The 141,191-nt window shown below is 49.3% G+C and overlaps 6 protein-coding genes across 12 annotated transcripts in view; 5 read left to right on the top strand and 1 right to left on the bottom strand.

Annotated features, from left to right (window-relative positions):
• The window catches only part of SHANK3 (SH3 and multiple ankyrin repeat domains 3), a 419,062-nt gene extending 394,028 nt beyond the window's left edge, over positions 1-25,034 (bottom strand). For all 4 annotated transcript variants that reach the window (XM_088676559.1, XM_060279323.2, XM_088676556.1 and 1 more), the window contains exon 1: positions 24,997-25,034. The gene's annotated coding sequence lies outside the window, so the exon portion shown is untranslated. The remainder of the gene's footprint in view (positions 1-24,996) is intronic.
• Positions 25,035-50,261: 25,227 nt separating this feature from the next.
• Positions 50,262-68,283, top strand: ARSA (arylsulfatase A). 4 transcript variants are annotated; one of them, XM_035128477.3, is made up of 10 exons: positions 50,262-50,734; positions 51,252-51,324; positions 54,835-55,094; positions 56,038-56,278; positions 58,695-58,913; positions 60,719-60,888; positions 61,886-62,010; positions 63,195-63,322; positions 64,445-64,547; positions 64,655-68,283. In XM_035128477.3, exons 1-10 carry the CDS (start codon positions 50,391-50,393, stop codon positions 64,987-64,989), a joined length of 1,998 nt encoding a protein of 665 aa, XP_034984368.2. In that variant the 5' UTR covers positions 50,262-50,390; the 3' UTR covers positions 64,990-68,283. The 4 variants fall into 4 exon arrangements, with proteins under 4 accessions (XP_034984368.2, XP_034984370.1, XP_034984367.1 ...); XM_035128476.3 differs by having other exon boundaries at positions 50,664-50,734; positions 51,252-51,387; XM_035128479.3 differs by lacking the exon at positions 51,252-51,324 and having other exon boundaries at positions 50,637-50,734.
• A 671-nt stretch (positions 68,284-68,954) lies between these two features.
• Positions 68,955-93,898, top strand: LOC148684702 (uncharacterized). The gene is made up of 6 exons (XM_088652554.1): positions 68,955-69,348; positions 76,834-77,035; positions 78,879-79,147; positions 80,291-80,436; positions 91,469-92,055; positions 92,236-93,898. Exons 1-6 carry the CDS (start codon positions 69,237-69,239, stop codon positions 93,896-93,898), a joined length of 2,979 nt encoding a protein of 992 aa, XP_088508680.1. The 5' UTR covers positions 68,955-69,236.
• A 5,390-nt stretch (positions 93,899-99,288) lies between these two features.
• Positions 99,289-108,959, top strand: LOC148684701 (acrosin-like). Its single transcript, XM_088652553.1, has 6 exons — positions 99,289-99,353; positions 102,763-102,966; positions 104,379-104,644; positions 107,590-107,729; positions 107,851-108,119; positions 108,953-108,959. The coding sequence occupies exons 1-6, from the start codon at positions 99,289-99,291 to the stop codon at positions 108,957-108,959; spliced, it is 951 nt and encodes a 316-aa protein (XP_088508679.1).
• A 4,634-nt stretch (positions 108,960-113,593) lies between these two features.
• Positions 113,594-124,899, top strand: LOC148684700 (acrosin-like). Its single transcript, XM_088652009.1, has 5 exons — positions 113,594-113,718; positions 117,894-118,097; positions 120,944-121,209; positions 122,319-122,467; positions 124,044-124,899. The coding sequence occupies exons 1-5, from the start codon at positions 113,594-113,596 to the stop codon at positions 124,758-124,760; spliced, it is 1,461 nt and encodes a 486-aa protein (XP_088508135.1). The 3' UTR covers positions 124,761-124,899.
• Positions 124,900-129,019: 4,120 nt separating this feature from the next.
• Positions 129,020-139,945, top strand: LOC148684699 (acrosin-like). Its single transcript, XM_088652008.1, has 5 exons — positions 129,020-129,096; positions 130,917-131,120; positions 133,639-133,913; positions 137,845-137,984; positions 139,311-139,945. The coding sequence occupies exons 1-5, from the start codon at positions 129,020-129,022 to the stop codon at positions 139,827-139,829; spliced, it is 1,215 nt and encodes a 404-aa protein (XP_088508134.1). The 3' UTR covers positions 139,830-139,945.
• The last annotated feature ends 1,246 nt before the right edge of the window (positions 139,946-141,191 follow it).

Below are 141,191 nucleotides of genomic sequence, written 5' to 3'. Positions count from 1 at the left end.
CATGACTTGGAATTTCTGCAAGCAGTGCTTGGGCTGCAAAGCGAGCCTTGGCGGCGGCAACAACAGCACAGGAGGGAAGATTAGACAAGAGGATGCCATGTAGGAGGGCAGGAGGGTGGCAGCCAAGGGGAAGGGGGCAAGAGGTGATGGGGGAATCCCCTGCTGAAATGGGGCAGTTCCCAAAGCAACACAAGGAGGCCTTTTCTCTTCTGCTCTTTGGCGATCACTCGTAGGCGAGTAAAATTGTCTTCCATGAATATGTTCTTAATAGTGAGTCTGTAAGTGACTGTGGAGGCCAATTCTGGATCCACATACCCATCCACAGTAGGGGCATAGGTTTCCAGGCAGGAGTTGATCACGGTGTGGATTTGCCAAGCATGCCTTCCTCTTAGTACGTTTCTCCCTCATGTCCTGAGTTCGAGTGTCTTCAAAGCCCATGACACCTTTGGGAAAGGCTGTTCTCCAATTGGAGCGCTCACAGGCCAGTGTTTCTCAGTTGTCAGTGTTTATACTACGTTTTTAAAGATTTGCTTTGAGAGAGTCTTTAAACCTCTTTTGTTGACCACCAGCATTACGCTTTCCATTTTTAAGTTCAGAACAGAGTAGTTTCTTTGGAAGACGATCATCAGGCAGCCACACAACACGCCCAGTCCAACGAAGTTGATGTTGAAGATCGGAAGAGAGCTGGCAAATCATCAAGTCAGTAGCAATCACCTCCATGCTTATAGAAGCCCAGATTCAGAAGGTGGCATGAAGGTGCTCCACCACATTTACTGGACACATTTGAAACCTGCCCTGGAGACTACGCGCAGCTCTTCTCATAGAATCGTAGAATTGTTGAGTTGGAAGGTCCCCCAAGGGTCATCTAGTCCAGCCCTCTGCCATGCAGAAATCTCAGTGAAAGCATCCATGGCAGATGGCCACCCCACCTCTGCTTAAAAACCTCCAAGGAAGGAGAGTGTTCAGTTTCTGTTAATTGGTTCTCATGGGAAACTTACAGATTCTTGATTCACACAATTAAGTGTCAATTTACTCTTGGCAGAAAGCCAAGGTCTGCCTGACCTGGAAACTACTCTCTGATTGGTTAACGGCCAGCACTGAACTCTGTTATCTAGGAATGCTAGCACAGTTGTTTCTTGCTGGGTGTTAGGAGTAGGAGTGCTGTGTATGGTTGGAGAGAGAGAGAGAGTAAGGATTTATTTTGCTTTGCTTTGTATGCAGAAACTCTGCTGCTTTTATTTTCTTTTAATAAATCCTGTAAATAGTTATTCTACGTCTAGCCGACTAGTCATTTCCACCTCAACTAGCTTCTGCGCTGTGCAGGAAAACTCTGCTACGTTTGGGCTAAAGCCACTAGAGCTATGCCTGACACTTCAAAATTCTAAGGGAGAGTTCACAACCTCTTGAGGGAGACCGTTCCACTGTCAAAAAGCTATTACGGTACTATTCTTGTCATTTACAACCACGTGTTCGGGTCCTCCTTTCCAGAGCAACAGCAAACAAGCTTGCTCCATCTCGCTCCTTCTCCTCACCCCTGTCGGCCACTTTTAACTGGAAAGAAAACCCAAGACATTTCGAAAGAAACCAGCCCTGGGGGACCCAGCAACCTTCCCACAATGCGAAGCTCAGTTTGCATATGCCCTAGGAAGAAGCACGCCTAATAATGACCGAGAGATGCACATTTCGGGGAAACGTTCGCAGCTGCCGCTCCCCTAAACTGTGTCTAGGGCAAAGGCAAGGGAGAGGGGACTCGTTTCCATTGTCACGGCAACCAGCCCCCCCCCCCCGCACATGATAATGTATCTTTGCATGTGGATGTCTGCACTACACTATTTTCATCAGATGCACATTGGGACGCGAGGGAGTCTGGGCCCAGTTGCCTCAGCAACACTACGTCTCAGTGCAAAGCGAGGGAAAGTAGTAATTAAAGCTCCCCCCCCCCTCAGCCAGTGGGTTAACAGGAAATGAGTAATTAAAGGAAAGTTAAGCATCAGTCTGCTATGCTGAACAGGAAGTAATGAGAGGAAGGAGCCAAAATGAAGGAGCTTCTAATTAAAGGCATAGTAGCCCCCCCCCCCCCCAAGAGCTAAAATATCACTCAGCTAGTCCACTGGAAAGGCCAGCACTGTGAACGTATTTTCAGTGGGTGTGGAGTATGGCGTCGCCACTACACGGGTATGAAAGAAGACGGGAGAATAAAAGGGAAAGCACTGGAGTGTAACAAACCACTTAGACTACAATAAATTGTGTAGTCTTTAAGGTGCCGCAAGATCGTTAACTTCCTTCCTGTGACCCAAAGCAGGCATGGCCAAGCTTGGCCCTCCAGCTGTTTTGGGACTACAATTCCCATCATCCCTGACCACTGGTCCTGTTAGCTAGGGATGATGGGAGTTGTAGTCCCAAAACAGCCGGAGGGCCAAGTTTGGCCATGCCTGCCAGTGTAACTGTGGTTTAAAACGGCTGCAATAATCCTCCCAAATGATCCTTTTGAATTTTATTTATCTCTAATTAATTAACAAGATTTTTCCACCAAGGCAGGTACAAAAGGGCCACTTTTGATTCCAGGTTCTCTTCCCCCCCCCCCAAGACTCAGGAGATCTCTGCACATGAGCACATTCCCCACACCTAAGTCCCTTCCTGGATCACGAATGGGAAGAACAAGCAAAGCAAAGACGGGCGTGTGCCAAGAAATCATGGCACCAACTAAAGTGTGCATGAGCCCTAAGTCAGCTTCCTACACTCCTGGAGGAAAGGGAGAAAGTGTGTTGGCCTTCATCCATGCTCTGTGCCCTGGCCATCCTCAAGCCCCCATTTTGACCTGGGCTAGTTCACTCAGTCAGAAGAGAAGACTCCCTGGAAAAGACCCTGATGTTGGGAAAGATTGAGGGCACAAGGAGAAGGGGACGACAGAGGACGAGATGGTTGGACAGTGTTGTCGAAGCTACGAACATGAGTCTGACCAAACTGCGGGAGGCAGTGCAAGACAGGAGTGCCTGGCGTGCTATGGTCCATGGGGTCACGAAGAGTCGGACACGACTAAACGACTAAACAACAACAACAAAGTTCACTCAGTAGGGTATGAGACTCTTAATCTCAGGGTTGTGGGTTTGAGCCCCACGCTGAGCAGAAGACTCCTGCAGTTCAGAGACAATATGACCCTCGTGGTCCCTCCCAACTCTGCCATTCTAGGAAACGAGTCCTCAAGCTACCATGGCTTCCCATGTCATTTCTGGCCAAAAAGAGCCAGGATCCCAGGAGGAGAATCATCATGATGAGCCTGGTGGGCAAAGTAGAGAGGAAGCAACATCCGCTGCCCCATTCTTGGGGTGCCAAGCCTCTTGTTCCAGAGGTCTTCTGTTTCTGAACTGCCTGGGTGACTCAATGGACACCCTCCGGGAAATGTTTTGGGGGCCTTCCACTGAGGTTGCCTCCGGCAGGTCTCCTCAGAAAACTCATCAGACACACGGTCCAACTTCCCAACACGGCGCAGAAGGCGGGGAACAGGCACTCCATTGAGCAGCACCAGAGCAGGGTCCTGAGGGAGGCAGGAGCTTCCTACAGCACGGTTGCCATAGCAACAGGTAGGGCTCTTAGCCCAGGCTCATAGCTGCCAAGTCTCCTGCTGAGAAATGCGGGATCAGCAGCGGCGCGGCACCGGAAGTCGCTTCTACGCATGTCCGGACATGCGTAGAAGCGACTTCCGGTGCCGCGTTACCCATGTATGGGCACTGGAAATCGGGCAGCGCCGGCACCGGAAGTCCGGACATGCATAGAAGCGACTTCCGGTGCCGCTCTACCCATGTCTGGGCACCGGAAATCGGGCGGCGCCAGGACCCAAAATGGAGCCTCCATGGCAGGTAGGAAATCCGGGGGATTTACGGGATTTCCCCCAATCCAGGCTGCCAGCGGGAAACGGTTTAAAATATGGGGGTTTCCCACGAAAAACGGGAGACTTGGCAGCTATGCCCAGGCTGCCTGCCATCCCCAGCATCTAGGGCGGGGCAGGGGACCTCTCATACTGCACCATAGCTGCCAAGTCTCCCGCTGAAAAATGCGGGATCAGCAGCGGCGCGGCACCGGAAGTCGCTTCTACGCATTTAAAATACGGGGGTTTCCCGCGAAAAACGGGAGACTTGGCAGCTATGTACTGCACCCCCTACCCTCTATTCATGAAGGTGCAGCGATGAAGGTGGGAAGAGGCTGCAGCAGAGACAGACAGAAGGACGTGAAGCAGGTCTGTTGTGTTGGTTTTGCGGAGGGACCAGCTTCGCTTCCTCCCCTCCCTCCTCTGTCGCCAAGCAGCTTCCTGAACTCTTCCTACCCTAGATGCTCATTGTAAGAACTGGTACCCGAGTTTGCTTTTTTCCTCTCCCCTACTCGTGCCTTTCTCCTTTTGTGCCGTGTCTTTTCGGCAGAAGGCACAAACCTGTCCTTTTTAAAAACTGACCTTGAATCTGGAAAATCAGGGCTCTCAAGTCCGATTCTGGAAGAGAGGCCCCTGGGGGAGGCATCTATGCCAAAATGCTTCTCGGCCCAATATTTCCTCCACCCATCCGGTTGAATGGAATTATTCCACCCCCTCACTCCAGGGAAAAGCAGGCAAAATAGGACTCCCGCCTCAAGGGCAGCACTAGACCCTGAGCCCCCACTCTCTGACTTTCTCATGCGCACAGCCGACAACGCATCAGGTCCTCCGGACCACATAATGGCTTTGGAGACAAATGGGCAAATTACTCTCTCTGTCCCCTTGGCTTAGATGAAACCCGAAGATCCAGCGTCCGAGGCATTAATCCACCCAGGGGGCCGTGTGGGTAATAAATTAAATGCTTATTGCATATGCATCTTGTCGTTCCCCGGCTCCTCCTAACTGGGAGGGAGATTTACGAGTTTATTATTGGAACCGATAGATTAAATCTCTTCGGAGGAGCATAAATTATGCAGATGAGCTGGCGTTGCGATAGGAAGGAAAACATCCAGCATGTGATGACAGTTCTGGGTGCATTTTAAACCTTCCCAGAGGCACACTAGGCTCTAGCTAGGTGCACATTTATTGAAAGTGAGCATAGTACAAGGGATGGGGTGGCTTCCCCCAAACTGGCGCCCATCAGGGGCTCTGTAATTCCCATCAGCTCCAGCCAGACTCGTAGGCCGAGCTTGTAGGGCACCAGGTTGGGGTAAGTGGCTGTGCTCTCGCTAACCCAGCCGCAGAAAATAAGACCCAAACCTTGGGGCTGCTACTGGTCAAAGCAGACAACGTTGAACAAGATAGGGCAGCATTCGCACTCGGCACAACTAGCAGCATCATATGGCCAGATAAGAGGACGATTTCGCTGAATTTTGTGGATTATCCAATATGCCCTCGGAACCAGCGTGGTGCAGTGGACCTGGTGCTGTCGGCCACGGACCTGGGAGAGCAGGGTTCGAATCCCCACTTGGCCATGAAGCTCACTGGGTGACGCTGGAGTCAGTCACTGCCTCTCAGCCTAACCTACCTCGCACGGTTATTCGGAGGACAAAATGGGGGGGAGGAGAACTCTGTACACCACCTTGAGCTCCTTGGAGGCAAGGTGGAATACAAATGCAATACTCGAATAAGCAAATAAACTGATTCTCACACCACCCTGCAAACCACCCACTGAGAGGGTGTTCTGCTCCCCCATTCAACAATCCTAAGAAAAGGTCAGTTTGCATTGGCTTTGTCCTCCTGGCATGGCAGAATCATGGAAACATAGAATCATAGAATCATAGAGTTGGAAGAGACCACAAGGGCCATCCAGTCCAACCCCCTGCCAAGCAGGAAACACCATCAAAGCATTCTTGGCATATGCCTGTCAAGCCTCTGCTTAAAGACCTCCAAAGAAGGAGACTCCACCACACTCCTTGGTAGCAAATTCCACTGCCGAACAGCTCTTACTGTCAGGAAGTTCTTCCTAATGTTTAGGTGGAATCTTCTTTCTTGTAGTTTGAATCCATTGCTCCGTGTCCGCTTCTCTGGAGCAGCAGAAAACGATCTTTCTCCCTCCTCCATATGACATCCTTTCATATATTTGAACATGGCTATCATATCACCCCTTAACCTTCTCTTCTCCAGACTAAGCATACCCAGCTCCCTAAGCCGTTCCTCAAAAATATGATCAGGAGAAGAGGCTCCTGAGTGCTCGGAACTCGTTGGAGGTGCAACCCAAATGAGTTTCTGTTGCTAGTATCCAGAACCCTTGGGTTCTGCTGCTGGTGCTCGTGACGTCCACCTCTCTGGAGCACCTGCCACAGCCGTTGCTGCTCTTGCCTGCCCCCTGCGAGCTCCGTGCGTTCTGCCGGCTGCAGCACCTGCCGCTGTGGGTTTTCACACAGCCAGAGGCATCTTCGCTTTCATCTTCCCTTCCTTCATTGCCATGATTAAAATTTAAGTAGCACACAGCTTCGTTGCTCTGCGGCATTCTTTGGACTCAATACACAAGGACAGCGGAAGAGCCCTACATTTGGATCAGGCCACACCTGAGCGCAGCAGCACTCGGACCATGTGCAGTGCCCAGAAGCTGGCAATCTTGGCGCATGCAGCCTCCGACAGCAGAGGCAGAATAGCCAGCACAGCCAGCAGCTGCTGATAGCTTTATTCCACTCCGTTAATTTGTCTAATCCTCTTTTAAAGCTGTCCAAAAGTTGGTGGCCGTCAGCATTTCTTGTGGGAGCCAATCCCCTACATTAGCTGTGCATAGCAGATCACTTCAGAACAAGTAATAATAATTAACAGTTTTATTATTTATACCCCAAAGATCTGGTTCGCTCTCATCTCAACCCAACACAGATCTTCCCTTACATTTTTGTTGGTCTTCATTGTTTTAGCAATGCGCCCCCCAAAATTCCCTTTGGGCACCCTTTATTGTAACTCTGCACTTATCCACACTTCCGCTTGACCTGTGCCTAGAAAAGAAGGGTCTGGGGGGGGGGGTTCTGCTTGACCCGTGCTTTCTAAGAACGGATCTGAGCAGTTTTCCCCTGGCCCAGCAACTTCCCCAGGGGAAACCCGCTCTTTAGCTCTGGATGGGAACAAATGGCAAAATTCGGAAAACCTGAACTGCTGTTTGCTCCAATTGAGCGCTAAAGAGCAGTTTTCCCAAAGGGAAAGCAGCAGAACGAGAGCAAGTGAGGATAAGCCCTTTATCTCAGTGATTCTACCATAGGCCCCGGATAAGTTGGGCCGACGTGTAGAAGGCACAATCCTGCTCACCCACCTTTCTTCCACCCCAGCCTTTCCCATGCTTATGCCCTCCAGATACTGCCTGAGGTTGATGGAAGCACGACTGTGCCCGCTGGAGGTGATAACAGCTGAAGTCCAAAACATCTGAAGGGCACCAGGTTGGGGGAGGCTGCTCTAGCCCATCTCCCAGGCTGTCAGGAAGCAACCCTTACCAGAGAAACAGATCTCCTTCCCTGCAGGGTCTTCAGAAGCAAGATGGACCTGGTTTGCCTCTTGCTATGTCTCCAGCACAATAACAACAGCCTATTTACAGCAGCCACCACCTCTTCATGTAGCGGCTGGTATTCTGGGTGCTTTACATGAAACAAGACAGTAAAATAAGAGCCAAGCAAACACAGATTTAGAGAGACGATGAAGCAGAGAGGGGGAGAGGGGGAGAGAGAGAGAGAGAGAGAGAGAGAGAGAGAGAGAGAGAGAGAGAGAGAGAGAGAGAGAGAGAGAGAGGCACTAAAGGCAGAAGCTGGCAGTTGAAACCTCTAAAAGGATCTCAGGGAACGAGAGATTTCTCTGCTGTCACAGAGAAGGAGGGTCTCAAGGCATGATCGTAAAGACAGGAAAGGGTTGTGACTGCATCAATGGGCATTAAACTGCATCAATGGGCATTAAAATGGCGGGTGCAATTCTACATATGCAAGGACTCATTTATTTATTTGTTTGTTTGTTTGTTTGTTTGTTTGTTTTATTTGTTTTATTTGTTTATTGAATTTATATACTGCCCTGTAGCCAGAGGTCTTGTCCCACTGCTTTCCCCCAGGGAAATTGCTCTTTAGCTCTCAATTGGAGCAAACAGCAAAATGAGTTTCCTGCGGGTTGCCATTGATTTATTTATTGCATATTTATTTATTGAATTTGTATGCCGCTCTTCATCCAAAGGTTTGGAGCATAAATGTTGGCTCCGATTTAGAGCCAACGAACGGCTTTTCCCCAGGCTACTCAAGTGCTTTTTCAAGGCAAAGAGGCAGAGGTTTTGCAGGATGAAGTCAGCTCCTACACAGAAAGGCCTGATCATGGAACAAATCTGGAAACTCAGTGGCGAGATGGTGTCTGAACAAGAAGAACCACCAGGGCAAAACCACAAACACTGGTTTCTTGTATAGCCACAATCTCCACCATTCGAGGCCTTTCAAGCCAGCATGTTTTGATCTCCCCGAAAGCCATCTTTCAATATGCCGGGCGTCTTGGCTTTTTCTTTTCAGGGGACCTTAACATTCCTCATTGAGCTTGTGAATGGTTCAACAGTGATGCATGTCCAAATCGCGGCTTCCTACCACATCCTAAATGAGTATCCTTTGCCAAGATTCGCTGAGATTCTTTGAGTTGCGGTCTAGATATGCTTGTAATTAAATTTTTCAGCATCTGCCAATAACTCTGGGAAACCCCGACTGATTTAAAAAATAAAAATCAGGATGGACGGGGCGTCCCTAAGAAAATGTTTTGCGGGAGTTACTATCAGAAACAGCCATGGTTTCCTGTGGAAGCCCCGGGATGCTCTAGAACAGGCATGTCCAACAGGTAGATCATGATCTACCGGTAGATCCCTGGACGTCTGCGGTAGATCACTGGTAGATCACTTGCTCCCCCCAAAGAAGCTGAACTGTGGCTGCCCTAAAAAAAGCTCAACATCTTTTCCCTGCACCCCTAAAATGACCTGAACCACAAAAAACAGGGCTTTCCTTCCTAAAAAAAAAAGCTCAACGTCACTTTCTTCCCTAAAGAAGCTCTTTTACAAATTTTATGTGAACCCCCCAAAACAGGGCTTTCCTTCTTTAAAAAAAGCTCCACAACTTTGACCTGAACCCCCAAAAAGGGGTAGATCACTGCCACTTTTTAAACTCTGTGAGTAGATCATAGTCTCTTGGAAGTTGGCCACCCCTGCTCTAGAAGAAAGGAAGGAATATTCAATATTTTGTTCTTTGGTCCCTGGAGGAGGAGCCTTCGTGAGGATGACTGAGACTATGCTTGTAAGGCTATGCCTAGAGTTTCCAAGAAGGGTTGATTTCTGAAAAAGAATCTTGCCAGGGCTGGAAGGTGCCTGGAATTCCAATCTGAAAAACCCTGCCGGCTAATCCCAGTGACCTGTGGGTGGGCCCTGGCTACCCTGCAGGGAAGGAACGGCCATTGGCACATGGTCAGAAGCGCTGCCATCGTTCATCATTATCCCTCCATGTACCTGGGCATGGAAACAAGTTGCAGGTCCAAGCTTACAGTGCCCCTGGTGGGCTCTGGGTCCAAGAAAACCCCAGTTCTACCCTGGCATCTGATGCCAGGCTGTTTAATCATAGAATCATAGAGTTGGAAGAGACCCCAAGGGCCATCCAGTCCAACCCCCTGCCAAGCAGGAAGCACCACCAAAGCATTCTTGACATATGCCTGTCAAGCCTCTGCTTAAAGACCTCCAAAGAAGGAGACTCCACCACACTCCTTGGTAGCAAATTCCACTGCCAAACAGCTCTTACTGTCAGGAAGTTCTTCCTAATGCTAATGGGCACTTCCATTATGGGTGATATCCAGACCTTGAAGTCCTGCTTCCCTGTCTTTCACCAGCCTCCGGCCTCCACAGAGACACAAAAGCCCCTCTTTCCTTAAGCTCCACTTCCTCTCCCGCCTCCTCCTCCTCCTCCTCCCTTTAATGTATGACGAGGGAGTAAATTCAAACTGAAATGCATCACGTCGAGAGCAAATGCTCACGTAAGAGAAAGCAATTGTTACACAGAGGGAAAGAGAAAGCGGCAAGAGGGAGAGAGAGAGAGAGAGAGCTCCACTCTGCCCTTGGCTCCCTCACAATGCACCAACATAATTCTGTCCCGGTTTACAGATTCTGCAAGACTCTCGGCCTGAACTACCTGTCAATTCAGGTTTAGCCAAGTTTCTTAATTAGTTGCTTTTTTCAGCAAGCGAAGCAGGAGCTGTCTAATTTACACAAGCGACAAACATAACAGAATAATAAAGAAGAGCTTATGCCTATTTCTCAGCCCCAAACCGTTAATAATGCCAAACTCCTCCATAACAAAGCTCCCACTTTTAGCAGAGAATTAGATTATCTGAGCCAATGCAACCCCTGTAATGTAAACATTGTGGTTTCGCTGGGCGCTTCTGCCTGTAACCGAGATGGGTGCATGCGTCGCTCGCGGTGGGTGGGACGGAGGACACGACGAGAAGCCAGTTTTTCACCAGGTTTCAGAAGAGGAAGGAAAAAAGCCCTCTCACCGCTCCCCAGAAGATGCAATGGGAAGATCCTCTTTGATTGCTGGCTGTCTTTCCCGGAAACCATTAAATGCTTTTGGGGAAGGTGAGAGGCTGGGGCCCCCCCAGTCTTCAAGATGCATTTTGCCACCCCAGGATCCCTCCCATTGCTGGCCCGAAGGATGCTGACCTATAATGCTCAGACCAGGCCATGTCAGTGCACAAGATTGCCCATGAACCCAGTGCCGCCTTGGACCAGTCCTGGGTCGAGGAGGCTGCTTGGCAGGGGGGAGTAGGTGGGATTTTGACAACAAGCCTCCTAACCCCTTGGGCCGAGGCTCAGCCTGGCTGGATACAACCTCTGGCCTCCTTTAAACAATGCAGCCTGAGCCCAGCGCTGGCTTGGCGGCAGCTTTTCCTGACATTCTTCAAGGCCCCCTGAGCATCTAAAAAAAAGGTGGAGGATTCCAGGCAGGAAGCTGCAGCCCCACTTCAATGGAACGAGAACAGCAGTTCTTCCAGAGGAGAGGAGCCACCCATGGCTGGCGCCTCAAGGGCAGGGTCTTGCCAGCTCAGACACACTGCTCTCTCTCTCTCTCTCTCTCTCTCTCTCTCTCTCTCTCTCTCTCTCTCTCTCTCTCTCTCTCTCTCTCTCTCTCTCTCTCTCTCTCTCTCTCTCTCTCTCTGGGTTTCCCCAACATCCCATCCCTGGCTGAGACACGCGAAGCTCAGAATGCACACCAGCCCATTCCCCCTCTTTCCGCCTCCCTCTTCAATTCCCCCTATATTGAACAGTCTGATTGCCAGCCTCCCGGGGCAGGAGGGCCTCGCCTTCTGCAAAGTGCCACACTCATTGTGGACTCTGCGAATAAACTCAGTAGCACAAGCACAAAACGAGGCATCTTTGCCCTGCAAAAGGAGGACTCTGGAACAGGAAGCTCATGATGCTCTTCAGACCCAGAATAAGGAAGGGATAAAGGACGCGTTTTCTCCCTCCCTCCAGCCTTTCCCTGCTCCAGGGCCACCGGGCTGCCAACCCCACACCTGAGCAGGTCCCCTAGGCCTTTTGTAAGTCCATGCAAGTTCCTGAAAGTGGACTTGGTAGCAAGCAAGCAGTGAGTGTTCGGTCCTTTCGAAATTGGTGTCATATGTTCTTGGTAGGGCACCCCCAGAGACAAGCCTAACCCATGCATGCCATCTTCAAGGGCAGTCCCACAGAGAGTGCATTACAGTAGCCCAGTATTAATATCATAATTAATAATAATAATAATAATAATAATAATTTATTAATACACCAGCCACTCTAGACGGCTCCCAACAGAATATTAAAAACACAATAAAACATCAAACATTAAAAACGACCCTAAACAGGGCTGCCTTCAGATGTCTTCTAAAGGTCAGGTAGTTGTTTATTTTCTTAACATCTGGTGGGAGGCTGTTCCACAGGGAGGTTGCCACTATCAAGAAGGCCCTCTGCCTGGTTCCCTGTAACTTCACTTCACGCAGGGAGGGAACTGCCAGGGAGGAGCAAAACCATGGAAAAGCTGCGCCCACAACTTCCCAAGCTGCAAATCTGCTCCAGAAGGATGCTAGAGCACCAATGGCAGTAAAATCCTCAGCGTGGTCAAGGGGGACCAGCTGGGTTACAATTCCTTTTGTCTCTCCCCCAATACAGATCATCTGCCGGGCAGCCAAAGTGGATTCTGTCCCAAAACCAGGCCTGATCCTAGACTGGGATGCGTCCAAACTTTTTTCAAAGAGGGCCAGATTTGATGAAGTGAAGGGCCGACCCAAGTTGTTAACCTTGGGCCACAGGGGTCAGATGAAACTGACTGGCCAGCTGGATTAGGCCCCCAAAATAGACTTTGGACTTGCCTGCTGGTCTAGACAAACTGCTTCGTCCAGTTCTACTGCCACTCAAACACCTTTCCTAAAAACAGCAACTGATAGTCAAGTAAACGCTGCAAATATTGCAATATTTCTGCTCCCTTTATTCAGCTCTGCCTTTAGAACAGCCACGCGGCAAACTGCTGGGCTTTTTATGGAAAGCCGCCCCCAGGATGGGAACGAGCAGAGAAAGAGAAGACTGAAAGTGGGGGGGGGGACAGGATTGAACAGAGAGTCACCTCTGCCAGGCAGCTTGCAAAAGAAACTCTCCCCCAAGTGGGGGGGGGCTGCTCCTGTGGACACTGAGCGGAAGACGCTGGGCTTGAGCAAGGGTTACAATTACAGGTGGGGCGGGAGGCAGGAAGAGGATATGGGTGGAAAGTCACACACTCAACACCCCACAGGGCTGCCAGCCTCTTACCAATCTCGCATCTGCCCCAACCGCTTTGCATGGCCACCGCAGACCCGTCGGTGGCGAACCCAGAGACGCACATGGGGGGCGGGGGCGGAATGAGCAACAGCGACGTTTTCAATCTTTAATGGCCTCCCCGCGAACCTTCCTTCTCCGATAACAGTGTCTCCCCTGGCGACCAGACACAGGCTAAGATTACGGGCCAAGTCCAGGGGTTGCTTTCGGAAGTGATGGGCAGTTGCCCGTTTCCGTCTCTCCTGCATGGGTTGCAGCTACGCAGCTGGGAATCTTCAGAATGCGGTTCGTGACATAGCAGAGACACTCTGGGAAGGGGACCGTGTGACCCTCGTGTGAGCGACCTCAGGCCACTTCGCTTCATGCAACTGTGGTCGGACGTGGGCCTTTGGTTAAGTTCATCCACCTACCAGCTGTTTTCTCTCTGACCACAACCCATGTACAGAGTGAGACCTCTTGAGCTGCCTGCAAGAGGAATGGGGTTTGTGGGTGTGGGGGCAGAATCCAGAATGCATTTGCCTCCTGGCAGTGACCACATAGGAACAAGTGTCAGCAGCGCGTGGGCCAGTTCACCAGGAAAGGTTCACCAGGAAAGGGTCTTTTTTTAAGCAGAGCCCGGTGAACAGCACAGTCTCAACAGAGGGGCCTCTGCCCTACGGTGGCTGAGCAGAACCCCCCAGAAATCTCTCCAGCAGACCAAGATGGAAAATCACTGTGCCTCTCCATTTGCCTGCAATTGCACGAGGATTGACGTCGCCACTGGTCCATCCCTTGCAAAGCTATTGTACTACCAACCTTACTGTATGCTTGTGAAATGTGGACCACTAATAAACGTCATCTCCATCTCCTCAAAAGATTCCATCAATGGTGTCTCCGAAAAAAATGTACACATCACTTGGGAAGACAGGCGAACTAATACCAGTGTACTGGAAGAAGCAAAGATCACCAGTGTTGAAGCAATGATTCTTCAACATCCACTTCGTTGGACTGGCCGTGTTGTACAGATGCCTGATTATCATCTTCCAAAGCAACTACTGTACTCTATTCCGAACTTAAAAATGGAAAGCATAATGTTGGTGGTCAACAAAAGAGGTTTAAAGACTGTCTCAAGGCAAATCTTTAAAAATGTAGTCGAACACCAACAACAGGGGAACACTGGCCTGCGAGCGCTCCAGTTGGAGAACAGCCTTTACCAAAGGTGTCATGGACTTTGAAGAAACTCGAACTCAGGATGCAAGGGAGAAAGGTGCTAAGAGGAAGGCATGCTTGTCAAACCCTCACCGGGATCAACTCCTGCCCGGAAACCAATGCCCTCACTGTGGAAGGACGTGTGGATCCAGAATTGGCCTCCACAGTCATTTATGGACTTATGTTAAAACCGTGTTTATGGAAGACAATCTTACTCGGCTACAAGGGATCGCCAAAGAAGAACTGAGACGCAGATCCGGTCTTCCCCACTGGGCACAGAGAGGCATTGATACTGCAACTCACACAGGCAGACAGCCTCCCACAAGCCCTTGCCACCCACATGCCAATTCTCTCACTAGGGCACGGAGCTGACCCCCTGCGCCCATATGCAGCCACAACATTTGGGTCATCCCTCACTCTCACCTTGACACACTTTCTCCAGTGCACTTCTGGCTGGCACAGCAACGCAAAAGTACTTCCTACTTTTTGCACACTCCTGCTAACCCTGTGCATGCTCCTCTGGGCACCCTGTGCCAGGCACCCTCTCCTTGGCACACACTTCCCCCTGCCTGCCTGCCTGCCTGCCTGCCCAGCTGCAACTGCCATCCTAGTGCAGAACACTCCTGGTCAGAAGTTCACATGCTGACTGGGGGTCTTCTAACTATTCCATGCCCACCTTGGCCAAAGTGCCGCCTTCCTCCCCATCGCATGCCACTCACTTTCTTCCGGCGAGTGAGTGGGCCCCATTCCGCCCTCTGCTTCTCCAGTGCCCACACATGTCGCTTCTGCCTCTTTGCCCAGAGTTTGCCAGGTGCCCGTGCAGTGTGCCAAGGGGCCGTTTGGACTAGCCCTCCTGCCCGGACCCTACGGGACCCTTACCTTTGGAGGAGAGACCACTGGTAGTTCTGGGGTGGGCTGTCAGGACCTGAGCAAGCATAGCAGCGCTTGCTGCTCCCTCGCTTGCTGGAGAGTAGGGAAGGAGGGAGGGAACAGGGGGGCGGATGGAGTTGGGGGGGGGAGAGAAAGAGAGAGAGAGAGAGAGGGAGGGGGAGAGAGTGTCTGGAGAGGAAAGAAATCAGAAAGATAAATTTTCTGCTGCGAACTCAGCCCCCTCGGCAGCCTGGGGAACAGAGTGTTAGTTTAAAGTGTTGTCATGGCAACGGGGGTATGTGTGATTGGGGGGGGGGGTGGAGAAGCAGGAAAAGTTCAGAGCTAGCTGCTGGCTGCCTCTCCAGGCTGCAGCCAAGCTGGGCCAAGCAAGAAGGCAGGCAGGCAGGCAATAGGCAAAGATGGAGGGATGGATCCCTGGGTGAAGAAGGGCCAAGCCTTTGGGGAGGGGGCATTGCCCCTTTCCCACCCCCCCCACTGAAATATTTGTCCGGGTCCCTCCCCACTCTTGCAGGAGATTGGTGCTGGTCTCAGACTCACCAGGAAGTTACAGAGTCTGGCCTGGAAGGAACTGATGGTTGCTATGGAATCGGAAGGGATGGGCACTTTGTGCATGCTCCAGAGAAGAATCTGCTGGATCAGGCCCATGGCCCACCTAGTCCAATATATTGTTCTGACAAGCGGCTGCTCAGAGGGATACCAAGCAAGCCTCTTTTAAAGCCATCCAAGTGGCTGGCCGTCTCTGCCTCCTGTGGGAGGGAGTTCCACAGGTTAACTATCCATAACATCTGAAGGTTGCCAGGTTGGGTGAGACAGATCTCCAGCCCCGGGACAATGTTGGGCTTGCCCGAGTGTCAGTAACGGCTGCAGGAAAGGAGTCAGAGCACCAGAGTCTGACTTATGCCAGGTGCCCTGCAAATGTTTTAGTCTCTAGCTGGACTCAAGGGAGCTGTAGTCCAAAACACCCAGTGGGCACCAGGTTGGGGGTAGCTGACCCAACACAACATGGTCTGTGCTGACTGGCCGTGGCTTCCCAGGGGTTTCAAGAAGAAGGGTTTCACGGGATCATAGAACTGGAAAGTTGGAAGGTACCCCCAGCGGTCATCTAGTCCAACCCCCTGCAGTGCAGGGTTTCCTGCTACTTGATCCTTTTCACCGGAGAGGATTTAGGCCGTGACCTTCTGCAGAGAAGGAGACACCCGCACTGAGGCATCGTAGATGATGGCCTGTCACCTTACGAGGCAAGTCCAGCAGGGACCTTTTGCAGCGTGACTGGCAACGAGGCACTCATGCTTCTGCATGAAACATCGCTGTCCAAAGACCAGCCTGCCGGTCATTTGTTGGGATTCCTGCATTGCAGGGGGGTTGGACAAGATGACCCATGGGTCCCCCCAGCTCTGCAATTCTATAATTCTATGAAAGCCTTCAAATACAGTTTCAGGGTGGTCTCAGCATACCTGCCAAGTTGCTGTCAGAGAAATAAGGGACCGGGTCGGAAATAGCAGACCGGAAGTAGCGCTGCCGCCATTTTGGAACTGGGCGGAGCATGCTCAGAAGTGACTTTTGATGCTGCTTTGCCCAGTTCCAAAATGGCCGCCGCGCCAGAAGTCGCACTGCAGCCATTTTGGAACTGGGCAGAGCAGCATCAAAAGTCGCTTCTGAGAATGCTCCTCCCAGTTCCAAAATGGCCGCCGTGCCAGAATCAACCAGGAAAAACCCAAAAAATCCATTTTTTCAGCTGGGAACAGCTGGAAAAACGGGGATTTCCCGGGGGAAACGGGAGACTTGGCAGCTATGGGTCTCAGCCTTCGCACACACGCCACTGTGAAAGCTAGGAGGTGGCAAAAGGAAGCAAAAGAGGAAAGAAGGGCATTTTGGGGTGCCAGAAAGTCTGTGGGGTTTTCCATGGGAGAGTCGCACACGCAAAGGCCCATTTATCCAAAGGCTGCCTGGTTAAGCTGAGCACCGGGACTTGCCAGGCACTCCCGGCCTATTTCAAGCACTCCATGACATCGAAACTTCCCGAGAAAAGAAAAGGGAGAGCGGAGATCCTCCGGAAGCTGAATCAGAGTCAGGGACGCCATTCCCCCACCCAAAGCCTTCCTGCCTGTGAGCAACAGCGGATTACAAAGATGGCTCCAGGTCTGGGGAAGGTGGGGGCTTGGGCAAGATCCTGTCTAGTCAGCCCCAGTGCTGGATTTACATTTAAGCTAAACAAGCTAAAGCTCAGGACCCCACTCTCTTGGGGGCCCCCAAAAAAATTAAAGGAAAAAACAAACCCGGATGTACATTTCAAAAATATAAGATAAAAAAACAAATAAAATAAAACCTACATAAAGCAACAGTGTTTTGTGATGTGTAGAGTCCTATTTGCTATGTGCAAATGGCTTTATATCCTTACTAGCTGACCCGGCCACGTGTTGCTGTGGTTCTTTCCTGTGATCCCCCACCCTTTGAGGGATTTTTGCCCCCCAACAACGCTCTAGGAGTGGCCTGGATAGTTGTGTCAAAATTTCAGGACGATCGGTCAAGCGGTTACGAAGAAAAGTGTAGAACGCAGTTTCACGATTTTTACATTTATATATATATAGATTAAAAGCTTCCCTAAACAGGGCTGCCTTCAGATGTCTTCTAAAAGTCTGGTAGTTGTTTTTCTCTTTGACATCTGGTGGGAGGGCGTTCCACAGGGCGGGTGCCACTACTGAGAAGGCCCTCTGCCTGGTTCCCTGTAACTTGTCAGGCAAGTTTCTCTCGGAGATAATGGCAGTAGCTAAGAAAGGGAGGCTGGGGGAAGAGCCCTGGTGTGGTCACAGGTCGCTGAGATGGTTTTGGGGCTCGTCCAGACTTGCCCTACATCATTTCAGGACTTGGAAGCTGTACATGGATTTAACAGGCCTGAATGAATCAAAGAACTGCAGAGCTGGAAGGAAACCCCGATGTTGTCCAACCCCCTGCAATGCAGGAATGACTTAAACCAAGATGATCACCTCTGAATGTAGCCTTTCCCCACCCCATTGCCTCCAGATGTTTTGGACTACAACTCCCATCAGTCCCAGGGATCTTGATCATTACAGCCCGCAAATCCCCAGAGCTCTCACAACATCAACCTGCTGCCTGTGTTCAAGGGGGCATCGCTTTCCGAAACAGCACAGAAGTCTCCAGGGTGCTGCTCTTTCCCAAGCTAACAGAGCTTGCAAATTAAATGAGCAAAACGATCCATTTGGATGGCCGTACCTTAAGAGCATTATGCTTAACCATCCCATTTACTGGGGATATATCACTAGTTTCCTGGCCTCTGGCCCTGCTAAACTACTCACCCTGTTTTTGCCTTTGGAGAACGCCTTGTTAAACTTCCATTACTCGATGGTTACTCGAGCTGCGCCTCCTCGGGGTACAGCTGCGCCCTCCCCGTGGGGTCTGCCTCAGGGGGAGGGGGTCTTCAGCAGACCCCCCTTGTCCAGGCTCCTGCTGCATGTTGGAAGTCCAGAGCATCTCCAACAGAGGCTTGAAGACCTTCAACAACAGAGAGAGCCCACCCCTTCATCCCTCCAGCTCATTGATGCCTTGGATTAAATACTCTTAGGTTCCCCACGGACTGCCATTTGCAATAAAAAGTGGGGGGTTCTTTTGCAGGGAAAGCACTAAGGCAAAAATTTAAGGCACTCAGACAGGGTGTGTCTGTGCCTGTGCCTAGGAACGTGGCACAATAGGAAGTCCGGACGAGCCCTAAGACATTGCTAAACCGAGATCTACCTCCCTCTAACTCAGACCCATTAAATTTAGCACTACCCTCTTGATTTGCAGAGAAGAAATATTTCCCCCATTCTATGCGAGAGAGCCCTTCAGGCATTCGAAGAGTGCTTTAAAAGTGGATTAGACAAATTCATGGAGGGTGAGGCTATCAATGGCTGCTAACCTTGATGGATTCGTTCTGCCTCCACAATCAGAGGCAGCCGTGCTTCTGAATGCCAGCTGCTGGACGCTACTCTTGGGCTTGGGTTCTGACCGTGGGCTTCTCATTGGGGCAGATGCTTGACCGCTGCACAAACAGGATGCTGGACAGTGAGACCTGTTTAACAGGGGAACGGTGGACTCTCCTTCACTGGAGGTTTTTAAGCAGAAGTGGGGTAGCCATCGGTTAGGGATGCTGTAGGGCTCCCCCACATTTCTGCTCATCCCATGCCTAGAAAGGGATTTTCCATTTTCCCCAACACTTTCCCTGGGAAAACCCGCCCATTAGCACTGAATCAGAGTAAGTAAGTGTCAATCCATGGGAAACCTGATAACACTTGCTCTTCCTGACAGTAAGAGCTGTTCAGCAGTGGAATTTGCTACCAAGGAGTGTGGTGGAGTCTCCTTCTTTGGAGGTCTTTAAGCAGAGGCTTGACAGGCATATGTCAAGAATGCTTTGATGGTGTTTCCTGCTTGGCAGGGGGTTGGACTGGATGGCCCTTGTGGTCTCTTCCAACTCTATGATTCTATGCTCCGATTCAGCGGTAAAGATTGGGTTTTCGTGGGGGGGGGGGAAGTGGAAGAAGAAGCAGGTGTCCAGGTGAGCCCTTCGCTGCAATTCCCGCACTGCAGAGGGTTGGGCTAGAGGACCCTCGGGATCCTTTTTTGATTCTAGGACTAGATGGGCCGCTGGTCTAGCCCAGAGGTGGAAAGAAGTTAAAGTACTGACCATAGAAGAGTGGCAGACCAAGCTGATGGAATATGCTGAAATGGCAAGACTGATGGGAAAGATCAGAAACCGGGAAGACCAATTATTTATGGAAGACTGGAATAACTTTTTAACACATCCGAGAGACCACTGTAAAGAGTTGAAATCATTGGCAGGAATACTGTACAATGATACTTGTAAAGTAACATGAATTTTGGATGCTTTGGAAATATAATGGATAGATTACAGTAAAAGATGCAGGAATAAAACTTAGAAATGGAGCCCAGGGAGGGAGGGAGGTTTGAAGGTTCAAGAGAACCTTTTTTCTGTTTTGGGGAAATTGTTATGTTTGTTCTGTATAATCTTTGTGTAAAACTAATTAAATAATAATAATAGATGGGTCACTGGTGTGATCCAGCTGCAAGGCTCTTCTGATCATTTCATGATGAGAGTCAGCATGGTGTAGTGGTTAAGAGCGGTGGACTCGTAATCTGGTGAACCGGGTTCGATTCCCTGCTCCTCCACATGCAGCTGCTGGGTGACCTTCGGCTAGTCACACTTCTCTGAAGTCTCTCAGCCTCACTCACCTCACAGAGTGTTTGTTGTGGGGGAGGAAGGGAAAGGAGATTGTTAGCCGCTTCGAGACTCCTTAAGGCAGGCTTCCTCAACCTCGGCCCTCCAGACATAGCTGCCAAGTTTTGACTTTTCTCGCGAGGAAGCCTATTCAGCATAAGGGAAAATCCCTGTAAAAAAGGGATAACTTGGCAGCTATGCCTCCAGATGTTTTTGGCTTACAACTCCCATGATCCCTAGCTAGCAGGACCAGTGGTCAGGGATGATGGGAATTCTAGTCTCAAAACATCTGGAGGGCCGAGGTTGAACAAGCCTGCCTTAAGGGGAGTTGTCACAGTGACCGGATAGGGCTACTTCAGAGTAACGACTCTCCACCGCTCTGCATTTTATCTTTTTATTTGTGCTGCGTATTTACAGTGCTAAAGTTGGAGCTATTTACAGAGACACATCTTCTCAGCTTGAATCAGTACCTCCGAATGGCGTTTGGCGCGTCTTGCGCCAGCATAACAACTTGGGGAACCCATCCTCTTCCCCCGACGCTTTCTGCGAAGTTCCGGAGTTGGGGGGATGGGTCTGCCCCCCTTTCTTCCTCCTTCCTGTCCCACCTGGGACGATGGCTCTTCTACCCTGCCAGAGCCTTGGACCCCACTTCCTGTTTCCCCACTTGAGCTGGAGCTTTCCCTGCTTTCAGTCGTGCTCTGGGCTGGGCTGGAACTCAGGAGTGAAAGGCGGGATATCGTCCAAACTCCCCCCTCCTCCTCCTCTTCTTCTTCTGTTCCTCCGGTCCCTCTCCAGTCTTCTCTTCCCCAGGCTAAGCATAACCAGTTCTTTCAACCTTCCCTCACAGGAATTGCTTCCCTTCTTCACCTTGGCCAAGTGTATTGCCTTCCTCTGAACCAAGGAAGACAACATAGACAGTGCCCTGCTAGACCAGACCAAAGAAGGCCCATCCAACCATGCAGATGCTTCCAAGGGCCCATCAGGCTTCGGAAGTACAAAGGAAACAGCTCTTCCACTGTTGATCTGATTGTGTGTGTCCCCCCGCCCCCGCCCCCAGTGACTGGCAATGTCAGGTAGACTGCCTCTGAACTGGAGGTTCCCTTTAGCAACCATAGCTAACGGCCATTCATAGACCAATTCGTCGAATCAACAATAAGAAGAATATAGGGTGACACACACATCGCAACCCCGGCAACTGGTTCGGACCAAATATCCATCGGGTTCAGCATGCAAGACTGACCATCCAGCTGCCTCTGAGGGAGCCTACGAGCAGAGCAGACTGGCCTCAGAGTCATGCAGTTTGCACAGCTAAACACTGTTCTCCAACAGCAAGCTATCCAATCCTTTTCCGTTTCGTTGTATTTTTTGAATCCCCTTTGAAAGCTAAGGACCTGGCATCGTTAGAAGCCTCCCGAACCTGACAATGAAATCAGAAAATCTCTCAGAAGCCAGCGTGTGCCCACAAGGTTTTTCATAGAATTGTATAGAGTTGGAAGGGACCCCAAGGATCATCTAGTCCCCCTGCAATGCAGGAATGTGCAGCTATCCCGTACGGGGAATCAAACCGGCAGCACCACACTCTAACCAACTGAGCTATCCGGGCAGCACTGATTTGATGCCTAAAACAATCTGAAAGGAAGCCCAATCAACCATCCCCCAAAAGTCTCTTGACGAGGAACAATCCTTCTGGATCTGAGCGCCATTGTTTTGTGTTCCTTAGGCAGTTGCGTCGACCAGCAAATTGACACAACATACAGAGAATAAGGACCAAAAGCATATTCTGCAATCTCTCTCTCTCTCTCTCTCTCTCTCACACACACACACACACACACACACACACTCTTTCTCCCACACAGCGTAAACCGAGAACCTCGGTCAGCAACGAAAAGCCTTTGGGAGCACAAAAGTAATTCATAGGAGGAGATCTGGGCCCCAGCAAACACCACGTGAAAAGGTTAAGGCTGCTTCTGGCAAGGCGTGCGACAACAAAAGTCATTTCCAGCGTGTGTTATTTTACTTGGCTCTTTGAGAACAATATTTGCTGAGTCTCCCTCCAGAATACCCAAGCCTCTTGCTGTTTGGCTTCACTTCAATTGGACTTAAATGCTGCATGCAAAGAGTACGGACCTTGCGCTGAACCCAGCCACGGTTCTGGAAATGGAGTCTCCACAGACCTAACGATGCACAGCAAGGAATTTGCGTGAAGCTCTTGTTGGTACAAGGGCAGGGGAACCAACAGATGAGAAAGCCAGCCTTCCCCAACCTGGTGCCCTCCAGATGCCGTTGGATTGTAACTCTCATTGGCCCCAGTTGGCACAACCCATGTAGTTTGACTGAGCAAGGCAGAGTTAATCATCTGCCTTTTAGCCAGTTAACTCAATAATCTTAAAGAAATAGTTGCCTGTTATCCAAAGCTCATTGCACCTGTCTTTGGGCGGCTGTTGAAGGAAGGGGAAAGTAATTTTCAGGTTAATTAATAAAAGTGAACTCTAATTAGAAGGGGGGAGGCCCCTTTTAACATTGATTTCATCACACCTTCTTGTTACACCAACACGCAAGATAAATGCCATTCAATTACCTTCTCCTGTCATTGTCAAGACAAAAAGCAAAGGTGCGTCTTTAAACTGGGTACATCAAAAACAAATCAAGTGTCCTCACAGAACTGTAGAGTTTGAAGGGGTCACCAGGGGTCATCTAGGCCAACCCCCTGCAATGCAGAAATATGTCATCCAATGTGGGGCTCCAACCCACAAGACTGGGATTAAGAGTCTCATGCTCTACTGACTGAGCTATTGTATAGGTGAGATCAAAGCAGAAGCCTCTCCAGGGGCGGCAGCAGCCGGGGTGGGGGGCAGGGTGCTTGTGGGGTGCTGCCCATGGGATTCTGCCACCTGAGGTGACTGCCTCAGTTCGTCTCATGGGCCAGCCGGCCCTGCCATAAACCCAGAGGGAGCAAACTGCTGAGGGTCACCACACCACATGTGGACGGCTGTTCCATTGCTCACCTCGAAGCCCAGGGTCGAGAGGTTTGGCCCAGGCAAACGCCACTTGGAACCTCACCTTTGCTCCTGGGAACAACTAACCCTGTTCTGAATTATTCCCCAATGCCTTCTGCATTGCCGCAAATGACCTGCCCTGAGCCAAGCCCATCCAAAGGGCATAGGAGCTGCCTGTCCGGAGATATATATATTATTACATTTTCTGTTTTACAATTTTAAATACTCGTTTTTACACCCTTAAAATATCAACGACTTCCCTTCTTCTCTTTCCATGGTTCATTTTACATATCACAAATCCCTGCATATTTTACAAAAACAATACCATTCAGTATTCCATTATTGCATCCATCAAAATTTATTTACACTGTTGAAGTTATCTTAATGCTGCCAGCGTTTTCAGCTGTCCAAAAATTATTTCCCATACATTCAATAAATGTCTTCCAATCTTCTCTGAACGTATGTTCAACTTGTTTTCTGATTCTATATGTTAAATCTGCAAGCTGCGCATATTCCGTCAACTTAAGTTGCCATTCTTCTTTGGTTGGGACCTCGCTCATTTTTCATTTTTGGGCTAACAAAGCACAAGGCCACAGTAGTGGCATAAATAAATAACCTTTCATTTCAGTCTGAATTATCCCCAACAGAAAGGACTCTGGGTTTTTTTTTGGGGGGGGGGAAGTACTTTTAAACATTTTTTTTTAAGTTCATTATGGATTATTTCCCAATACTCTTGTTACCCTTTTACAAGTCCAGCAAAGAGGTAAAGGTAAAGGACCCTGGATGGTTAAGTCCAGTCAAAGGCGACTATGGGGTTAAGGCACTCATCTCGCTTTCAGGCCGAGGGAACTGGCATTTGTCCACAGACACTTTCCGGGTGATGTGGCCAGAATGACTAAACTGCTTCTGGTGCAATGGAACACTGTGACAGAAACCAGAGTGCACAGAAACACTGTTTACCTTCCCGCCGGAGCGGTACCTATTTATCTACTTGCACTGGGGTGCTTTAGAACTGCTGGGTTGGCAGGAGCTGGGACAGAGCAACGGGAGCTCACCTCGTTGCAGGGATCTGTCTCAAAGGGAAACCTTTAAAAATGTAGTATAAACACCGACAACTGGGAAACACTGGCCTGCAAGCGCTCCAGTTGGAGAACAGCCTTTACCAAAGGTGTCATGGGCTTTCAAGACACTTGAACTCAGAACGCAAGGGAGAAATGTGCTATGAGGAAGGCACGCTTGGCAAATCCACACTGTGATCAACTCCCGCCCGGAAACCAATGTCCCCACTATGGAAGGACGTGTGGATCCAGAATTGGCCTCCACAGTCACTTACGGACTCATTTTAAAAACCGTGTTTATGGAAGACAATCTTCCTCGGCTACGAGGGATTGCAGAAGAAGAAGAAGAAGAAGAAGAAGAAGAAGAAGAAGAAGAAGAAGAAGAAGAAGAAGAAGAAGAAGAAGAAGAAGCCACCCATGTCCCTTTATCAAATCCACCAAATGTGAAAAAATGTTCCCTCTACCTCATTGCTTCAAAACCTCATTGCATTAAAAGGCCCACGTTTTGCAGCCTTTGCTCACAAGGGAATAGCCGCTCCACCCTCTTGGTCAATTTCCAAGACCTTCTCTGGATGTCTCCCATCTCTACAGCATCCTTCAACAAATGAGGCAACCAGAACCGTATTCCAAGCATGCTCGCTCCATGGATTTGTACAGCGGCATTACTATCTCGGCAGTTTCACTTCCTCCCCCACCCCCACCCCCGTCCTAATATTTTTTATCTGATGCTTGCCATTTGCAGTGAGCTTTCCCTGGAGAAAACAAGGGAAGCTGCATGGCTCAGGGTCCAACAAGCCCAGCTCCACAGCAGCCTTACATCGGACTCCCATCCTTGCATCGCCACCACCTCCCAGTCCCGCAAAGGCCCTGTCCCTTACCTTGTAGAGGCTCACACTCCGAGTCCAGCTTCCCTCTGGACTCAGGATGGGCTCCAAGAGGAGAGCTACAGCTCCCAGCTCAGCCCCCTTCCTTCCTGCCTGCCTTCCTTCCTCCAGCCTGCCTGCCTGCCTCCCTGCCAGGAAAATAAAAATAAAAAAGGCACACACCATACTCTTAGTCACACCCCACTTCCCTCAGTTCCAGCCACGTTTTGTGGCATATTTGCCTAGCTGGAAAGGCAGCAATAGCAGGTCTGGTGGGTGGTTAGTGGTCCCCAGGAGGGATGACTCCAACAAGTGACTTCTGCTTTACTTTAAATGCTGTGAGGGTCCTATGTCCTTTTAAAATGTGGTTTTTGGGGGGAGTGAGGGGTTATTGGGTTGTTGTTTTTATTTTGATTATGTATTTTGTGGTTTTGTTGTTGTTGTTGTTGTTTAGTTGTGTCCGACTCTTCATGACCCCATGGACCAGAGCACGCCAGGCACTCCTGTCTTGCACTGCCTCCCGCAGTTTGGTCAAATCATGTTCGTAGCTTCGAGAACACTGTCCAACCATCTCGTCCTCTGTCGTCCCCTTCTCCTAGTGCCCTCAATCTTTCCCAACATCAGGGTCTTTTCCAGGGAGTCTTCTCTTCTCATGAGGTGGCCAAAGTATTGGAGCCTCAGCTTCACGATCTGATCTTTGTGGTTTTATGTTTTAGTCTATTCTGTAAACCGCCCTGAGACCTCCAGGTATAGGGCAGCCTATAAATTCGAAGAAGAAGAAGAAGAAGAAGAAGAAGAAGAAGAAGAAGAAGAAGAAGAAGAAGAAGAAGAAGAAGAAGAAGAAGAAGAAGAAGAAGAAGACTGGAGAGTCAATCTGCTGACCACACCTCAGGCAAATGGGGCAGAATGAACAAGGAAAAGCTGAGCTCCACAACTGGGAATAAGTGGCGGTTGTGTGCATGTTTTTGTACAATTTATCCTGGTTTTGCTGGTCAAGGGGGCAGGGCAGAACACTGAAGCTCCACCCATAACCCCTGAGAATCCTGCTCCACTGCCCCACTGGCTTCTGGGATCTTTGGCGGGCACTGTGGTCACTTTCAGGCACATCTTCACAATACTGAATTCTGCCATTTGGAAACACATCCATGGAAGAACAGGCTCTCAATGGCACTGGGCCACCACGGCTTTTTATTAGAGTACCTTCAGAATCAGAGGGGGGACCAGGCCTCCGGACACCAGTCAGCGGGGAACAGTAGTGGGAGAGTTGTGGCTGCACCTTGTGCCTTGTTTGTAGGTTTCCCATGGGGGGGGGGGCGATGGAAGGAGATGCTGGACTCGGTGGCCCCCTTTTGGGTGCTTTCCTTTGGCTCCAGCTCCTGAAGGGTTGCAGCAAAACCAAGCACTCGGTCCTCCTTCCAGGTGGACTGGAAATACTACCTAAGCAGAGTTTGGCAATCCCAGGACAGGTACGGGAAGTCCTATTGGATGGCTGGATGGCTCAGCCGATTACGAGAAGGGTCTGATAACAGCGATGCTGCAGGTTCAATCCCCATAAGGGACAGCTGCCTCTTCCTGCATTGCAGGGGGGCTGGTCCCTTCAAATCTATGATTCAAGATAACGTAGTAGAGCTCAGTCCTGGCCATGTGGCATCTGCAGGTCAAAGGGGAGGGGCCAATGCTGGAGACTGGATGAAGGAGAGGAAGACCTGGCTGTTGTCAGGGCCTCTTGTCTCAGGATGCAGGCAGGATAAACTATCTGGACAGCTTTCCGGAGCCGTGATTCTGACTTCCTCCTGCTCCATGGCAGCTGAGCTGAAAAGCCCCCAGACCTCCAGCTTGGCGGGAAAAGCCTCTCCAGACCTCCTCCTCCTCCACCTCCTCCTCCTCCTTGAATTGCAATTTGTTGCAGTTGTTTTGGGGCAGTGGTCCTCAACCTTGGGCCTCCAGATGGTTTGAGACTACAATTCCCATCATCCCTGACCACTGGTCCTGCTAGCTAGGGATCATGGGAGTTGTAGGCCAAAAACATCTGGAGGCCCAAGGTTGAGGACCACTGCTTTAGGGCACAGCACAGACACCCTGCCTTTAAATCAAGAGCGCAGAGACACAGCGAGAGCAAAAGCACCTCGATTTCACTTGAAGGAACCCAGCTTTTCTCCGCAAAAGGGAAGCCTTGCTCTTCCGCTGCCTGCGCACCCTCGTTTCCCACCCCACTGGCTAACAGCTGACAGGTCGCAGCACAGGAGCCGCGCCCATCCAGCCTCATTGTGCTTCTCTTGGTTGCGACCTTTGGTCATTGCAATACTTTCCCTGCTGCAGGCTCATGGGGATTGCCAGAGCCCAGACTTCGCAACTGTGGTTCCTCCTGATATCACACCTCGTTGCCAGAATCCCTGCATAAGCATCTTTTCTTATTCCACCCTGTTCCTCATTAGCCTGCTACTCAAAACTTGGCAGCTCAGCTTTAGCAAAGTGTCCCCTACCTTCTGGGCAGAGGATTTGAGGCCTTGCCGGGAACTGTGTGTTGCAATGCAACAACCTGAGCCCCGTGCGTGAGGCTTCCCTTAAATTTGCTTGCAAAGGATCAGCGGTCTTGAAAAGTGCACATCAAACCCACCCCTCTCCACGGTGCGCTCACCTTAATTGCCCAGGAAATATCATGCAGGAAACGGATTGAAGATAAAAACGGATCGGAATAAAAGGCAGAGTCGAGGGGAGGGCATATTTCAAAGGGGGGCAGGAGTGCTTTGAAACCGTGGTGCCCCCACTCAAAAGGCAGAGGCGGTAGGTCTGCTGGCCAATGGACCCAGCTGACTCCTTGTTGTGCTTGACACACGGCAAGCTAATAATGCAGGAGGCTTAGAGAGAGCCATGCGTTTCTGCAGCGCTGCTTCTTACAAGAACCACATTCCCCCGGCCCTCACTGTGGGCCTAGGGAAAATAAGAGGGGAAGCTCCCTGGGGCATTGAAGAGGGGTGCCCAATTCTCTTGACAGTATGCTTCTGCCCCTTTCCTGTGGAAGGTTCCAACACCCAATTGTTGCAAGGAGGCAATGCCACAAATTATTGTTCCTTGATGTTTGTGCTGCCCTCTGAGATACCTTCACTAAGCCCTAACAAGGAGGAAGTTCTCAGCCTGCCTGTCTGTTAGAGAAAGCAACCCAGGCAAACTGCTTTGGGGTCTGTGTGTAACAAGAGGTCCATAAAATGGATTTTTTTAAAAAAATAAAATGAATAAATGTTTTAGGAGTACCAGGGAGGTGTGAGGTTGCCTGCACTGAAGATCAAAGTAATGTGTGAAGCCTGTGGCACCTGCAGGCAGAGGCCAGGGGCCAAGACCAGCCACTTCTGGTGGGGAGGGAGGAAAGCTCTGGGCTAAACCCTCTATACTTCTCCACAGTGACTGGTCAAATGGCCATGGGATGCCCAGAAGCAGATCATGCTGCCCTCTCTGACCTTGGAGGTGGCACAGAGACATCCCTGTAACTTTTGCAAGTGCAAACTGTCTTGAACGCAGAATCACGTATAACTAGCCCAACACCATCATGAGCGCAGCTCATCACGAATGCACAATGGAAAGGACATTTGGAGATCCAACAAGTGTTGGAAATGCAAAGAAAAGGAAGGTATCTTTTACCATATGTGGTGAACTTGTAAAGAGGTAAAGGGAAATGATATATAATGAGTTAAAGAAACTGTTGAAAAACCAGAAGCCCTTTCTCCTGGGTATAGTAGGTGAAGAGGTACCAGGAAAAAGATAAAAGACTGTTCTTGTATGCAACAACAGCGGCAAGAATCCTTTTAGCCCCAAAATGCAAACAAGAAGAAGTACCAACGAAAGAAGAGAGGCGGATGAAGATGATGGACTTTACGGAACTGGTGAAGCTGACGGGAAAAATCTGAAACCAGCGCGATCAAGTATTCCAGAAGGACTGGAGTAAATTCATATAATATTTGAAAGATCATTGTAACAATTAACAACACTAGCAGGGTCACCCAAAGACTTGTAATGAGAATTTCCCCCCCTTTCTATATTTATTTAAATTTGGAGGCATTTTGTAATGAGTTATATTAGAATTTGAAAATATAAAAAAGGCTGTGATATAAAAGTTAGTTTTGAAAGCCAAGAGGTGGGAGGGAAGGAAGTCATAGAATCATAGAGTTGGAAGAGACCACAAGGGCCATCCAGTCCAACCCCCTGCCAAGCAGGAAACACCATCAAAGCATTCTTGACATATGCCTGTCAAGCCTCTGCTTAAAGACCTCCAAAGAAGGAGACTCCACCACACTCCTTGGTAGCAAATTCCACTGCCGAACAGCTCTCACTGTCAGGAAGTTCTTCCTAATGTTTAGGTGGAATCTTCTTTCTTGTAGTTTGAATCCATTGCTCCGTGTCCGCTTCTCTGGAGCAGCAGAAAACAATCTTTCTCCCTCCTCTATATGACATCAACAGGCTCTAAAGAGCCAAAGAAGTCAAGTGGATAATAATGTTGTGATTATATATGTTTAAATGGAAAACTAAATAATAATAATAATAATAATAATAATAATAATAATAATAATAATTTTAAAAGGCATTTGGAGGGGCCCTGGATAAAAAGAAGGGTTATCTGCAGGCAGAAGGCACGACTTGGCCCCGAAGAAACCTGATTGCTGGCAAAGAGTTGAGAAGTAGGCGATGCAGCCGCCTTGTTCTTTTGGGCAAGAGACTAACAGGGCTGCAGCTCCTGGAGATGACTGCAAGCCTTGTGAAGGACCGGATATGCACAGACAAAGCCACCTGGGGGTGGGGGTGGGGGAGGGAACTGAGTCATTCCGGAGATACAAGAATGACGTCAGCTCTCCATGCGGGGAGGACAGGAAGAGACTTTGGGGAGGAAGTCGCCCTGATCAGGGCTGCAAACATGGAGAGAACAAAGGAGGCTGGAAGGGGGAGTTGACCCAGGGGCCTGACAGGATGTCTCCTCCTGGACCCCTCAAAAGGGTCTGTGCATCTGTGCGCGTGTGCACAAGGGTCAGGAGATATTGTTCGCTTCTAAAGGGGAATGTTCTTCATTCACAATAGCCAAAACAAGATGCAAACCAGAAACTGAGAGAAAGCAAAATGGACAGATTCACTCCTCCCAGGTGTGTTTACCTGCCCCGGCACATCACCTGATAAACTCCCAACTATGCCCATGTAAAGGCTGCCATGCTTCCATGTTGTAAGATTCAGGACAGATCACAGGAAGCAGCACAGAGTTGAACTATGGAACTCCCTGCCACAGGGGAAGCAGTGATGGCCCCCAAGGTGGAGGACTCCCAAATAGGACAGGACAAATCTATGGAGAACAGGTCTCTTATGCTGCAGTTGCAATTGCAGGTTCCTCACAGGCATCTGGGTCTTCTAGCCCAAACCCTTGCAATGCTGGAATCTTGTGCCCAACGTAGGGCTCAAACCAACAACCATGAGATTAAGAGTCTCACGGTCTACCAGCAGAGCTATCCAGCAGCAGCAAGACCACAATGATCCGTCCTGTGGAAACACCCCGAGAGCCAGTTCTATACTGGGGAATAATGGAGGCCGCACTGTTAAAGGTGAGCTTGGCAACTCTTGGCAACAAACCCACTCTTTCAAAAAAGGAGTTTTTGTGGGAGGGAAAGTGCAGGGGGAAGTGTGGGGTAATGTTGACCTTTGCAAACAAATCAGGATGCATATTCAATCGACAGTGGCACTGTATAGCTCCTGCACACATTTTGTGCAAAGAAGACAGGATGCATGCTCAGTAAACAGGTCATCTGGAAGAGCCTGGGGAAGGGTGGCAAGGAGGCAGAGCCCCAGACACCACAGGATTCCTCATCTGTGCAAACAGAGCCTGTTATCTCAGGAGAGCAAATCCGAGGTAACGGCTTCTTAAGTGTGGATTATGTAAGCAAACCCAGAGTTATACTGATTTTCTAGGGACGGCCACTATTTTCTCTCTGTGTAACCCATTTCCTAGTGGAGCCTGGGCGCATAATACTGGTGCATATCCTCTCAACGATGCAACTGCTCGGCTGGTACAATGCGCCAGTTCTGTGTCTCCCCATCGAGCAACGAGGCTGAATTTTGGAATGCTTCGAATGTACGTATTTTGGAGATAGACTTGCACAGTACACAGCATTATATTCACATCGGTGACATTTATTTAAAATGCACACACACACATCGAGATGATGGGGAAACACACCTTTTGGAGTTTCCGCTTCCAAGGAACTTTGGCAGCCCATCTGCCAGCAGGATCAGACCACAACATTTCCCCCCACAGATTTCTGCAGTCTGTCCCAAAGCCATGAGTGTGCCGTGTTCATATATGGCACCATTTATGTCATAAGGACCTAAGAAGTGCTGTGCTGGATCAGACCCATCTAGTCCAGCATCCTGTTCTCACAGTAGCCAAACAGATTGCCTGTGGGAAACCCTGCCACTTTACCGAGTACCATAAGCTAAGCAGATCTCTGTCATAAGGGGCATAAGGGGCTTCCGGAGCGCATTTCAACCTTTCCTTCTAGACACAAGCCTGTGCTGTTAACGGAAATTACACCGGGGGGGGGGGCTAGGGCACACCTTTAAAGTTGTTAAATGTTACAAATATTATGCCTGAATGTATCCTTTCAACTTGACAGCTCAGGGAAGTTACCTACAGTAGCTTTAAAAATCATATAGAATCAACTCCTTTGCCAGTTTCCTCCATGCCAAGGCTATTTTGGGACTCCAGGAAGTGCCCAGAGGTGACAATTGCTGAGCTGATTGTTGGCCAAGGAAAGCTTAATCCCATCACCAGACTTGCCAAGGGGTCCCCAGACATGCAAAGGAAGTTCTATTGTACTTTGGGTGGTGGGACTTCAGAGGTGTTTGCCTATCTCATACCCTTATGCTAATCTTGTACCAAGGACTTGTCTGGACATGTTTGCCAAGGTTAAACTAGTGTAACCCCTGTCTACCCCTCCCCTTTGGTGACATGTCAGTGATGTAAAGATGATGTATCGATGATGCTGTATGAACTGTCAATGTGGCCCCATCCTCTGGGTTCACTCGCGGCTGTTTGAAACCGCTGTGCAGGAATAAAAGATAAGAAGAAGAAGAAGAAGAAGAAGAAGAAGAAGAAGAAGAAGAAGAAGAAGAAGAAGAAGAAGAAGAAGAAGAAGAAGAAGAAGAAGAAGAAGAAGACGAGGAGGAGGAGGAGGAGGAGGAGGAGGAGGAGGAGGAGGAGGAGGAGGAGGAGGAGGAGGAGGAGGAGTTTGGATTTGATATCCCGCTTGATCACTACCCGAAGGAGTCTCAAAGCGGCTAACAATCTCCTTTCCCTTCCTCCCCGACAACAGACACCCTGTGAGGTGGATGGGGCTGAGAGACTTCAGAGAAGTGTGACTAGCCCAAGGTCACCCAGCAGCTGCATGTGGAGGAGCGGAGATGCGAACCCGGTTCCCCAGATTACGAGTCTGTCGCTCTTAACCACTACACCACACTGGCTCTCTAAGTCTACTAAACTGCTGTTTTTCTCCAAATTGCTTGGCTGGAACTTCCTTCTTGTACTGATCGCATGGACCCGTGGGGGACTTGTACCCCAACGAGCTGGGCTGTTGACTAGTCTCTCAACCCAGGATTTTGCTTAACAGTGCCCAAGAGCTTTTCTTCTTCTTCTTCTTCTGCCCTACTGCTCCCCCCCCCCAAAAAAAACCACCCACTTATTGCTATTGAATCGGAACAAACGACAATCTGCAGAAAACCTTCATAACTGTTTGCTCTGTGCCTAGAAAGTGCAGGGCCAATGTAAGTGTGGATGAGGACAAATCCAAGCAGAAGGAAGAATGAGAGTAAGGCCAGAGTAACAAAGCATGAATGTGCAAACAAGGGTTCAAGGTATGAGCTTTCCAGGTCATGTGGCCAGCATGACTAAACCGCTTCTGGCACACGGAGGACCACAACAGAAGCCAGAGCACATGGAAATGCCTTTACCTTCCCGCCGCAGCGGTCTACTTGCACTGGCATGCTTTCTGTCAGGAGTGTGGGCAGGAGTCAGGCTCTGGGGCCTGTAGTGCTTTGCAGGACTGGGGCCTGCCTCAGCTTGTGCTGGAGAAGCAAGGAGTGGCCACTCAGGTGAGGCCAGGTGATACCTCACTGCACCTGGTGGCAGGAGCTGGGAGGGATAAAAGCTCAGCATTTCCGTTCAGCTCTTTGCCACAGCAACGCTATCCCTGCCTTGTTGCATCTGGCCTCTTGCACCTTGCTCCTTGGACCCTTGCCTTGCTGACGCCTTGATCCTCGACCCTTGGACCTTCGCCTTGCCGACGCCTTGATCCTCAACCCTTGGACCCTCGCCTTGCCGATGCCTTGCTCCTTGACTCCCAGACCTTCATCTTCGCCTCTGCCTTGCTCCTTGACCCTGCGACTGCCTGCTGCTGGACCCTCAGCCCTGCACCTGTTCCTGCTTCTACACCACCATCTTGCCTCTGGTCCTGACGTCCTCAGCCAGGGCTTCAACCGCCCGCTGACCGGACCGTGACACTTTCAAACTGCTAGGTTGACAGGAGCTGGGACAGAGCAATGAGAGCTCACCCCACCACACAGATTCGAACCGCCAACCTTCTGGTCAGCAAGCCCAAGAGGCTCAGTGGTTTAGACCACAGTGCCACCCGTGTCCCAAAAGGATGCAGGTCTGGGGAAGACCCCACTCCAGAGAGGCTGCAGCAGAGAGAGATGGGCCCACCTCAGTCATTCGTTGCAGGGTTTGGGGGCAAAGGTATGCCAGAGGACTTTAACCGAGGAGTCCATCTCCCTGCTTGTTTCTGCTCCCTCCCCCCCCACCTTCTCCCCCCCCCCCCCGGCCGCCTTTTTGCATTGTGCCGTTTGAATGGAAGGTCAGAGGGTGTGTAGCCAGAGCTAAAAACAGACACGAGCAAGGCAACAGGAAATGAGCTCAGCCAAAAGGGTGGCAAATGGCAAGCCAAGCTGTTGGGGGCTGAATTGGGAGAGCAGCTGCTGCTTCGGATGCCTGGATACAGAGGAAGTGCGCAGCGCTGGGCCAGCTCTCCTCTGAACTGAGTCCTCCTGGCTCAAGCAGATTCTCCCTGAGAGCAGAAAGGGGCTCCCCAGTTCATGGACCCCAGGCTCCTGTTTCTTTCTCTGTGGCAATTATGCCCTACCAACCCTCAAGGTGCCACTCAGGGTCGTCCCCCTCCCTGGTTTTAATCATCTCCACCTACCTTGCGAGGTAGGTTCAGTCGGGAGATGGTGGCTGGCCCAAGGTGTCACCCAGTGAGTTTCATGGCTGAGCAGGGATTCAAACCCAGCTCTCCCAGGCTGTAGTAGTCCGAAACTCGAAGCAGTACAGCACACAGGCTCTTAAAATGCTGGTTCTCAGGCGCCACCATCCCCGCCGGCAGCAAAAAAAGGCTGGTGGGTCGAGTAGCCATCGCCAGGCACCCATGATCTCGCTGCCACCAATACGTTCCCACATAGCTAAGATTCAAAGAAAAACAGACGAGGTTGGCTCTCATTCCCAAGGGAAGCAGGTGAAGCAGCGATGGATGGTAACAAACACACACCGTTTCCTGAAGCAGCTGTGAACAGCTTGCGCAGGGCTGAGGGGCTGTTTTCAGCCCTTACAAAGGAGCTAGGATCCTGAAAAGACAAGGGCACTGTTTGTGGGCATTTCCCATTTCTGGACAACGGGTGTCAGCAGGTGTGCTTGGGCTCCCTTTGAATGAGCCAGCACACAGCCTGCCCAGATTTCCATCCAGCATTGGGTCTTAGTGCCCAGGTGGCCTCAGAGGCTAGAGGTGCATAACCCCAGCTAGGGTTGTCCTGCAAGCTATGGCCACACTTGAGACACAGCTCCCCTGCTGCGCCCTCGCCACCTTGGAGGGCACCCTCGCCCTTGCCTGCGCTACCCCTTCCGCTTGGTGCCCATGAGGGCTCCTTCCTCCCAGCCTCCCCCCCCCACCTCTCCCGTGCCTTCGTTTTGGCAAGCCTTCCCCACTCTGCTTGTAGTTTCCATGGTGACCTTGCTTAAGGTAAGACAGGCTGCTCCTCGAGTCAGTCTCCCATCTCTCTGTGCGCGCGCATGTGTGTTGCGCATAGCCAGGCACACACACACACACTCCACTCTGGCACCCTCCGTCTTCCAGATGGGGTGGGGCTCACGTAGGGCTGAGAAAGCCACCCTACACTGGACGAAGGGGGAGCTCGCTGACCCCTCTCCCAAAGTGGCCTCTCTCTGTGCAGGTGCCTGCCCCTATCTCAGCATTGCCTTGAGCCAGGGGAACAGCGGGTGGGGCAGGGGGGCCTAGGGCAATCCTTCTGGGGCAAAGAGCTACCTGTCGCAGCTGGTCAGCCATAAGCAAGCGATTTTCACGAAACCTTCAGGGCATAGCTGCCAAGTTATCCCTTTTTTAAAGGGATTTTCCCTTATGCTGAATAGGCTTCCTCGCGAGAAAAGGGAAAACTTGGCAGCTATGCTTCAGGGCATAGTGGCAAACCCTGTGGGGCTCCTGCTGGTTCCTTGCTTTCTGGTCCATGAGATTGCTGCAGGCAGCTCAAGCAACGTCAAGCACCCAGAATCCTGTTCCTGGGCATCAGGTGACGTAAGAGAGCCACGCCTACCCCGCTGCCTCCTATAACGCAGTGTCTTTCCCCGGGGAGACCACCCTTGGGTGCCCAGATCCAGTCCTCCCACGAGTACCTGAGACCGACGGAAGGCTTCAGACTTCCTTTGCTCATTGCACACCTGAAAACCTTGAAAGTTCCACAGAGGGATCCAGCCAGACAACATGCAGCTGTTCGTCAAGTTCATTGGCGGGGGGGGGGGGTTGGGCCTTGGACATAGTCCTGTACAAGGTGCAGAAGACCCTCAGGCACCATTGGTGGTGCGATGTCAGGTTGCATGGCGAGATGACTTGTGAAGGCAAGCACCCACCACTCTCTGCAGACAAAGAGGCTGGCAGCCGCAGTGGGTCAAGGATGGCTCCCCCCCCCTTGGCCGTAGGTAAACAGTACAAAGAGAAAGCAGTCTCTTACCAGTAACAGAAATGTTTAATGAACACAGCAAAAGAACAAGCGACCATTCTCAGAGTGCAGGTGCTTCCAATTAAGGTTCTACACACTTCCCTCTAGTCACTTCTGCCCTCTCGTCTCCTAGCCACCTGATTTCTCAACCATTGAGCCTTTTGAGAAGCCACCTTATCTCATCTCTTAGCCTTGGGACTGAGAGGCTGCACATCTTCCAGGGAGAGAGAGAGTTGGCTAGCTCAATCCCATTCTTCTTCTTGCTGTTCCCCTCCCAGTTCCGCCCAACTATTGCCCTCTGTACTGTGCCCCTCAGCAAACCATTGTTACAAATCAACACTACTCCACTGCTCCTGTGGAGTTTCAGGGTCCTAGCCATGAGCAGGGGGAGGAGCAGGCTCCTACCATTCCTCATCAGAGTTGTACCCCTCAGACCAGTCTTTGACAGTCAGTTGCCTTGTGCCCCAACCCCACTGGCCTGGGAAACCCTCGGTGGCTGCACTGAAAAGGAAGGAAGGTGGAACTAGACCCCCAACCTTTCCTAGAAATCCCTTGCTCTGATCTACAGCCCCATATCCTTCATAGCACCAACACAGGAAAAGCACTCTGTATGTGATTGAGGAAAGCAGTCTGTACATGCTCAGAACCTCCCTTCTCTTTAGCATCACAACTATTTCACAGTACGGGGCTTACCTAGATTCTGGAGCGCAGCCGAGGCCCAAAATAACCGCCTCTCCACCCACCGCAATGTAGAAATAAACTTGCATCTGTCAACTGTTAATGGAGAAATTTGAGGGCTCCCTTGGACAAAAAACAAGGACACCAGCCAGGAATACCAGAGCAAAACAGCAGCCAGTAGGCTTGGTCTTTATTGAAGACTGTCGCGACAGGACTCCCACCCACAACAAGTCGAAGCAAGATGGAAGCCCAAAACAAAAGGAGACCCCAACATTTATTAGCTGCTAATCCCCATGTTACACCCCCCCAACTACATCACTAATACATCATGGTTACATCATGAAAGGGGAGGTCTGGTGGCAGTAATCTGAGCGTCCTGGACCCTGCCCCATGCCTCCCCTTGCCCTCCACCAAACACCCATCAAGTGAAACAAAAAGAGATATTTACATTTCCCTGTTTTCCCGGTAGTTTCCAACATTACCCAGCCTAGACTGGGTAATGTTGGACAGGATTAGAATCATAGAACTGTAAAATTGGAAGGGACACCGAGGGTCATCTAGTCCAACCCCCTGCAATGCAGGAATCCCAACTAAAGCATCCATGACAGAGGGCCATCCAACCTCTGCTTACGGTAGAAACCTCCAAGGAAGGAGAGCCCACCACCTCCCGAGGGAGACCGTTCCACTCTTGAACGGCTATTAGCATCAGAAAGTTCTTCCTAAGCTTTAGTCTGAATCTCCTTTATTGGTTTGGGTCCTACCCTCCAGAGCACGAGAAGGAAAAGCTTGCTCCATCTTCCATGTGACAGCAGCTTAGATCCTTCTTAAATTGTGGTGCCCAGAATTGGACACAGCATTCCAGATGTGGTCTGACTGAGGCAAAATAGAGCACTGTTATGACTTCCCCTGATCTGGACTAGACTTCTGTTGATGCAGCCTAGAATACTGTTAGCTTTTTTTGCTGCTGCATCACACAGTTGACTCATGTTGAGCTTGGGGTCCACCAAGACCTCTAGATCCTTTTCACAGGTACTGCTAGTAAGCCAGGTGTCCCCTGTCCTATATTTGTGCATCTGGTTGTTCCTGCCTAAGTGCAGAACCTGACATTTGTCCCTCTTGAAATTCATTTGGTTTGTTTGTTTGGGCAGGTGAAATGGTACTGACTTAATAAACCCATGGAAATGGAGCTGCAGGGTTGAATATTTTTTAGAATATTCTAAAAACCCATACAGTCATACCTTGGTTTTCAAACAGCTTAGTTCTCGAACATTTTGGCTCCCGAACGCTGCAGACCTGGGAGTGACTGTTTTGGTTTGCGAACTATTTTTGGAAACCAAACGTATCCGATGGGGCTTCCACAGCTTCCAAATCAAAAAGCCACGCTTTGGTTTTCAAACGTTTTGAAAGTCGAACAGACTTCCAAGGTACGACTGTATATGGGGAATATCTTGATTAAGCCACCCAAAAGATTACAGAAGAATGTGCAAGTTTTGGGGTTCCGCAGAGCAACTTGCGGATTTAAGAAAAGGCTGGTGTTGAAGCCACAGAACCTGCACCAGGTTGGAGACGTTGGCTGTGGAGGTGGGGGGGGGGAGAGCGAGAGAGAGAGAGAGAGAGAGCTTAGGCACACTGGTAGTCCAAGGCACTTTATGTTGATCCATAAAGTGACGGTGGGCTTAGGGCACTCATGTCAATGACGTATGTGTGCCAGAATCTCCCTGCAGATTGAGTCTGCTGCTAATTAGTATGTGTGCAGAGTATGGGGGTGTGGGGAAGAGATTTTTCATCCCTGGCACCAAAAAATGTATTCCGTCGGCCTTGCTCCCGGATCAGGAGCAAAGTCACACAGCAAGGGAGTGAGAAGGCGGCTGTGGAGCCTCCACCTCAAGCCTGACTCACACTTTCCGTCAGGTGCCAATCACACAGCTGGATGGGAGAGCGAGGAGGGGGCATGACTCACTGCCATGGCAACAGAATTTGTGTCTGTGTGCACACCAACCCGGTGCGCCAACCCAGATGTTTTCGGACTATAACTCCCACTCGCCCTTGCACGGCCGGTGAGAGTTGCAGTGCGGAACATCTGGAGGGCACCAGATTGACAGGTGCGCGAGCTTGAACCTTACAATGTTCAGTGATGTGCACCTGAGCCCTTTTCCCTCTAAAGGGAACCCACAGAGCTGGGAAAGCACAAAATGTGGCACGAAAAGGAAGCCTGGGTGGTTAAGCCCTGCATCTGTGTGCGGAGTCTGTGCTAGTAGCCTTCACAAGCTCATCGAAAAAATCTGGGAAAGAGAAGAAATCCCAGTAGACTTTACAGATTCCAAAATTATCAATCTCTTTTTTTAAAAAAAGGTGATAGAACTGATTGTGGAAACTATCGAGGCATCTCTCTATTAGCTGCGGCCGGCAAAATTTTTGCAAGGATCTTAGCAAACCGTCTGGTAACAATATCCGAGGTGACCCTTCCTGAATCCTAAAATGGTTTTCAGCTTTCTAGGGGGACAGTGGACATGATTTTCACTGCTCAACAGCTTCAAGAAAAATGCAGAGAGCAAAACCAACCCCTGTATATGGCGTTTATTGACCTGACTAAGGCTTTCGACACTGTAAATCGTAATGCCCTGTGGACTGTCCTTCTGAAAATTGGCTGTGCAGATGAATTTGTAAACATATTTCAGCTCCTCCATGATAATATGACATCAACAATCGCAGATAACAATGGCTCTCTAAGTGAACCATTCACAGTGGGATCAGATGTTAAACAGGGTTGTGTTATTGCCCCATCTCTATTCATTATTTTCATTGCCATGATCCTACACTTTGTCGAAGGGAAACTCCCCACCAGAGTAGAAATCATATATCGAACAGATGGAAAGCTCTTCAATCTGAGCAGGCTGAAAGTGAAAAGTAAAGTTACCGGAACTTCCGTCATAGAGCTTCAGTATGCTGATGACAACGTAGTGTGCGCACACCCAAAGGATGACTTCCAAATCATCCTAAATATCTTTGCAGAAGCTTATGAGAAGCTTGGCCTATCACTCAACATCCAAAAAAACCAAAGTGCTGCACCAACAAGTACAAACAACCCCCCTGCAGTGCCACAAATCCAACTCAGTGGTGTAACGTTGGAAAATGTTGATCACTTCTCCTACCTAGGCAGTTACCTTTCCACAAGGGCCAACATTGATGCCGAAATCCAGCATCGCCTGAGCTCTGCGAATGCGGCTTTCTCCCGATTGAAGTGCAGAGTGTTTGAGGACCGGGACATTCGCAGGGAAACCAAAGTGCTTGTTTACAAAGCTATTGTACTACCAACCTTACTATATGCTTGTGAAACATGGACCACTGATAAACGCCATCTCCAACTCCTAGAAAGATTCCATCAACGGTGTCTCTGAAAATTTTTACACATCACTTGGGAAGACAGGCGAACCAATATCAGTGTACTGGAGAAGCAAAGATCACTAGTGTTGAAGCAATGATTCTTCAACATCAACTTCGTTGGACTGGTCATGTTGCGTGGATGCCTGATTATCATCTTCCAACTACTCTATTCCAAACTTAAAAATGGAAAGCGTAATGCTGGTGGTCAACAAAAGAGGTTTAAAGACTGTCTGTCTCAAGGGAAATCTTTAAAAATGTAGTATAAACACTGACAACTGGGAAACACTGGCCTGCAAGTGCTCCAGTTGGAGAACAGCCTTTACCAAGCCCTTTCATGGGCTCTGAAGACACTCGATCTCAGGACGCAAGGGAGAAACGTGCTAAGAGGAAGGCACGCTTGGCAAATCCACACCGTGATCAATTCCCACCCGGAAACCAATGTCCCCACTGTGGAAGGACGTGTGGATCCAGAATTGGCCTCCACAGTCACTTACGGACCCATTTTAAAAATCTTGTTTATGGAAGACAATCTTACTTGGCTACGAGTGATCGCCAAAGAAGAAAGAAGTAGCCTGTGCTGGTGGACATGCTCTCTGGTGTCGGGGTGTTCGAGAAGGCGGCCCAGGAAGGCTGCATGCCACCTTTTGCCAGGAAGCAGGAGGAGGCTGTCTTTAGCAGATGCTGAGGCTTGGGAGGGAAGCTGGGCGCAGCTGCCATCATAAGCCTCTCCGGGGATCGCTCTCCTCCTGCAGAGGCTTGGGAAGGAAGCTGCATGCCCACCCGCCAGCCAGCCGTATAGCTGCAAAGCTGCGCAGCTCCCCCACTCACTAGGGCACCCCTAAGAGCCCAGCGCCCTGGCGCGACGCACCACTAAGACCAATGGGAAAGTCGGCTCTGGCTTTATGCAGCCTGCATGCCCGCCTCCCCTGCAAATGCTGCCACAAAGTCTTCCTCTTCCACAGGGCCTTCGACTTAACTCCATAACCTCCAATTTCAAAGGGTAAACAGGTTTGAGCCTGCTGGATTCCATTTTCTCTACAATTGTTATGTACTAAGCTGGGATCCTAGAACAATAGGCAGGTAGGATCCTAGAATGCAACAACTGATTGGCTTGCAAGAGAAGACCAATCAGGCTCCAGGAGGGAAGCAGAATCAGCCAATCAGACGGGATTAAATAATGTATATAAAAGCCTGAGAGTTTTTTTTGGGGGGGGGGGAATTCAATCACTGTTTTACAAGCTGCAATAAAGAGCATGAAATCACTGCAGGACTCCGAGTATATTTCAAAAATAGATTTGTAGAGTTAGAAGGGACCCGGAGGGTAATCTAGTCCAACCACCACCACCACCCCAACGCAGGAATCACATTGTGTTAGGGAAGGGCAGAATGCCCCATCCAGTGCATTCTAATCATGAGATATCAAGATTTCGAAAAGATTTGCTAGGAAATAATGTTAAACTATTGTCAACTATAGTTTGCTTTTTAGAGTGGCATACGAAAGATGAACAGGTCAAGTTGATCATGATACACTGGGCAAAGAATCTGGAACATAATATTCAGATGGCAGATTGGGAAAGAGGATAGAAAACAGACCTGAATTTCACGACATGTTGTACTTTGAAAGAAAATTATATGAAAATGATGTACCAGTGGTATTTGACTCCTGCTAAGTTGGCAAAAATGTATAGGACAAGTACAAATATCTGCTGGAAACGTAAAGAAAAAGAAGGCACTTTTTATCCTATGTGGTGGACTTGTAAGGTGGTAAAAGCTTTCTGGGAGATGATATATAACGAAATGAAAAAAATGTTTAAAATAACTTTTGTTTAAAAACCAGAAGCTTTTTTTCATTAGGAGTTACAGGTACCAACATTCCATTACTAGCCCAGGGATGGAAAGAAGACAAAGTCCCTACCAGAGTGGAATGGCAAACCAAGCTGATGGACTATGCCAAGATGGCAAAGCTGACTGGAAAACTCAGGAACCAAGAGGACAAACACTTTACAAAAGAATGGGGGGGGGGAATTATAAGTTATCTAAGAGACCACTGTAAGCAGATGGAAACATGGGCTGGATTTTGATTTCACTTGTAGTGTAATCCATGGACAATATGGATTGATATAAAAGTCAGAGTTTGGAAGAAGATGCAGTTTTAAATATGGGGCTCCATGGAGCGGGTGGGGGGAAGTCCTGAGATTCGGAGAAATCTCTGTATATGGATATATATTTGGATTTTTTAATAACTTTGTACAGTGGTACCTCAACTTACGAAGACGATCTGTTCTGCGGCGCTCTTCGGTTGTCGAAGTCTTCGGTTGTTGAAGCGCCCGTTCTGTGCATGTGCGGACCGCGCCCGCCGCTTCTGCGCAGGTGCAGACTGTGCATGCGGCGAAAAGACTTCCAGGGTTGTTGACTTCGTAAGTCGAAACCTTCGGAAGTCGAGTCATTCGGATGTCGAGGTACCACTGTATTGGTAAAATCAGATAAAACTGTTTTCAAGGAAAGAAAAAAGAATGCCCCTTCTGACTGGCAGCAGCAGCTCACCGCCAGAGTTTCAGGCATGGGCAGGTCTTTCCCGGTGGTGCCAAGAGATGCCAGCAACTGAGCCTGGAGCCTTCTGCATGCCAAGCAGGTGCTCTGTAGCTGAGTTTCCACCCATCCAAAACACAGGAACATAGCAGCGTGCTTTATGCTGAGTCAGACTGGCTTAGAACTGCCCGCACTGACTAGCAGCACCTCTGCAGGATTCCCACCCACCCACCCAACTCTGCCAAGATCTTTGGCCAAGATCCGTAAGGCCATGAATTGGCTGTCCCGCCAGTGGTCAGCTGGGCCCAGAGGCCTTCCTTGCTCCCATGTAGGATCTGCCCCCCCCCCTGCCTGGTTGCTGCCTCGGGCCCTTGTGGGTGCTATTTTTAGCTGCCGTGCATGAATGAGGGTAAAGAGGGTGTATTTTTAGAATGTGGAAAGGAAGTGGGAGCCCGGAGGTTTTTTTTGGGGGGGGGGCTGATTGCGGTGCTTCGTGACTTGGAGCTGCCTGCCAGAGGGGCAGCCACCTGGGACTGAAAGGATCCTGTGGAGGTGGGGTACCACCCACAACCAACGAGCCATGCAGCCAGGTTGAGACAAGGCCCTCCTGCCCCACTCATTCCCCTTCCTAATCATAGGTTCGTAACGGTGGAAGGGGCAGGCATGAGGCTGACATCGTGGTACCAAAAGCTCAAAGAAAGCCTAGCTGGACAAGTTCTCCTGCAAAAGCCAAATCGAAAGGAACGGGAGCTGTGCGGGGCCTCTACATGTTTCAGCGTGGCTTGGTGCAAGAGACCGTCCCAATGAGTTGCGGCACACGCAGACACCTCGCTCCCAAGCCAGATCTCCCTGCCTATGTCTCTGCTGGGCTTCAACGGGATGCCAAATTCCCCAGCTGAGTTGCCTTTGCTTCACAACAGGGTTGCTTCTGAGCCGTGCCTCCTTTTTTTTACTTCCCCCTTCAGATGCAAGGCTGAGCTTTTCCCTACACACACACACACACACACACACACACACACACAAAGAGAGAGAGAGAGAGAGAGAGAGAGAGAGAGAGAGAGAGAGAGAGAGAGAGAGAGAGAGAGAGAGAGAGAGAGAGAGAGAGAGAATCTGCCCTCGAGGACCCAGCCTGCCTATCTTCACCCCCAGCACGTATGCGCTCTTTCTGTCGTTTCCCTTGGCTGGACGCTTATTAAAAATGAGACTTAATAAGGGAGAGCCAGCCAAGCACAGCCACGTCCCGGATCCCTTAATCCGACTCCCTTGCCTCCTGCAGCCGGCTTAAGCACCTCACAGCTGCCCTTGCTGACCCCCAGGGAGGCCTGCTCCCCTCTCCAGTCGCCAACCCCTTGCCCCCCTGTTTGCTGACAGAAAGAAACATTGAGTGACCACACTGCGGTCAGCCTTTCTCGCAGCCTCCAAAGCAAGAGCAAGCTGGCAGCGAGAGGAGGTGCACTGCATATGTTCAGAGGAACACCTCATCCTTCCCCAACCAGGCACCCTCCAGATGCTTTAGACTGCAGCTCACTCAAGGTGAGAAATGGGTCTGGTGAGGTGTGTGGCTGGGAAAGGGGTGAAGCCTGGGTAGAATTCCAAGGGCCAGATGGGGAGCCCTGAAGGGTCTGAGACTCTCTGCCCCTGAATACAGCAAAGGCACTTCCCTGGTATCAATGGGCAGGGAGTTCCAAAGAGTAAGGGCTGCCACCTTGAAGGATCGATTCCCTACCAGAGTGGAACAAGCACTGCAAAACACTTGTAAAGTACCAGTTCTCTAGATTGAAGTGGCCCCCAAAGGCAGTTTACAACAGTGGCAATGAAAATGCAAGAAACCATTTTAAACAGTAACAGAATTAAGGTAAAGGAAAAGGGGCCCCTGACCATTAGGTCCAGTCATGACTGACTCTGGGGTTGTACGCTCATCTCACATTATTGGCCGAGGGAGCTGGCGTATAGCTTCCAGGTCATGTGGCCAGCATGACAAAGCCGCTTCTGACAAACCAGAGCAGCACATGGAAACGCCGTTTACCTTCCCGCTGTAGCGGTTCCTATTTATCTACTTGCATTTTGACGTGCTTTCAAACTGCTAGGTTGGCAGGAGCTGGGACCAAGCAACGGGAGCTCACCCCGTCACAGGGATTCGAACTGCTGACCTTCTGATCAGCAAGCCCTAGGCTCAGTGGTTTAACCACAGCGCCACCTGGGTCCCATGTAACAGAATTAAAAGAAGTACTAAAAAAAGAGAGAGGAGTGTGGTCAAACTCAAATTAGGGCACAATAGAAGCCAAGTGGAATGAAAATGTTTCTGTGGCCCAGATGAAAGACATATAAGAATCTGCCAACGCAGGATCCCTCCTTTGGCTGCTGCCACTAGTATCCTCTCCAGCTGAGCCTCCTTTGATGGAGGGATGTAGAGCAGGACAATGGAAGATCAGCTCAAGCTACAGGCAAGTCTATAGGGGAGGCAGCGCTCTTCCAGATACACTGAACTCAGGCTGTTTACGATTTCTGTAGATCAGCACCTTGAACTGGGACCAGAAGCAAACCGGAAGCCAGCGAAGATGGTATGGTCCAACAAACACAAACCAGAAAAGCAGTCTGGCAAAAAGCCTTTTGCATTAGCGGCCGTTTTGGAGAACGCTCTTCAAGGGCAGCCCCATGCAGAGCAAATCGCAGTGATCTAGCCCGGAGGTGACCGAGGCGTGTGTCGTTGTGGCCGGATCCACATCCTGCAGGAAGGGGCTCAGCAAGCACACAAGTCAAAGCTGTGCAAAAGCAGGCCTGGCCACAGCAGCCACCTGGGCATCCGGGAGCACTCCTGGTCCTTCAGAGTGAGGACAGCCTTATCCCGAACAGGCTGTACCTTCAAGCCTGAATTCGTCCCGGATGAAGCCCTGCCAGGCCTCCTCCAGCCTTCCTGGCTGGGACTTGAAGGAGGGTTTGTGCTAGAAGATGGTTCACAAAGGTGCAGGCCATGCCAGGGCACCTGAGGGTAGGGATGGCACTGGCAGAAGCTCAGAGGGCGGCAGCACCTACCTTGGCAGCAGGATCCCAACCAGGGTCTGGCAGACCCGCGCTTCTCCTTGAACGTTGCCTCTCCCTCAAGGTGACTGGCAGCGCATGTCCTGGCGCCAGGAAGGGATCACTGGCCTGTGGCAGGGCCTTGCATGCTCAGTCATGCTCGGCTTCCCAACGGGAAAGATCCAGGGGCAGAGCGGGTGGCTTCTTGGGGGAGGGGGCTGGCAGCGGCCGGAGGGGAAGATGGAACCCATCGGGGTGGCCCTCCCTGGAAAGAGTCTCTGCTGGCTGTTCCCTAGGAGCTGCCTGCTGGAATCCACCCCCACCCTTTGCACAGAAAAGGCCTTTCAATGTAGATGGGGGGGGGACAGGCATGCAAGGAGAGGAATCCCCCTCCCACGCTGCAGCGACTGCTGCCAAGGCACTGGGGCCATCAAGCTGCCCATTCAGCCGGTGCCCCCTTGGGCTGGCACTGTGCCACCTCCCCACCTCCCCACGTCCCTGTTAATCCAACTCAGCAAACTGTACAAAAGGCAGCAGGGGAAATGCCCATCTTTGCACTGAAGCGCTCTCTCTCTCTCTCTCTCTCTCTCTCTCTCTCTCTCTGTGTGTGTGTGTGTGTGTGTGTGTGTGTGTGTGAGAGAGAGAGAGAGAGAGAGAGAGAGAGAGAGATGCACCTCCTCCTCCTCCTCCTCCTCTTCTTCTTCTTCTTCTTCTTCTTCTTCTTCTTCTTCTTCTGATCACTCATAGCCAAGTAAGCTTGTCTTCCATAAACATGGTTTGAACAGTGAGTCCGTAAGTGACTGTGGAGGCCAATTCTGGATCCACACATCCTTCCACAGCGGGGACATTGGTTTCTGGGTGGGAGTTGATCACGGTGTGGATTTGCCTTAGCTTCGACACGGGTGATCTTTGCTTCTTCCAGTGCGCTGGCATTCGTTCGCCTGTCTTCCCAAGTGCTGTGTAAAAAATTTTCGGAGACACCATGGATAGAATCTTTCGAGGAGTCGGAGATGGCGTTTGTAAGTGGTCCATGTTTCACAAGCATACAGTAAGGTTGGCAGTACAATAGCTTTGTAAACAAGCATTTTGGTTTCCCTGCGAATGTCCTGATCCTCAAACACCTTTGGGGGACCTGGCTGGCCCTGGTGAGATCCAGATGCCGGATTAGATGGGTCCCCTTTGGCCCAATCCAGCGATCAGGCTCTGCTGGTTCCATTTCTTTCCAGAGAACGTTTGTGCTCTCCACAAACAGTGCACAAAGATGGCTACTGGGAAATGTTCAGCTCAGCTTTCCACAACCCAGCCCCCTCCAGATGTTTTGAACAGCAGATCCCATCAGCCCCTGGAGTGTGGGCAGGCGTTGTAGTCTCCAACATCTGGAGGGCTCCAAGCTAGAGATGAACTAGACCAACATCTTATTTCTGACACCCAGTTGTTCTTGGCAACAACTCACAAGCAAGTTGTGGAATCAGTGGCTCATCCCACCTCGCCCACACACCCCATGCCATTTTGTTGTCCCCTGAATTAGATAGGCGAGAGACAGGAATGCAGAGCTGCAACAAAATGCTTAGGGTTCCGACCAGCTGCTATGTCTTATACCAGGATATACACCATTCTGTTCCCCCCTCCTGGGTTTCCCTGTCCTCCACAAACAAGAGCATTCCATTTTCTATTTCCTTCTATAGTTTTAGAGGGCTTCTGCCACCCATCGAGTGTGGGAATGTTCAGGGAATCAGGAGAGGATATATTGTTTATTAATCTCCTTCCTAACTTGCGCTAGCAAGTTCTATAATTTAGCAGAGTTTTAAACATTCCCCTTTAAACGCACAGAGAGTAGCTGGTTGCAAGCTTGTTTAAGCTTCTCAATATAGATTCCTAGTAAGATCCCTTACTTTCCCTCTTAAAAGACTGGAACAAACATCCCCTTTGCATGTGAGGGGAGAGACTCCATCAGGCAAGGCCTCTTTCCACCTGCCTTGCCTCGCCCCCTCCGGCCCTGGGACTCCTCATAAGGAAGCTGTGCCTGGAGGAAGAACTGTGAGGGGAGAGACTCCATCAGGCAAGGCCTCTTTCCACCTACCTTGCCTCACCCTCCAGTCTATATTTTTCAATTTGTATTGTATTGTTTTATGCATTGTGGCTTGCTGTTGTTTTATTGATTATTGTTTTGAAATTATTTATTGTAAATGTTAAGATTGGGTTTCTGTTTAATTTTCATATGCTGATATTATTCTATACTATTGTAATGATTGCTGAACGTTACATTATTTGATTGCTTATTTTAAAGCTATGTTTTATTATCATATTTTTGTATTGCATTAGATTGTTATAAGGTTGTTTTGTATTTCATTAGATTCTGTTTCTTCAGCTTGTAAACCGCTTTGAGTATTGTATGATAGAAAGGCGGTATACAAATTAAAAAGTGATGATGATGTCCACTCTAGGCATACGAGGAATGTTGTACTTGACTGCTACTTGTGTATCACATCCCACATCGAGTTCATCCAGCCCTCAGATTCCACCAGATTGTTGTAAGACCCTCTAAGTGGTTTACAAGAGGTCCAGAGGGCAGCAACACAAGAACAGGGCCTTTTCTGGGGTGGCTCCCCGTTTGTGACATGCTCTCCCCAGGGAGGCTCGCTTGGTGCCTTTGTTACATATGGCCTACTCATCCCTGTCCAAAAGGGGCTGTAGGTGGTGAACCAGCCAGAGGCAGAGACCAGCACTCCTGGCCGCTGAGCTAACTGTGGTTTCAAGTGAAAATGTTGGATTCAAGAGACACCCCAAGCTCTGGCCCTGCTCCTCCCAGGGGCCTGCAAGCCCACCCAGAACAAGCTGCGCCACCTCTTGGACTTGAGAACTTGGAAGACATCTCACACCTCCATCTTTTCAAGATTCAATTTATTGGCCCCCACCCAGGGAATAACATTCTAGGCTCAGGGAATGAGTTTACTACGGGATTATATAATCTGGAGACATGTCCCCCCCCTCCCCACAGACAGCCCAGTAATTCTCTAGGAATTTAATCTAATAAACCTTTTAAAAAAGGAAAAGGAAAACATCCATGTAAGGGGTGGGGGTGGGTCAGCATCACTTTTCATGACAGCGCCTTCTGCATAAGAGCATGGCTGCGGTGAGAGAGGATTAAACCCAGGAGACCTCAGGGCCTTCAGTATTCAGAGTTTTACTTTTTAATTGGCTGAAGATATTTTACATTGTTAAATGTATTGCTCCTCAACCCAAATCTAACCCTGGCTAGCCATCATGCTGTACATTGCTTGCTCCCTTTGGGTGGTAATGCTGGGTGATTTTTTCTCTCTCCCTCCCTCCATGCCCCCCACCTTCCTCTCCGCCCCCCCCCCCGCCTCTGGGTCCCTGTTCCTGGCATTTCCTTGGCAGCAGCTCCATGTTCAAAGCACCAGCTCTCCAGTCTGTTAATTGAGTACAAATGAAGCAGGCCTGCAATTAACCGTCTGGCCCAGCCCCCAGCGCCGTCTGTCACTGGGGTTCTGTCTGGCCCAGTGCCCCCTCCTCCCCCCCCCTTCTGGCTGGGCACCGTGCCGACTCCTGGAAATGCCACCCTGTGCCATTTGTGCCCAAGTGGTGGGCGAGACCCATCTTCAAGCAAGCGCTGCCAGATCCGGGAGGGGGGCATCTTTGTGGCAAGACGATGGGAGGCCCTTGCCAGCTGTGAGCAAGGATGTGGGGTGGGGGGATAGCTGGGCACGAAAGGGGCACCCTCGAACATGGAGGCCTCTGCTTGCTACCCATGTCGTGCCCTCTGACTTTCCCACCATGCCCACTTCTGGCCTTTGCCTGCAGATGGCACACTCCCCATCTAGACCTCTCGCTTTCTCTCCCTTCCTCCCCACCCAGCCTGTTTCTCAAGTCTTTCTCTCTCTTCTGCCTCCCCCAACCTGCCATGCTTCTGTTCTCTATTTCAGGGCTTCTGCTATTGCAAAGGATGTGTTTTTTTGCGCCTGAGTGGCCACCCTTCTGTAGAGCAAAGCCCTTGCTCGGCAAGAAGGCAAGGGCCGGCTCCCTCCTCGCATCTCCGCTGCCCAAAATCAAAATCTCTCGCAAAAGGTTCACGCGGCAGCCCTGGTCTAGAGCTACCGGCTTCAGACAGAAAGCTGCGCTGTGATTTTTGCAGAGAGCTCTCCCGGAAGATGCTGTCTTGTGCCCGTGATGTCGCATCGTCCCATGCCTTCCACCCCCAGCGCAGCCCCGGGACCAGTGACACTGCTTTGCACACGCGTTGCGCACACGCGGCTGAGATCCAGCGGAAGAGAGGCAGGGCAGACGGGGTGAGCACGGAAGAAGCGAGCAAGGCACAGCATCAGATTCTGGGCATGTTTAAAAGGCATGGAGCATGATGGGAGCTTTGCTGGAGGGAGACCCCTGATCATACACAGAATGCGCTTCTGTCTGCCTGAGATGCAGCCAGCCCTATTGATCTGTTGCATTTTACCGGAACTCTTTTGGGAGGAAGGGGGGCGAATAGGAAGAACGAATCATCTCCGTGGAGATTCCTGCACTGCAAAGGAATAGAAATCGAAACACTTTATTGTCACTGTACCACTTGATTACAGTGAGATTAAACGAGCCCCCACCCCCCACCCCCCCAATCTCTCAGTCCTTATTACACTCTGGGTGCTGGCCCTCGCACTGCTGCCACCAACCCCGAGCATCAGCTGCAATGTTGCTGTCTTCCATTCAGCAGCCTCAGGGCCCACGGGTACACACTGTTCTTTCACCTGTTGGTGCGGCTTATCATGCTTCTATATCTCCTTCCCGAGGGCAGGAGATTGAAAAGGTGCTGGCCAGGGTATGAGAATGTTCCTCGCTCTTCTGCCCGCGATATCGGTCTAGATGACCCTGGCTGCTGCTGCTGGGGGACCCCTTCCAACCGGAGGAGGCGCAAGGGCGAGTCCAAGCGGGAGGCGTCGGCAGGTGCAGGCGCCAGGAGCGGATCCTGCCCGCGACCACTTCTGAGCCCCGCCCTTCAGAGGCGTTGCCAACCCTCGGGGACGGGGACTGCAATTCCCAGCGTGCCCCGCGCTGCGGGATCTCGGGGCGCGCGCAAGAACAGCTGTCGCCGCCGCTGTCGCTCAACCCGGTGGGTCTCCCCGCGACGGGCGAGGCGCGCGAAGGGAAGGCGGAGGGTCGGGCGGATCGTGGCGGGGCTGCAGCCGCCCGGTCTGGGCAGCCTCGCCGGGTCGTGGGGAAAGGGACAGGCAGGCGGGGAGGGCGGCCTCGCTCTGCGGCCACGGCTGGCACCGCGATGCCCCTCCGCGCGCCCTTTGCGCTCTCGCGCCCCGGGCTCCGCCGCCCCTGGTTCCCCCCAGTTCTGCAAACGGGGAGATGACCGGGATCGAAGCGAGAGGCTCGCTTCACGGGGCGGGGCTGGAGACCGGCCACACTGTGCCATGCCTAGAGCGACTTCGGAGCGAAACTCAATCCGGGGAAGACCCATTGGCGTAGCCAGAATTTGTGTTAGGGAGAGCGGCGATCGCCCCAAAATTGTTGTGCTTTTTGTGCTTGAGTGGGGCGGGCTTCTGCCGGGGTGGGGGGGGGGTGGGGAGCAGAACCTCAGATAATTGAGCATTTTTAATGCTTTTCCATCCTTTTTGAAGCATTAGGGAAGTGAAAGTGTGGGCGTGCCCCGTGAAGTCACTTGCCGGACCCTGTGCATCCTGGTGCCTCAAGGTAACGCCAGGGGCGTTGGGCTTTACCCCTCCAGGCATATTCTTGGAGCATATCTGAGGTTGGGTGAGTGTTGTCCTGGGCGCATGTGGGCTTTGTGGTGGAAAGATTGATTTAGGTGCTCCTCTTCCTTGGAAGCTGGCCTAAGATGCAGAGGCTTCATGTCCCACATAGAGATTTCTCAGGAGACAGATGAGGTGATCAGGCACTCCCATTTCTTTAAGAGCTTGTCATAGTTTGCTGTGGTCGACACAGTCAAATGCTTTTGCGTAATCAATGAAGCAGAAGTAGATGTTTTTTGTGGAACTCTAGCTTTCTCCATAATCCAGCGCATGTTTGCTATTTGGTCTCTGGTTCCTCTGCCCCTTCAAAATCCAGCTTGCACTTCAGGGAGTTCTCGGTCCACATACTGCCTAAGCCTGCCTTGCAGAATTTTAAGCATAACCTTGCTAGCGTGTGAAATGAGCGCAATTGTGCGGTAGTTGGAGCATTCTTTGGCACTGCCCTTCTTTGGAATTGGGATGTAGACTGATCTTCTCCAATCCTCTGGCCACTGCTGAGTTTTCCAAACTTGCTGGCATATTGAGTGTAGCACCTTAACAGCATCATCTTTTAAAATTTTAAATAGTTCAGCTGGAATATCATCACTTCCACTGGCCTTGTTATTAGCAGTGCTTTCTAAGGCCCATTTGACTTCACTCTCCAAGATGTCTGGCTCAAGGTCAGCAACCACACTACCTGAGGTGTACGAGACCTCCATATCTTTCTGGTATAATTCCTCTGTGTATTCTTGCCACCTCTTCTTGATGTCTTCTGCTTCTGTTAGGTCCTTACCACTTTTGTCCTTGATTATGGTAATCTTTGTACGAAATGTTCCTTTCATATCTCCAATTTTCTTGAACAGATCTCTGGTTTTCCCCATTCTATTGTTTTCCTCTATTTCTTTGCATTGCTCATTTAAGAAGACCCTCTTGTCTCTCCTTGCTGTTTTTTGGAAATCTGCATTCAGTTTCCTGTATCTTTCCCTATCTCCCTTGCATTTTGCTTGCCTCCTCTCCTCCGCTATTTGTAAGGCCTCGTTGGACAGCCATTTTGCTTTCTTGCATTTCCTTTTCCTTGGGATGGTTTTCGTTGCTGCCTCCTGTATAATGTTACAAGCCTCCATCCATAGTTCTTCAGGCACTCTGTCCACCAAATCTAAATCCTTAAACCTGTTCCTCACTTCCACTGTGTAGTCATAGGGGAAGCTTAGGGCCTCATCAAACCTACAAATCCAGTCCTGGGTGTGGATGAGCCCTAAGCTTTTAGAGTTACTTGAGAATGCAAAAAACCAGATGGGTGGGTTTTGCTGGTGAACAAAACCCTACTTCGCAAACGCCCTCACCCCAGGAAGATTTGGCAAGGAGGCGAGAGAAGGTGTCCTCATGTGGGCTGGTAACCTGTTAAAGAACAGGAATACAAAAGTAAGAATCAGCGGAGAGTTTTGCTGGTGGAGGGATGTAGAAAGCAGAGCGCTCCAAAATCCAGAGTCCCAACCAGTGTTTGTTTTTGTTTTTAAATCGTTCAGAAATAATCTCAAAGAAGGGTGAGCAGTGAAGGGTTCCTGCTTCCAGATAACATCACACTATTCCATGTGGTCAAAACATAGAAGAATTGTGCATAGTTTCAGAAGCATTTCTCTGACCAGGGTGACAGGTGTAAGTGTAAATTGATGGAAACTGGGACAAATCCTGAATTCACACAGAGGCTGACCTCACTGTGACTTACCTGGAATGGGATCTTGGCATCGTGGGATCATTAACCCAGTATGTAGATAAGCAAAGGGCAAATTCCATGCTAGGGTTCCTTAAGAAAAGGATCGAAAACAAAATTGTGGATCACTTGTAATGTGCTCTGCACATCTTTGCTTTGACCGCATCAAAACCTGGCCAGTGTATTGCAAAGGGATATTGCAGAGCAGTGCGCAGGGCAGAAAAGGAGAAGCAAAAATTGCCTGTATGGAAAAGTTGCAATGTTTGTGGCTTTTTAGATTAGGAAAGCAGTTAGTCACAGGAATGGTGTGGCAAACATGATCATATTCATGGTATGGACATCTGCAGGAGTTCTTCCAGCCGGGGGGGAAGGGAAGTTAAACACAGAAAGTGTGGAGCTGGCTATAAATCCCTGTGAAAAATGAGAAGAATAGGGCATATACTATTTTTTGGTCTCCTATTATAGGTTCTATGAATGTTGGAAACTTAAGAGTGTGGGGGGAAGTGGAAAGAGCAAAGGTTTCTTTCCCCCCCTCTTATAATGCTGGAACTCAGAGCCCTCCAGTGAAGCTGAATGTTGGAAGATTTCAGGAGACATGAAAGGAAGTCCTACTTCACTCATGGCACCCCCAATCTTTGGCCCTCCATATGTTTTGGACTACAATTCCCATCATCCCTGACCACTGGTCCTCTTGGCTAGGAATCATGGGAGTTGTAGGCCAAAACATCTGGAGGGCCGCAGTTTGGGGGTGCCTGCTTCAAACAGTGTTGGCTGCTGCCTCAAATGGCTTTAAAAGAGGGTTTGGCAGATTCATAAATGCCAGTTAGCCACTCTGGCTGTTCTCTTCAGAGTCAGGACACAACTGGGAGGAGGAGCTGTTTTGCTTAGCTCCTGCTTGGGGCTTCCCACTGGAGCATCTGGCTGGCCCTGTGAGAACAGGATCCTGGATTAGATGGGTCTCCTTTGGCTTGATACAGCAAGCAAGCTTCTTCTTCTGTTTTAAAAGAGTCTTCTGTCTTTGGTCTTCATGTTTTTAGTGATGCACTCTTCAATATCTCCCCACCACCACCACCACCACCAAGCTGTCGGTTTTCCTTGCAAGCTTTTCTTCTACAGAGCACAGGTTTTCCACCTGCCGTTTGCCTCAAAGAGGAGGATTATCCGTGACAACCTCCTAGTGCCACGAACTTGCTATTCTAGAGTCGGGGTGCGGGTAGCTGAGAAGAGGCAATGGTTGTTTCGAGCTGGGGAGGCTAGAACATTTGGTTCCTGTCCTATCTCTGTAGTCACTCCAGCAAAGCTTCTTCTGACTGTAGCCCAACAGGCTTCCTGGCACCAACCTTGGCATTAAGAGAGCCAGTGTGGTGTAGTGGTTAGGAGCAGTAGACTCGTAATCTGGGGAACCGGGTTCACATCTCCGCTCCTCCACGTGCAGCTGCTGGGTGACCTTGGGCTAGTCACACTTCCAGGGTCGTCTCCAGCATGTCGGGCGCCCTGGCGCTGTGGTGCGGAGATCGCTCCGGCGCCCCCGCCCCATTTCTTGCCGCGGCTGGAGGGCTGCCGCACGGTGCCCCGCACCACCCAGCCTGCCCTTAGAGCCGGCCCTGCACACTTCTCTGAAGTCTCTCAGCCCCACCCACCTCACAGGGTGTCTGTTGTGGGGGAGGAGGGGGAAGGAGATTGTGAGCCGCTTTGAGACTCCTTCAGGTAGTGATAAAGCGGAATATCAAATCCAAACTCTTCTTCTTCTTCTCTTCTTAGCACCTGGGCAGCATCCGGACACCTTCATTAGCCATGCCTTCTCGGGGATGTGTGCTTCTGTGCCTGATGGCCCTGGCTCTGCTGTGTTCAGCCAGCCAGCCTCCCAACATTGTCCTCATTTTCGCCGATGACCTGGGCTTTGGAGATCTGTCCTGCTATGGGCATCCCACCTCCTCGACGCCCAACTTGGACAAGATGGCGGCCGGCGGCCTACGGTTCACTGACTTCTATAGCAGCAGCCCCGTCTGCAGTCCGTCCAGGTATGCCAATCCCCATCTCCCTTTCTTGCTCAATTGTTGGGAGTTAGTTAATGTGACATAAGTCATCTTTCTTGGACTCAGTCCTTCCTCCCCACACCCCCAGATATGCAGTTATACAGATTATGCTAACCCGTAAAATGTTCTGGGCACCAATACACACACGATGATTGATCCTTGCATGTTCTATCGCTCCCTTCCCTCAGTCCTTGGTAGCAGGGGTGGACTTTGGTAATATGGCACCCTGAGCAAGGACAACATTTGGCACCCCTTCCAACCTAGAGTCATTATTATTGAGTATTATTATTACCGTATTGGCCGGGATATAAGCTGCACCTTTAAAATTCGGGGGGGGGGGAGAGAGATAAAAGGCAATACCTGAATATGAGCCGCTCCCTTAAAATTGGGTTACAGGCTGAAAATCGCTGCGGTTGGTAGAATTGTAACTCCGAGCCAATTTAAGCCTTTGATCTTGCAAGCCCGCAAAAGTTTCCGTAGAACGGCTAAAATCACAAATCACGATTAAATTGCTACAATTCCGCAGGCACTCACACTCGTAAATGGCAAATGGACAGTCTCAAGCTCGCAAATCGGCAAGAAAACGTTTTTTTGTTCCGTTTTACCGTACGTCTGTTTCAGCAGCGATACCGTAAAAGCCCATTGTTGTAAGGTCGCGAATTTAAGCTGCAGGTTAACTTTTCGCGGTCGGAATTTGGGCGGGAAAGTGAGGCTTATATTCTGGCCAATACGGTATCATTCTGCACCTGCTCTGCTCAGCGCCCAGTGGGGGGGGGGGGACTGTCCACATTGCCCTAAATCTGGCTCTGCCTGGGGCAGGTGATTGCATGTTCCTTTTGGAGTGGTTTGGGTTTGGCTGGAGCTATGTGACTGCCTGGCTGTTGGCCCGGAAGTCTAGTGTCTTTCCTACCTGCTCTCACCCCTCCAGGGCAGCCCTGCTGACGGGTCGCTACCAGACGCGCTCCGGCATTTACCCCAGCGTGTTCTACCCTGGCTCCCGGGGAGGCCTCCCCTTGGCCGAGGTGACTCTGGCAGAGCTGCTGAAGGGGCGGGGCTACGCCACCGCCATGGTAGGCAAATGGCACCTGGGCCTCGGACCGAATGGGACATTCCTGCCCACGCACCAAGGGTTCGACCACTTCCTGGGGGTGCCCTACTCGCATGACCAGGTGAGATGCGGCTGGGTGGGCAAAGCAGGGAGCAGCGCAGGCTCAGAAGGGGGCATATTGTATAAAGGTGCAAAGCCCTATTTTTGCACCCTGCGAAACATAAATGCACAGTTCTTTAAAAACTGGGCAACGGCGTGCCACCCGCCTGTGACTCCTGAGCCTTCCCCAATCTCCTGCCCCCTTACCCCTTTGTTCTGACAGATCGGGGGAGGCTCGGGAGTCATGGATGGGTGGCACGCCATTGCCCAGGAGGGGCACAAGGTGCGCGGTACCTCTGCCATGGAAGGTGCAAAGCCCTTCTTTCGTACTCTGTGAAGCACAAATGTGCAGAGTTTTTTTAAAAACTGGTCAACGGCCGGCCACCCTCAACTCCTGAGCCTCCCCCAATTGGTCAAAACAAAGGGGGAACAAAGGGGAAAAGGGGGGAGGAGATCTGTACCACCAGACGTCCCCGATTCTCCCTTGGCAGCCCAGAGCCAGCCTGGTAGCGAAGTTGGCTCTGGCTGGCTTCAGGAGCTGCTCGCTGCTGTGTCGCCCGCCATTTTCCCTCACTGGAAGTCCCCATATGATGTGTTGCGCACAAGATACATCATATGGGGACTTTCAGTGAGGAAAAAATGACGGGGGCCACAGCAGGGAGCAGCTCTTGAAGCCAGCCAGAGCCAACTGCGCTACCAGGCTGGCTCCAGGCTGCTGAGGCTGCCGCTGCCACATTTCCCGGGGACAGATTTGCAAATCTGGGGACATTCCAGGGACGGAATTGGTCCGGGGACAGATTTGCAAATCCGGGGACTGTCCCCGGGAATCGGGGACGTCTGGTAACCCTACTTCAGGCTGCAGTTGAAACAGTTTTAATGAGAGGGTCTAACTCAGATCTGCTTGGGGAAATGTGAGCCCCCCCCCCCCACAATTACAGCATTCACTGTGAATTTGGTGGTTGGTTATATATATATATATATATATATATATATATATATATATATATATATATGAGAAAAGCACTGAATTCAGCCGGTTCTGATTTGGGCTTGACTAGCTTGATATTATATTGGCAATACAGTATTTCAGAATGTGGCCCTGAGCCCCATTTACCAGGAAGGGGCAGCAGGAGGAGGCTGTTGCCTTTGGGCCTGGAATTTGGGGGCTTCCTGGGAACATCTATGTAGTTGGCCCTCTTGGGAATGGGCTGCCGGTCTGGACGGGCATTTGGTCTGCTCTGGCAAGTCTCTTGTTAAGTTCTTTGCTGGGAAATGTTGATGAATTGTGTGTGTGTGTGTGTGTGTGTGAGAGAGAGAGAGAGAGAGAGAGAGAGAGAGAGAGAGAGAGAGAGAGCAGCGCTGGATTTATGTATAAGCTAAACAAGCTCTAGCTTAGGGTCCACTCTCTTGGGGGGTCCCAAGAAAATTTAAAGGGGAAAACAACTGGATGTACATTTCCAAAATATAAGATAAAAAACAAATACAATAAAACCTACATACAGCAACAGTGTTTTGTGTTGTGTAGGCTCCTATGAAGTAAGTTATGGGCCCCACCTGCTAGCCTGCTCCCTAAAATATCCCTGGTTTGCTCCTTTCTATATATAGGATGCCTACATTCTGCATGGACTGGTTGCAGGGCAACATGGGCTAATGGCTTGAGATACCTATGAAGTCCTTAGATTACCATATATAGCATATATTCAACACAAAAGACAGTGACAATTGGATGTTGACAATTGGACAGCTGGACATATCAAGGGCCCCATTACCTTCAGTAGCTGAGGGCCTCATCAAACCTAAATCTGGCTCTGTGTGTGTGTGTGTGTGTGAGAGAGAGAGAGAGAGAGAGAGGGAGGGAGGGAGGGAGGGAGGGAGGGGAAGATTAAGGTTAAACTTCATCATGGCCCATATGGGAGTGGTGCTGGTGGAGCTAGAATGACGAGTGGAATCGTTAAATGGGCTTCTAAGGTAATGAGCTCCTGTGGTTTTGTGTACAGGTGAAACTCGGAAAATTATTTCAGTGATGCAACTTAAAAGATGAAACCAATATATGAGATAGATGCATGACATGCAAAGCAAGATATGTCAAGCCTCCATTTGTTGTAATTGTAATTATATGTCATTAGGCGGGTCAATTATAAATGGAATGTAATTAATGAAATGTAATAGCGATGTTTATTCTTGTTTATTCTTTGTCTTATTGTAACTATTTGTTTTATTACTATGGAATTTCCCAAAGAAAGGATTTGTAAAAATTAAAAGAAAAATAAAAAATAGTAAGTTGCATTACTGAAATAAATGCACTTTTAGACGATATTCTAATTTTCCGAGTTTCACCTGTACATGGGTGTGTTTGTTATGCATTCTGTGCCTCCGGTATGCTCTGACTCCTCTCTCCTGTGATAACACCACCTTTCCCCTTCTTCGTCCTGCTGCAGGGCCCCTGCCAGAACCTCACCTGCTTCCCCCCGGACACGCCCTGCTTTGGGACCTGCGAACAGGGAGTGGTTCCCGTCCCCCTGTTCTGGAACCAGAGCATCATAGAGCAGCCCCTGTCATTCCCACGCTTGCAGCCTCGCTACGTCGCCTTTGCCCGAGACTTCATTGCCGCTTCCGCACGGCGCAACCAGCCCTTCCTGCTATATTATGCCTCCCATGTAAGTTCCGGAGCTCTTTGTGCAGGCTTGGGGCAAAGAAGCCAGGCAGTTAACTTTTATTCCTGTCCTTTGGATGGGCTAGAGCCTGTTCTCTAGAGTCCAGCTGCTGCTGTGTGAGACACGCTTGTATTCCACACAGGCAAGAATGAGCGGCCGCATGGTCTTCAAGCTCTCTTGTTGATGGGGACCCTACTCCCCTCTGAAGCTATTATTATTATTATTATTATTATTATTATTATTATTACCCTGCCCATCTGGCTGGGTTTCCCCAGCCACTCTGGGCGGCTCCCAACAGAATATTAAAAGCACAATAAAACTTCAAACATTAAAAACTTCCCTAAACAGGGCTGCCTTCAGATGTCTTCTAAAAGTCAGATAGTTGTTTATTTCCTTGACATCTGATGGGAGGGCGTTCCACAGGGCGGGCGCCACCACCGAGAAGGCCCTCTGCCTGGTTCCCTGTAACCTCACTTCTCGCAACGAGGGAACCGCCAGAAGGCCCTCAGAGCTGGACCTCAGTGTTTGGGCTGAATGATGGGGGTAGAGACGCTCCTTCAGGTATACTGGGCCAAGGCTGTTTAGGACTTTCAAGGTCAGCACAAACACTTTGAATTGTGCTCGGAAATGTACTGGGAGCCAATGAAGGTCTTTCAGGACTGGTGTTATATGGTCTTGGCGGCTGCTCCCAGTCACCAGTCTGGCTGCCGCATTCTGGATTAGTTGTAGTTTGGGGGTCACCATCAAAGGTAGCCCCACGTAGTGCGCATTGCAGTAGTCCAGGCGGGAGATAACCAGAGCATGTGTTTCTTCACACAGAGCAGAACTGCTGCAAGTCACTTGTCTCGAGCAGCTTTTGAAAAAGGGTTGTGTGTTTCATCACCCTTGGCTGATGAAATGCATCCTGCAAAATAACCACATGTATGCACATTTCTGATGGTCCACACCCTTCTCAAAACCTCAAGGCTCGTCTGCTGCCAAATGACGATTTTATAAATATAAAATGCTGCATGTTTCTGAGTCCCAGGTGCTAGCAGTTAAGAGCACTGCTGGGCTGCCCCTGCCTTTAACATAGAATTGTAGAGTTGGAAGGGACTCTAAGGGTCCTCTAGCCCAACCCCCTACAATGCCAAGCTCTGTCTTAACTAAAGTATACATGGTAGATGGCCATCCGACCTCTGCTTAAAATCCTCCAAGGGAGAAGAGTCCACCATCTGCTATTGTAGCTGGTCTGTTCTGCTACTGTATGCCTTGTATTGCCAGAAAGTTCTTCCTGATGTTTAGTGGGAACAAAACAAAACAATGAAGTTAAAACGCTGTTAAAACACTGCAACAAAGCAATAAAACCAGTTAGTAATGCTGCAGCAGCCTTATAATCAGTTCAAAGGCCTGTGAGAAAATGTGTTTTTTAAGTTGTCTCCTAGAAGTCATGGGGGGGGGGGCATATCTCCAAATGGAAAGACTTGTATATAACAAGGGAGCCACCACAGAGAAGTCCCAGCCAGGAAAATGGGATTGGTAGGGATCAACTTTTGGACAAATTCAGCTGGGGGTGGGGGTGGAGCATGGCGCTAGGCATGGTTTTAATTTCACAGCATCTGCTCTATCAACTGCAATGAGCCAGGATGCCTGAGGGGGAGAGAGCTATCCCCTCCCGCACCCTCCTTGCAAGCTCCCCAGAGGCGTCTCGCTGGGCCGCCTTGGGCAATGGAACCAGCAAGGCTCTTCCGAGATTTGCTGGTGAAACTATTCTGCTGAAGAGCAAGCTAGGAACATTGACAAGTGCCTTGCTCTTTGCTCGTCCACAGCACACGCATTACCCCCAGTTTGGGAGCCAAGAATACACAGGCCGCTCGCCTAGGGGCCCTTTCGGAGACGCCCTCCTTGAGTTTGATGGATCCGTGGGGCACATTTTGCAAGCGCTGCAGGACAGCGGGATAGCCGAAAACTCCCTGGTGTTCTTCACCTCCGACAACGGGTAAGGGTGCTTCTCATCTCCAAGATATCTAACCCAGAGCCAAGTCTCACAGGGGTTTTTTTGCTCGGGAAGCAGGAAAGATTGGCAAAGACTGTTGCAGATTTGATTAGGACGGACAGTGAATTGCTGACATTGGAGTCTAGTTCTGCTGCCATATATACTTTTTGACTACGGCCGAGCTCCTTGAAGGAAAATTGCTCCACCTGGTCATAAGATAGGGCTGCAGAATTGGGGGAGCTTTTAGTTCCAGGCAACTTATGTGCATCTAACACACGCAAGTTCAATTGTATGCGCTTGACATTGCACAAATTAAACGCATGGAAGGCGGAGGGCTTAAAAGCTCTTTTTGCGCAGGGTTTCCCCAGCGCGGAAAGAGCATTTAAACTCTCAGTCTTGCTTACTGGGCTCTGGGAAGCTCTTGTGAGATCTTGGGATGGCCATGCAAGATTTCGCAAGAGCCTCCTAGAGACCAGGAAGTCATGCCGACTCTGGAAGGTAAAGATGATCTCACGGGGGCACTTCCAAGGGATTGTTTTGACCATACGCGATTTTGGCTTTACACACTCAGCCCTGGGACATTAATCCCTGCGTAAGACGCAAGTGGCCTGCACCAAGTTTGTTAGAAAGGGGATGTTTTAATGGAGAATGAGGGAAGTCCCAACCAAAGAATAATGGCAACTTAAACTGATGGACTATATCTAACATCTAGAATAAGAAAATATGGGTGAAAATTATGTTCATTTAAAAATGCTGGTTGCATTAATATAAATTCGACAGTGCAAATAAGACTTGATGGATGTAACAATTGATTACTGAACGGTTTAGTTCATGTAAAATATGCAGGGATGTTAAGGTATGTAAAATGAACCATGGGAAGAAGAGAAGGGAAGTTATTGATTTAAGGTTGCTTAAATGAATATTTTGAAATGTTTTAAATGAAAAAGGGGTGGGGTGGGGGGAAGATTGCATCCTAATGGTCGTTTCCTCTCGCTTACAGCCCTGAAACTATGCGCATGTCCCGAGGAGGGAGCTCTGGCCTCCTCAAGTGTGGCAAAAGCACAACCTATGAGGGAGGAGTGAGGGAGCCTGCTGTGGCCTACTGGCCAGGCCGCATTGCCCCAGGTACGTCCAGCCCTTGCGGCCTCAGGGTTTCAGCAACGGCTGGAGCAGGTGCAGCCCTGCATCCAGGGGTGGAGCATGGTGGGGTTGGGGCGCCCCAGGTGTCATTACCGAGGGGGGTGACATTCAGCCGCCGCCGGCCTTCCCCCTTCGTTTTGACAGCCCCGCGCTCCTGGGCTGCTGGAGGAGGCAGGCGAGCAAACAAGTGGAGGGTGGAGGGCAGGAGAGAAGCAGAATCTCCCTCAACTCAGACCCAAAGCCTGTAACCCCAAAAGAAGCTCAACAACTTTGGCAAACCCTCCCCTAAAGAAAGCTCAACAACTCCTGGCAATGACAATGGGAAGATTACAGCCAGTCTTCAGGGCCGTCTTAAGCCCATCCAGCGCCCCCCTCCAGAGCCCCTCCAAGGGCCCGGGAGTGCCAAGCAGACCGCGGCAGCAGCGGGAGGCCACCTCCGAGGACTCCGCGCTGCGCCTCCTTCTCATTTCCCCAGTGCTGGGTTCCGCTCAGTCAAGCTTCGCCACCAGCGCGCGCACCGCGGGACCAGCAAGAGCTGCTTGGGCGCTGTGCGCGCGCTGGTGGCGAAGCTCGACTGAGCGGAACCCAGCGCTGGGGAAACGAGAAGGAGGCGCAGCGCAGAGTCCTCTGAGAAGGAGCGCAGTCCTGGCCAGATCGCCGGAACCCTGAACTCACTTGGCGCCCTTCCAGCGCCCTCCAGCACCCGGCGCCGTGGTTCTCCGCACCACTAGCCTCTATGGCTAGGACGGGCCTGCTAGTCTTTTTATACTGTGAGTAGATCGCAGTCTCTTGGGAGTCCAACTAGATTTCAATGTTGGGGGTGGGAGTTGACAACAAATTTTCCACACCAGGTACCACCAGATCTTGCTATGCCACTGCCCGCATCTGCCCTGGCTACCCTGCCTGCTTTGTCTTCAGAGGCTGTCACAACACATCTCTCCCCACCCTGGAGCTTGCAGGCCATGCTTACAATCTGGCAGGCAGGACAGGGGTTGCTTTGGCTGGCTGTGAAACTGGGTGTATTGCTTGCCTGTTGGTTACATGGGGGTATTATATTATTTTTAATGGATTTCTAGGGGGTATACCCTCCCTGGGTGGGCTAAATTTAAAGTACCACACCTCAATTGTCTTTCACTGCCCCTTCTTTTCCTGTCTGTTTCTGCGTTCAGGTGTGACCCATGAGCTGGCCAGCACTCTGGACATCCTACCTACCGTGGCGGCCTTGGCTGGGGTTCGTCTCCCCAATGTCACACTGGACGGCTACGACCTCAGCCCCGTCCTCCTTGGAAGTGGGAAGGTGAGCTTCCGGTCGGTTTCTCTGTCTCGATGGCGGCCGTCACAGTCAGTGTGACTGGAAATAGACTGCTGGGTGGGGAGGCAGGCAGGGAAGCGGGGTGTTCCGTTGACCCCTCTCCATCCTGCTTCCTTGGTGCCACTGCGGACTGGTCTTCCGGGATTGCGGCCATTCCACCAGGTTCCCTCTGACACCATTTGAGGGACCACAAGGGATCGAGGGAATCTCTGAGGCCGTGGTGCTTGCGGGGAGCCTGGTGACGCTGGAGAGCAACTGTGCTGCCTAGTTTGAGAAGCTGCCTAGTTTGAGAGGACAGGCAGGGACGCCATACATGCAAATGAAGTGCCGTGGAGCATTGTGGGGCAGCACTTTCTGTGCTGTGCTCGCTGTGACTTGAAAGACTGTGGGCCGAAGTTAGCCCAGGTCCAGGTCCAGGTTACCTTCAATGGAGGCGGCTTCACTGCTGCTGCCTAGTTTTAGTCACCGCTGCCATTAAAGGAGCAGGCGAGGCAGGAGTGCAAGTGCGGGTGACTCCGTGTACTGCCTTGCAAACGGCCCCCTTTCCTCTGGGCGGCGTGGACATTGACCATGCCTCCTGGGGGGATCCTGGCCACGTCATTGCCAGCTAGCCAATCTGGTGGCTGGGGGTGTGGCTGGGGGTGTGGCTGGTGTGCCCCCCTAGTTTTGATCCTGGGTACACCCATGGTGTGGTGTGTGTCCTGGGGGCGTGGCGTGACAGATGTGCGGCTCATGTCCGGGGGGGGGGCAGCCACGATGGTACCCCTTCCCTGATGGTGCCAGGAGGCGGTTCGCTCGCCCCCCCCTGTTCCTCCACCAGTGGCAGGGGGAGGATGCTCCAGACAAGTGGAACAGGAAGTTGCACTGACTGGCTGCCCCCCCTGCTTGTGCCCATTCTAGGGAAAGAAGGAATGTTGCATTTGACTGCACCAGTGGATTATATCCCCAAAAGCAGGCCTTTTGCTGATGCCATCCCACTCAACATTTTCTCTGTGCGGCAGCCAATGAAGCTTTGCATATTACCTTGCCCAGGTTGTTGTTCCTTGAATTTATTTGCTGCCTTTCAACCAAATATCACAAGGCGTATCATTCTGGCTCCTCTTTCAGAGTCCACGCCAGACCATGTTCTATTACCCCCCGGCCCCCAGCCAGCAGCTCGGCGTCTTCGCGGTCCGCTACGGAAAATACAAAGCCCACTTCTTCACGCAAGGTAAGCCCAGGGCTTGATCCTGCCCTGCTCTCCCCTTGGCCAAGCTGAACCCCTTCCTGACCTGGGACGGCAATGGTGTGACCTTTCTCTGTTTCGTGTCATTGCAGGAGCCTTCCATAGCGACACAACCCCCGACAAGGACTGCCATGGGTTGACCCCCCTGCAGGGCCACGAGCCCCCGCTGCTCTTTGACCTGGAGTCAGATCCAGCGGAGAATTACAACCTCCTTGGGGACAAGGCTGTGGGGCCCGACGTCCTGTCTGCCCTCAAGGAGCTCTGTCTGCTGAAGGCACTTTTCGATAAACAGATGGAGTTTGGGGAGAGTCAGATTGCGAGGGGCAGCGACCCGTCACTGGAGCCCTGCTGTTCTCCTTCGTGTAGCCCAAAGCCTTCGTGCTGCACCTGTGTGTCAGCCTCTAAGCCTGCAGCCTCCCTTGCATAAGCGCCTGCCACTCCTCGTACTCTGTACATGCCACAGCTGAACAGTTGTGGACTCCAATGAGGGCTTTCAGCACCCTTTTCACTGAGGGAAATCCACATGTTAGGGACATAGGAAACTATTTCATACTGAGCCAGACCATTTGGCCCAACTAGGTCTGTATTGTCTACACTGACTGGCAGCAGCTTCCTGGGGTTTCAAGGAAAGGATATCCCCAGCCCTGCCTAGAGATCCAGGATTTGCACTCAGGACCTCCTACATGCAAAATGGGTGCTTCATCACTGAGCAATGGGCTGTCCTCAATGTCGTCTTCCGGAGCGGCAGTGTTGCTTTGAGATGTCCTTCCTTTCCTTCCACTTTGACAGGTTCTAGGTCCTCGGAGAAAAGACCTGTCTTGGTTTCGTTTTATATTGCAAAACTATGCTCTATAGTACGGACGCAGGTGGCGCTGTGGGTTAAACCACAGAGCCTAGGGCTTGCTGATCAGAAGGTCGGCAGTTCGAATCCCCGCGACGGGGTGAGCTCCCGTTGCTCAGTCCCAGCTCCTGCCAACCTACCGTGTTTCTCCAAAAATAAGACACCGTCTTATATTTATTTTTCCTTAAAAAAAAAAAACCACCACAGTGGCTTATTTTCAGGGGGTGTATTATTTTTTTATTACACATCCAGCCTCACCTCTTCCTTGGGGTCCTCCAGAACTGCGCCTATCACTATGTCTTATTTTCGGGGTATGGCTTATATTGTCCAAATGCTTAGAAATCCTGCTATGGCTTATTTTATGGGTATGTCTTATTTTAGGAGAAACAGGGTGGCAGTTTGAAAGCACGTCAGAGTGCAAGTAGATAAATAGGTACCGCTCTGGCGGGAAGGTAAACGGCGTTTCCGTGTGCTGCTCTGGTTCGCCAGAAGCAGCTTTGTCGTGCTGGCCACATGACCTGGAAGCTGTACGCCGGCTCCCTCGCCAATAAAGCAAGATGAGCGTCGCAACCCCAGAATCGGTCACAACTGGACCTAATGGTCAGGAGTCCATTTACCTTTACCTATGCTCTATAGCAGGCATCCCCAAACTTCGGCCCTCCAGATGTTTTGGACTACAATTCCCATCTTCCCTGACCACTGGTCCTGTTAGCTAGGGATCATGGGAGTTGTAGGCCAAAACATCTGGAGGGCCGAAGTTTGGGGATGCCTGCTCTATAGTAAAGACTCTTGTGTGAGCCGATGGTAGTGTTTTCCATGCCACCTCAAGCACAGAGGTCTGAAAGTACCAGTTCTTGCCATCGTGGGGACACTTTCATTCAACGTATTCAGCACAGGAGACCTTCTGTGTGATTTTACCATGTCAGAGAGCAACTCGTGGAATAGCTCTTAAGATGGAGGTTGTGAAGTGAGGATTCTTGAATGCGAAATGCTTCTTGCAGATGTGTCAATTGCTAGGGTACGGCCCCTTCCATCCTCTCCTCGGGCGCCCAAATCCCTGCCCCGAGGAAAAGAGGGCTGCTCCATTCTACATCCAAGAGATGAGAATATCATGCAAGCCTCATCCTTTAAATATCCATGGATCCTCAGAGAGGCTGGGCCAACAGTGCGAAAGCAAGACATGGTCTTAGAGGTGGTTGCAGCAGGCAGCGTTGCCTCTGGCCATGCCAACGTACTCTGTAAAACCTTGCCACTTCGAGTGCTTGCAATGACTGAGCCTCTTTCTCCTTGGAGTAGGACCTTGTTGGGTCAACTTCCGTGCCTTGTTCATCTCCCCCGAGGGAAGTGTTCTGGGTGACTTGCATTTAGGAAACAGTTTCTCCCAGCCAGAGGTTACTTGGTTTGCTCTGTGTTCTCTGTGACGAACGTCTCTCTGCTCATTGGAATTCACCAGTCTTCAGGCAGGGCCTGTGGAAGCATACATTGGATTATCTTCTCCCTACACCTTCCCTATGCCCTCTGTCGCACCCACCCTCTCTCAGCCCATCGGACGGCCCTTCCACTTCAAGGGGGTGGCTCATATCCTAAGAAAGCTACAATGCAACACTAGAACCACAACACATCACAAGAAGAAGCCAAGCTGTTCACACGGTTGATGTATGCAATAATAAAGAACTTGAGAAGCCCGGGATGAATTGAGAAGCCCAGATATTCCATCCATGCATTGGCCAGACCCCCACAGGTTCAGCATCAGCAAACTGGTGGCACCTTGTGCCCTCACCCCATGGGAAGCCAACTATGTGCAAGGTCCGGTCCTCACCAGAGGGGGGAGGAGCCAGGCATCAAAATGGATCATCCCAGTTTTTGGAGTGGGGGCAGCAGCTGAGCAGCTCCAAGCAGGCTCTGCGGCTCCCAACAGAATATTAAAAAAACCACAATAAAACATCAGCCACTAAAAACTTCCCTAAACAGGGGTGCCTTCAGATGTCTTCTAAAAGCCAGGTAGCTGTTTATCTCCTTGACATCTGATGGGAGGGCGTTCCGCAGGACAGGCGCCACCACCGAGAAGGCCCTCTGCCTGGTTGCCTGTAACCTCACTTCTCGCAGGGAGGGAACCGCCAGAAGGCCCTCAGAGCTGGATCTCAGTGTCCGGGCTGGGTGATGGGGGCAGAGACAGTCCTTCTGTCAATATTGAGGAAAGTATCCTGCAACCTCTCGGAGGCACCGGCAGGGGCTGCCACAGCAGCATCAGGAAGGTATTTCCTATATTTCCTGCAGGTGACCGGAGAGGCAAATCTTCTGGAAACTAAAAGCAAACTTCCTCATGGGAAGGAAATGGTGCACTAATTTGGAGGAAGGCCAGAATCTTCGTAGTATCTCTCTGCTTCTGAGCTGATGAAGCATCGTGCGGATTTGAATGCCATCCTGGCTTGTAGGCAGCCTAATTCCTCTTTTCCCCCAGCTGGAAATTGTAACAGTTGTCTGCCTATTAAGGATGTTGCAAATGTGGCTGAGATATGCTTTCAAGGCTCAAAATGCCCTTTATTAAAGCAGTCGTTTTATTTCACCTTTCATACCATATTCAGTCCCAGGAATAAGAAGTGAAACTTGGGCTCACAGATGTATTTTTTCCAGGAAGGAGATGTAATCAGGTCTGCATTTTTGCCAGGTGATTTTGTTTCTTAAAAATGGGTGGGGGATAGTATTATATGGATTATTTGCTGTTTATTGTATGGTTTAAAACCATGTATATATTTGATTCCCCCCCCCTCTTTAAATTGCCTCTGGCTGTTTTGGGAAAAGGTGGGTAAGAAAATGTAATAAGAATAATGAACGGCATACAATTTGCACTTGCTAATACAACAACAACTTTTACAGTCATACCTCGTGTTGTGTCCGCTTCATGTTGTGTCTTTTCACGTTACGTCCCGCGGCAACCCGGAAGTACCGGAATGGGTTACTTCTGGGTTTCACCACTTGCGCATGCGCAGAAGCACTAAATCACACTTTGCAGAAGGGCCAAATAACGCTGTGCGCCTGCACAGACGCAGCGCTTCGAGCTGTGGGCATTTCACGTTATGGACGGGCCTCCGGAATGGATCCCGTCTGTATCACGAGGTACCACTGTAATCAGTTTTAGAAAAGTAACTAGCTAGCTAAGGAAAGTGGATATGACGTTTGATCATCTCAACTCTGCCTAGAATAAGAACCTTTGGGCACAAGAAACGTCAGAGAAGGAACTGGGGAACCGATTTCAGCCTCACCACCTGCCCAAAGGTCTCTTAGTGATGTGGAGGCATTTCCCAGCCTGGGCCCAAGGTGTTTTGCAGGCTGAGGTGAGAGGTCGCTGGATCAAAGTTGAGTTGCGCTCAACAGCCCCTGTAATATTTCCATAGCTCTATGGGTTTCTCTATTAGCATCCTTCCAAGGGACCGCTGGGGCTATTTGTGTAATTGGGCAGGCTGTGGATTGAGTCCCGACATCTGCTGCTCAGATCAGACCAAACAGAAAGGCCTTGCTGGGCTTCCAGAAGATTGCAGGCTTCCAGAAGGTCTATTGTGTCGAGGTTCCACAGCCCGGCCATGATGACCAGTCCTCCTCCAGAAGTTCCTTGGAGACACTGTAGCGCCCAGTGCTCTACTGCCCGCAGAGAGGTTCTGCCTGCTTCCTGGAGACTCTTTCCTCGGTGGTGCTGCTACCCTGCGTCTGGTCCACAGGGGATGGGTGACCTGTTCATCCCACCCCCTTCCTCGGTGGACATGGCCAGGCTCTGTCTCCTAGCAACGCAGAAGGAGAACCCACCGATGTCGACATCTTGCTGCTGAGGCCAAACGATGTGGAACCGCTACCAGGAACCGCAGCTCATAAAGGGCGCCCCAGCTGGGCTGCTTCTGGGGGTCGTGGCCTTGCTGAGGTTGTTGGGGACACATGGCTACAATCCAGCGGGTAAGTGGGGCTTGGGGTCTGTGGCTGGGGTGAGACCTTTATCTCGTAGTCCCTTTGACCAGGCCCACACCTAGAGCTCTCACTCAGCCATCCTCTTTAGGCATGTTCCCACCAAAACACAACCCAGATCCTAATGAAGCCAGCCCCACCTATTTTGGGAGCTCCCTGTGATCCATGAGAGGTGAATTGTGGCTGTGTATTATTCAGCTTAATTAGGGCAGAAGAGAAAAGCAAAATGATGGTCATCTCCTGGGCTCCTGAGACAAGTCTGGTTAAGGACGCTCAACATAAGAGAGGCTCCCGTTCCACCCATTACAGAGTCCTGATAATTTTGGCACTGTGTCTGAGGCTTTGGTGCATGCAGATGTTGAGAGTCAGGGCATCCAACCAGCTCTTCAACATATCTGGTGGAATATTATCACGTTGCCTGCTAGATTCTCTGGTTGTCATGAGCTGGAAAACCCAGGATTCAAAGGGCCCTCCTGCCTAAAAATTGGTGTTGAAGCAATAATTCATTTCGCACCGTCTCAGTCGGCACTTGGAGTGCTTAGTGTTCTGCTAAGTAGGTAGCTGTAGAAATGTCAGTATATTGGAGAAGTGAAAGCAAACCACAATCGCTATCACCCTGAGAGTTTGGAGAGATGATTAAAATGTGTTAAGGGACAACACTGAGTATCTTCAATACCTTTCGTCTGATAGAAATAGCCGTAGATTTGCCCCAAGATGAAGAACGCATCTTTTATTAAGACCAACCCAAACTCACAAAGCACCTTCAAGTGCCGCAGTTGGTCCTTCCCTACCTAGATGTTGAGGAAACAAAAAATAAATGTAAAGGGGAGGGGAAGGATGTTTCTTGCAAAGAGCATGATGGTGGGGTTCTCTGCATTGTCCCCATCCTAAGATGAGGCAGAAGGAATGAAGTTTTTACTAGACTGAGAGCTCATTCAGACTTCCGCTTGTCCCGCCACTTTCCCTGGGGAAAACTTGCTCTTTACCTCTCAATTGGACCAAACGTCAATTGGGTTTTCTGTGGATTGACCTTTGTTCCAAATCAGCGATAAAGAGCAAATTTTCCTGGGGGAAGTGGTGGGGCAAATTGAAAACCACTCAGACTCGTGGCTAGAAAGCATGGGGCAAGCAGAAACCATTCTTACTAGGTCCAAGATAAACAGAAGTGCAGACAAGCCCACACACAGTTCCAGGTCCCGATTCCCCTTGGCTTAGGTCCGCTATGAAGTAAGTCCCATGGAACCTGGTGGTTCTTCTTACTTGGAGTCAACGCACATCATTTCAGGCTACAATTAGTTATCTGCTTTTGGGAATGCAAGTGCTAGCAACTGTCTGAATCTGCCTCTTGCAACCAGCTTGTCTCTCTTTATTTTAGGGGCCCCAATAGATATCCTCTTGATGGGTAAGGTCTCTTGTCAGGTCTCAGTTTGCAGGAGGAGGGGCATTCTCAGGGCAGCAATTTAAAGCGCAGGACTATCGGCTAGTCTAAAATTATTTCTTTTATCGAAATGCAGGCTGCTGCCTTAGAGCTCATCCACACTTGCCCCATGGTTTTTAGGCATGGGTCCATAGTTCTTCTCTTTCCCCAGGAAAACCTGTGGTTTACTGCTGAATCGGAGGGGGTGTGTGCTAATTGGGTTTATTGAGGATGGACATTTGCTCTGATTCAGTGGGAGACAGCAGATTTTCCCAGGGAAAGTGGCGGGACAGAAGAAAAACCTCTCGGGGGCCTAGAAAACATGAGACAAACGGAAAAGATCTTAGGCTGAGTGAGACGGCTGGTCCATTTGTTTCAGGTGTATCTTCGTGGTTTCAAATGGGGGCCTTGCCAGCCCTACCTGGGCATGCTAGAAACCAGGGGCGTAAGAAGGGGGTCGGTGGGGGCAGACTGCCATGGGTACCCTCACTGAGAGGGGTGACATTCAACACGCTGCCCGGCCACCCACGACTCCCAAGTCTACCCCGAGCCATCGGGGTAAGGGGGAACCGTGCCGCTTTGCCAGCGGCATTCCCCCCCTTCCCCCTTTGTTTTGACAGCTTCGTGGAGGCTTGGGAGTCACGGGCGGGCAGTGTGCCGAATGCCCGCCTTGGACAGCTCGCTCCGCCCCCGGCTGCAGGGTGCATGTGCCCCTCCGGGCACCCAAGTGGCTATCCCACACCTGGGAGGGCACCCTCTGCACCACGCCCCCCTCGGGAGCACGCCCAACCGGGGCATATGCTCCGCCGCTGCTAGAGACCCAACCTAGACCTTTCATTTGCAAAGCGTCGGCCTCACCACTGAACTGTATCTTTGAAACTTTGACCTTTAAGGTTTGCAGTGGTATTATTTTAAAATGCCACTGTAGACGCCACAGCACACATCATTCTGAAAGAGAAAACATTTGCAGAAGAGTTCCCCCAACCTCTTTTTCCACAAAAACAATTCCGGGGGGGGGGGGACGACAACCAAAATAAAAACACGTACACACACACACACACCCCTTCTCCCTTCCCAATTGCCCTTCAAGGTCAGTTCTGTAATTCTGCACCTTGACTGCCAAGTTCCACCCTTCATCCTTGCTCAGATATTGAATTGTCTTTTAAAAGTTGGCAGGCCCATGACATCATAGAGCCCCACACTCTGATACATACGTAAGTGTCCTCTCTCCCGGTGCTTCCCCCCTGGAGACACTGAAGGATACGCAGTACCCCCACCAGTTTTCCTAGAAGAAAAGCACTGGGTAACAGTGTGGCACTTACTGTAACAGCTTCATGGCAAGTACCGGCGCCTTTTCCCTAGAAGTAAAGAGCAGCACTATCCTATGAAGTTCTAGTTACAGGTAGGAAGCCGTGTTGGTCTACCGTATTTGAAACAAAATTTTAAAAAAATTCCTTCCAGTAGCACCTTAGAGACCAACTAAGTTTATCATTGGTATGAGCTTTCGTGTGCATGCTACTGGAAGGATTTTTTTTATCCTATGAGGCTCAGGCTTTCTGATACCAGAATGTCCCCCTTTGTGGGATATTCAAGCTGCCTTTGCACAAGCTGGCCACACGATGGCAGCACTGACCGCCAAAAACAGGAGATGAGACCTCAGAATCAAACTTCCTTAAATACTGAGAAGTTTCTTTTCTTCTTAAATCACCTTTATTATGTATCAATTTACATACAGCTTAGACAACACATAAAATACACACCAGTACATAGACACACCACAGACACCAACTTCCGATTCTTCTCATTGTGCTATTTCATTATTATGATTTTACTTTCCAATTTTTTTATAAGGAAAATTTTGCTATGTACTTTCTCTATATTTAAAGATCCATTCTACATCTGTCAGGAGGTTAACATTGTCACAGTAATTTTTAAGATATTCTCCAAATATTATCCAATATTTATTAACTTTCTGTATTGAATTTCCTCTTATTCTCCCGGTCATCTTTGCGACTTGTAAATATTCTATCCTTTTCACTTGCCAGTCGGTTTTTGTGGGGATGTTAGCACCTTTCCAATTCTTTGCTATTAAAATCCTAGCCGCTGTGGTTGTGTACATAAAAAGAGGTCTGAGATTTTTCTTAATTTCCTTGCATACTGAGAGGTTCCCAGGGTAATCCAGACCTGTCAAGGCCTCCCAAGTGTTTACTGGTTTGAAGATCAGACATGCAGCACACACAAAGGACAGGTGTTGTGTGTGTGTCTGTGTGTGTGTGTGTGTGTTGCAAAAGTGCATTTGCCATCACCAACAAGCCTCCCACGAAGCCTCAGAGAGCCACGCAGCTCACCCAGTGTCAGGGTTGTTGCGACTACTCTTGAGTAACGACCCTCCGCATCCTTGTCTTTCAGAAGTTTTTATTAGTGCACATTATTTACAGTGAAGTGAGCTGCTGGTTGCACGTCTTGTCAGTCCGAATCAGAATCCGGCACTGCCCCCTTCAGAATCCGGCACTGCCCCCAACATAAGAGCCTCGGGGCAGGGAATCTCCTCCCTCTTCTCCTCCTCCTCAATTCCAGTGTCGGGGGGGAGGGTCTGCGGTCTGCCTTATTCATAGAATCATAGAGTTGGAAGAGACCACAAGGGCCATCCAGTCCAACCCCCTGCCGAGCAGGAAACACCACCAAAGCATTCTTGACATATGCCTGTCAAGCCTCTGCTTAAAGACCTCCAAAGAAGGAGACTCCACCACACTCCTTGGCAGCAAATTCCACTGCCGAACAGCTCTTACTGTCAGGAAGTTCTTCCTAATGTTCAGGTGGAATCTTCTTGCTTGTAGTTTGAATCCTTTGCTCCGTGTCCGCTTCTCTGGAGCAGCAGAAAACAACCTTTCTCCCACCTCTATAGGACATCCTTTTATATATTTGAACATGGCTATCATATCACCCCTTAACCTTCTCTTCTCCAGGCTAAACATACCCAGCTCCCTAAGCCGTTCCTCATAAGGCATCGTTTCCAGGCCTTTGACCATTTTGGTTGTCCTCTTCTGGACACGTTCCAGCTTGTCAGTATCCTTCTTGAACTGGACACAGTACTCCAGGTGAGGTCTGACCAGAGCAGAATACAGCGGGACTATTACTTCCCTAGATCTATTACTATTCCTCTCCTCTCTCTCCCTCTCTTCCTGCCTGTGGAGCAGGGGCTCTTGGATGTTGCCAGAGCCTGGGCACTCCCTTTCCATCTCCTGACTTTCCTCATCCGCCCCTTTGCTTTCCTGACTGCTTGGAGATGGGCTGCTTCTGATGAGGGGGGGGGCTGTTCTCTATAAGCCCTTCCCCTTACACCCAGTATTATAAATATTTATTGCATTTTTATGTCACCCACTAGCTCAGTCCTCTGGGTGGTTTACAGCATTATTACAAAATATAAACTTCCATGAAAAGTGACGGGGGGAAACAAGCAAAAAACAATAAGCAATACATATCAGTAAGGACAACCCTCCACTGTCTGAAAACCACCACAAGAACAGCAGCATAAAACTTGTTTCAAGCCAGCATAAAACAAGTAATGAACACAAGAAGAGACTTGGGACTCATCCACACTGGACCTGGACCAAGTGGGCTGCTTTTTAGTGCTAAATTGGAGCAAGCATCAATCTGGAGAAAATCTGAATGGCTGTTTGCTCCTATTGAGCACTAAAGAGTGGTTTTCCCTGGGAGAAATGAGCAGGCCAAGAGGAAGGGTAGATGAGCCCTTTGCCAATAAAACTGAACCTAACAGTGTTCTGGAGACGTCTGCAAATGCAGCTACATGAAGGGCATGGGTCCAAGAAGTTTTTCATTTGTCCTGCCCCTATCCCAGGAAAAGACCTCTGTTTACTGCTGAACTGGTATTGACGTTAGTCTGCAGAAAACCTGACTGGTGTTTGTTCCAATTCAGAAGTTAACAGGGGGTTTTCTCAGGGAAAGCAGCAGGGCAAACAGAAACCCCCTTGGGTGTGTGACTAGAGCCCACAGGACAAACAAAAATGTGGCTGAGCCCTAAATATGGAGGCTAGGGGCTCACCAGATGTGCCTTTTGCCCCAAGGAAACACGATCTTTACCACTGAATCAGAACAAATGTCAATCAGGTTTTCTCTGGGGAAAAATTATGTGGTGAGAGACTACTCAACAGCCCAGGTCAGGCATCCCCAAACTTCGGCCCTCCAGATGTTTTGGACTACAATTCCCATCATCCCTGACCACTGGTCCTCTTAGGTAGGGATCATGGGAGTTGTAGGCCAAAACTGCAGAGGGCCGCAGTTTGGGGATGCCTGGCCCAGGTCATCGGGGTGCAAGTCCCCTGCGGGTCCACGCAGTCAGTAAAAGAAGGAAGTTCCAGTCAAGTAATTTGGAGCAAAACAGCGATCAGTAGACCAGTGTTTCTCAACCTTTTTTGGGCCACGGCACACTTGTTCCGTGAAAAAAATCACGAGGCACACCACCATTAAAAAAGTTTAAAAAATTAACTCTGTGCCGCCCTATATTATAATTATGACTGTAAGAAACACCTGCCAAATATTGCTTTCCGGCGGGTCAGCGCTGCCGAGTTCTTAAAAGATCCGGGTTTCTGATCCACCCCACCCGACCCCGCCGTCCCGTATCTTACCCTGTGCATGTTCTCGGACTTGTGAGAGGATGATTTGGTCTTCATGCCTCCGTGAATTAGCAACAAACTACCTTTTGAATGATGGAGATTGAATATTTTAAAAGTAGCTACTTGAAGTCCGCTCGATTTTCCAAAAAAAGAGACACACGTGCGGCACTATTAGCTGCTGGGGGCTGCCATCTTGGCTAAAGGATTCTGGGATGATCCTGTCACGTGAGGCATGGGGAAAATGGAAATGATGAAAGCTGATTGGTCTGTGGAAACTAGAAGGGGCGAAGAAATAGGACGCCCAGGGAGGTGGAGTTTGCAGCTGCAAAATCGCCCTTCTCATCGCCGCACGCCGCGGCACACCAGCCAGCGTCTCGCGGCACACTAGTGTGCCGCGGAACAGTGGTTGAGAAACGCTGCAGTAGACCATGATCTTTATTGTTGCACAACAGGTCCCCCCAGGAGTAAGAACCCCGAGCATGGGGTGACATTCTCTTTCAAAACTTCCCTCTTTCCCCCAGAAGACACTTTGAGAGGCATCACTGATACATCATCCCTACATCACCAGCATGTCACAAATGGGGAGGGGTATACAAGGGTGACACAAGTTCAAAATGAGGTCACTTTATCAGACACCTTTCCCAACACCTCTTAAGTCCCCATCACCGGAAGAACAATAAAACTCTTGACATCTCCTTTCACTCAGGACTTGTCTGGAGATGGGCTTTCAGAACACCTGACTTGCTCAACTGCCTATGGGGATGTCTATTATTGCCCCCTTGGTCACTCCCTGGGTGGGGTGCCATGTCTGTGCTCTCACACTTGGGGAATTATGGTGGGATGCCCTATTCCTGCTGGCTACATGACTTCCCGCTTCTTGGTTCATGGAGGGAGGTGGAGCCCAAATTCACCTTTCTTTAAGGGTTAAAATGGCGTTGGAATGAGAAGAGTCGGTTAAAGTATGGATTTTCTACGAATTTCTAAAACTAGGTATCTTCCCTGAGCTGCCAAGTTGAAAGGATACATTCGGGCATAATATTTGTAGCATTGTAACAACTTTAAACATGTGCCCCCCCCCTGTCGTTTCTGTAACACACTGGGTCCAGATATGGGGTGGAGAGGATCCTTGGCCCTTGAGATGTTGCTGAACATGAGCTCTGGCCATGCTCTATGGGGCTGATGCAAGGGGAAGTACAGTATAGCTGGCGCAAGTATGGTTTGCTGCCAGGATTTCTTGAGCCCCAGCAGCTTAACTTCTTGAATGAAGCTCCCTGCACCCATCTTTCTTGATGCCAGGCTGGAGCAAGGTTGACCCTGCCAGCTGCAGAGCCTTTTGCCCTCTGGTGCTTTCTTGAAGAAGTTGGTTAGGTGAAGCCCTGACTCCCTGAACCGCTTTCACCTCCAACGTTCTTTCCTTCCCGCCAGACTGCGGGAAACGACCCCTGGCACCCTTGCACGGCGGCAGCATGAGAATTGTGGGTGGTGTCGACGCCCTGCCTGGAGAGTGGCCCTGGCTTGTCAGCGTCCAGATCCCATCTTCCAAGGGAACGCGGCACTCCTGCGGGGGATCTCTCCTTTCCAAGCGCTGGGTCCTCACAGCAGCTCACTGCTTCAAGACTAAGAGAAGGCAAGTACGAAAGATGGCAGGAAAATGGATGTCTGGCCTGCTGAGGACAAGCAGAAGGTCCCCAAGGCAGGAAGGCAAGGCAAGATTTCTGCCACAGGCTGAAGATGTGTGATGCCTCTGAGCATGTGCAGATTGCCTTTGTCTATCCACAAAGAACCTCTCCTACATGTCAGAATATGTGTTCAGGGTGGCAGGAGAGGATATACTGTTTATTAAGATCCTTCCTAACTTACGCTAGCAAGTTCCTTTACTTAGCAGAGTGCATTCCCTCTTCACACAGCAGAAAACTAGTTGCAAACCCGTGTGAGTTTCTTAAGACAATAAGCAATTCAATCTGGCTTGTCCAGATTGAAATGTGTTCTAATCTTTTCCTGGTAAGACCCCTTGAACCCATCCCAAAAGAATAAAGACACCACAGTCTTATTCATAAGCAATAAAAAGAAAGTTTGCTCACGATCAGGCAGAGCACAGTGTGATCCCTGAAGGAAGGCTTTAGGCTTAAATTTACAAACTTATACTGTACTAACAGGTTTATCCCATAAGGGAGATGACCTGGGGGACTGCTTGGCTGGCAGCCAACAGTTCAGTCCAGGAAATTTGCAGGATAAAAAGAAGATGGAAAAGAGAGAGAGTGGCTGCATGACTTGGCCTTTTACCAGGTCTGGAAAGGTCACGCCCACCCACTAGTCACATGCAAAAGGAAGGATGCTCCAGGCCAGGAGGAACAGGAAGTTCAACTGACTGGACCAAACATCCCCTTGCATGTCCACTCTAGCAAAACAAGGAATGTTGTACTTGACTGCTCCCGGTGGATTACATCCACAGAATAGTGGGCAGAGACTCTAGGCAGACTCAGCTGCTTGCTAGAAACTGGACACTGGTGGGAGCTGCCCACTTCCTCCTGTCCTTTTGCCATGTCTCAGAAACATTTTGTTGTCTTACGCCTCATCCGCACATCAGGTTTTTCCCTGCAGTGGGTCGCCCCTTTCCTGCTTCAGCAGCTGTTTGTGTAGTGGCTGGTTCTGATACCTGGCTGATTCCCAGGGGTGGCAGGGGTGGGGGCATTAAGAAGGACAAGAGGAGCGGCTATTCTGATACATGTACTTTGTGATTTAAATGACCATCCAGAACGCTGGCAAGCCATTTTGGACTAACTGTAAAAGTATACAGGCACATTAACATGGACGCAGGTGGTGCTGTGGTCTAAACCACAGAGCCTAGGGCTTGCCGATTAGAAGGTCGGCGATTCGAATCCCCGCGACAGGGTGAGCTCCCGTTGCTTGGTCCCAGCTCCTGCCAACCTAGCAGTTCGAAAGCACATCAAAGTGCAAGTAGATAAATAGGTACCGCTACAGCGGGAAGGTAAACAGTGTTTCCATGCGCTGCTCTGGTTCACCAGAAGCAGCTTAGTCATGCTGGCCACATGACCCGGAAGCTGTACGCCGGCTCCCTCAGCCAGTAAAGCGAGATGAGTGCAGCAACCCCAGAGTCATTTGCAACTGGACCTAACAGTCAGGGGTCCCCTTTACCTTTATAGGTAACTTTAGCCCAGTGTAGTATCCCAGCAAAATGTGTGCAGTGCGACTCACCAGCCAGTTCTACTATTTGCTCAGTGCCAGCAACCAACAAAGCCACAAGATTGGCATGTTAACATCTGCACAAAGCTGGAATTGGTGCAAATAGTCCAGCTGTGCCTCATAGCTTGATGGCCTTCAGCCCATGTTTATCAGTATTAGGGTGCCCTAGATTTGTCTTTTTCCTTTTTGCAGAAGCAGTCAGGGAGAACTCTGTTTAAAATAACTCTGGAGGGCCTCACGCTAACCATGTTCTGTTTTACCTGCAGCTCACTGAATCGTTGGAGGATTGTGGTGGGTGCCACGGACCTTTCCAAGTTGCCGGACGATGTGCAAATCCGTTCGGTGCACAAAGCCCTCCTCCACCAGGATTACAACCCACGCACGGAGGCCAACGACATTGCACTGATAAAGCTCGAGGAACCTGTGACTTTTAGCAACTACGTTCAGCCAGCCTGCCTGCCTCCTGTCACTATGGACTCTGATACCAGCTTCTCAAGCTGCCATATCAGTGGTTGGGGCACCACCTCCCAGAACAGTGAGAGAGTGGGAGCAGAGGGAGGCAGGGACTGGGGGCAGCTCAAGTAGATAACACACAGGGCAGGGGGAGACAGGGGTGCTGCTGTGGGTGGCTGGTGTTCCAGTCCCCACAAACTCCAGATCTGGGAGAACAGGAATCAATGAAGGCTTATATCAGGTCAGATGGAAATCTGGCTGCTTCCCCTCCATGCAAAGGTGGTTGTTTTCTGGTGCTTCCTTCTCTAGAAGTGGGAAATAGACCCAACCCACACGTGGGTAATTCATACTAAAAAGAGAGAGAAAAGGCCAGGCGCCTAGATTCAAAACATGAGGCTTTGCGCACTCTCCCGCAGGAGAGAGCCTCCAGCAGAGTTTACAACACTCTCAGAGTTAACCACCAGAATAGTGTAGAAATTGGGATATTTTGCCCACTTTTTTCACTCCTCTTGCAATGAACAGGCAACACCCTGTTAAGTAAGTTTAAAAGCTTTACATACTAAATCCAAAGGTCTGGTTCATGCATTCTTCCATGCAGCAGCAAGGAGAACACAGGCAGATTTGTCTTGGGTGTAAAATACAGATTATAGTTTCAAGCATGCAGTCTGTACTTTGGAACAAGTTCAGACTTGTGCGTCCTGGTCAGTTACATGACTAGAGGAGAATGAGCAAAAGGAAGAGAAGCAGTTTGGTTTCCTCCCTCACAAAAGGGGGAGTAGTCTAGCTGGTCTTGACCCCTTCATGCACTAACTAGCACTCATGCATGTTTAACTGCAACTCCCACACCTTCCTCCTTCCATTTTGCTTACAGGAGCTTTAACAATATCCTAAGGTGCTGAAATGCTTTGGGTAGCACACAAAACGAGGGGGGGGATGTAACTTGTTTTGGTTTCTTCCTCTGCCAAGCTACATCTTACATTGAATGCATATTTTCATTTGTGTGTGTGTGTGATCCTGAACCTGCAACTTTAACAACAACAACAACAACTGCACACACAGATGCAAATACCTATTTAATGTAACGTGTAGCTTCGCTCTCTGCCAAGCTATATTCCAGCAGGGAAATTGCCCGTTGTGTTTGTGTGTGGTTAGGGAAGGGAAGAGCTGTGAATTGCAGTGCTTGGAGAAAGCAGAAACCAACCTAATCTGCTGGCTTTCCTGACAGGTGTGAAGACATCAGACATACTTCAGGAGGCGAAAATCAACATTCTGGACACCAAGAAATGCAACAGCAGCCACTGGTACAATGGGGCCATGACATCTCACACCATATGTGCAGGATATGAGGAAGGGGGCATTGACAGCTGCCAGGTAAGGAATCCCACTGCTGTTTATTCACACTGGCACTGGCTCTCCAGCATTGCTGGCAGAGACAGGCCTTCCTTAGCACAGCTGCTTGAGATCCCTCTAACTGTCAGGCGGCAGAGGAACCAACCCCCACTGCAGGTTGCCAGGGAAGGACAAGACAAGGAAAAGTCCATACCATCTGCCTTTATTCAATATTCACAGAGAGAGAGAGGCTTGGGAATGTGGCACCTCAGAATAATGGCGTTGCTCCGAGTGAATCTTCACCCCCTCCATCTCTCCCACTTCCGCATGAGTCATCACTATGGGTGCTGGAAAGCGCCCTCTGCCTTTGAGCTCTTTGCTCTCCTACTTTCAAGGCCCGCCGTGTCTGGAATGCTTTCGTAAAGACAATGATTCCATCAGCTGTCGCTCGCCTGATGCTTCTTCTCTCCCCCTCCTCCTCTTTCATTATTTCCCAGCTTCCCCCCTCATCTGCCTCTGAGCTGTGACCTCCCTCAAACCCCTGTTGTAATTCTGAACTGTCTCCTTCTTCTCTGGAAGGGTCAGACTGGGAAGGTGGTCTCCACCATTCCTCCTCTGCCCAGTCCCTGACACTAACTGAAGATGCCCAGGATTGAACCTTTCATGAGCAAAGCTGTCACTGAGCTGAGGAAGGCTTTTTGCTTTGGGCAACTGGGGCAGTGCCCTCTCCCACACAGAGTGGACACCCTTTGAACTTAAACTTGAGACCACTCTTCCTCACCTCTTCCCCTCCACCAAAGGTGGGGAACCTCTGGCCCTAGACGTTGCTGAGCTACAATGCCCATCAGCCCCAACAAGAATGGCTGGTTGCAATTTGTCAGCAGCTGGAGGGCCTCGGGTTCCCCTGCCCCACACTCTAATACTACCTTACTCTCTGCTTTATGTCTGCCTTGCTGCATGGAGTCTGCATTATTGTGGCCTGCTTGCTTTCCCTCATCTCACTTCTGTGTTTGGGCTTGTCCATACTTCTGCTTATGGGACGAATCTAGCAGTTCGAAAGCACGTCAAAGTGCAAGTAGATAAATAGGTACTGCTCCGGCGGGAAGGTAAACAGCGTTTCCGTGCGCTGCTCTGGTTCTCCGGAAGCGGCTTAGTCATGCTGGCCACATGACCTGGAAGCTGTACACCGGCTCCCTCGGCCAATAATGCGAGATGAGCGCCGCAACCCCAGAGTCGTCTGCGACTGGACCTAATGGTCAGGGGTCCCTTTACCTTTACGATAAGATAAGATAAGATATCTTTATTGTCATTGTCCCCTTGTGGGAACAACGAAATTACTCGGTTGCTACATCCACTCAGATAAAGCATTCCGCATAATCCAAAATTATAAAAACCTAATTAAAAACAGTAAATATAATACAAAATAACAAGTAAAATAAGATGACTTCAAAGTCCAGGCTTTCCATTTAAGTCCAAAATTGCTCTAGAGAAGAAACTCTTCCTGAGACGGCTCGTTCTTGCCTGCATTGTTCTATATCTCCGTCCCGATGGCAGGAGCTGAAAGAAATGGTGACCAGGGTGCGTTGGATCTCTTGATATATCTAGTGCTTTTCTATGGCACCTGGTGGTGTAAATTTGTTCTAAGGTGGTGAGTGAGCAGCCAATAATGCTCTCTGCTGTTTTAATAATTCTACACAGCCCTGCTCTGTCCTGGGAAGTACAGCTTCCGTACCACACACATAAACCGTATGTGAGCACGCTCTGTATGGCACAGTGATAGAAGGCAAGCAGCAGCTTTTGTGGAAGATGGTTTTTCCTTAAAATTACCTTTATACTTCTGCTTGTCTCGTACCCAGAAAGCATGGGTCGGAGTGGTTTGCCACTTGATCCGTGTTGGTGTCATGTGAACAATGGGTGAAACTGCACAGTGTCTTGAGTTAGCACATCTTCCCAGGTCTGCATGTTCAGAGATAAGAGGAAAGGCTGCGGGCTTTACACAGCAGCGTAAGCCACCATGGGGATAGTGTTAGTAGATCTCTCTGTACATATGCATGCTTACTTCAGAGACCAGATGAATTGACTCTAGTAGTATTTAGCTTTGTCTTGCATCTGGAGATAATAAACAGTGGATATGAACTGTGTGGAAGAGGAGTTTCCCCCTTAACTGGGGACTCTGGAAAAAAACTGTTCTGCTGGGAGCAGGAGATCTCTGAAGACTCTGCTGGGGCTTCGCATACACAGCTGAGGTCAAGATGTGCTGAGCTGCCAACTGACTTCCACAAGTCACCAGCAACCTGTGCTTTCTAGTCACATCTGAGCGGTTTTTCTTTTGCCCCACTCTTTTCCCAGGGAAAACTGGCTCTTTAGCGGCAGATTGGAACCAATTGCAATGGGGAAAGCCTGAAGTGCTGTTTGCTCCAACTGAACACTAAAGAGGGTTTCTTCTGGGGCTGAAGGAGGGAAGCAACAGGACAAGAGAAAGCATGGATAAGCCCAGGGTTAATCTCCCCCCCTCTCTCCAAGACCATGTCAGGATGCTGTCAGCGGGTCTCAGCTGTTGCCCAGGAAATTATAAAGTCAAGGGAAGGTTTCTTACCGTCCATTTTTATTCAATATTTACTGAGAGAGGCTGTAGAACCCAGCCTCTTAGATAATGGCATTGTCCCAAGGAAATCTACGCACACACAAAGAGAGAGACCCATATCTCCCACTTCCTCAGTCATCACTTCTACGGGTGCTGTTATGTGCCCTCTGTCTTTGAGCTCTTTTCTCTCCTACTTTTAAGGCTCGCCGGGTTCTGGGAGATGGAGGATCTGGGAAGCTTTCTGATAACACCATGTCAGCTAGCTGCCGCTCCGCTTCCTCCTCCTCCTCCTCCTCCTCCTCCTCCTCCTCTCCCATTATTTCCCAACTTTCCCCCTCATCTGCTTCTGAGCTGTGACGTCCCTCAAACCCCTGTTGTAAATCTAAACTGTCTTCCTCTTCCCCCTTTGGCTATCCAAAGAACTTTTAACTGAGTTAAGATTTAAAAGGGATATGTACAAAAATGTACATATCTACAGTTAGAACTGGATATGGAACAACTGATTGGTTCCAAATTGGGAAAGGAGTACGACAAGGTTGTATATTGTCTCCCTGCTTATTTAACTTATATGCAGAATTCATCATGTGAAAGGCTGGACTAGATGAATCCCAAACCGGAATTAAGATTGCCGGAAGAAATATCAACAACCTCAGATATGCTGAGGACACAACCTTGATGGCAGAAAGTGAGGAGGAATTAAAGAACCTTTTAATGAGGGTGAAAGAGGAGAGCGCAAAATATGGTCTGAAGCTCAACATCAAAAAAACCAAGATCATGGCCACTGGTCCCATCACCTCCTGGCAAATAGAAGGGGAAGAAATGGAGGCAGTGAGAGATTTTTCTTTCTTGGGCTCCTTGATCACTGCAGATGGTGACAGCAGTCACGAAATTAAAAGACACCTGCTTCTTGGGAGAAAAGCAATGACAAACCTAGACAGCATCTTAAAAAGCAGAGACATCACCTTGCCGACAAAGGTCCGTATAGTTAAGGTTATGGTTTTCCCAGTAGTGATGTATGGAAGTGAGAGCTGGACCATAAAGAAGGCCGATCGCCGAAGAATTGATGCTTTTGAATTATGGTGCTGGAGGAGACTCTTGAGAGTCCCATGGACTGCAAGAAGATAAAACCTATCCACTCTGAGGGAAATCAGCCCTGAGTGCTCACTGGAAGGACAGATCCTGAAGCTGAGGCTTCAATACTTTGGCCACCTCATGAGAAGAGAAGGCTCCCTGGAAAAGACCCTGATGTTGTGAAAGATTGAGGGCACTAGGAGAAGGGGACGACAGAGGACGAGATGGTTGGACAGTGTTCTCGAAGCTACGAACATGAGTTTGACCAAACTACGGGAGGCAGTGGAAGACAGGAGTGCCTGGCGTGCTCTGGTCCATGGGGTCACGAAGAGTTGGACACGACTAAACGACTAAACAACAACATGTACAAAAAATGGAAAAGGGGGGAAATCACCAGAGAGGAATTCAAACATATAGCCAGCACGTGTAGAGACAAAGTCAGAAAAGCTAAAGCACAGAATGAACTCGGCTTGCTAGAGAGATTAAAAGCAACAAAAAGGGCTTTTATGGGTATGTCCGTAGCAAAAGGAAGAACAAGGAAACACTGGGGTCACTTGGAGGAGAAGATGGTGAAATGCGAACAGGGGACAGAGAAAGGGGAGAACTCCTCAATGCCTTCTTTACCTCAGTCTTCTCCAAAAAAGAAAACAATGCCCGACCTAAAGAATATGGAGCAGATGATTCAGCAGAGGAAACACAGCCCAGAATAAGTAAGGAGGTAGTACAAGAATACTTGGCTAGTTTAGATGTATTCAAGTCTCCAGGGCCAGGTGAACTACATCCAAGAGTATTAAAAGAACTGGCAGAGGTGATTTCAGAATCACTGGCAATAATCTTTGAAAATTCCTGGAGAACAGGCGAAGTTCCAGCAGCCTGGAGGGCAAATGTTTTCCCTATTTTCAAAAAGGGGAAAAGAGAGGACCCAAACAATTACCGCCCAGTCAGCCTGACATCAATACCAGGAAAGATTCTAGAGCAGATCATTAAGCAAACGGTCTGTGAGCACCTAGAAAGGAACGCTGTGATCACTAAAAGTCAGTATGGGTTTCTGAAAAATAAGTCATGTCAGACTAATCTGATCTCATTGACAGAATTACAAGCCTGGTAGATGAAGGGAACGCTGTGGATGTAGCCTATCTTAATTTCAGCAAGGCATTTGACAAGGTGCCCTATGATATTCTTGTAAAGAAGCTGGTAAAATGCGGGCTAGACAATGCTACCATTCAGTGGATTTGTAACTGGCTGACTGACCGAACCCAAAGGGTGCTCATCAGTGGCTCTTCCTCATCCTGGAGAGTAGTGACCAGTGGTGTGCCACAGGGTTCTGTCTTGGGCCCAGTTTTATTCAACATCTTTATCAATGACCAGCAAATTGGGAGGGGTGGCTAATACCCCAGAGGACAGGATCACACTTCAGAATGACCTTAACAGATTAGACAACTGGGCCAAAGCAAACAAGATGGATTTTAACAAGGAGAAATGTAAAGTACTACACTTGGGCAAAAAAAAATGAAAGGCACAAATACAGGATGGGAGACACCTGGCTTGAGAGCAGTACATGTGAAAAGGATCTAGGAGTCCTGGTAGACCACAAACTTGACATGAGTCAACAGTGTGATGCAGCAGCTAAAAAAGCTAATGCAATTCTGGGCTGCATCAATAGGAGTATAGCATCTAGATCAGGCATCCCCAAACTTCGGCCCTCCAGATGTTTTGGACTACAATTCCCATCATCCCTGACCACTGGTCCTGTTAGCTAGGGATCATGGGAGTTGTAGGCCAAAACATCTGGAGGGCCGCAGTTTGGGGGTGCCTGATCTAGATCAAGGGAAGTAATAGTACCACTGTATTCTGCTCTGGTCAGACCTCACCTGGAGTACTGTGTCCAGTTCTGGGCACCACAGTTCAAGAAGGATACTGACAAGCTGGAACGTGTCCAGAAGAGGGCAATCAAAATGGTCAAAGGCCTGGAAACGATGCCTTATGAGGAACGGCTTAGGGAGCTGGGTATGTTTAGCCTGGAGAAGAGAAGGTTAAGGGATGATATGATAGCCATGTTCAAATATATAAAAGGATGTCCTATAGAGGAGGGAGAAAGGTTGTTTTCTGCTGCTCCAGAGAAGCTGACATGGAGCAATTCAAACTACAAGAAAGAAGATTCCACCTAAACATTAGGAAGAACTTCCTGACAGTAAGAGCTGTTCGACAGTGGAATTTGCTGCCAAGGAGTGTGGTGGAGTCTCCTTCTTTGGAGGTCTTTAAGCAGAGGTTTGACAGCCATCTGTCAGGAATGCTTTGATGGTGTTTCCTGCTTGGCAGGGGGTTGGACTGGATGACCCTTGTGGTCTCTTCCAACTCTATGATTGTATGATCATTCTCCTCCTCCAATAAATCTTTATACATCAGCCACTTGGTTTCTATATTCAATTTTTTTTTGTACTTTAGCCTCTAAAGGTGAAATCCACCTGGGTGTTTTCTAACAATTCTTTATATCTATCCCAAACATTGAACAATGATTTTATTATAATATGGCATTTAAAACCTTTGTGGACCTTGATCTTATCATACCACAGATATGCATGCCATCCAAATGCATTGTCATAACCTTCCAGATCTAATACATCAGTATTATCAAGTAGGAACCAATCTTTCATCCAACAAAATGCTGCAGCTTCAAAATATAACTTTAAATCTGTTAGTGATAAACCTCCTCTTTCTTTCACATCAGTTAATAACATATTTAATTCTCGGCTTTCCCCCCTGCTAGATAAATCTTGATAATGCTTTCTGCCATTCTTTAAAACATCCTAACTTATCGACAATAGGTAATACTTGAAACAAAAATAACATTTTTGGCAATACATTCATTTTTATCACTGATATTCTGCCCATCAAAGATAATTTCAAATTTAACCATATATGTAAATCTCTCTTTATTTCATTCCATACTTTCTCATAATTATTTTTAAACAAATCTATATTTTTCCCAGTCATATTAACTCCCAGATATTTCACCTTTTTAACAAACGTCAAACCTGTGGCTTCCTGTAGTCTATTTATTTCATCTGGTGATAAATTCTTACTCAATACTTTGGTTTTCAATTTATTCAATTTAAATCCTGCAAGCTGTCCGAACTCCTGGATTATTTCCAGTGCTTTAGCAGCACTGGTCTCTGGGTCTTGTAACGTTAAAACTAGATCATCTGCGAAGGCTTTTAACTTGTACTGTTTCGATCCCACTCCTATACCTTTAACCTCGTTATCCTTTCTAATTATATTCAGCAAGACTTCCAGAACCGTTATAAACAAAAGAGGGGAAAGTGGGCACCCTTGCCTGATCCCTTTTTCAATTCTAATTTCCTCTGTTACCACATTGTTCACAATAATTTTCGCTTTTTGCTCTGAATTGATTGCAGTTGTTCCATTTATAAACCCTTGCCCAACCTCCATATTCTCCAATTTCTTTTATCATAAACTTCCAAGAAACATTATCGAATGCCTTCTCTGCATCTATAAAAATTAAAACTGCACCGGTATTCTTTTTTGCTTCTAACATTTCCAACACATCCACAATGTTCCTAATATTGTCTTTCATGTGCCTGGCAGGTAAAAAACCTGCCTGGTCTTTATGTATTTGATCTTTTAATACCTTTTTAAATCTTGAGGCCAGAATACTTGCAAAATTTTTATAATCCACATTCAAAAGGGAGATTGGGCGGTAATTCTTCATCTGTGTTCTATCCATATCAGGTTTTGAGATCAGAGTTACATATGCTTCTCTCCAGGTCTTGGGTGCTTTGTCCCCTCCTAGAATCTTGTTACATACATCTACCAATGGTTCTATCCACCAGTCTTTCAATGTTTTATAGTACTTTGCTGTTAATCCGTCAGGTCCTGGTGCCTTGTCTATTTTCAATTGATTCATGGCATCTTCCACTTCTTGTTTTTTGACTTTGTAATTGAGTGTTGATCTCTTATCCAATGGAATCTTTTGCAGTCCATGTTTGTCCAGAAACTGCTCAATTTTATCCTGTTGTTTCTTATCTTTTTTATACAGCTGTTTGTAATATTTCTGGAAATGTCGGGTTCTCAATGATTTTGTCCTCTATCTTAATGTTGGTAATTGTACTCTGTTTTTGTCTTTTTTTCAATTGCCATGCTAGCAATTTTGCACATTTATTTGCAGATTCAAAATTCCTTTGGTTCATCATTTTAATCTTCCATTCGATTTCTGAATTTATTAATTGTGTATATTGTACTTGTAGACATTTACTTTCTTTTTGAATTTGCTTATCTTTAGGTTTACTTCTCAATTTCTTTTCCTTTTCCTTCAATTGTAACAAAATTTTCTCTTTTTTATCATTTTGTTGTTTCTTTCTAATCACATTTTCTTATATTAAAAATCCTCTCATCACTGCCTTGCTAGCATCCCAAATTGTCCTCTTTTACAGCTCCGTACTTAAATTTAATTCAAAATAGTCCTTCAAAGTCTTTTGCACTTTTTTTTGACAATCTCTTCTTTCCTCATCAATGCGTCATTCATTCTCCACCTAAAAGAACCCTGCAGAAACAGCATTAATTCTACCCAAACAGCATTGTGATCTGAGCAAGTCCTTGGGCAAATTTCTGCCTTCATCACTCTTGAAGCCAAATTTCTGGTTATCCATACATAGTCTATTATTGACCACGATTGTTTGGAATCTGAGAAAAATGTATTATCTTTTTCCAATGGGTTTTTCATTCTCCATGCATCTGTCATGTCAAAATTGTCCACCATCTCAAAAAAGGATTTTAGTAGTCTGCCTTAATTTGTAATTTTCTGCCTCTGAGATCTGTCCATCAGAGTTGAGACTATCCCATTCAAGTCCCCCATCATGATCATTGTATAATCCAAATAGTCCAATAACACATTATGTATTTTTTAAAAAAGAATTCTGCCTTTGCTTCATTTGGTGCATAGATTCCTACAAAAAGATATTTATCGCCTTGTGCTGATACTTCTACAGCTATATATCTCCCCTCTTCATCTTTGAACATCAATTTTGATTTCAGTTTTTCTTTCACATAAATTACTCCTCCTATTTTTTTCACTTTGTCTGATGAAATATATTCTTGTCCCAACCTTTTATTCTGCAAAAATTTTCTATGTCTTCTCATCATATGTGTCTCTTGTAAGCATATCACGTCTAGATTCTGTTTTAAAAGTACGTGATGTATCTGGTTCCTTTTAATTCAAGAATTCAATCCGTTAACGTTCCAACTAAAAAAATTTAGAGCCATATTTCTTTATGTTGATGCACTTGCTCCCTCTCCTGGATCCGGTATCACAGCTGCTGCTCCAAGTAATTCTCCAAATCTTGGTCCTAATTCTGATTCAAAATCCTTCACGTATTTTTCCAAAAAATTCCTCTTTTCTTCTGGATTTGAAATTTTAACTTTCTTGCCTTTGTACTCAAGGAACAGGCCTTGTGGAAACTCCCAATGAAATGAAAACCCTTTTGTCGTCAGTGCGTTAGCTAGATCTGTATATCTACTTCTGAACCCCAAGAACAGTTTTGGAATGTCTTTGAAAAGCACCACTTGTTGCTGTTTTATTACCAACTTGTTGCTGAAATGTAGTCCTAGAATCTGATCTTTGTTGTCTAGTCTGGAATTTCACCATGCAGTCTCCCACTATTTTTGATCCTTTCTTTCCTCTTGGTCCGAATCTGTAAACTTGTTCTATAGTCTTCTCTAATTCCTCCTTGTCCAAATTCCACTGAGCGACAAATTCTTCAATTATCACTTCTCTTAAGTTGCCTTGCTCCACTTCCAGGAAATTCCTTAAATGTAAATAAGACTCATGTTGTTTCATCTGTAAGAAGGCAATCACAATTTCTGTCGCTTCTTCTCGTTGTTCCAATTGTTGTCTCTGTGTTTCCAAATCTCCAACCCTCTTAGTCACACTTTGGATCTGGACTTTGTTAGTCTGTACGTCCTGTCTCAGGGATCCAAGCTCTTGTTTATGTCCCTTATTCCATCTGCATTAGAGTTAACCATTGCATCCACTTTATCCAAACACTGTGTGATTGATGCCTTAAAATCACTCAAAGCTGCCAGTATCTGTTCTGTATGCGATGCTGTGCTTGTGGGGTTGATACCGAAGATTTTCTAGGCTGTTCTTGTGGAACAGGAGTTGTTTGTACATTTGGCACTGAAAATTTTCTCAGGCCTGACATAGTCAAAATAACCTGGCAGCAGCTGGACTCAAGGTCACTTAACAATAGATCCCTTTAGCCAGCAGCAGGGGCAGTGATCATTTACCAAATTTTACAAATTAGCTCAGTCTTTATACTTTCCCAGCAATAATTTATGCTTAATATCTTCAAAGACTAAAGGGGGTAGGTAAATTTCTTGTTTAATCACTTAAAAAGTCTTTTCCAGCAGCTCAGACTGTTGCAGAGAACTTCAAAGAGCCAAATAGGAAACAAGAGTTCAACAGTGCAGCAGTTCAGCAGTTCCCTACTATGACGTCACAATGCCTGTCTGAGCCCCGGATCTCCGCTCTCAGGGGGAATTGCAGTGTATTTTCGCAGTATTTTCTTATAATTTCCAGGGCTTTTAGCAATACAGTCTTTCCTCCCCTTGGCCCTGTCTTGGGGAGGATTTTTAAAGCAGAGATTTGGAAGCTTTGGTATTTTGCAAGCTTCTTCTGGCTGTAGCCATTTTCAGTACTTTCGCTTTTAACACAGCGAAAAGAATGGACTTCCTTATTTTTGCTTTCTTTCTGTGATCCAAATTATATTCCAAAATGAAATTTCAAGTTATTACTCACACAAGTTCAATTGTAGCAATCTTGATTAGGAAGAATCCAACACTCATTTTACAGTCGGCTCAGACCTGCACACGGTGAAGGTAGCAGTCGAATCATGAGCCCATGTCGCCCGCTCTCATCACCCCAAAAAGGGGCTTACCAGGGGGCAAAGGAGACGTACCTGGGCTCCGCTGAATCCACGTCCCCAGAACACTCGATCTGGGGCTTTTTGCAGGGGCTCGCAGCGCTCTCACAGCACCCCCTCTCTTCTACCGTGCAGGGATTCTTGGAGCTCGAGAAATCCCCGCCAATCTGTAATGGCGATAGACTGGAAGTCCGGTTCCCCGGATTCTTGGGGGAAGCCATGTGCTTAAATGAATGGTGTGAATGTGTTCCTGGTAACACAGTCAGAAGCACAAGATGGATGGGCGTTTCTTGGCAAGCAATGATGAGATGAATGGCAGGGGGTGAGTCTGTGATGTCATGTAGCAGCTAAGAAGGCTCCTGTGGTCTTTGGTCCTAGTGGCTGGGAGGGCTTAGGCTTGCACCCACACCATAAGCGTGAGGGGACCCTGCTTTGCTTTTCTGAAAGAGTACTTAAGTTCCTTCCTTCCTTCTCTCTGCAGGGTGACAGTGGGGGCCCCCTGATGTGCAAGACAAGCCAGGATTCCCCATATTATGTGATTGGCATCACCAGCTGGGGAAAGGGCTGTGCCCAGGCAAACAACCCAGGAATCTATACCTTTACCAAGGACTTCCTTGAATGGATCTTGGGGGAGATGGTGGAAGCCAAAGGGCAGGAGCCGAAGAAGAAGAAATTTAAGAGAAAGGCAACGTACCCCGGTGGAATAACACTCCTGCCTAATAGAAAGGACATATTGACAACACAACAGCCAGCAACCAACCCAAAGGTGGCCACTGGTCCTCTGTCCACGAGCACTCCTTCAACAGCACCTAAAACCCCCACAGAGGTGCTCACAGTCCCTCTGCCCACAGATGCCTCAGAAACTTCCCCACAGGTGCTCACAGTCCCTCTGCCCACAGATGCCTCCACAAAGTCCCCACAGGTGCTCACAGTCCCTCTGCCCACAGATGCTTCCACAAAGTCCCCACAGGTGCTCACAGTCCCTTTGCCCAAAGATGCCTCCACAAAGTCCCCACAGGTCCCCACAGTCCCTCTGCCCACAGGTGCCTCCACAAAGCCCCCACAGGTGCTCACAGTCCCTCCGCCCACAGATGCCTCCACAAAGTCCCCACAGGTTCTCACAGTCCCTCCGCCCAAAGATGCTTCCACAAAGTCCCCACAGGTGCTCACAGTCTCTCTGCCCACAGCTGCTTCTCCAAAAGCCCATGATGCTCCCTCACCACATCCCACCAAACGCCGTCATCGAAGGCCAAAGACAACTTGGAGGTCCTCGCACAAAGATACAGGGCCAAAAATCCTTGTGGAGCCCCCTTTCATACCCGCAATAATTACACCTCCCCCTATTGAAGCCCCATATGTCCCTTCAGAACAAGCAGTCACCCTGGAAGCACCCTATTTCCCCCAAGAAACAGCACCCAAACCTCTAGCTCCTCCACGTATTCCTAAAGAAATACAGCCCACGGCTCTAGAGGCCCCCTACATGCCCCCCGATGTGACTGCATCTCTGGAGCCCCCCTATATTCCTATGGGGGAGCCTTACACCGCTCCAGAGCCTCCATTTATTCCCCCACCACCCAAATACATCGCTCCGAAACATGGTGGTGTCTCATCCAATTCCCAGTATGTCCCACAAGAAAGACCTCTCGCTCTGGATCCCCCATATATTCCTCCAGAGTCATCAGTCACTCTGGAGCCTCCATACATCCCCCAAGAAACCCCCCCAGAGGCAACTGCCATTCTGGATCACCCATACACTCCGCCAGAGAACCCAGTCACTATAGAACCCCCATTCATCCCCCCAGAGAGCCCTGTCATTTTACAGGCTCCATACATGCCTCAAGACAAACCGGTCACTTTGGAGCCTCCATACACCGTGTCAGAGACACCGGTCACTCTAGAACCCCCATACACTCCTCCAGAGACGCCGGTCACCATACAACTCCCATACACTCCTCCAGAGACATCAGCCACCCTAGAACCCCCATACACTCCTCCAGAGACACCAGTCACTGTAGAACCCCCATACACTCCTCCAGAGACATCAGTCACTCTAGAACCCCCATACACTCCTACAGAGACATCAGTCACCCTAGAACCCCCATACACTCCTCCAGAGACATCAGTCACCCTAGAACCCCCATACACTCCTCCAGAGACATCAATCACCCTAGAACCTCCATACACTCCTACAGAGACACCTGCTGCTGTAGAACCCCCATACACCCCTCCAGAGACACCTGCTGCTGCTGTAGAACCCCCATACACCCCTCCAGAGACACCTGCTGCTGCTGTAGAACCCCCATACACCCCTCCAGAGACATCAGTCACCCTAGAACCTCCATACACTCCTCCAGAGACATCAGTCACTCTAGAACCCCCATACACCCCTCCAGAGACACCTGCTGCTCTAGAACCCCCATATGCCCCTCCAGAGACACCTGCCACTCTGGAGCCTCCATACACCCCACCAGAGACGCCTGCCGCTCTAGAACCCCCATACACCCCTCCAGAGATACCTATCACTCTGGAACCCCCATACACCCCTCCAGAGCCACCTGCCACCCTAGAACCCCCATATATTCCTCCAGAACCACCTGCCACCCTAGAACCCCCATATATTCCCCCAGAGACACCTCTCACTCTGGAGCCTCCATACAATCTCCCAGAGACACCCGTCACCCTGGAAGCCCCCTACATTCCCCCTGAGATCCCATACACTGATCCATACCCTCCATACATCCCTCCAGAGTCCCAAAATATCCCAGAAGGTTCAGCTGAGAACCCGGAGCCACCATATAGCTTACAAGTAGCTGCTGACCCTCCCAAGTCTTACAAGCGTTCCCCAGCATTCTATGCTATTCGCATTCACCGAGCTGCTCCTCCAGGCCGACGCTGGCAACCTTCCAAATAAGAGAGTCCATACCTGGGGTGCATCCTGCCTACAGCTCTTTGTCCGTCTGACCCTCAGGCTGTCCTCAACTAGCCAGTTCTTCAAAAGGCCACGCAGCAGGAAGTGCCACCCCTCTCCCAAATACCGTAATTTGCACTTCAATACCATGACCTCTATCCTCACATGCCAGGGCCCAAAGCTTCCTAGGATTTCCATGATTACCAAAGAGAAGGGATGCGATTAAAGCAGTTGATCGCCAGTCCGTAGCAGATGTGGGACTTATATTCAGGACTGTCAGGAAGGAGCTCTCAGCGGGAACATGTGGACTTACGGCGGAGCAACGGGGTGGCACACCAGGGTGCAAAACCTGCCCTGCTTTATGTCACTGGTGGCCTTGGGACTATGAGGTGGTTAATTCAAAGTAAAAGAGGAGATGCATGAGGGAACATTTACATCACTGAGAATCCACACATAGACCTGCCACGTGGGCTCACCCTCTGCTGCAGCCGCAGGAACGTCTTAATTCCAGAGGGGAAGCAGCCAGAGCAAAAGACTACCATGCTTGCTCGGAAACACACAGGTCTGGCATGTGTCTGAGAACCTGATTCCGGGTCCTGCCAGTGCCCTCCCTCACCCTCAGGAACAACAGGCAACTGAAGGAAGTCTGGCGGTGTAGGAATTCTGCCTCTTCTGCCTTGTTCTCTATTCCTACTGGAGGACAGAAAGCTATTGCTCCAGTAACTCTGGTTCAGAACATGGTGGGCAAAAATCGATTATAAAAAGAGGGAGGGGAAATTAAATTGGCCTGCGCTTATTTATTTTTAATTGCAAATATTCAGGTTGAATTCATATATACCTTTTGCTAAACTCAGCTGACTGTTGCCGGGATGCACTTCCGAGTGCACTTCCATACAATGGCTCCGTAAATCGTTTTTGAACAACAACTTGGTTAATAGTATCCAGTCTAAGCCTGGGCTGGATAGCCCAGCAGTGAATCTCTGAATTAATTCCCTCTGCTAGGCTTTTCTAGCAGAACCAATCCAATCATTTCTCAGATATGAATCTTTACACTAGGATGGCCAGACCCAGCCCACCAGGTTGCAAGAAGTGACCTGCCAGCTCCTGCAGCTTTATCTCCCCAAAGGATCACAAGAACATAAGAATAGCCTACTGGATCAGGCCAAAGGGGGTCCATCTAGTCCAGCATCCAGTCAGATGCCTATGGACAGAACATGAGCACAAGAGCCCTCTCCCCTCCTGAGGTTTCCAGCAACTAGCATTCAGAAACATTGGTGCATGTATTCTCACATACACCCACACACCAACTTATGCAACCAAACACACCACCGACAGCGATCCAACCAGACCTAGGCTAGATCTACACAGCTGTTTTAAAAAAACCTGCTCTGAAAACACTATTATGGGGAAAATGTTGTTGTTGTTTAGTCATTTAGTCGTGTCTGACTCTTCGTGACCTCATGGACCAGAGCACACCAGGCACTCCTGTCTTCCACTGCCTCCCGCAGTTTGGTCAAACTCATGTTGGTAGCTTTGAGAACACTGTCCAACCATCTCGTCCTCTGTCGCCCCCTTCTCCTTGTGCCCTCCATCTTTCCCAACATCAGGGTCTTTTCCAGGGAGTCTTGTCTTCTCATGAGGTGGCCACAGTACTGGAGCCTCAGCTTGAGGATCTGTCTTTCCAGTGAGCACTCAGGGCTGATTTTCTTCAGAATTTCTTGCAGTCCTTGGGACTCTCAAGATTCTCCTCCAGCACCATAATTCACCATAATTCAAAAGCATCAATTCTTCAGCAATCACCCTTCTTTATGGTCCAGCTCTCACTTCCATACATCACTACTGGGAAAACCATGGAAAATATTGTGTTGCAATTTCAGCTCTACACTGGTGTCAGTGTTATAACGCATTTATAATGTTGTAATTTGACTAATGTATCCGAGTCCCTAGGGGCCATTTAAACTTTAAATCCCATTACACAACAGCTCCCCCTGTAGGGATTAGGCAAATAACTGCAGGCATCGCCTCCACTGAAAGCAACGGAGAACGACGAAGACTTGGCAAACCAGCAGGGTCAGGTAAGGCTGCAATTCGCAGGAGTTATTAATCTCAGCCAATTTTATGAATGGAAATGCAGGAGAAACATAAATGAACACTACAGATTGTACAGAAATGGTTTAATTGCAAATAAAAGTCAAAGCAAAGATCACACACGTTAACCAAAGAGGTTCCAGATTGCAGTGCCTGACCCAACCACAAACTGCCATAATCGCCAAGGAGCAGGATCACACAGACAGAATCCAGTTTTGGAGAATTTCAATTAAACTATCAGCAGTGGTAATGGGGGGAAAAGACAGCGATCATTGCACAAATATAGAAGTGGTTGATGCAAATAAGGTGAAGGGAATATGGCAATGGCTGTGATTGAATGTGAAAGGGAAACAGTTTGGCGATCATGAAGGGACTGCTCAGTAATCCTGTTTAAGGGATCCAGGGAACTCGAAAATCCAGCACGGACCAGGCTATTTGCCAGGGGATTTTTCTATCTCTCTAGTCTCCCTTTACAAGTGGCAATGATAGTTCTTTGTGGAACTCAGCCAGGAAAGCAAAGCTTGATCTGACTAGTGCTTAAAGGCACAGGTCCGTGCTTTACAGTGCCATGTTTGATCACTTTTTTTGTTCTAGTGCTTTCCCCATGAAAACCCACTCTTTACTGCTGAATGTCAACTCACAGAAACCCCAAATTGTTGTTTTTTCCAATTCAGTATTAAAGAGCAAGTTTTGTGGGGAAAGTGCTGAGGCAAAATAAATTGCTCAGCTACCTGTACCTAAAAAGCACAAGGCAAAAGGTGAGTGTGGATGAGCCCTTATTGTATTCCCCCATCCACCCTTTTATTACTTTGAAGAGCACCATGTACATTGATGGTGCTTAACAACACTATATGACTATATATCTGCATGTGGTACTCCTGCCTTTGTAGGTGAGATATTTGAGTAAACGCAACAGCAGCTGCACCACCTGACGGTTCACCCACACTTAACCTTTCCTCTGTTCTTTCCAGGCACAGCCCACAATTTAAAGATCTGTGTCCAAGTGCCCTTTTTTCACACCGAAGCTTTCTCCACAGAAATCTGCTCTTTAAAGCTCAATCAGAGCAAATGGCAATCCATGGGAAACCTGAATTGACTTTTGCTCCAATTCAGCTTTAAAGAGCAGGTTTTCGTGGAGAAAGCTCCCAGGGGAAGGGCACACACATGCTACTGGAATGCGTCGGACAAGAGATAAGTGTGAATAAGACAAGACATTATTTGCTTAACAACTGAAGCTTCTCTCTGCTGAATTTCTAGAATCTGAAGAAACACAAACCCCTGTGTTGCAAAATAACTGTTAGTGAATATATAATCAGTTATGATGTTATTCAAAATATACAAATAAGCCACTTCAAAATTTTGTATCCCTCACGTGATCACATTTGTGCATAAGAGATCCTCTATATTTTATTCTCTCTCTCTTTTTACATTTTTTATTTGATTTTATGAATTCATTCACACTCATAATCACAAATAATAAACATTACACAATATTCTTCTGAATCTCAAGTCTTTCCTCCTCCCCTCCGTGGGTTATTTTAGTAACTTTTTAAACTGGATACAGTATTATAAGTCCATCTAATTTACAATCCTCCATTGTATCCAAAATCTGTGTAACATTACAAGAGTCATTTACAACCTGCCAAAGGTTCAGGTGTTTACAGTGGTCTTTCAAATATAATATAAATTTGTCCCATTCTTAGTTGAAATTTTGATCCTCCTGGTTTCTGATTTTCCCGGTTAATCTTGCCAACTCTGCATAGTCCACATATTATTTTTGCTGCAACTCTGTGGTTTAAGAAGTGGGACAGCAGTTTGCCCTAGGCCACCCAGTAAGCTTCCTGACTGAAGAGGGATTTGAACCCAGGTCCCCACAGTTCCAGTCCAACCCTACACTGCACAGGCTCTATCCTAATACAAATTTAACAAATAATACTAGTAATGATTCTAAGTAAACTATCTTCAAGCAATCTGTGGGGTTACAGCAATTCTCCTCTTCAGCTGGGCAGTGGAGCATGGTGAACAAAGAGTTAAAGGTTCCTTCCCAGTTTTCCTCTAGCTCGATGCTCAGGGGCTTGAATGTATCTGTGGTGCAGCCCTGAGTCTTCTCAATGCACCTTTCTGGGTGCATTGAGGGACCAATCTCAATGCACCTTTCTGGGGACCAATGACTCGTTCCATAGGAAACTAAAGAACAACTGCCGGCACTTCTGTGTGATGTCATATAGAACATAGTTCTGTATGATGTCAAGTGGCGAGAGAGCAGGAAGCAGCAATCGCAAAGAGGATGAGAAGGCTGCTTCTCGCTCTCCTGGCCCTCGTCACAACCTGCCCTATGCATGCCACTGATGACAAGTGCAGGTGAGTGACCGCAGCAGGAGCAGCCTCTGTTCCCCTGGATGATACCACTAACTCAGGCATCCCCAAACTGCGGCCCTCCAGATGTTTTGGCCTACAACTCCCATGATCCCTAGCTAACAGGACCAGTGGTTGGGGAAGATGGGAATTGTAGTCCAAAACAAGGGCCGAAGTTTGGGGATGCCTGCACTAACTCATTGCAAAGACGTCCTTCCCAGAAAGCTGAATGATAATATAATATAATATAAGATATCTTTATTATCATTGGCCCCTTGCGGGAACAACAAAATTACTTGGTTGCTACATCCACTCAGATAAAGCATTCCGCATAATCCAAAACCACAAAACCTAATTAAAAACAGTAAATATAATACAAATTAACAAGTAAAATAAGATGACTTCAAAGTCCAGGCTTTCCATTTAAGGCCAGAATCGCTCTAGAGAAGAAACTCTTCCTGAGACGGCTCGTTCTTGCCTGCATTGTTCTATATCTCCGTCCCGATGGCAGGAGCTGAAAGAAATGGTGACCAGGGTGCGTTGGATCTCTTGATATGTCTAGTGCTTTTCTATGGCACCTGATGGTGTAGATTTGTTCTAAGGTGGAGAGTGAGCAGCCAATAATGCTCTCTGCTGTTTTAATAATTCTACACAGCCCTGCTCTATCCTGAGAAGTACAGCTTCCGTACCACACACATAAACCATACGTAAGAACACTCTGTATGGCGCAGTGATAGAAGGCAAGCAGCAGACTTCAGGCAAGATGGGACAGTAGCCTGGGCTAGGGATCGATTTAAAATCCCAGTGAAGACTCCTGCTAGTTGGTCTGCGCAGTCTCTCAAGACCCTTCCAGCTACTCCATCTGGCCCTGTAGCCTTTCTTGATTCCCTTCAGCACCTTCCTCAACTCTCCTTCCTCCACGTTGAATACCACATTCCTTTGCACCGATGATGGCGATGGTGGTGATGGTGGCCAAGCCTCCACAGGTGTCACTGCAGATGTTGCTTCAAAACAGGCAAAAAAGACATTCAACTCCTCTGCGAGGGATGCCCCTCCCTCATCCACCAAGGAATCTTTGGATTTTTGCCCCCTCAATTCCTGTACACCTTGCCACACCTGCTTGGTGTTATTACTCTGTAGGTGATCCCCCAGCCACTGTCTGTACGCCTCTTTGGCCACCCGGATACCTCTCTTTAAATCCGCTCTGGCTAAGCTGTACGGCATCCTATTTCCACTTCTAAAAGCAGTATTTCTTGCCTTTAGCAACCCCTGTACCTCCCTTTTCATCCAGGGCTTCCTGTTTGGGTAGATCTTTATCCGGCGCCTGTGTGTTACATTGTCAGTGCAGAACCTGATGTAATCCAACACTTCCTCAGTAAGAGTCTCTACGTCCTGTTGGGCAAATAGCTCCCAATCTGTGTCATGAAAACAGTCTTGTAGCTGTTGAGATGCTTCAGCCAGCCATATTGTAATACTCCTCTTTGTTGTTGGAATCCGCTTCCTCAGTGGAATGTATACAGGACTCAGGAGCAGGGAATTACCGGTATGCAGACGGCATCAGTTCCACAGCCTGCAGGGCTCGTAGCTTTGCCAGGCTGGGGACAGGCTTGGGTGCTACTAGTTACCTAGGGCTGCCATCTTTCAAAAAGTAAAAACCAGGACACCCCACAAATTGTTGAGCTTTCTTTTTAGGATACCACCGAAATTGTTGCTCCTACAAATCATAAGGCAGCATAAGTAATGTGGAGAGGTGGACCCCTTCTGGTAGAATAGGATAGCTCACTTCCCCTGAATTTAGAAGAGTTGGGTTCAGCTCCTGAAAACATTGGGATAGATGATCTTTGGGATCCCTTCCAACTCAACGATTCTACAATTCTATGAGTCTGACAGAGGCTGGGTGGTGTTGGACATGTGTTTCCCAGGCTTTCAATGGGAAGGGCATCATTTCATGATATGCTCCAAAATCAGTGCTCATTGGAGGAGCTGCAACATCTGGCATGTCCAAGAGGAGACAGTTGCCGGGAAGGCCCACAAAGTGGGAGGCAGGTGTCTCTCTACCCAGGCCCGGTGCGTCCATTTAGGTGGAGTAGGCCATTGCCTAGGGCGCCAAAATGGAGGGAGCGCTGCCGAGCCTGCCCCGCAATACCCCCGCGCCACCGCCGCCCGCCCGCTCACTCCCTGAGGAGCTCACAGCGTCCCCTCCACAGATGGGAGGAGCGCAAGCCAAAAGGAGAGCTCAGCGCCCTCCCGCCTATGGAGGGGACTGTGAGAGCTCCCCAGCGGCGGCCGCAGCGAGCGAGCGGCGGCGGTAGTGGCGGCAAGCGCCCGCAGCCGAAGCCTTCAGCTATGGGCGCTGCCGCCACCCGCCCACTCGCCAAGGAGCCCCCAGCATCCCCTCGGCAGGCGGGAGGAGCGCGAGCCAAAAGGAGAGCTCAGCGCCCTCCCGCCCACGGAGGGGACGCTGTGAGCTCCCCAGCGGCTGTAGTGAGCAAGCGGCGGCAGCACCCACAGCTGAAGCCTTCAGCTATGGGCGCTGCTGCCGCCACCGCCGCTCGCTCGCTCGCTGCAGCCGCCACCGCTGAGGAGCTCAAAGCGTCCCCTCCACAGGCGGGAGGGCGCCGAGCTCCCCCCTTGACCCGCGCTCCTCCCGCCAATGGAGGGGACGCAGGGGCATCATACGTCATGACGCATGCGCCCGGGGGCGCCAGAAGGTGTTTTGCTTAGGGCGCAAAAAGCCCTAGCACCGCGCCTGTCTCTACCCGAAACTTTCGAGAGTCAGCTCAGTGGGCTACAAAGACCAATGGGTTTACTTGGGAGAAGGCACCTTCCTAAGTAAAGTATGCCATGTTAGACCCCTTTGAGATACGTGATTTCCCTTTTGGTCTCAATGTATAGCAGCTTGAACATTGCTGTTTCAGTCGTTGTATATTATCTTTATCTTGATTTTATTAGGCGATTGTGAGATATAAACTGCAGGCACACCCGGAATCAGCAAAACACAAGTTTATATCCTCCACCCCAGCCCCCCACCCCGAGAGCAGGTTCCCTCCCCTATTTCCCCATTGGCTGGGTACGTGCAGGGTTTACAGCCTATCACGACCACCTAATTAAAATATTAAAATCCCCGCCTTTGCCGACATCTCCCATTACTGTAAATTGGATGACCATCCCTCCTAATTATTTTAATCCTTATTGAGTCTGTGTTCCTAGGTTTGACACAATGACTCAAGGAACACAGCCATATCCCGACCACCCTAGGCGTACACAGGTTCTATATCTGCTGAAGCATATAGATAAACCCCATTTCAGCTGCAAGGTGCCCTGTTTTCAGGTGTTCTAACCACAAGCCAGGACGCGGGACGCGGGTGGCGCTGTGGGTTAAACCACAGAGCCTAGGGCTTGCCGATCAGAAGGTCGGCAGTTCGAATCCCGGCGACGGGGTGAGCTCCCGTTGCTCGGTCCCTGCTCCTGCCAACCTAGCAGTTCGAAAGCACGTCAAAGTGCAAGTAGATAAATAGGTACCACTCCGGTGTTTCCGTACGCTGCTCTGGTTTTCCAGAAGCGGCTTAGTCATACTTGCCACATGGCCCGGAAGCTGTATGCCGGCTCCCTTGGCCAATAAAGTGAGATAAGCACCGCAACCCCAGAGTCGTCCACGACTGGATCTAACGGTCAGGGGTCCCTTTACCTTTAACCACAAGCCCTGTTTAAAAACGCTTCTAAGCGGGTCAGCAGTTACTTAGCTGTTGTAACCTTTTGGCTTTTTGTGGGGGGGGGGAGTGCAACATTTTCATTTCTTAAAGGTAAAGGGTAAAGGGACCCCTGACCATTAGGTCCAGTTGTGACTGACTCTGGGGTTGTTATTGGCCTCGTGTTATTGGCCGAGGGAGCCGGCGTACAGCTTCCAGGTCATGGGGCCAGCATGACAAAGCCACTTCTGGCAAACCAGAGCAACACATGGAAACGCCGTTTACCTTCCCGCTGTAGTGGTACCTATTTATCTACTTGCACTTTGATGTGCTTTCAAACTGCTAGGTTGGCAGGAGCTGGGACCAAGCAACGGGAGCTCACCCCGTCGCGGGGATTCAAACCACTGACCTTCTGATCGGCAAGCCCTAGGCCAGGCATCCCCAGACTTCGGCCCTCCAGATGTTTTGGACTACAATTCCCATCATCCCTGACCACTGGTCCTGTTAGCTAGGGATCATGGGAGTTGTAGCCCAAAACATCTGGAGGGCCGCAGTTTGGGGATTCCTGCCCTAGGCTCTGTGGTTTAACCCACAGCGCCACCCGCCTCCCATTTCATTTCCTACAGCAATGTAAATGGTTTTGGGGAAGCTATTGAAGGGCGGGATATATAAGCTAACTGAGGAATAAATCCTTCCAGTAGCCTTGATGCCTTTCCCCACTCTTCTCGTTTCCAGTGGGATTTGTGGGAGGCGCCCCATGGCATCCAGCCACAGCAGCTCCCTTCAGATGGGGGGAGGCGTCACTACCCTGCCAGGAACCTGGCCTTGGATGGTCAGCATCCGGACACCTTTCCGGTCAGGTTTTCAGCATACCTGTGGAGGGTCCCTCATCAGCGCCAAGTGGATTCTGACGGCAGCCCACTGCTTTAGAGAGAAGAGGTGAGCCAAAGGATCTGGGGTGAGAAATAGACTTGTAGGGCGGCTTTAAAAGAGGACTGGACAAAATCACAGAGGTCAAAGCTGTCAGTGCTTATAAGCCACAGTTGCTATGCTCTGCCCCTCATGCTTCTGAATACCAGCTGCTGAGAATCACAAGTGGAGACAGTTGCTGTCTGTGGGAATGTTGAGGAAAGTAGGAGAGGATATACAGTGGTACCTCGGTTTATGAACACAATTGGTTCCGGAAGTCTGTTCATAAACTAAAGCGTTCATAAACTGAAGCGAACTTTCCCATTGAAAGTAATGGAAAGTGAATTAATCCGTTCCAGGCGGTCCGCGGAGTAAGCGTTCATAAACTGAAGCAAACTTTCCCATTGAGAGTAATGGAAAGTGGATTAATCCATTCCAGACGGGTCCGCGGAGTACTCAACCTGAAGCGTACTTAACCTGAAGCATGGGTGTAATTGGTTCCGGAAGTCTGTTCATAAACTGAAGTGTTCATAAACTGAAGCGAACTTTCCCATTGAAAGTAATGGAAAGTGAATTAATCCATTCCAGATGGGTCCGCGGCATTCGTAAACCGAAAATTCATAAACCGAGGTGTTCATAAACCGAGGTTCCACTGTATTGATTAAATATTATCCTTCCTCACTCCCCGCTTGTGAGCAAGCAACAGAACACATTCTTTTGAGCAATCCAGTCAGGCTTGTTCCTGGTAACGGGTGTAGCAAGGGAGGGGCGAAGGGGTGGGGCGCCCCGGGCTCCATTCTGGGGGGGCAGTGCCCTCTCCCCACCTCCACCGACGATGGCCGCTGCTTTCGCAGTGCGGCCGCCATCACGGAGAGGCCCCGCTACGCAGCGGAACCGCCGGCAAACATCCCCAGCACCGTACGGGGATGCAGCTGCTGCGGGATGAAACCGCTGCAGCTGCGAGGGGAGGATCCTGGGCGGCAGCATCCCCGCATGGCGCCGAGGCTTGCCAGTGGCTCCTCTGCATAGCACGCATGCGTGGAGCCACCGTGCACAGCGCATGCGTCCTGTGCTTCCTGTGCATGTGTCGCGCACGGCAACGCTGTGCATGCGTGCTGCGTGGGGCGATGCCCCGCCCACGGGTGCATGCCCACGGTGCCGCCCCGGGCCCCGAAAAGTCTTGGTCCACCAGTGCTAGTTTACGCTCCCCTTCTTGGGGAAGGGGCAGAACCCAGCGGTAGAGCACGGGCGTTGCCATCAAATGGTCCCAGGTTCAACCCTTGTCAGCCGCGGTCAAAAAAGGATCAGAGAGCAGGTGATGGGGAAGACCCATCTCTGTCTGAGGCAACCCCACAGAGCTGCTGCCCATCAGAGCAGACAATACTGGGGTAAATGGGCAAAGTGTTGTGTAAGACGATTCCTGTTTTCTTTCTCTGCTCTAGATATCTAGAACACTGGGAGCTGCTGTTGGGTTCCACCGTGCTCTCCAAACCAGGCCCTGATGCGGAGGTGCGCTTCCTCAAGAGGGTGGTGGAACACGAGAGCTACATGCCACAGCAGCAAGCCAACGACATCGCCTTGGTGGAGCTGGATGACCCGATTGAGTGCAATGACTACATCCAGCCAGCCTGCCTGCCAGAGAGCTTTGTGGACGTGTCTGCCATGTCCCATTGCTATATCGCTGGCTGGGGTTACACGCAGGAGAAATGTGAGAGCCCCAAAGGGATGCAGCAAAGCCTTGATGCACCTTGAGGCCTGGGAAAGGGTTGGAAGCAGTGAGGCAACTGTGTGATCATGGGCGTACCCAGCACGGGGCAGGAGGGGGCAGCTGCCCCCCCTAGAAGTGGGTGCCGTCATGGAGGGGCGCTGCCAGCCTGCTCACCACCCGCCGCATGGCCAGGACCCCGGCGGAGCGTGCAGCCGTGGCCGAGAGTGGCGCTGCCGGCGGGGCTGGTGGGCAGAGGTGGAGGCGGAGCACAGCCCGGCGGAGCACGAGTTCAGCGTTCCCACCCACCATGCCGTGCCCTCCCTCCAGCTCCCTGTCGCGCCCTCCGGCAAGGCCAAGCACGGCGGGGAACCAGAAAGCGCGACGGGAAGCTGGAGGGCGGGGCGGGGCGGGCGGGAATGGCGAACTCGTGCTCCGCTGGGCTGTGCTCCGCCTCTCGCCTCTGCAGATATGGGCCAGGGCCTCTCCCTACCCCTCGCACGATTGTTTCCTGGGTCGCTCCGGCCCTGGAGCACCTGACGGCCGGGCGACCCTGATGCGATGCAGCAGCGACGGCAGGGATGGGGTTCCGGGCCGGAGGTGGCAACGGCAGCACGGTCAGAGGTCTCCCCCTCCCCCTCCAGAGCACCGGCGCTCCGTGAGGCAGGCTGCCCCAGGCCTCGGGGCCCTGGAGGTCCGACCGGCCAATGGCGGGGCACCTTTGTCTTCGGTCCGCCGCGATCGTGGGGGGGCAACGGTTTTCCGGCCGATTCTCCAGAGTCCCCCAGCACCCATGCGGCAGCGGCCTGGGGCAGCCCTGGGCCCCTTGCCCATACCAGTGCCTGGCATACTGTTTGCATGGGCAACTCAAGGAAGGAAGGAAGGAGGGAGGGAGGGGTGGGCATCTGGGCCACCTGGGCTTGGGCTGTCTAACTGTTGAAGTGTGCAAGTGTGAGCTGAGTCAGTTTCACCTGGGCTCCGTAGCCCCGCCCACATTCTCACTTTGTGGCCCCTCCCCTCCCGTGCCATGGCCCCGTCCCTTGCCCCCCCCCCAGTTTTGATCCTGGGTACGCCCCTGTGTGTGATTAATCAGAAGGAAGCCCAGTCTCTGCTGGCAGTCTCTCTCCCCACCCCACCCCCAAAAAACCCAGCCTCCAAGGCCCGAAAAGCATCAATGCTGCAAAATCAGAGGTTTGCAGCAGAAAAGCTGTACCATGAGCCAAGGGCATCTGATCTCCATACACCTTGGGGCTGCAGCGAGTGGGCTGAGGTCATAACTGAGATGCTTTGAGCTAAGTGTATTGTATGCTTTTAAAAGAAGAAGAAAAATGAAGAAGGGAAAGTAAGAAAGGGGTGGCAAAGCCAAGAGAGAAAGAGAGGGCTCCAAAGGAGAAAAATAAACACACCATCTAATATTGGACTGCTAGCAGTAGCCTACAAACTCAGTTTGGCTCTACATCAATGTAACTGTTGTTGCTTGCCCCAGGGAATCCTGGGAATTGTAGTTTGTGAGGATGCTGAGATGTACCGGTATGTGTTAGAGATCTCTTAACACTCATCCCATTGTCCCTTGGTGAGGTAACTATGAAACCAGTTCAAGTCTGTGGGTTATTGCCCCAATTCAAGTCACGCCCTTTGATATACAGAGTTGGAACAGGACAAATGTCAGAGTTGGTTTACAAAAAGACAGGACCCTGCACAAAAGTGGGGGCTAGGGATGAAGAGGAAGGAGGGAAGGGTGCACAGATTTATACGGGCTACAAAGGGCGCACTCAAATATACTGAACTGTTTAGGCCAGTGGTCAGGGCCGTCTTAAGCCCATCCAGTGCCGTGGCGCAAAGGTCCCTCCGGTGCCCCCTCCCTCCGGCACTGAACCCTCTCCGCCCCGGCTGGGGCATGGGCAGCTCCCCGGCTCCCACCACCTCCCCGGCTTGGAGGCCGCGTGGCCCAGCGGCCACCATCTCTCGTCTGAGAGCCAGTGTGGTGTAGTGGTTAAGAGTGGTAGACTCGTAACCTGGGGAGCCGGATTCACGTCTCCACTCCTCCACATGCAGCTGCTGGGTGACCTTGGGCTAGTCACACTTCTTTGAAGTCTCTCAGTCCCACCTACCTCACAGGTTGTCTGTTGTGGGGGAGGAAGGGAAAGGTGATTGTTAGCCGCTTTGAAACTCCTTCGGGTAGTGATAAAGCGGGATATCAAATCCAAACTCTTCTTCTTCTTCTGAGGGAGCTGCAGGAGCGGCTCCAGATCTGCCCCCATCCCTGAATGGGGCAAAGTTGCGCTGGCCCCTTCGGGCTGGAGTTGTCGAGGGGGGTGAGGGACAGAGTGTGGGCTTGGCCGCGGCCGCAAGATCCAGTTTCCCTCGCCGCCTGGGTGCTCTGCGGGCGTGTGCAGGCGGAGGAAGGGCTGTTTGTGGGCTGAGCCTTTCCCCTCTCACCCGCCCCGTTGCCTTGGCAACCCGCTCCCCACCGCTGCCACGACATCCATCACGAGAACACCATGCCCCTCCATGAGCAGCCACACCACGCCCCTCCATCGAGGAGCCACTTCTATTCCTCCGCGTCCTCGCCATGTTGCGCCTCTCTCGGAGCTGTCATCGCACATGGAGGGCTTAGTGGCTCGTTGCACCCCTGAGAGGCTGGCGCCCTGGTGCAACGAGCCACTAGCCTCTATGGGAAAGACGCCTCTGCCAGTGGTGTCCAAACTTTTTTCAAAGAGGGCCAGATTGACGAAGTGAAGGGCTGTGGGGGCCATGGCAAGGAGCTACTGGGTCAAACAGCCTTCTTAGCATAACTCACCACATAGGGAGGGGAAGGAAAGCTGGTTCCAAGGGTTTCCCCCAGGAATAGAAAATGAGTAGATAACAGAGAAAAAGGCAGGGGCATTCACTGGACAGGTTCTGTGCATGTAGAAATTCCATAACTGTTTTTCTCCTTACAGCGAAAGCTCCATCTGACATCCTGAAGGAGGCCAAAGTGGAACTTATTCCCCAAGAAAGGTGCAATAGCACTGCCTGGTACTATGGAAACATCAGAATCAACAACCTGTGTGCAGGGTTCGAGGGAGGAGGCATTGACACTTGCCAGGTACATGAGATGCCACTGGGGACTGACCCTGGGATCTTCCTCTTGCAGGGCAGGCGCTCTACCCACTGAGCTGCTGGCCTTCCCCTTCCTCACACGGCTATCCTCTCCCTTCCCACTGCAGGGCGACAGTGGTGGACCCCTCATGTGCCGGGATGATCGCTCCGAGCGCTACTGGGTGGTTGGGATCACCAGCTGGGGAATGGGTTGCGCCAGAGCCCAGAAGCCCGGCGTCTACACGTCCACGCAGCACTTCTTCGACTGGATCCAGAGCTATACAAGGCCGAACTATCAACCGCCCCCGGCGCTGCCTGAGGTGGTAGAGCAAACGTCCGAGGAAACTAAGTCGCCTCCGCCACACGAGCAAAATATGCACATGCTTGAGTCGGACTGGTCAGAGATATTAGCCCCGCCACAAACGGAAACAGCACCCGAACCGAATCCTCAGCCGCCACCCCAGGAACCCGAACGACCGCGATTGCTCCGGTTTCCCCAAATGGCAGACATCACAACCACCACCACAACCACCACAACCGCCACTACCACCACTACCACCACTACCACCACTACCACCACGACACCCACAACAACAACAACCACTACTACCACGACACCCACAACAACAACAACCACTACTACCACGACACCCATGACAACAACAACCCGGTATAGGATCATCCTACCACCAAGCTACTATCGCAAAAGGCCCAGAGAAATGACCACCAGCGTCATCTACGGCCACAGGTGGCCTAGCAAATGGGAGCCATCGCAAGACTGATCTCGGCATTTGCAGCGCAGCCCGTCCTTTTATTAACGTTATAAGCGTTCAGTTACGCAAGCAAAGTGTTCCACAATGGAGCGTGTCAATATATCCAATGTGTTGAAATCGTTGTGCTTAAAAATAAAGACATGCCACGCTTGTGCCAACTTTGCTCATGTTCGAATGGTCATTGCTCAGAGTCCCAATGTTGCAAGCTTTGAAATTTCGGAATTTATGTTGCCGTTGCTGCAGAAAAGCCAACTGCCGTTTGCTCCGACTCAGCGGTAAAATGCAGGCTCTCCCAGAGAAAGTGGCAGGGCGAAAAAATAAAAGCCGCCTGGGCACAGACCTGGAATCCCTAGAAAGTGAAATACAAAAATGGAAAGTCCATCTTTCCATTTATCTATAGGTATTTGTAGTATTTCTAGGCCTTTCTCTTTCTCTTTGGTATGTTCTTATCTGGTAGTATTTAGGAATGTTTGGTTTTAACTACTCTGCTGTTGATTATAAAATCATAGAATCACAGAGTTGGAAGAGACCACAAGGGCCATCCAGTCCAACCCCCTGCCAAGCAGGAAACACCATCAAAGCATTCTTGACATATGCCTGTCAAGCCTCTGCTTAAAGACCTCCAAAGAAGGAGACTACACCACACTCCTTGGTAGCAAATTCCACTGCTGAACAGTTCTTACTGTCAGGAAGTTCTTCCTAATGTTTAGGTGGAATCTTCTTTCTTGTAGTTTGAATCCATTGCTCCATGTCCGCTTCTCTGGAGCAGCAGAAAACAACCTTTCTCCCTCCTCTATATGACATCCTTTTATATATTTGAACATGGCTATCATATCACCCCTTAACCTTCTCTTCTCCGGGCTAAACATACCCAGCTCCCTAAGCCGTTCCTCATAAGGCATCGTTCCCAGGCCTTTGACCATTTTGGTTGCCCGCTTCTGGACACATTCCAGCTTGTCAGTATCCTTCTTGAACTGTGGTGCCCAGAACTGGACACAGTACTCCAGGTGAGGTCTGACCAGAGCAGAATACAGTGGTACTATTACTTCCCTTGATCTAGATGCTATACTCCAATTGATGCAGCCCAGAATTGCATTGACTTTTTTAGCTGCTGCATCACACTGTTGACTCATGTCAAGTTTGTGGTCTACCAAGACTCCTAGATCCTTTTCACATGTACTGCTCTCAAGTGAAATCTAGAGGGTGGAACACAAAAAAACAGAATTCCATCCACTTTTCTGTCTTGCACAGAACTCGGGTACAACATGAAGAACATTTCGGGGTGGGGTGTGGGGTGTTGCAGTCTCCTTTGACCAATAGTTCAGACATGTAAAGGACACACCAGAGTCCTGTTTGGTTCAGCTCAGTTTATTTAATTTATGCCCTCCTTTTCTACATGGGTTTCCAAAGCAACTTGAAAACGGAGGACACATGAGATAAAATAAAACCCATATTAAATCAACCAACAATTAATCTGATAGTCTGAGAGCTTGCCCACAATTCTGCTTGTAGCGGAGGAGAGGAGGCAAGCAAAATGCAAGGGAGATAGGGAAAGATACAGGAAACTGAATGCAGATTTCCAAAAAACAGCAAGGAGAGACAAGAGGGTCTTCTTAAATGAGCAATGCAAAGAAATAGAGGAAAACAATAGAATGGGGAAAACCAGAGATCTGTTCAAGAAAATTGGAGATATGAAAGGAACATTTCGTACAAAGATTACCATAATAAAGGACAAAAGTGGTAAGGACCTAACAGAAGCAGAAGACATCAAGAAGAGGTGGCAAGAATATACAGAGGAATTATACCAGAAAGATATGGAGGTCTCGTACACCCCAGGTAGTGTGGTTGCTGACCTTGAGCCAGACATCTTGGAGAGTGAAGTCAAATGGGCCTTAGAAAGCACTGCTAATAACAAGGCCAGTGGAAGTGATGATATTCCAGCTGAACTATTTAAAATTTTAAAAGATGATGCTGTTAAGGTGCTACACCCAATATGCCAGCAAGTTTGGAAAACTCAGCAATGGCCAGAGGATTGGAGAAGATCAGTCTACATCCCAATTCCAAAGAAGGGCAGTGCCAAAGAATGCTCCAACTACCGCACAATTGTGCTCATTTCACACGCTAGCAAGGTTATGCTTAAAATTCTACAAGGCAGGCTTAGGCAGTATGTGGACCGAGAACTCCCAGAAGTGCAAGCTGGATTTCGAAAGGGCAGAGGAACCAGAGACCAAATAGCAAACATGCGCTGGATTATGGAGAAAGCTAGAGAGTTCCAGAAAAACGTCTACTTCTGCTTCATTGACTATGCAAAAGCCTTTGACTGTGTTGACCACAGCAAACTATGGCAAGTTCTTAAAGAAATGGGAGTGCCTGATCACCTCATCTGTCTCCTGAGAAATCTCTATGTGGGACAAAAAGCTACAGTTAGAACTGAATATGGAACAACTGATTGGTTCAAAATTGGGAAAGGAGTACGACAAGGTTGTATATTGTCTCCCTGCTTATTTAACTTATATGCAGAATTCATCATGCGAAAGGCTGGACTAGATGAATCCCAAGCCGGAATTAAGATTGCCGGAAGAAATATCAACAACCTCAGATATGCAGATGACACAACCTTGATGGCAGAAAGTGAGGAGGAATTAAAGAACCTTTTAATGAGGGTGAAAGAGGAGAGCGCAAAATATGGTCTGAAGCTCAACATCAAAAAAACCAAGATCATGGTCACTGGTCCCATCACCTCCTGGCAAATAGAAGGGGAAGAAATGGAGGCAGTGAGAGATTTTACTTTCTTGGGCTCCTTGATCACTGCAGATGGTGACAGCAGTCACGAAATTAAAAGACGCCTGCTTCTTGGGAGAAAAGCAATGACAAACCTAGACAGCATCTTAAAAAGCAGAGACATCACCTTGCCGACAAAGGTCCGTATAGTTAAAGCTATGGTTTTCCCAGTAGTGATGTATGGAAGTGAGAGCTGGAACATAAAGAAGGCTGATCGCCGAAGAATTGATGCTTTTGAATTATGGTGCTGAAGGAGATTCTTGAGAGTCCCATGGACTGCAAGAAGATCAAACCTATCCATTCTTAAGGAAATCAGCCCTGAGTGCTCCCTGGAAGGACAGATCGTGAAGCTGAGGCTCCAATACTTTGGCCACCTCATGAGAAGAGAAGAATCCTTGGAAAAGACCCTGATGTTGGGAAAGATTGAGGGCACTAGGCGAAGGGGACGACAGAGGACGAGATGGTTGGACAGTGTTCTCGAAGCTACCAACATGAGTTTGACCAAACTGCGGGAGGCAGTGCAAGACAGGAGTGCCTGGCGTGCTATGGTCCATGGGGTCACGAAGAGTCGGACACGACTAAACGACTAAACAACAACAACTGCAACAAGATGTTCCTTGGACCTGGCCCTGATGTCTCAACAACACTTATAGGTAGCTGTGCCAGAGAAAGGAGTACTTCTGGCAGAAGCAAACTGCTGTGTGACCCTATAACCGTTGCCATGGACTGGCAGGACAGGGCCGGGATCTCATAGCTTAAGGATTCCGATAATGATGATGATGATAATAAATGATGATGATGATGATGATGATGATGATGATGATAAAAATAAAAATAATAAATTATTATAATTTATACCCCGCCCATCTGACTTGGTTTCCCCAGCCACTCTGGGCGGCTTCCAGAAAAATATTAAAATACAACAATTCATCAAATATTAAAAGCTTCCCTAAACAGGGCTGCCTTCATATGTCTTCTAAAAGTCCGATAGTTGTTTATTTCCTTGACGTCTGACAGGAGGGCATTCCACAGGGCAGGCAACACTACTGAGAAGGCCCTCTGCCTGGTTGCCTGTAACTTCATTTTGCGCAGGGAGGGAACCACCAGAAGGCCCTTGGCGCTGGACCTCAGTGTCCGGGCAGAATGATGGAGGTGGAGACGCTCCTTCAGGTATACTGGACCGAGGCCATTTAGGGCTTTAAAGGTCAGCAGCAACCCTTTGAATTGTGTCCGGAAACATACTGGGAGCCAGTGTAGGTCTTTCAGGACTGGTGTTATGTGGTCTCGGCAGCCGCTCCCAGTCACCAGTCTAGCTGCCGCATTCTAGATTATTTGTAGTTTCCTGTCGCCTTCAAAGGTAGCCCCACGTAGAGTGCATTGCAGTAGTGCAAGCAGGAGATGACCAGAGTATGCACCACTCCGGCGAGACAGTCCGCAAGCAGGTAGGGTCTCAGCCTGCGTACCAGATGGAGCTGATAGACAGCTGCCCTGGACACAGAATTGACCTGCGCCTCCATCAACATTTGTGAGTCCAAACTGACTCCCAGGCTGCACACCTGGTCCTTCAGAGGCACAGTTGCCACATTCAGGATCATGGAGTCCTCCATACCCTCCCGCCCCCTGTCCCCCCAAAACAGTACTTCTAACTTGTCAGGATTCAACCTCAATCTGTAGGCCGCCATCCATCCTCCAACCGCCTCCAGATTGCAAAAGTAGCAGAGACTGGAGACTGTGGCAAACAGGGTGACAATGAGATAAGTGTTGCTGCCCCCTTTATAGCTCTTGCCCACCACATGAGCAGACAAAAGGCTACGTGGGAACTTGCTAGGCTTTGCAGATGTTGCCCTCATTGGTTTTGGCCACAGGAGACCCATGGAAAACCAATAAAAATGATTTCAAACACCAGAAACAACCTCTGTTGGATGAGGATTCCCACCCCCTGTGCCCAACCCATGATTTGAACAGAATATGTGGAACATACAGAACTGCCTTATACCTAGTTGGACCAATGGTCCACCTAGTTTAATATTGTCTGCACTGACTGGCAGCAGCTCTCCACATCTGGAGATGCCAGTGGGGATTGGACCTGGGGGGTCTTCTGCTTCTTCTTGAGGACAATATGCCACATGAGGAGAGCCAGGGGTTGTTCTGCTGCGTTGCCCGGCCAACCCTGCCTCAGGTCGGCCCCTCACAGAACTTCCATGGGAGACCCTCTTCCATTCCGCTGAAAGAGAACAGCAGGCTCTTCCGGCATGATGTCATACTTGCCTCGTGCTGATTGGCCGAGGCTCCAGAAGCGCGTGGTTTGTGATGTCACATGAGCAAAGGGAACAGGCCGTGGAAGCTGCCACCTGTCAAGACATGTAGGATGAAGTGGCTGCCTCTTCCTTTTTTGGTCCTTTCCGTATTCTGCTTTGAACATGCTCTAGGTGAAACTTGCAGGTAAGAGGCATCAGAATCCAGCAGGGAGGTGAGAGCCCCAGCCCAGCCCTCCTGCTCAGAGAGGCGTCCATTGTGGTGGACACCAACCCCTCCCTTTGGGCTTTCGTATCAGGTCACACATATTGCAGCTGCAGGGGGCACTTTCTCCCCTGCCTCTGTTCCTGGCTGGTCTTTCCTGGCCTCCTTAAATTTAGGGTTTACCCACACTTCCACTTTCCCCGTGCCTAAAATGTAGGGATCCAAGCGGTCTTCCTCTTCCCCCACTCCTTTCCCATGGAAAACCCACTCTTTAGAGATAGATTGGAACAAATGGCAATCAGGGAGGAATCTGAATCACTCATTGCGGTTATTTGTATTGCATATAGGAAAGTAATTGGTTGAATAAAACCAACTCTTCTTCGACTAAAAATTGCCTGCTCCAAAAATATGGTTCAGAAGCTTTACTAATAGAACTTGTTCCAAAACAGACACAAAAACAAAGTAAGTTAAATCCAAATAGTTGCATGATATCACACGCTTGCCCAAGCACAGGTACAGCGTCTTGGAAATATAAAATTACTTCTTCCAGAGCGGAATACAAAACACAGATGGAGGTTGTGTTTTCCTAGAGAGAATCACCTGCTCATGTCTTATCTTCCAAGGTGCTTGAGAGAGAACAAGGACCCAACTCCCACAAGATGTAGGTTTGCAAGGGAATACTAATTGAATACACCCCATGGGATCTAAAGGTTAAACGCCTTGTGACAGAGTAGCAGAGATACATTCAAAGTTAATTATCAACCTGTTGGGTTCTCTGCAACTCCTTTGTTTAGCTGCAGCGGAAGTTTCCATGCTCTGCATTTACCAGCACACATACAGAGTTATTTTCCATTTTAATGAAAATTTAATTAAACAATTTAATGGAACAATTATACTCAATGTCCCTTTCCTCTGACTGTGTGCTCAAGGGCACTTTTCCCTGGGAAAAAGCAGTGTGACAAGAGGAAAGCCTCTTAGCCCCATGTTTTCTAAGCATGGCAAAAGCGGAAGTATGGATTAGCCCAGAGCAATCGGCAATCGTCTTTTTTGTGAGTGGCTATTTACCCCATGGATTTCCCTGGAGGAAAGGAGCAGGGCAAACAGAAGTGTGAATGAGCCCTAAGTAAGACATTTAAAGGTAAAGGGTAAAGGGACCCCTGACCGTTAGGTCCAGTCGCAAACGACACTGGGGTTGCAGCGCTCATCTCACTTTACTGGCCGTGGGAGCCGGCGTACAGCTTCCGGGTCATGTGGCCAGCATGACTAAGCTGCTTCTGGCAAACCAGAGCAGTGCACGGAAATGCCGTTTACCTTCCCACCGGAGCGGTACCTATTTATCTACTCGCACTTGGGTTAGCAGGATCAGGGACCGAGCAACAGGAGCTCACCCCATCGCGGGGATTTAAAGCCCTAAACGGCCTTGGTCCAGTATACCTGAAGGAGCGTCTCCACCCCCATCGTTCTGCCCGGACACTGAGGTCCAGCTCTGAGGGCCTTCTGGCGGTTCCCTCACTACGAGAAGCCAAGTTACAGGGAACCAGGCAGAGGGCCTTCTCGGTAGTGGCACCCACCCTGTGGAATGCCCTCCCACCAGAGGTCAAAGAGAATAACAATTACCAGACCTTTAGAAGGCATCTCAAGGCAGCCCTGTTTAGGGAAGCTTTTAATGTTTGATGGATTTCTGTAATTTAATATTTTGTTGGAAGCCGCCCAGAGTGGCTGGGGGAACCCGGCCAGATGGGCGGGGTATAAATAATAAATTATTAGTAGTAGTAGTATTAGTATTATTATTCAAACCGCCGACCTTCCGATCGGCAAGCCCTAGGCTCTGTGGTTTAACCCACAGCACCACCCGTGTGATCTAAAGACATTTAGATCACTTTAAATGAAGTGAATCCCCTCTTTGACATCCTTCCTGTATTTCCGCCATCCCCAAACCCGGGGCCTTTCATCTGCATTCCAACCTAAAACATGCCTGCAATCCTAACCACACTTACTTGGAAGTAAGCCCCATTGAACTCAATGTGACTTATTACTGAGTAGGTATGATTAGACATGGGCTGCAGGGCACTAGGCAAACACATCTAAGGAGGAAAATAAAAAAAATTCCTTCAATAGCACCTTAAAGACCAACTAAGTTTTTATTTTGGTATGAGCTTTCGTGTGCATGCACACTTCTTCAGATACAGTGAAATGGAAGTTTCCAGGCACTTATGTAGAGAAGGGGTGGGGAGGGGTGGGGATGGGGAGGGGGGATCACTCAGAAGGGTGGTGGAAATGGGTGATTGACTGACTGATAGCTGTTGATGACCGCAAACGACTGCAAATGGTTTTGCATGAAAAAGCAAGGGTTGAGATGGCTGAAGATCGCTTATCATGTATAATGAGATAAGAATCCGATATCTCTGTTCAAACCAGGTCCCTCCATGGTTTTGAGCTTGGTGATAAGTTGCAATTCAGCAACTTCTCTTTCCAGTCTATTTCTGAAATTCTTTTGTAGTAAGACAGCTACTTTGAGATCTTGTATAGAATGTCCTGGGAGATTGAAGTGTTCTCCTACTGGTTTTTCTGTCTTCTGGTTCCTGATGTCAGATTTATGTCCATTTATCCTTTGGCGTAGGGTTTGGCCTGTTTGTCCAATATAGAGAGCTGAAGGGCACTGTTGGCATTTGATGGCATACACAATGTTAGAGGATGAGCAATTAAATAGTCCTGAGATGGTATGTTGGATGTTGTTGGGGCCAGTAATGGTGTTGTCTGGGTGTTGGTCTTTAAGGTGCTATTGAAGGAATTTTTTTTATTTTACTTCGATCCAGACCAACACGGCTACCTACCTGTAACCACATCTAAGGAGGGAGGGAGTTCCATAACTGAATCCTGCTTTCTGGTTTCCCACGGGCATCTGGCCAGTCACTGTGAGAACAGGATGCTGGACTGGAAGGGCCATTGGCCTGATCCAGCAGGCTCGTCTTATGTTGCCATGTTCTTACAACTTGGGTGAGTTGGGGGGTTCCCCTGCATGTGAAGACAGATCCCAGCAGATGAAGCAGAGGAGACCAAGAGTGGATCCAACAGTCTAAAACGTGGTTTCTGCACATGTTGGGGGGGAAGGGGGGGCAGCTGGGGCTCATCCACCTGGGAAGGGAGCCCATAGAGGAGAAGAAAAACTCTGGTCCTAAACCAAAAGACTCGGACTTCCGGTTGATCGCGAAGCTGTGAGCAAGTGGGATTCAGCCCTTCGGGGAGAATCCAGCTTTTTGGGAGGAAAATGGGGAGTATTGTGTGGGCATCGCAAATCCCCCAAAACCTCAGGAGGAAGATCCTGAGGGCAGGCACCCAGCGGCACCGAAAAGCGGTCTCTCCACTCGCCAAATTGCTCCTTTTTGGAGCAAGGGTCGGCGAGATTGAGACGCCGGCGCAGGATGCCATTTTCTACTCCCGAGAAGTGCAGAACTCGAGCTTACCCGGCACAGCGATTGATTCCAAAAGAAGAAATTTGGATTAATTGGTGAGATCGAAATTAAGAAATTTATATGATTAATCTTAATTCAGAGGACAGCGGGGTGGAAAAAGGAGGTCAGCCCCGGCTGGGATCGGACAGTGGAGGTATAAACTGCCTACAGAACAAATCCAGAGTGGAGTCCCTAAGGCGGTTGGATGGCGTCTTGTATGCCTCCTTCCAGCAACTCCTGCAGTCCAACTGGTGCCAAACAACTTGCTCTGCTCTCCTTTGGACCACATCAGTGAGGCTGAGAGGGGTCTTGTCATCTGGGCAGCCCAGGACCTCCAGAGACATTGCCCAGGTTTAATCCCGGGGAGGGCACTTCGGTCCTGCTAATACAGCGGTTTGGCTTCACCCCCGGAGGTGCACTCCATTGTCTCTTGGGACAGACCGAGGTCAACAACAACTCGGGTGCCATCAAAGTCCCCACAAAGTCATCTGCCTCGCATCTCAAGTGGGAAAGAGAAAGGGCCTCTGGCAAATTTCCCTTGGGAAAGGGCCTCTGGCAAAGGCTTGGCTTGGGTGGGTGGATGGGGGTCCTGTGGCAGAAGGCAGACCTTTAAGGGAGGGCCGCTCTGCTTTCCTAAGTCTCCTGTGCCTCTCACCTGTCCCACATGGCATGTGTGGGCTGCCCGCGCTTTGTGTCCCTTTCCAGTGGAGTCTGCGGGAGACGTCCGTTGGCGCCCAGCCATGGTGGCTCAGTTCGGATTATCGGAGGCACACAGGCTCTCCCCGGGACGTGGCCCTGGCTCGTCAGCATCCAGGTCCCATCCAACCAGGGCTACAGGCACACCTGCGGAGGCTCCCTCATCAGCGCTCGCTGGGTCCTCACTGCAGCGCACTGCTTCTTAGATAAAAGGTGAGCAGGGGCAGGGGGCCAGAGGGCAGCTGCATGCGGCAAGGGGTGGGGGGCTTTGCTGTAGAGTCTCCAGATGTGCTGTCCTGCAGATCATTCAGCATGGCAGATGTAATGCTGGCTGAGCTGTGGAGCTCACGTCAGGAACATGCCCCCCCCCCCCAGAGCACAGAGGAAGAGTCGGCCTCAGAAATTGAGCTAAGCAAGCAAGGGGCTGACTCTGCAGATGAGAGCTGGCTGTCAGAGTCCAGAAAGGGCAGCCTGGCCCCCCTCCTTCCCAGGGAAGACCCTGTTTGCTCTCAAGAAGAGGGAGAGTTGGAAGGTGACCAGAGCATTGCCAGGCAGCCAGCAGATAAGCCAGAGTCTGAGGCTGAGTCATCTGGGAGTGGGGAGGAGGCAGTTCTAGGAGTCCCTGTACTAGGAGACTGGAGAGGCTCATTGAGCAACGGAAGGGAAGGAGAAGAAAGGCAGGATTTTGGCGTCCTTCCTGTTGGGAGAGGGGTGGCGATTCAGAATGATCAACTACCGTTAATATGAACAGGTGGGAAGCCGTGCTCTGGATGTGTTTCGCTTGTAAATAAACCTACATAAAACTGACAGGGAGACATTGTTGCTTATCAGGCTGCTTGCTTTCCAGAGATCATTATAGCTCATTTCATCCTTTAAAAGATTTTTGCCCATCACCATAGCCAAAAAAGGGGGGGGGGTCGGTGGGCAACAAGCAGCAGAAAGATGGCTCCCTCCTTCATATCTAAAAGGCATGGCACAAAAGGAAAGGGGGTCAGGAGGGAGAAGGAAAAAAGAAACTCGGGTAATATTTTCTAGCTACTTAAAGTTCAGCATTTAAAATCGGGGGTGTAGGTGTGTGTAATTGGGTATATTTACTGACAAATTGTCTTGTTAAATTTGTTTCAATAAAAATATTTTTTTTATTAAAAAAAAGCAAATCCACACACGCAGAGTCTCCCACACACAAAAAAAGTTCTTAAAGATCAGCATTTAAAATCGGTACAGTAATACCTCGGGTTACGAACGCGATCCGTTCCGGATCGCAGTTCGTAACCCGAATAGTTCGTAACCCGAACGCGATGGGCGCCGCCATTTTGCGCATGCGCAAAGCGCGATTTCCGCGATTCCCGCGCTTTGTGCATGCGCAGATCGCACGATCGCGCGTGCGCCGCTTCTGCGCACGCGCGCACGGCGAAAACACTTCCGGGTTTGCGCAGTTCGTAACTCGAACTGTTCGCAAACCGAGGTGGTCGTAACCCGAGGTACGACTGTACAATGAAGTGTGTGCCAGAAAGCCCCAAGTTTATGTCCTTCCTCAGCCAGGAATTAATGAGTGCTTCATGATAGTTGTAGTCCAAAACATTTGGATGGCACCAGAGTGGCAAGTGCTGGCAGGCTACAGATTTTGTCACCTCTCATAGCATTGCAGTTCCCAGGGGAGGTGAAATTAGCATTAACCTAGTTAATGGGGTACCTAAGCCTAGTCTGAACCCAGTGATTTGATGAACTGTTTTGTATCATTAATTCCACATGGGTATGGTGCATTACGATGATCGATCTTATGATCTCCAGTGGTACCTCGCAAGACGAGTGCCCTGCAAGATGATCTTATGATCTACAGTGGTACCTCGCAAGACGAATCTGATTGTGACTCGCAAGACGAATTCATTTTGTGAAAAAATTATCTTGCGAATCGCGGTTTCCCATAGGAATGCATTGAAATTTAATTAATGCATTCCTATGGGCAAAAAAGAAATTTCAATGCATTTCTATGGGAAGCCACGATTCGCAAGACGAATTTTCGCAAAACGAATTGACTCGCGGAATGAATTACATTCGTCTTGTGAGGCACCACTGTATTCTGCTAGCCACCCTGAAAGCAGAGTTGCCCTACATGCACTGCTTGTACAGAAGTTCATAACAATAATAACAGCAAAAGCAATGGCCATTGTTATCGCTGGCATTATTACCGGTATCTGGGTGCCATGCTCATGGTACTTATCTCTCTCCATAAAATGCCATGAACAGTGCTGCAGGCAGCCAGGAATTTCCTTGTTCAAATCACAGAATCATAGGACTGTAGAGTTGGAAGGGACCACAAGGGTCATCTAGCCCAACCCCTGCAATGCAGGAATTGTTCGTCCTCAAAACCACGATGCTGAGATTATGAGTCTCATTCTCTACTGCCTGAGATAATATATAGCATATATCTTATCTTACCTTACCTTATCTTATCTAATATAATATAATTATTATATTATATTATATTGTATTAACAATTATGTATGACTTTATATTATATGAATACTTCCCCAGCTACCTAGAGGGTGGCAACATGAGAACAGGGCCTTTTCTGTGGTGGCTCCCCACTTGTGGTATGCTCTCCCCAGGGAGCCTCGCCTGGTGCCTTCATCACATATCTTTAGGCACCAGGCAAAAACGTTCCCCTTCTCTCAGGCCTCTGGCTAATTAAACCATTTATGGCCTTTTAAGCTGTGGCGGGTATTGTTTCGTTTGTTATTATATTATGTATTTTTGTGTTTTTATATTGTAAACTGCCCTGTTGTCCTCCAGTGAAGGGTGGCATAGAAACTTAACAAATAAATGAATAGTAACAACAACAACAACAACAACAACAACAACAACAACAACAACAACAACAATTTAAAATAGCCCCTCCCTCACACCATCCTTGGAAACCCAGAGACACCATTCAGCCTAACCGCTTTCCATGGGGTTCCTGAATCTCTCCCCAAGATCATATATGAATGGCACATGGTTAGAAGAGAACCTCTTTCTTCCCCCTTGGTGGGCCAGTTCTCCATCTGTCTCTGCTACAGGTTTCTCGATCAATGGAAGCTGGTGATGGGAGCCAACCAGCTTTCTGACCCTGGCCCCAACGCCGAGGCACGCACCATCAAGGACCTGATTGTACACCCGCAGTATATCCAACGGATAAACCTCAACGACATCGCCTTGATGGAGATGAGTGCGCCGTTCAACTGCAGCGACTACATCCAGCCAGCCTGCTTGCCTGACATGGACGTGGATGTGACGTCTCTGACCCATTGCTACGTCAGCGGCTGGGGAGTGACAGATGTGTCAAGTGAGAGTCCTGGGATGTACATCAAAGAGGGTCTCGCAGGGGAAGCGTTGCCCAGCAACGCCTGGTGGGAGGACACCACATTTGCTACCCTATGTGTACATAACCAGAGACCAGCCACCTCTTGGATGTACTGGGAGTCCCTAACCTAAAAAAAAATGTTGTGGTTCACCCAGCTCCTGGACCGGGTAGGGTTGGTGGGTGGCTATATTCCTACCTACCAAGGGCCATCCAGATGGCCAAAGATGGCAGGACTGGGAAGTGGATATTGCTTCTCCAGAGGCTGTAGGACACCCCCCCCCCAGCTGATACAGTGGTACCTCGCAAGATGAAATTAATTCGTTCCACGAGTCGTTTCGTGTTGCGATAATTTTGTCTTGCGAAGCGCGTTTCCCATGGGAATGCATTGAAATTTAATTCATGCGTTCCTATGGGGGGGAAAGAAGCGCAAAAAAAAGGCACTGACTCACCCGCCACGGCCAGAAGTCTTTAAGGCTCTGGGGAGGGGGAAGCAGGAGGAGGGCCAGGGGTCTCCTCCCGCCGCAGCCTCCACTCCTTCAGGCGCTGCCGCTGTTGCCGCCAAGGGCCGCCTGGCGAGCCCCACTGCTGCTCCTGCTGGATCCCGCCAGCCCGCCGGGGAGGAGCCGCAGAGGCCGCCATGGCCGCCGAGGAGGCAAGGCCGGAGCCGCAGAGGCTGCCAAGGAGGGCAAGGCCGGAGCCGCGGAGGCTGCCATGAGCGCCGTGCCGCGCAGAAGGCAGAAGCGGCAGCCGTGGACGTCACCAGCGGAGTCCTAAAGGTAAGCAGAGGTGGCTTCCCTTCCCGTCGCGAGGCTGCTTCGTCTTGCGAAGCATGGCCATAGACGGCTTCATTTTGCGAGTCTTCAAAAGAAAAATCGCAAAACGCTTTCGTTTTGCAATTTTTTCATTGCGCGAGCCATTCATCTTGCAGGGTACCACTGTAAGAGGGGCCAATGGGAATCATAGCCCAAAACCAGCTGGAGGGCACCGGGTTGGTGAGAGCTGGTTCAGAGAGTTCCCGGGTCGGTTGCTTTGACTTGGAAGCCAGGTTGCGTCCCGAGGCAAGACGCTAAAGCGAGACTTCCTGCTTGCAGGGCCAGGCGTGACCTCGGACGTCCTGCAAGAGGCCAAAGTCAACCTCATCCCTTCCCACATCTGCAACAGCACCGGCTGGTACAATAAGCGCATCCACCCCAACAACATCTGTGCTGGGCACGAGCAAGGGGGCATCGATAGCTGCCAGGTACGCAGTGGCGCAAAGCCGGAGGCTGGTTCTCTAGGGAGGAAGGCAAGCATTGGGGAGGGGCAGGACAAGGGAAGCCCCCCTCCTCTTGGAGGAATGGCCTAACTCTGCCCCACCCAGGGAAATCTCCTTTCCATCCCATATTCAGACAGCCCCTGTGGTTATCAATATGTTATTATCTTCCCACCTTTCCCTCCAAGGAGATTCAGGTGGCATACGGGTTCTCTCCCTCCTCATTTAATCCCCGCAACAACCCTGTGAGGTAGGTTGGGCTGAGAGGCTCACTAAGGTCACCCAGTGAGCTTCCTGCCTGAGTGGGGATTTGAACCCTGGTCTCTCCCAGGTCCTAGTCTGACCACTACGCCACTGCAGCTCTCAGCAAGGAGGCCAAGGCAGGCAAATGATCTCGTTCAGGGCTCTCTCTTGCCTGCTCCAGAAGACGTGCTTGGCTGTCCCTCAGAATTCCCCATCCTCCAAGGTTTGCCTGTCCCACCACAGAGTCCCCTTGCTCCCAGATTATTCATCTTTTTGGCATTGGGAACATAGGAAGCGGCCTTATACCGAGTCAGGCCATTGGTCCATCGAATCTCCACGACATGCAGAAGGTCTCAAGTTTGGGCATCTCCAGCCAGCTTCTCTGCCTGGGGGCTTATCCACAGTTACCTTTCCTCAGCTCTTTCCAGGCATAGGTCTGTGCTTTTAAGGCCTGCATCTGGTCGCCCCCTTTTATTTATTTTTCGCTCCAAAGCCCCGTTCTGTAAAGCTCAGCGAAAGCAAACACAATCCTTGGAAAACCCAAATTGACGTTTGCTCCAATAGAGTGCTAAAGAGCAGGTTTTCACGGGGCAAAAAAGACACTTAGGCTGGATCTACACTGACCTGTTTAACGTTATTAGAATGTTATTAGATGTGTCATTCTACAACATCACAAGGCATACTTATTAATTAAAGTGGTGTTGTTTTTACCTTGGTCTTTCTCATCACAATGCAGTCTTCCTGTTGCTGGTTGCTCTGCTGTACCCTTTGGTGCCATACGCATTATGAGTGTTAAAAGCGGAACATAACATGTCCATATACGTTTTCAGAGTCATTCCTTACCCCTTCCTTAACGTTTAAAACCATGAGTGTAGATCCGCCCTCAGACGCAGAGCTTTAAAACATCGAAAGAGCTCCTTGAAAGAGATGGGGCAGAAAGGAAGAGTGAGCGAGCCCTCGGGCCCTGGAGAGGTACTGTCAATCAGCATAGGCGGTTCTGAGCTAATTGGAGCAACAGGCTGATTTAGTGTAAGGAGGCTTCCAGCGGTCTCTCTTGCTCTGCCCTTCCCAGAATTTCACCTCCCCGCTGATATAGAGCTGAGGCAAAGCCTGAGTGAAACAACCCCAGCGCGATATTCTCTGCCCATCTGCAGAAGCCCTGAGACCCCGTCTCTCTTGCACGCGAGACGAGGGATGCTTCCATCCTTTGTGGTCGTCATGAGATCTCCTTAGTGCTGCTGCCGGCGGATGTGTGACCCCGGTTCTCCTGAGTGCAGCTGCACCCTCTTCACTCATCTCCCGTCTTTCCCTCCTGCCTCAGGGTGACAGCGGAGGCCCCCTCATGTGCCGGGAAACGAGGTCCGAGCGCTTCTGGGTCATCGGAGTCACCAGTTGGGGGACGGGTTGTGCCAAGGCACAGAAGCCGGGCATCTACACGTCCACACAGCACTTCCTCGACTGGATAAAGTGGTCGACCAAGGAGGAGTACTCCCAAGGCGGCTTTGTGGGGAAAACCCCAACTATCCCCCCGCCCCTGACAGAGAGCTCAACGGCCCAGGTGTGGTGGCCCACAGGCCCCTACGTCAACCAGCCGCTCGAGACCTTTGCCAATCCTTGGAAGAAAACCACCAGGCAGCGGCCGGCGTCCCCCAACGAAATCCAGCAGTTTGAGAACTGGGCTTACACCCAATCTGTCGTGACGAACCCCCCTCCCGTTTGGCAGCAACCGCCAGCCGAGACCGAACCCCCCCTGCAGCCTGTGCAAACTCAGCCACCCTGGGGGCCCTACGGCTGGGCCCCGACGTGGACCGTGGCTCCGGCCCGGCCAACGTGGAATACGTGGGTGCTGACTAAGCCACCCCCTAGAACCTACCCACCATACACTGTGCAGCAATACCCTTCGTGGAACATGCAGGTGACCAGGCCCACCCCCAGAACAACCCCATGGACCAGGCCCATCCAGAAGTGGACCTACGGTAGGCCTTCTTGGGTAGGGACTTACTACTGGAACATTAGGAAGCACAGGCCAGTCAAGTAGCCAGACAGTCCATCCCAGCTCCTGGCCACTCAAGCTGCTTCCCTCCCTGCCCTGCCCTTTTCAAACTCACCCTGTAAAAGCTGCTTCAGCCGTCAACTCAGTTCCCCTTCCCTTACCGCACATGAAATCAGATCTCGCAAGCCATCTTCCTGTGGCAAAATGGTTATCTTTTAAGTACATAGAGATATATATATATACACACACGCACGCCTATGCACTTTTTTTGGCAAGCCATGGAAATTGCTGGAGGGATGGGGCACGAAACAGGCAAGCGTTGCATGTAGGGGCAAAGCTCGCTTCTGAGATCAATCTGCTCCAGAGGACCCAATGCCACTGCCTGGACTCTGCCCCCCCCCAGGGCTCAATGGCACTAGAGGGGCAAGGGGGTTCCCAAATGCACCCAGGACATTTCAGTGCCCTTGTGCATTCACACCGAAGCCTTTGTGGGAAGACCTTGCGGTTCCATCTGTCTCCGGGCAGCTGTTCTGTAACGTGCAGGGCACATCTGCAATAAATTGGTGCTTTCTCGGCCGGCTCTCCCTGCTTATTCTGTTGCTTGGTACGGGATCAGGAGTGGGAGGAGCTGTCCGTTTCATTTCCTCATTTCCTCAGTCTCACTTTCCATTCTTCCCATGTCCATATCAGTTTGAGAATTCTTTATTCGTGGGAGGGGGGGGGACGGGACACACACACAGAGACACAGCATTTTAGTGTTAATTTCCTCTAATGTATATGTTGGTGCAGTTGCATTGGGTCATATAGGGGGAGTTCAAGGATCGTGGGGTGGCAGGCAACACTATGGCAATACGAGAAGCTTCTGAGCCAAGATGGGTGAGCTGGAGGCCTTGGTCATCTCTCTTGGATGCTTTAGTTGAGATTCCTGCATTGCAGGAGGTTGGACTTACCGGTAATGGCCCTCCGGGTTGCCTTCCAGCCAGTGCTTTATTTTCTAGACGAATAGGCGCCGGTACTCACCATGACTGGGACGCAGGTGGCGCTGTGGGTTAAACCACAGAGCCTAGGGCTTGCCGATCAGAAGGTCGGCGGTTCGAATCCCTGCGATGGGGTGAGCTCCCGTTGTTTGGTCCCTGCTCCTGCAGTTCGAAAGCACGTCAAAGTCAAGCAGATAAATAGGTACTGCTACAGTGGGAAGGTAAATGGCGTTTCCGTGTGCTGCTCTGGTTCGCCAGAAGCGGCTTTGTCATGCTGGCCACGTGACCCGGAAGCGGTACGCCGGCTCCTCCTCAGCCAATAACGCGAGATGAGCGCCGCAACCCCAGAGTTGGTCACGACTGGACCTAATGGTCAGGGGTGAGGGGTCCCTTTACCTTTACTCACCATGAAGTTGTTACTGCAAGTGCCACACTTTTTAGAAACAACAAGAGATGCTGGCACTGCCCGCCCTTGAGTGCCCCCTGGAAAAAAGCACTGCTTCCAACTATAATTCTAGGGTTCTGTGGTCTTAGAGGAAACCTGGCAGAATGGACAGGACAAGGGGGACATCCATCTCTGGCTATAAACTCCATGGGAAGCACAGAGAAAATGTGGCTCTCAAGTGGGACACAGAGCCCAAGACAATCGCTGTGGGTGGTGACACCAGGGCCTAGGAGAAATTTATTACAGAGAATATGTTACCATTGCTCTGAGCTGGGGTGCTGGGGTTAATTTTTACTGCCAACAGCAGCTGTTCTTTGTGGATTTAGAGACTACAATCACACCAACAGGCGAAGCACTCCAGGTTTATTGCACGGCAAGTATCAGGCATAAAGGTGCACAATAAACCCACACAGAGCCTAATTTAACTAAGCTAGACAGACAGCCGAGCATTTAAACACTGCTACAATAGAAGCTTTCTCAGGCTTCTTCATCTGACTTCTCTTCTGCTGTCAGGGAACCCTTAGAAATGGCCGTGGATGAACCCCTTCCTAGTCGCAGCTGGCTTCTCCTGATCTAGGCTTGGCTCTCCCTGGCAATGCCTTCAGTTCTCAGTTTTATAGACCACATCCTTCTGAGCAGACTAACTGGTGCATTACTTGTGCCCATGTGGGTCATATGTCTGGGGTCTTAAGACGGTTTTATACCTGGAGGGGAGATCAAAGGAAGGAGAGAGCTGCAGTCGGGTGACTCTGCCTCTCAAGGCGGCATGGCGTGACTTCACTCAGCATACCTCTAAGACAGGCACGTCCAACAGGTAGATTGTGATCTACCAGTAGATCACTGGATGTCTGTGGTAGATCACTGGCACCCTTAAAAAAAGCTCACCCAGAATTTTTCTCCTCCCTAAAAAAGCTGAACTATGACCTGAAGCCCTAAACAAAAATGGGCCTCCCTCCCTCCTAAAAGAAGCTCAACAAGTTTGACCTAAACCCAAAAAAACAGGGCTTCCCTTCCTTAAAAAAAACTCAACAGCTTTGACCTGAACCCCCCAAAAGGGAGTAGATCACTCCCAGTTTTTAACTCTGTGAGTAGATCAGAGTCTCTTGGGAGCTGGCCACCCCTGCTCTAAGAGATAATCACATGTCAATCACAGGCCTTAAATATTCACTTCTGCCCACTGTGCCTTCCTACAACAGTGCTGACTAGACTGAAACAGACTTGACTCCTCGTCTACAAACTTACAATATTACAACTGCAAAACGAATGCTAAATCCAAGCCTGTGCATAAGCAACTTTTAGGGCGTCAAAATGGGAAGTTTCTGAGCATCATTTCTATCTTCCTCAAGATACAAAGGTCTTTCAGATACATACTGTATATACAGTGATCTTGAGATGGAGAATGTAGTCAAAGAGGAGATGTTGTAGACTGGCTGCATATTTGTTCTAAACACAGCAAAGAGCTAACATTAATAGATACACTAAATGACCGTCCTAGAACAGTTACATGTCTCTATAGAGACATCGGATTCTTATCTCATTATGCATGATCAAGCTTTCTTTAGCACCTCAGCCCAGGACTAATTGCAGCCATCAGCAGCCATTAACATCCATCTACAGGTTTACCACTCCCATCAGCCCATCTCCCATTCCCACCCACCCTCTGTATATATATAGGGTCTGACACTTCTGTTTCTAGTGTATCTGAAGAAGTGTGCATGCACACGAAAGCTCATACCAAAATATAAACTTAGTTGGTCTTTAAGGTGCTACTGAAGGATTTTTTTTATTTTGCTTCGTCCTAGAACAGTTAGTAATGGAATTGACCAGAAGAACATAAACTCTGGGCTTTATCTTAAGTGACAGCCAGGATCTGGTTAGAGATGAAAGTGTTGCTGAACTAATTGGGAAGGGTGACCACAGTGCTATCAAATTCAATTTATAGATGTACTGGACAATTGCCAAGTAAGTTCATTGTAGTCATGTTTGACTTCAAAGAAAGGAACTTCCCCAAAATGAGGGAGCTGGTAGAAAGGAAGGTGAAAGGCAAAAACCCTGCAGAACACTTAGGGGTTGTTCAAAACCACAATAAGGGGATCTCAACTATAATGTATATTGCAGTTCAGGGAAAAAATACCACCCTGGCAAAGAGGATGCCAGCATGGCTAAAGAGCAGAGTCCAGGAACCAGGGAACCAGGCAGAGGGCCTTCTTGGTGGTGGTGCCCTCCCTATGGAACACCCTCCCTTCAGATGTCAGGGAGATAAAGAACTATACTGTACAACTTTTAGAAGACATCTGAAGGCAGCCCTGTATTGGGAAGCTTTTAACGTTTGCAGCTTTAAAATGTTTTAATTATTCTGTAGGCTGCCCAGAATGCTTGGGGAAACCCAGCCAGATGGGTGGGGTATAAATAATATAGTTGTTTGTTTGTTATTGGGAAGCTATTAGAGGCAGGAAGGCTTCCTTGAAAAAATGGAAGTCTTGTCCAAATGAGGAGAAAACAAAGGAATGCAAACTTTGGCCAAAAAAAAAAAGTGCAAGCTGAAAAAAAGGAATATTAAAAAGTGGCTGGGGAAACCTAGTCAGATGGACGGGATATAATTAATAAAATTATTGTTGTTGTTGCTACTATTATTATCCTGGTTTGGGCATCTTGCCATGGTGCTTCTGTTAATATTAATTTTAAAAAGAGAGGAGGGGGAGGGGAGGGGGAGGGGAGGGGGAGGGGAGGGGGAGGGGGAGGGGAGGAGGATAAAGCAGCGATGATGTCAGGCTCCCCACATGCTCCCTGGACAGAACCTGGATTCATGTGTTTTATGATGTCATGAATTCTAAGAAAAGGTGGTGGTGGTGGACCCTGTAACCTTGGGAGCTGCACAAAGGATGAGATGGTTGGTCCTCTCTGTTCTGGTCCTTGCTGCATTCCAGCCCACCCACAACGAAACCGTCAGCAATTGCGAGTAAGAGGCCATTGGGGTGATGGGTGGCATTTTGTAAGGAAAGGCAAAATAGGGAAGAAGTTTTTTTCCTGGAAATAGACCCCAGGTGGTCTTCTGTCTGTCTGTCCATCTACCAGGGTTGCTCTCCTTCCATTTTGCCTTGAGAGTCTTGTGATATCTGAGGACATTTCTGGAGTGATCTCCCAAAGTTATGTCATGTTGGAGGCAACCAAAATCTTGTTCGAAATTGGACTGTAGAGCAGTCCAAACGGGAAGGCCCTAAAACACAAACTATTGCGTATATTTATATTGTGCTGCTTGAAGCAACTGGATGCATATAAAACTGGCTCCATTTGGAATAAAACATTGTCCAGGCCCATCAATTTGATTCACCGCTTTACTTGCAGAACTTTCTTCAAAACAGAACAAAAACATCAACAATGCATCTAAATAAATGTACAATATCTTGTGCATGTCCAGCACAGGCTCACCATCTTACTGTATAAGAAATAACTTTACTTCTTCCAGAAATCAAAACTGTGTCTCTCTCCCATTCCGGCCTGCACTCGCCTGCCTAAGGCTATGCATCTCCTGGAGAGCTTCATTATCACATCTTACCCCCACTCTGACTGGGAACAAAGGACCAAAGACCAACTCCCCAAGATGGTGATTTGCACATTGAATACCTTACTCATGTGACCTAAAGTTAAACACCCATGCGCTAGCCAGCAGAGAACAATAGCAGTTAATTATCAACCCATCTAGGTTATTGGAGAGCTCTTCTTGCTCTTCGATGGAATCTTCCAGTTAAACCCTTTCAGCATTCTCCATTTCATCATCATCATCATCATTTTATCTATATCCCGCCATTCCTTAGTTGAAACAATGCTCAAGGCAGCTTACTACATGATAAGATTTACATAATTACCAACATAAACAAGTAAATAAAGCACATCAAAAGGTACACAACTAAATGGAAAAAATTTTTTCGCATAAATCATAAAATCTAAAACTAAAAAATACCACATTACTATCCATAACAATTAAAAAGAACATAGATAAGAAAGAAAAACTTTTTTTTAAAAGGAGCCATCTCTGTCGAGCAGCAGCAGTCCTTACGGAGTCCTCCAGGCCCCACCCCAAGCCAGGTGGAAATTTCAGCGTGAATTAAGCAATTATACTTAACATGAACCGCCCTGATATCCTGCAAGGACGTTTGCAGGTGACAAGCCCTGGAGGGCACCATGTTGTCCAAAGCTGGCTTAGCCCATGGCCAGTGAATGGGCTCTCTGGTGCACAGGGATCTGGTCCCATTGTTGTTGTTGTTTAGTCGTTCAGTCGTGTCCGACTCTTCGTGAGCCCATGGACCAGAGCACGCCAGGCACTCCTGTCTTCCACTGCCTACCGCAGTTTGGTCAAGCTCATGTTCGTAGCTTCGAGAACACTGTCCAACCATCTCGTCCTCTGTCGTCCCCTTCTCCTAGTGCCCTCCATCTTTCCCAACATCAGGGTCTTTTCCAAGGATTCTTCTCTTCTCATGAGGTGGCCAAAGTATTGGAGCCTCAGCTTCAGGATCTGTCCTTCCAGTGAGCACTCAGGGCTGATTTCCTTCAGAATGGAGAGGTTTGATCTTCTTGCAGTCCATGGGACTCTCAAGTCCCATGGGTGTCTCCAACTTTGTACTTCACTCTGCCAAGGTGGTCAACAATGAGATGCTTGTCTGTTGCAAGGAAGTATTTGGGGCGAAGTGTGGACGTCAAGCGTGTCTGAGTCTCTTATGCCAGCCAGACAACTCACCCACGTCAAGTGCATGAACTGATGGCGCTCTCTATCTTTTTCAGTGGCATCTGCGGAAGGCGACCCTTGGCAAGCAGCCACAAGTTGATGCGTATCATGGGCGGCAGCGATGTTCTTCCGGGGACGTGGCCCTGGTTGGTCAGCATCCAGACAAAAGGACGAGGGGATGTCTACATCCATACCTGTGGAGGTTCACTCATCAGCCCCCAGTGGGTCCTCACTGCAGGCCACTGCTTCCTAAAAGCAAAGTAAGCAAAAGGCCGTTCCTGGGGAAGGTTGTGAAATCTGCAAGCACAGCAGCCTGGGGGCATCTCAAGGAAGCAGAGTTCCTTCTTCTGCCTTCCAGGTGATACTTGGAGGAACTGCAGTTCGCCTGAACGCAGAGCCATACTCTTAGGACGGTGGAATCTACAGCACAGGAACTGCCCTATTGGATCAGGAATCAGGTCCAGCTAGTCCAGCGTCCCATTAGGAGCCTCAGAGGGCTGGGCACTCAGAGGCAGAGGGAAGGTGGGTGCGGTGGGTGTGGCCCACTCTGGGTGTCATCCCTGTGGGGGATGACTTCACCACGCCGCTGCCCTGGGACACTCACCATGGGCAGCGCCTTCCTAGGACCCTCACCTCACACACACCCCGGATGCCATCCTAGCCCCCGTGGGTGCCTAGTCTCGCCCCCTGGCTGCACGTGGGTGGCTAGTCTCGCCCCCTGCCCATAATGTGGGCACTATGGCTGATCCGCCCCTTTTTGGTTCATAGGAATATAGGCCTCACCCACAATTCCATTTGTCCTGTGACCTGTAGGCACAGATCCGAGTGGCTTCCCCTTTCTCCCACTGCTTTCCCCAGGAAAACACACTGTTCATCGCTGAATCAGAACAAATGTCAATCAGGTTTTCTGCAGATTTATGTTTGCCCCGATTTAGAGGTAAACGGCAGGTTTTCCCAGGGAAAGCGTCCAGGCACAGGAACGAGGACGTGGGCCAGCCCCCTTGTGCTAAAATTGTGCTTTCAATGGGTATGTTGTTCTAACTTGGATGGGTGTTGTTTATTGTTCTTAAGTGTTACATGTTAATTTGTATTTGTCGTTTTTGTTTTTGTTTTATAAAGCTGATTAATATTCTAGTTACAGGTAGGTAGCTGTGTTGGTCAAAGCAAAATTAAAGCAAAAGTCAAAGCAAAATTAAAAAATTCCTTCAGTAGCACCTTAAAGACCAAAATATAAATATAAACTTAGTTGGTCTTTAAGGTGCTACTGGAGGAATTTTTTTATTTTGATTAATATTCTATAGTTCTTTAAAATGGGTTTGTGGGAACGGAGTTACTGTTTTGTTATATTTTTGTTTTGACTATTGTGTTTTTTTACCTTGGATTTTTATCCTGTGAACTGCCCTGAGATCTTGTGATGAAGGGTGGTATACAAATCAAATCAAATCAAATAAAAAAATATAACCTTACAGACCCATGTCTAGAAATCACGGGGAATCCTAGAATCAAAGAGAACAAACAGAAGTGTAGAGAGCATTGCTGCCTCTGACTGTGAACGAAGAGCATAACCACCCCAGAATCTGCCCAATCCTCTTTTAAAGCCATGTAGACTGGTGTCCATTGCTGCCTCTCGTGGGGGCAAGTTCCCCAGCTTAGCTATGTACTGCAAGCAGGATGTCCTTTTGTCTCTCCTGAATCTCCATGGGGTGTCCCACAACTTCTAGCGTTACAGGAGAGGGAGGAAAACTTCTCTCTTTCCACTTTCTCCGCACCATTCATAGTTCTACCAACCTCAACCACGTCACCTCTTCCCCACATTTTCTCCAAACTAAAACGTCCCAAGTGCTGCAGCCTTTCCTCATAGGGGAGTCCCTCCACCCCTGATAATTTGAGTGGCCCTTTTCTGAACCATTCCCAGCTCTGCAATATCCTTTTGGAGGTGAGGTCAGCTTCACTGGATATCCAGGTGTTCTAGCCTTGTGAGAGAGGAAGCATAGCTGCCAAGTACCCCGTTTTCCCTGGGAACCCCCCGTTTTTACTTACCTTTTCCCGGTGGTCCCCCGTATCACTTCGTCTCCCGTTTTTCTCCGTTATTTTCTCCTGCCGGCGGCCATTTTTTCCTTTTCGATTTGCCCTTCTATGGGCACCAAAAATGGCTGCCGCCGGCTTCAAAAGTCGCATCTACGCGTGTCCGGAAGTGCATAGACGCGACTTCCGGTGTCAGCGGCGGCCATTTTTGGTGCCCATAGATGGGCGGAGCGACACCGGAAGTTGCGTCGACGCACTTCCTGACATGCGTACAAGCGACTTTCGAAGCTGGTGGCAGCCATTTTTGGTGCCCATAGAAGGGCAAAGCGACACCGGAAATTACATCGACGCAACTTCCGGTGTCACATGGCTGCCGGTCCCGAATTCTGCAGTCTGGGACTTGGGAGGTAAGGAGGAAGGGAGGATTTTTTCTCCATCCTTTCTCTGACATTCAGGGAGTCCAAGAACAGCCTCCCAGAGGTGAAGCAACCTGCTCCGGTATCCGGAGCAGTGTGCGTCCCAGGGGACAGGACATGCTGCCTGTGGGAGGCGTGGCACGCATCCTGGGGGTGTGGCACTCCACCCAAGGGCGTGGTGCACTGACCAGGGGGCGTGGCGCACGTCCTGGGGGTGCCGCCAATCGGGGGTCGGCATTTTGTCACCCTCCCTTTGGAATGGCAACCGGGGCCACCTCGGAACGCCCCTGCAGCCTCCCACAAGCCATATATCCCTGTTTCTTGGTCCCACCTGCAGAGACCAGTACAAGCTTGTTCTTGGCTCCAATCAGCTCAGCAATCTGGTCCCCGAGGCCGAGCAGCGCTTCATCAGGACACTGGTGAAACACGAGAAGTTCAACAACAAGCTGAATCTAGGAGAGGTGGTGTTCAGAGACATCGCCTTGCTGGAGATGGATGAGCCCGTCAACTGCAGCGACTACATCCAGCCAGCCTGCCTGCCTGAGGAAAACCTGCCGGTTATGACGCTCGGCCATTGCTACGTCAGCGGCTGGGGCGGCGTGCAACCAAAAAGTGAGGGCAGCCTTGTGAAAAGCAGGAGGGCTGGCTCCCACGAAATGTTTGAAATAAAGTCATTGCCTGCACCTTCATTGCCAGCCGGGATTTTCCAGGGTGGTTTAGGGCTCGTCTGCACTTCCGCTTATCCTGCTGTTTTCCCCCAGGGAAAACCTGCAATCGAGTTCTCCACAGATTGCTGTTTGCTCCGATTCAGCAGTAAAGAGTGAGTTTTCCTGGGGAAAGTAGCAGGGCAAGCAGAAAACCACTCAGACTCATGCCTAGAGAGCACAAACCTCTCGGACTCATGCTTTCAATTTTCTTTTTCTCTCACCTCTTCCATAATTTTTATTACGTTTTTCTGTTTTATCTTTTAGAATATTCATTTAAAGAATCTTAAAATGTCTATGACTTCCCTTCTTCTCTTTCTATGGTTCATTTTGCATACCATAAATCCCTGCATATTTTGTGTAAACTAAACCATTCAGTATTCCATTATTACATCCGTCAAAACTTATTTACACTGTTGTATTTATCTTAATGCTACCAACGTTTTCAAATGTACACAATTTTCATCCATATATTCAATCAACGTTTTCCAATCTTCTTTAAACGTATGTTCTTCTTTTTCTCATATTCTATATGTTAAATCTGCAAGTTGCGCACATTCCATCAGTTTAAGTTGCAATTCTTCTTTAGTTGGAATTTTGCTTGTTTTCCATTTTTGGGCTAGCAAAGCACGAACCACAGTAGTGGCATACCTAAATAACCTTTTTTCACACCTGGGAATTTCTGTCTTAATTATCCCTAACTGAACGGACTCTGGTTTTTTGGGGGGAAAGTACTTTTAAACATTTTTTTAAATTCATTATAAATTATTTCCCAATGCTCTTTTACCCTTTTACAGGTTCACAACATATGATAGAACATACCCTCACCCTCATTGCATCTCCAGCACCTATATGATTCAGTCTTATACATCTTAGCAAGTCTACTTGGATTTAGATACCACCTGTAAATCATTTTCAGGTAGTTCTCCTTCAAGGAATAACACACTGTGAACTTCAAATCACTCTTCCAAAGTTTTTCACAGAGATTCAAATTTATATTATGTCCTATATCTATTGCCCATTGGGTCATAGAAGTTTTGACAAGCTCATCTTTTGTTTCCCACTCTAATAACAAATTGTACATTTTAGATAAAAGTTTTTCTTTGTTTTGTAGAAGTTCTTTTTCATATTGTGAGCTTTAGTCCAAGAAGCCATTTTCCTGTCTATTTCAAACATTTCATGTAAGTGATGATATTGAAGCCAATCTGTAACATGGCTCCTTACACTGCCCATTGATTTCAGTTTGGGTTCCCCCCCCCTCTGTAAAGTACAGCAATTCCCTATATGTAGCCCATTGTCTACCCTTTTTAACTCTCTTAATTGCGATAGCCTTTCCAGCAAATTTTTATGTTTCTCCAAAACTCTATACAGATTCTTCCTTAGAATATGGTTCATAAAACTTTTTTAAATTTTCACCTTCCCCTACCAGAGGCACGAATGCCAGCCAAATTTTATATCATGACTCTCTAGTCCAGGATGCCTGCATTATCCAATGTAATCCATTCTCTTAACCAGCAAAAACAGGCTGCCTCATAATAAATTTGCAAATCTGGCAGGACAAAGCCTCCTCTTTCTATCCTATATCTATTATAATTTTAATTTTATGTTTAATTCTTGGCTTTCCCCCCTGCCAGATGAATTTGAAAATACCCTTCTTCCATTCTTTGAAGCAGCCTGAGTTGTTAACAATTGGTATTGATTGGGATGGGCAGTAGATTCATTTTGATAGCTGGGATTCTGCCAAGCAAGGAGAGGTTCATTCTCTCCCAAATCTCCAACTCTTTCTTAATCTCTTTCCACAGTTTAATATAATCATTTTCAAATAAATTGAGATTTCTTACTGTGAGTCAGATTCCCAGAAATCTAACTTTTAAACATATTTTCAAACCACACTTTTTTCTAACAGATTTTTTTACTGATCATCCATGTTTTTAATTAGCATTTTAGTTTTGTCTGAATTTATTTTAAACCCTGTCACTTCTTCAAACCTTTTAATTTCTTCTAGTGCATTGGGAATGTTCTCTAAAGGTTTTTCCAATGTTAACACCACATCATCCACAAATGCTCTTAATCTGTACACTCTACGTCCACCTCAATACCTTTAATTTCCCTATTAGTTCTTATATTCTGAAGGAATATTTCTAATCATAATAAACAGCAATGGAGATAAAGGACAACCTTGTCTTGTTCCTTTTTCTATTTGGCATTTGTCTGAGAGTATATTGCTTACTAAACAGTTTGCGGATTGGTCAGTATAGATCGCTTTAATTCCAGTCAGAAAGGAATTGCCTATTTCCATCTTCTCTAATAACCAAGAAATGTTATCAAAGGCTTTCTCTGCATCTAAGAATATTAATGCAGCCTGTTTTTCATTTCTCACTTTCAAATACTCTATTACATTAACTGCAATTCTTATGTTGTCCTTCATTTGTCTGCCTGGTAAAAAAACTGGCTTGGTCTCTGTGGACTGATTCGGTCTTCTTTAGCCTATTGGCTAAAACTGTGGCAAAGAGTTTGAAATCACAGTTCAATAAGGAAATAGGTCTGTAGTTTTTGGTCTTTGTTAAGTCACTATCCTGCTTGGGGATCGGGGTGATAAAAGCATCCTTCCATGACACAGGAATTACTTCTGTGCCCAGTATTCTGTTCATGGTGTCAGTAACTGGTTCAATGACTGCATCCTGAAACTTTTCATAATAAATTGCTGTAAGACCATCCAGCCCCAGTGCTTTGCCATCTTCATTTTCTGTATCGCCATTTGTACTTCCATTATCGATATGGGTCCATTCAAACTTCTCTGATTTTGTGTAGAGATAACTCAGACTCATGCTTTCTAGGCAGGGGGCGAATGGAAGTGTGGACAAGCCCTTCCAGTGGGAGGAAAGTTAATAAATAAAATGGAAGTGACCATCCAAAAATTATAGTTCTGAATGAATAAATGCTTCTGGTTGGGCTGCACAAGGTTCTGGTTGGGCTGCACAAGAGAGCCAGTGTGGTGTAGTGGTTAAGAGCGGTAGACTCGTAATCTGAGGAACTGGGTTTGAGTCTCCGCTCCTCCACATGCAGCTGCTGGATGACCTTGGGCTAGTCACACTTCTTTGAAGTCTCTCAGCCCCACTCACCTCACAGAGTGTTTGTTGTGGGGGAGGAAGGGAAAGGAGATTGTTAGCCGCTTTGAGACTCCTTCGGGTAGTGATAAAGCGGGATATCAAATCCAAACTCTCCTCCTCCTCCTCCTCCTCCTCCTCCTCCTCCTCCTCCTCCTCCTCCTCCTCCTCCTTCCATCCTTGCAGGAGAGGTTTTCTTTCGGGGTGCCCCATCCCTGTTTCACTTCCCCTCTCTCTTGCACGGATGAGATTTTCCTCGTTCTTGCCTGTAATTATTTTGCTTTAGAAATATACTGCTGTTTTTTTGTGTGTTTTTTTTGCTATATTTATCAACTTGAGAATCTTTGTGATTGAAGGCTCAGGATATCTATTTATGAAATAAAAATATGGTCATCAGGGCTTTTTGCAGCCAGAACCCACTGGAACTCTGTTCCAGCACCCTTCAGGTGGGCGCCGTTGCCATTATAAGAGACCAAGGAAGGCGTTTGTGTTGAGTTCCGACACCTCTTTTTCTAGAAAAATAGCACTGTTGGTCCATGGAGTGAGAGCAGCTAGCCGTCAGGCAGGTCTTAGGGCTTGTCCACACGTCTGCTTTCTAGGCACGGCTCTGAGGGGTTCCCCCCCTTTCCTCCCTCCTTCCCCTGCCCTAGTTAGGATTAATGGGCAGGGCACCCCTTGGTCAAACATCCAACTGTCTATCTCCATTCCCACCCCGCTGCTTTCTGCTCACAGATTTCACCCCTCCTGACATCATGCAGGAAGCGACAATGACTACCTTCAGCAGAGAAAAATGTATGAAGTGGTGGCGCAGGAAGATCCCGACACAGAACCTCTGTGCCGGACACGAAGAAGGAAACGTTGCAATCTGCAAGGTAGGTGAACCACGGTCAGGAGCCAAGGTCAGGATTTTGTGCTCACCTGCTGCGGGGGGTGGCACTCTGTGGCCACAAAAGCAATAAATAAATGAAACTAGTGTACTGTGCTGCCCCCTGACAGGATGGGCTGTGCCTTGTATCCTTACCCCATTTGCCTCTTTTCAGTAGTGTTATAAGAATTTTAAGGTCATATATATATATATATTATAATTGTTCATAAAACATGTACATGAATGTACAGAAACATGTCTGAAGCAGCACAGGAAGACAGGCCTGACTGACACCATTTTGACTCTCTCTCCCTGACCAGGTGTTCCTCTGCAAGGAAGAAGGGGGGTGGGGGGGAACCTTCTCATTGTCTCAGGAATTAAAGTGATAATCCCTGGCATCCTGATACCTGGGTGCCAGACAAAAGGGTGTGATTAACTTGGCTGGGAAACAGGGAAATGTAAATATCTCTCTCTTTTGTTAATTAGGTTTTGGGGGCAGGGGGCAGGGTCCAGGATGCTCAGATTACTGCCACCAGACCTCCCCTTTCATGATGTACCTATGATGAATCTAGGGCAGGGGTCCCCAAACTACGGCCCCCGGGCCGGATGCGGCCCAATCGGCCTTCCAATCCGGCCCGCGACGACCCCCGCCGCCCGCTGCCGCCGCCCGCTCTCACGGCGCACGGCGCAGCGGCGATCTGAAAAATCGGCAAAAAATCGCCGAAAATCCTTTGTGCGCATGCGTACGGGCCTCTCCCGACCCGGAAGAGGTCATTTCTGGTGCACTTCCGGGTCGGGGGAGGCCCATACGCATGCGCACAAGCGATTTTCGCCGATTTTTTTCCCGCCCGTGTGCGTGTGCGCATGCGCACGGGCGCGCACTCCCCCGCCCTCCGGCCCGCTGCGCGCGCACTCCCCTGCAGTCCGGCCCACCGCGCGGTCGGCGCGGCGGGCACCGGCCCGCCGCTCGGTAAGTCTGGGGACCCCTGATCTAGGGAGAGGGGTCTTGGGCTACACCCCTTCTGTGACATATGGATGATGCTTCTGGGGGGTGGGCTGAAACCAATTTCAAATTTCTTTTTAAGGGCAGGACACCTTTGTTTGGGGTTCCTTCCTTGTTCTCCTGCGTGAGAGGAAGGACCCTGTTGCAACAGCGAAAATAAAGGCTTTGCTTCTCAAACTTCTCTGGTTGGCCTCTGTTATATTCTCCAACCGATGGAGAACCCAATAAGGGAATAAGGGCAGATTTTTGCCTATATCAGTAGCTTCTCCCTCGGTCTCCACAGCATCATGCCTGCACTTCATTCCACCACCTTCTTTTCCCCCCTCCCAGGGTGACAGCGGAGGCCCCCTGATGTGCAGGGAAGAGAGGTCTGAGCGCTACTGGGTGATTGGGATCGCCAGTTTCGGACCAGTGTTATGCGGCACAGCGGAGCTCCCAAGCGTCTTCATTTCCACGCAGCGCTTTCTAGGCTGGATCCAAAGGAAATCTAAGCTGCAGCTGTTATCTTCCAAACACACCCCACTGCTGGCGCAGCCCCACACCACAAAACCACCCAGGACTTCACCTATCTTGGGCATGCCAAAACCCTACAAGCCTCCCTGGGTGAGGCCCCCACTGTGGAGTGGTGGGGGGCTTCCTCCCTGGTTAAAGGCCACAACATCCCCCACCCCTCCCTGGATGAGGGAGAACGGTGGGAGACGCCCAAGGCCTGGCCGCAAGCCAAGATACAGATATCAGCAGCCCTGGCCCCAGATGGAACATCGAAGCCAGTTCGCAGATGCTCCAGGGTACTACCCTGGCTCCGAAGACTACTCCGATCTGCTTGAGCCCTCAGGAGAGCAGGATTGAGAGGGGCAGTTGGGGCAAGGGGCAGGCATTGTAAAGCAGAGGGGCCAGGCTAGGGCCCACCATGATAAGCACCGGATATTCTATTGAATAATAAAACGGAGGTGGTTTGCACAAGCTGCTTGGAGTTTGGCAATGGGTCTTTGTGTCTTTCAGACCATCATCTCACCAAATCTCAGAGAGATGTGTTGGGAAATGGCCAAATCCAGAGCCATATTCTCCTGCTTATGTTCATAATTCACCCAGATCTTTCTTTCCATTAAATGGAAGTGGTAGAAAAAGAAAAGAAGAAAGAAGGGAAGGGAAGGGAAGGGAATGTGCAATTTTACACAATATTTCTTAGTAATTGCCAGTTCAATTAGAGAAAACAGAGCCATTTTAAAAAAATTCATTCTGCACCCTTCTGACAGTAAGCCCTGTCTTCCTTCACCTGCTCCAACCCACATATTTTGCTCAAGGCAACTCACAGCACTATATGGAGAAAAATACCAAAATATTCTTACCAAAGACGAGTGCCTGCCTGTCCAAGACATAAATGGCAGCCTTGAGGGAGTTTTTAGAGAAGAATCTGGTAAGGGGCTTCGTCAGACCTTCCAAGGCACCAGGTGGTGCCCCAATGTTATTTGTGAACAAGGACACTACAGAACTTAGATTATGCGTGGGCTATAGGAAGATCAGTGCCCTAATGGTTCCTAATCATTATCCTCTGAGTCTACCACATACAGTGGAACCTCGGTTTATGAACACCTCGGTTTATGAATTTTCGGTTTATGAATGCCGCGGACCCATCTGGAACGGATTAATTCATTTTCCATTACTTTCAATGGGAAAGTTCGCTTCAGTTTATGAACGCTTCAGTTTATGAACAGACTTCCGGAACCAATTACACCCATGCTTCAGTTTATGAACGCTTCAGTTTAAGTACTCCGCAGACACATCTGGAAAGGATTAATCCACTTTCCATTACTTTCAATGGGAAAGTTCGCTTCAGTTTATGAACGTTTCAGTTTATGAACAGACTTCCGGAACCAATTGTGTTCATAAACCGAGGTACCACTGTACTGGGGATTTGTTAAGGCTGAGGTCAGTGAAAATTAAGGGGTGCTAATAATAATAATAATAATAATAATAATAATAATAATAATAATAAATTATTTATTCCCCAGCCACTCTGGGCGGCTTCCAACAGAAAAATGAAATAAAATAATCTATTAAACATTAAAAGCCTCCCTAAACAAGGCTGCCTTCAGATGTCTTCTAAAAATCTGGTAGCTGTTTTTCTCTTTGACATCTGATGGGAGGGCGTTCCACAGGGCGGGCGCCACTACCGAGAAGGCCCTCTGCCTGGTTCCCTGCAACTTGGCT

This window comes from Zootoca vivipara, chromosome 9 (genome assembly GCF_965207765.1).
Source record: "Zootoca vivipara chromosome 9, rZooViv2.hap1.1, whole genome shotgun sequence".
In the NCBI taxonomy this organism is placed as follows: Eukaryota; Metazoa; Chordata; class Lepidosauria; order Squamata; family Lacertidae; genus Zootoca; species Zootoca vivipara.
The sequence above is the reverse complement of the archived record's forward strand: the minus strand, read 5'-3'. Positions and strand labels throughout refer to the sequence as shown.

Coding starts and splice junctions, on each gene's coding strand:
- LOC148684699 (XM_088652008.1), top strand. CDS start 129,020: ATGAGATGGTTGGTCCTCTCTGTTCTGGTCCTTGCTGCATTCCAGCCC. Junction 129,097..130,916: donor GAAACCGTCAGCAATTGCGA/GTAAGAGGCCAT, acceptor TATCTTTTTCAG/TGGCATCTGCGGAAGGCGAC. Junction 133,914..137,844: donor GGGCGGCGTGCAACCAAAAA/GTGAGGGCAGCC, acceptor TTCTGCTCACAG/ATTTCACCCCTCCTGACATC.
- LOC148684702 (XM_088652554.1), top strand. CDS start 69,237: ATGTGGAACCGCTACCAGGAACCGCAGCTCATAAAGGGCGCCCCAGCT. Junction 69,349..76,833: donor ACATGGCTACAATCCAGCGG/GTAAGTGGGGCT, acceptor CCTTCCCGCCAG/ACTGCGGGAAACGACCCCTG. Junction 79,148..80,290: donor GGGCACCACCTCCCAGAACA/GTGAGAGAGTGG, acceptor CTTTCCTGACAG/GTGTGAAGACATCAGACATA.
- LOC148684701 (XM_088652553.1), top strand. CDS start 99,289: ATGGCGATGGTGGTGATGGTGGCCAAGCCTCCACAGGTGTCACTGCAG. Junction 99,354..102,762: donor CAGATGTTGCTTCAAAACAG/GCAAAAAAGACA, acceptor TCTCGTTTCCAG/TGGGATTTGTGGGAGGCGCC. Junction 104,645..107,589: donor GGGTTACACGCAGGAGAAAT/GTGAGAGCCCCA, acceptor TTACAGCGAAAG/CTCCATCTGACATCCTGAAG.
- ARSA (XM_035128477.3), top strand. CDS start 50,391: ATGCTTCTATATCTCCTTCCCGAGGGCAGGAGATTGAAAAGGTGCTGG. Junction 56,279..58,694: donor TGCCCTACTCGCATGACCAG/GTGAGATGCGGC, acceptor GTCCTGCTGCAG/GGCCCCTGCCAGAACCTCAC. Junction 64,548..64,654: donor AGCCCACTTCTTCACGCAAG/GTAAGCCCAGGG, acceptor GTGTCATTGCAG/GAGCCTTCCATAGCGACACA.
- LOC148684700 (XM_088652009.1), top strand. CDS start 113,594: ATGAGCAAAGGGAACAGGCCGTGGAAGCTGCCACCTGTCAAGACATGT. Junction 113,719..117,893: donor GCTCTAGGTGAAACTTGCAG/GTAAGAGGCATC, acceptor GTCCCTTTCCAG/TGGAGTCTGCGGGAGACGTC. Junction 118,098..120,943: donor CACTGCTTCTTAGATAAAAG/GTGAGCAGGGGC, acceptor TCTCTGCTACAG/GTTTCTCGATCAATGGAAGC.